Source organism: Panthera tigris, chromosome B2, assembly GCF_018350195.1.
Source record: "Panthera tigris isolate Pti1 chromosome B2, P.tigris_Pti1_mat1.1, whole genome shotgun sequence".
NCBI lineage: Eukaryota > Metazoa > Chordata > Mammalia > Carnivora > Felidae > Panthera > Panthera tigris.
The window spans coordinates 51,578,944-51,723,122 of NC_056664.1; the positions used below are offsets into that span (position 1 = coordinate 51,578,944).

General features: G+C 36.2%; 1 protein-coding gene across 1 annotated transcript; it reads left to right on the plus strand.

The window, feature by feature from the left end:
- The first annotated feature begins 475 nt into the window (after window positions 1-475).
- Window positions 476-83,506, plus strand: TINAG (tubulointerstitial nephritis antigen). The gene is made up of 11 exons (XM_007095536.3): window positions 476-821; window positions 5,737-5,800; window positions 6,469-6,558; window positions 12,947-13,061; window positions 30,944-31,067; window positions 34,628-34,778; window positions 36,865-37,045; window positions 38,730-38,775; window positions 41,888-42,014; window positions 73,809-73,854; window positions 83,294-83,506. The coding sequence occupies exons 1-11, from the start codon at window positions 476-478 to the stop codon at window positions 83,426-83,428; spliced, it is 1,425 nt and encodes a 474-aa protein (XP_007095598.1). The 3' UTR covers window positions 83,429-83,506.
- The last annotated feature ends 60,673 nt before the right edge of the window (window positions 83,507-144,179 follow it).

The following is a 144,179-nucleotide window of genomic DNA, read 5'->3' on the forward strand; positions in this document are numbered from 1 at the left end:
TTGCAGTGCAAGTAGGTGAAATGAATAATTGTGTTTTTGACTTTCCAATTTCCTATACCTTGCCAGTGGTTATTGCAGCTATAATTTGGGCCATGTGTATTCCAGAGAGGTTTCTGATATAAGAATCTAGATTTTTTTTTGAAGGCAAGCGATATTTGATGTATTTCATCTATGATAAGATTTTATGTATTTATTTTTATGGTGATGGATATTTTTTGTGTCATATAAAATATTACACATTTTTAACTGAAGAAATGACAAGGATCTATTTTTAACACTTACATTATCTTGGGCAAATATTGAAATTCTTGTTTAATGTTTAACTACAAGAAGTATACTCAGTTCAAGTAAAGGATCCATTTCAGGATTCAGGCTGAGTTGTCTTGATAATTAGAATTCAGGCTCCAAGGAGAAGCCCCAAAGCCAAGAGTATTGGATATAATACAAAGTGGGAGCCCTACCTGACCTCTAGAGAATGTGGACCGGATATAAGATCTTAATCTTTTCCTATCTTACCACAGAAATTTGGATGGAGAAACAGTATTTATCTCAAAGAGAAGGAACTGATTTCACTAGGAATCACACCATTTTGGAAAGTCCTCGATTCAAAAGATCCACTTTCAAAGGACAATACTGTAGAAATTTTCGTTGTTGTGAGGATAGAGATGATGACTGTGCCACTCAGTTCCATGAGGCAAATGCACTGTGTTACTGTGATAAATTCTGTGAAAGGGAAAATTCTGATTGCTGTCCTGATTACAAGTCATTTTGCAATGAAGAGAAAGAATGGCCTCCTCACACAAAACCTTGGTATCCGGAAGGTAGGCTTTGGGAATGTGTTTAAGCAGTCTCCTAGTTCATTACAAGATCTGTCCAACTCTCTTTACCTCTTCTTCTTTCCTGTCTTCCTCCCTTTTTTAAGATGAAGTGAAAAATGAATATTATGATTAAATAAATTTCCTTTCAAATGTTAAAGTGCTTTGGTTTAGATGCAAGATACCGCATTGTACTAGCACCTTCAAGAAAGTTCTGGTGTGATGGCCATGAATGCTGGTCTGAATCATGTTCTGAATACTGACTCAGTGTATATAAAGGTTATTTAAAACTCTTTCTGTCTGTCTGTCTGTCTGTCTTTCTAAAATGTTTTGACAAAAGGACTCTTAAGCTCTGAAGCGTTTTTGTGTGTAAACTTTTAGGGGATCTCATGGTCACAGGCCTGGTCATTGGCAGATTTGTGTAACATTTTGCTTATTATGTCACAAAACCAATGGACCTCTTAGCATTAGAACCTGTGGTATAGCAATGCCAGTAAAACCAGTGCAAAAACAAAGTCAAGTCAGCTACCTGCCTAAGTAATACCAAATAGACTTTCATGTGTATTTCTATTTTGTTTTGTTTTGTTAATGTGGGAATTTTTACACCATTGAAACAAAGGAGAACTTCATATAGAATAAGTATAAAAGTCGAAGATTGAGTGCATAACTACAAATAATTCATAAGAGGGATGATGGTAGGTACTATATTGGTCTAATTATAGGAAAATGGTTATAGATGCTGAGCAATCAATATATCCAAGATTTGCAACAAAACACAAAGCAACACACTTTTTATACTTAAATAAAGCCTTATTTTGTTGTTGTTGTTGCCCATCACATCAAAGCTCCTCAGCAGAAATGCAGAGTTATGGTGACTAGAAATTACAGTTGAAGACAATTTAGGATCAACTAGGATTTGGCGTCCTTATTTCAAATTTCGGATGCTATTGCCTGAATTCTCAGTGATGTGAGTTTGCTGGTAAAACATGTATGTAATAGGTTAAAATTTCCACAGAACTATCATTTAGACAAGACCTTTGCCTCTACCAATATACAGCTCAGAAAACATCAAGTATTTATTTTAGCCTAAAAAAGTGGCAGATCCTTTATCAAGAATGGTGACTCTAGTCATTCATAAAAAAATTATTCTAGAATATCTTCACTATGCCAGGCATCGTACTTAGTGCAGGGACCACAATGGGGAAGAAAAAGGCAAGATCTTACTCTCTTTAAATGACAGTCACGTTGCCAGGGAGAGGGTAAGATTCACTATACCATTGTAAATTGTGATAAATTCTCTGAAGGAAATATTTAGGGTTCTGTGAAAGTATATGAGAATGCAACATTAATATGTAAAGTACAACATCAGCCTGAGGAGAGTGGCAGTGAGGGAAGACATTTAACAGAGACTCCAGGAGTGAGGAGAAGTGAGCTGATTTCAAGGAATACTGACAGAAATGTGTTGTGGATCAGAGAACAAGGAGCTTGGCTTGGTCCAGGAACTGGAATGAGGCCACAATTTCTGGAGAGTAATGGTTAGCGGAGGTTTGGAGGTGACATGAGATGAGGTTTGAGAGGCAAGTAGAGGTCAGATTATGCCAAGATGTATAGGCTACATTAAAGATTTGAGATTTTATTCTGTTGTGAGGACTCATTGAAAGATGTTAAGTGGGAATAGGGGTGGCCTCATGGGTGTTGAGTCTCAATATTACGTATAAGCTGTAGTGCTTTTGATGTGCTACAGTGTATTTTAGCTTATATGAAACATATAGCTCATTTAGGAAAGGAGCTTTGTTGTGAGGATAGAGATGATGACTGTTCTGTCAATGTCCATTTTTGCTGGAGAGCTAGAATTCTGCTACAGCTTTAATTTAGCATTATGATTTAGGTAGAATTTATATTCCAGGTATAGTTTTTATTCCATTTGTTATGAAGGGAAGCAATTAATCATTTTTACTTAGTAGTAAAAAGTTCACATTAGACTATAATTACTTCTATGAAGGTAATTTGTTTTCTTTTGTTTTATCTTGTGAAAGTAGCTGGTTGAAAGAAAATAGCACTACACAATATTAAAAATCGTATAAAATTAAAATAAAAACACAATGGTATATTATTTATACCAATTTGTGCATGTATAATGTGACTTTCCTCTGAGATGCTAAGTTGTTCATTCACTGATATACTAAATACTATTTTTCAGTTATCTAATTACATGGTGTTATATCTAGTTCTTTATACTGCAACTGTCCCAGGAGCTCTTTTTCAACCAGTGACTTAAAACTATGTACAATATCTTAAGAGTTATAAAAATAAATATGTCCTTTTTGTATAAACTGGATTAGGGCATACTGGTAAATATCTCTCTTCTGTGTGTGTGTATGTTTTCTTTTCCCCCTTCTCTGATAGTAACTCCTAGTAATTACAGGGTTTCAATGTCAAATACAGGAAAAAAAAGTGGTAAGAGTTTGAAAAAGAACCAAAATGGATTTTTCAGATGAATCTTCTGGTGTAGCATATCTTAGAGAAAGAGTCTAGTATACCATCTGTTGTAAACAGACCTAAGTTAATTTGATTAACTTTTATGTTCATATTGGTAAAAAAAAATGTGTGTAAGCCACTGACACATCTGAATTGGATAAGGGCTGTTTGCTCCTTAACCACATTATAATGAAGAGAAGTCACAGTCCAAATTCTGCCATATACTGGTAATTACAAAAATCTGTATTGGTAAGCAGACATAGACCAATTCATGCAACCTGTGTAAGCTTCATGAAGTCTCAAGACCCTGTCCTTAAGAGGTTCCCACATCTTCCTCGCTTGAATAACTTATTGGAGGAACATGTGATAATAACAGCAGTATATCATAATATAATATAAGCAGTATAATAATAGCAGTAGGATTCTGTTACCTTTACAGTGGGTGTCAAGGAATGAGAATGCCTCCTACCCAGTGGCTGGAAGTGTAGAACTTTTTAAAGATCAATCTTAGGGTGGCACCAGGTCTATGAGTAAAGGCTTTTGACCTTAAGAGAAACATATACACTGTTGGGTATAAGAGTGGGGTATGATTTTTAAATATTTTAGTTCATCTGCATAAATTCAATGCTATTAATTTAATCAACAACAGCTGATTACTTATATCCATCATGTTGATTCAAAGCCACTAATTTTACCAATGAAAGCCCATTTCTGATGTTCGTTATACTGATACTCTAGTGTGCATCCAAAAATGGATAATGGAAGCACTTGTAGCAGCTGCCCTGGAGTCTGGCCTTTCAGGGTGAATGCTAGTGTCCATGCCTGGGATGTGGATTCCTGATTGGAGCAAGTAACTGCCTTCCCTAAAATGAGGTTTAGACCAGTGCAGATATTATAATGCATTATGATGAATATTAAAATAAATTACAGACATCATATCATCTTTTTTTTTTTTAATCAGTGGGCCAACTATTTCACTCTCCAAATGTCTGATTTGCCTTATTTTGGATTAATGACTGTTCAGTTGCAAAACTCTATTAATTTCAACAGTCATTGGCTTTTTTTTTCTTTTGTCGAGATGTTCTGTGGGTAACCAATTTGATTAACTCACTCTGAGGTGCTGCATACACGTGTCGTTGAGAAAATAAAGCCACTGGTAATTCTCTCATCTCCATCATCCTAAATTTCAACCTCCCTCCCTCTGGGTTACTGCCTACACTGAGTCGGTTCCTCCTCTTGAACTCTGAATCCTGTCCTGTCTTGTCTTTTCAAGATCTTCACTAGTAAAATCCTCTCTCTCTCCCTCTCTTTCTCTCTTTCTCTCCTAAAGCATCATTTTCGCCTCCTTCTTTCTTGGATCAACTATCAATTTACAAAATATGTTTTTTCTAGTTCCCAGCTTTGAAAAGCCCTCCCTTGGCTCCATGTTCTTAACTAGCATCTGTCTCATTTCCTTTTTTTCTTTTTTCTTTAATGGTAAAATAGCTAAAAGAAACATCTGCTTCCTGACTTCCAAGTCTCTATTCAATCCATTCCCACAGGATGCCATTCCTTGCTACTTCACCAAAATCCCCCTTGGCAGGGTCAAAGACTTTCACATCGTCAAATGCAACATTCACGTGCCTGTTCTCCTTTTCTTGACCTCTCAGTGGTACTTCACATAGCTGACCACCCCTGCTTATGAAATACTTTTTCTCTTGCTTCTAAGGTTCTACTCTCGCGTGAATTCTCTATTTCCTCACAGGCCCCTGGTTACTTTGTTAACCCAGGTACTAATTTCACCTTATCTTATTGATGCTTTTCATATAATGATAATATTCCATTGATCTCTTTTGAGTAGTTTATATAATCTGGTAAACTAGTTAACAACTAGTTTTAGTTAACTGAGAAACGTGTGGATTTGGAATGCAAATGGCTACAATCTTACTGGGTCATGAACTTTTTTCCTGATCCAAATCCTGAACAAAAAAATAGAATTTATCTTTAAAGGGTGAATTCAATGAAACAATTTCACATTTTGGTCCAAAACTCTGAGCTCCTTAACCTTGTCATACATGATTAGTCATATTCACTTGAGACTTGTTTAGAATTTTAAATGAGAAATGCCTTAAATTTATTCAAGTGCTGTTTTATTGCTCACCTATTTAAACACATTATTTTTTCAGTGTGGTTAGTAATTAATTCTGTTTTTTAATCTAGTTTTCATGCTTTATAAACCCTTTGTTGAAACATACTGTGCAGTTTTAAAGATAAAAGGTCATGGAAACAAGCTTAGAAAAATTCTATACGTAAACCTTGACACAAACCAGATGTGAATTTTCATCAGGTTGGCACCAAGTATTTTTGCATATTTGAGAAACTAAACCGAATTTTAGGTTACTTGTGCTAATGCACTTTATTATTCAATTTAGAATTTTCATTTGTTTACATGTTATGTTAACAGGTTGCCTCAGAGATGGCCAACCTTATGAAGAAGGATCAGTAATTAAGGAAAACTGCAATTCCTGGTAATGAATTTAAGTGGCACACAACTGAATTCTACTGTCGGTGTATGTTTTCTTCAAATAAAAGGAATATTGTGAAATAAAACTGATATTTAAATACAGATAGAATCATATGTCCTAGGATATCACATATCTGTAGCTTTATATAAGCATGTTTCATTTTAATGAATGTTGAAACATCTAACCACAGATATGTCTTTGAATGCCATAGTTTGTCGTTCATGACAGTGGCCTTTATTATATAGCAGGCCTGCATTAAATTTACCTCTTAATTATAAGCATTCTACAGGCAAGATATGCTAGAGGCCAATCGTGTTTCTTTGATCACAGTAACAACATATAAAAACAGGCTGCCTTGAAATGATTATTCCACAGAAAGTTTCTGAATACAAATACACTGAATCTACTGTCTAAATTATCTTATGTTTCCAAAATTCATTGACTGTGTGGTCATTTCATTTATTAATTGCCTAGGGCAGAAGTTAAGAGTATATTGAGTGGTAGCTAATGCATGTATAATTATTTTATTTTTGTCAAGAATCAAATAGGCATGTGGCTATCATTAATCAAGAATATGTTTTATGCCTTAACAATGTACAATTCTGGTTACTCCTTTTATAAATGTACTCCATAAAGGGTAGGCCACTTTTGTGATTTTTGTATCTTTGCAGCACATGCTCAGGACAGCAATGGAAATGTTCCCAGCTTGTATGCCTTGTTCAACCAGAACTAATTGAACGTGTCAATAAAGGAGACTATGGGTGAGAAAAATCTTGCTTTCTAGACTTTGGCAGTCTCAGTTACTTCTCAGGTTTCAAACAATGTATTTCTTATCATTTACTTCTAAAAATGGTCACTATTTCAAAAGAAAGAGTGGGAGAAAAATGGGAAGAGAAATAGAAAGACATGTAAGAGTGGAATGCACGTAGTTAGATCTTAAATAGTTAAAAATTAAAACGCACAAAGAAATATAGAACAGGGTCATAAATTGTCTAGGAAGGAGCAGTGTCATGGTGTGAATGAGGGGAGTAGAGGAAGCTTTGGTTTGGATAACTATTTGGGTAAAATTAGGAAGAAGGCAAAACATTGATTTATTCTTATAAACCGTATCTCTCCCTCTGGTGCTGTCCTGACCCAGCCAATCAGCCTGGGAGAATCAGAACGTAAGAGGTCAATATTCAATCTTGATGATTCCCCAAATAACCAGTCATCTAGACAATTTCACTGACATGATCTCTGTAGCCAGTTTCACTTATGGTTGAATCACGAGACAAGTTGAGCCATTTTACTTTGCTAATAGAGTAAACATAAGGCTCACTGATGCTTAAACATAGGAAATAATGGTTTGATGCTCTCTGAAAGATTAATAAATTAGGTGGCTTCTCTGTTTACATAGAGGGAATTATGATGTCATAATAACCAGTGTTAACACTGGTTTTCTTTACTCAGCTGGAAGGAAGAGAGATAGCTGGGTGGTATCCACCTCAGGATTTCTCCATTGCCATTGATCAAATCTCTATATTCCCTTAGTAACATTTTCCACATTCTGGAAAGGATTTCACATAAGAAGATCTATTATCAAGGAACTATAAAAATGATTAAATCCTGAAATACAATTTTAAAACTTAGAAGTATCAGTTTCCCCGAATGAGACGACAGGACAGATATTTCCCCACACAGTGATGACACTGAATTTCAACGTACCCCATATATCTTCTTGGAAGACATGAAATTTAGAAAGTTACAGTTTTTTTGACATTGTTACTCTTCAACCATGCTCAATTCCTGTGTGTGTGTGTGTGTGTGTGTGTGTGTGTGTGTGTACACGTGTTTAACCAATATTTTAGGTGATAATATGACATTTTAAGTATTTCTAGGGAAAATATAATTTTCTGTGGCTAAGTGATACTTAAATCACTAAAACAACATAAGAGTGTGTGTCATCATAAGAAATGATCTGAATCGGCTTCTTAAAATAATTCAAATGCTTGGCCTATTGAGCATATATTTCCAAGAAGACATCAGCAACAGCCTGCCTTTCCACCATCACAGAACTCACCGGAAACCACAGTCAAAGGCAACGTGGAAAATACACATAAGATACAGAAGCTGGTAGGAAGAGAATTCTTTTTCTGTCTATCATTTGTTCACTGTGAGATAACTCGAGGACTAGTTACGAGGCATGGGCTTCCCTTTTGTAGCAAACACAGATGACCTTAAAAGGACAAAAAGTGAAGTATAATTGGAGTGAAAGGACACATCCATTGCCCAAAGAAAAAAAGTTGATAAAAGAGACAAGCTCTGAAGAAAAGGAGTGAAACTAAAATTACTACCAGAGGAGAAAAAACGGCAGGAGGAGTCCTTGAATTTAAAAGCTTCTCTGGCACTTGGGTGGCTCAGTCTGTTAAGTGTCAGACTTCAGCTCAGGTCACGATCTCGCGGCTCGAGAGTTCAAGCCCCGCGTCGGGCTCTGTGCTCACAGCTCTGAGCCTGGAGCCTGCTTTGGATTCTGTGTCTCCCTCCTGTTCTCTACTCCTCCCCCACTCATGCTGTCCCTCTCTCTCAAAAACATATAAATATTTTTAAAAAATCAAATAAAAGTTCTGGCACTCAGATTTTTTTCTGTTCCTGATGTTCAAATTGTTTTCATGTGTGAAATGAGAATCCTATTATTCAACACTTACTAAGTGGTTTTCAAAATAGCCTACATGCAAATATATACTCTCTTTGCCTTAAAATACTTATTTTTTCTCATCTTGGTGGTGTTTTAGATCCAAGTCTTTATTCATTCTACATAAGCTACTTGAGTGCATACTTATTCCCTGTGTTATTTTTTCAATGCAATCAATTAATATTAGCAAAATGTGTTTCTTTTGGGGGCACTGCTGATGATACAAATAAATAATTTCTGTCTTACAAGAATTTACAGTCTAGCTGAGGAGTCAACATGTCATCAGTTTGTGAAAGGATTTCTAAAGATAGGGCCGTATGCAAGTGCCAAATTAATACAGGTATAATAATCAGCAAGTTAGTGGAACAAAGGGAGATAGATAACTTTCAATTATCTGATGTAGTACAGCAAACCACTCCAGAATTTAACAGCTTAAAGCCATGAGTTTTTCACTTGTTCCCTTCAGGAACTTGGGACGGACTTAGCTGAGGCTCTTCTCCTGATCTCTGCCGCAGTTACTCGTATGTCTACAGGTATCTGGAGCCTCCACTGGGGCCCAGCTGTGGAAGATGGCCTCATTCCCCTGCCTGGTGGTTGGTGCTGGCTGTCGCTGGGCCTGTGTGTCTCCAGCAGGCTAGCCGTGGCCTCTCCACATAATGCCAGGGTTCAAACAGGGCATGAGGGGAAGCTGACTGCTTTTCAGGCCTAAGTTTGCAAGTTGTACAGAATCAACTCTCTTGCCTTCTATTGGGCATAGCAAGTCCCTATGCCTGCCCATATTCAAATGTTGGGGAAATAGATCCACTTCTTGAAAAAAATCACAAATTATTTGTGACCCTTTATGATCTACCACATCTCTAAGCTTGATTTTTTTTTTATGAATTGAAAATTTAGTTTTTTGGATAAGTTGCCTTTGATTTTTCAATAGTTTCTCAAATCAACATACCCCAAACCAAAAGGATTTACCACTTCCACCTGTCCTTGGTGACTGGATTCCCCTCTGCCTTGTCATCCAAGCCAGAAAATCAGAAATTAGTTTGATTCTTCTTTCCTCTTCACTGGCAGTCACTAGTCTCTCATAATATCTGCATTCATGGTTTCTTTAAGATATTTGTGTTCTCTGCCCCTCTGCTATATTCTAGTGCATTTATATTTTTTACATAGTTAAAAAAATTTTTAAGTATGTTAATTTTGAGAGAACAAGAGAGAGAGTGTGAGTGGAGGAGAGGCAGAGAGAGAGAGTGAGAGAGAGAGGGAGAGAGAGAGAGAGAGAGAGAGAGAGAATCCCATGTAGGCTCCTTGCTATCAGCACAGAGCCCAGTGAGGCTCAAACCCATGAACCATGAGATCATGACCTGAGCCGAAATCAGGAGTTGGATGCTTCACCAACTGAGCCACCCAGGAACCCCTTAAGTGCAATTTTTTATCAGGCCTCATTTGAGATGACCTGATTTTTCTGTTTCAGTCTCATCAAACTGAAACCAATCCTTTATACTTTCATGGTTATCCCTCTAAGTCAAAGCTTTGATTCTGCTATTCACTTTTAAAAAAATCCTCAATGATACTCCATTGCTCGTAGAATATCATTATACTCCTTGACAAAAGTAACATTCTGGCCCAAATACTGCTTTACTACCTTATTTTTTACAATCTTTCCCGTTTCTGTCTCTCTAGGCCCTTCTATAGGTTTAACATTAAACATATCTGCTCTTTGCTAAATGTGCTACCCAGTTTCAAACCTGTATACTTTGCCTTTTTTTTTAAGAATAAATGTCCTCTTTGAAACCTGCTCATCAAACTCATTCTCATCCTTCCAGACCGAGCACGAAAGTCACTTTCTGTAAAAAAAAAAAAAAAAAAAAAAAAAAAAGCCAATTCCTTCAGGCAGAGTTGTATTTGAATCCTCTACTCTGATCATACCTTGGCATACTGCTAATAAATGACACATACTGAAGTCATTTCTATCGTTGCAGTCTTTTTAGGGTCTGAGCTCCTGGAGAGAAATTTACTTATTACTAAGCTCTCAGAGAGAATAAGATAAATTAAGAATGTTCAGTAAATGCTAAATTGGATTGAAGGATCTATGAGTCTAGATCAAAGAGGATGGAATAGAATAGTAGTCTTTTCACACTGTTTTGAGCATAATTCACAGGAAAAAGTACATTTAACTTTGTGATTTAATATGCATACATGTGCACATGCATACCTGTACAAACAAATGCTATACATGCACACACTTACATATATAAAAATAGTACTTACCCTCACTATGTGCAATAAACTAATATTTCCCATTATTTCTCCTGTATTCTATTTATTTTTTTAAATAGCAATCCCTGCTCATGAAATTGAGTAATTAATTAAATGACCACAAATGTATCTGAATATTTGAAAACTACCAGTTGTAGGGCACCAAAAACATACTTTACTGATGTCATGGTTTTGTCTATGGCTGGTCCTAATGGTCTCTTAAATGTGGGGCAGTATCTAACATAGTCAAAGATTTCCTTTGGTGGTGGAGATTGCACTCTAAAATTGTGGCTTACCAAGTGTCCATCAACTAATGAATGGGCAAAAAAAAAAATGTGACACATATGTACAATGGAATACCACTCAGACATCAAAAGGAATGACATCTTGCCATTTGCAACAACGTGGGTGGAACTAGAGGGTATTATGCCAGGCAAAACTAAGAGAAAGACAAATATCATATGATTTCACTCATATGTGGAATTTAAGAGGCAAAACAGATGAACATATGGGGAGGGAGGAAAAAAAGAGAGAGGGAAACAAACCATAAAAGACTTTTAATGATAGAGAACAGAGGGTTGATGGAGGGAGATGGGTGGCGGGATGGGCTAAATGGGCAATGGGTATTAAGGAGGGCACTTGCTGTGATGAGCACTGGGTGTTAAATGCAAGTAATGAATCACTAAATCCTACTCCTGAAACCAATATTATATTATATGTTAACGAACTAGAATCTAAATAAAAATTATAAAAAAATAAATAAGCTTGTGGCTCACAGTTGCTTAAGGTTTTATTAACTAACAGATTTAAAAAAAGCATTAACTTGGTACATATTACTGAACATCGAGTTGTATTTTCCATCATGCATGATAGTATATCACATTATAAGCAATTTTGGTAATTAGCACAATAGGATTGAATTTAGTTTGATTTAAGTACTGAAAATATATTGTCCTCAAGTTGTAAATAATTCAAACAAGCAATGATTAAATTACTATCATCTTTCTCATCTCCTTTCATCTCTAAAGAAAGTTTTTGTTGAGGAGTGCCTGGATGGCTCAGTTGGTCAAGCAGCCAACTTTAGCTCAGGTCCTGACTCATAGTTCATGAGTTTGGCCCCACGTTGGGCTCTGTGCCGACAGCTCAGAGCCTAGAGCCTGCTTTGGATTCTGTGCCTCCCTCTCTTTCTCTGTCCTTCCCCTGCTCATGCTGTCTCTTGCTCTCTCAAAAAATAAAATAAGAAAATAAAATAAAATAAAATAAAATAAAATAAAATGACCCTTAAAAATAAATTTTTTTGTTGAATTTAAATTTCAATGTTAGATTTTGAAAACAAAGCTTCTTTTCCTATAAAAGGGCACAAACATTGTCTCTAAAAAAATAAGTACTTTTTGCTATTTAATTTCATATCATTTGAATTTATACCATCATTAATAATAACGAAGATTATTGAGCACTTATACAAATTAATTCTTTAATATATGATAGAATATTTATGTATTTAAATAAAATATTTAATAAAATTAATAAGCACCGAAGTATGTTTTTAAGCATAATTATTTTATCCTCAATTTTTCATGGATACTTCCTTTTACATGGTCAAATTATTTTTAAATATAAATTATGTATAAAACAATTACCTTGTTTAATCTATAAGTACATTTCTGTACATCCAAGCTTCTTTGTTTATTTTAATGTTTATTTATTTATTTTGAGAGAGAGGGGGTGGAGACCAAGAGAGAGGAAGAGAGAATCCTAAGCAGGTTTCATGGTACCAGCACAGATCTTGATCTGATCCCATGAACAGCGAAATCATGACCTGAGCTGAAATCAAGATTTAGACACCTTACCGACTGAGCCACATAGGCACCCTTCAGGTTTCTTCCTAAAATTCATTTTATGACATTTAAATGAAACTGTATATATTGGTTTTTGCCACTTAATCCCATATGATATGTAAAGATTCATATTCTTAAATTTAGTGTATATTGATATAGCCTTAGGTTCCTCATCTAAGTCATGAAAATCTATTGAAATAGACATAATTTAAGAAATGCCTCATATGTTTTACTATAAGAGAAAGCAATAATGCATTCTTTATATAAAGGATATCTAGCTTACAGTAATAGTTCTGATGTTATGTAATTTCAGAAATACAAGCAAACATGTATTTATAAAAGTGATATTACGTTACCTGTACCAATTTTTCTCTTTCATTTGGAATGCAGATGGACAGCCCAGAACTACAGCCAATTCTGGGGAATGACTTTAGAAGAAGGTTTCAAGTATCGTCTTGGCACCCTGCCACCTAGTCCCATGCTTCTGAGTATGAATGAAGTGACAGTAAGTGTTCTCTGTTTGAGTCAAGTATATATGTGTTTGTACAGGCATGTTTGCATGTGCATTTGAAGATTTTTTAAATAACTAAAATCATGAATTTTGAGCTTTCAGAGTTAAATTTTGTCATAAAAATAGAAAATCTTTACCAAAATGGTTGTCACCTTCCTCAGAAGTTTCGTGTGAACTCTGAACATTCACCAATGTCTAATAGAGAAAGTCTCCTGCCTTTAACAATGATCGTGTATTCATTTGCACACTAATGATTTCATAGAATTTCATATTTCAGATTATTAGTCATTAAGTGACCCAGTGCTCAAGCAAGGCATTAGTTGTCCATATTTTTCTTTTTTTCAGTAAACACAGATATCTTTTGAATTCATCAAAACAGAGTTCTGCTGTCTTGGGGCTAGCCATTATCACATGAGGCTAAGGTAAATGGCAGTAACTGCAGACATGTATGTTATGGTAATTTGTAAAGATGCATCCTCAAAATTTCCACTACAGGAGCACCTTCAAATTTTGCCAGATGACCTCACAAACTCCTTCGTGAAATTGCTGCGTTTCCTACACTCTTACACTTTGCACTATTGTATTGGCTTTCCCCTTCGTTTTTAAGAGACGTTGTCATCTGATAATAGGTATCTTATATAAGAGGCTTCTAGGTCTCCAGGGTCACAGACCTCTAACTCGTAGAACTGCAGATCGACCACCAGATGTGTGTTGTGTGGAGCACACATACTTTCCAGCTGAGATGTTGACTGTATTCAAGGGCCTGTACGACTGCCCTGGGCTGAGAGGTGCTCCTAAGTGGCTGGAGGCTTCAGTGCAGTGCAGGCTTCAGGTCCTGGCTGCCTGGAAGCTCTGTGTCTCCGGAGTGAGCAGGGCTGTTGTTTGCCATTGGATGAGGTATAAATCCACAGGTTTCTTATGAAGCATTTAATGTACTTTGCTTTCAAGAGATGTGGTCCCCTGAGTTCCTATACCAATTCAAATTCCACAAATGGGTTCTACTAAATTATAACCAACATCAGAAAAGATCAAAATAGCCACCATGTATTGAGTAGTCGTGTGTTAAATGCTCTTATAAACACTATCATACGTTATCTCCTCTAATTTCCTCAGCAGCTTGATGAGGTGGGTACTATGATTATCTACATTTTAAAGACAAGAAAAGTGAGATTGAGGGAGGTTAAGTCACACTGAGATTGGGAGAAGTGAAAAGCCACCACAGAATTACTTAAATTGCAGAGACAGGCCATCTTAAAATATCTGGGCCCCCAAATTGTCCCTTAAAGTTCCAGTAGAATCAGTTAGCTTTGGCCAGCTCAGGTTCAAAATAACAAAAAGCAGAGCTAACTTGATGAAATGATCAGCTGTAGAGATACTTTTGGATCTTTCCTAGAATGAGTAAGATACAAAATCTTTAGAGATGTGGCTCAGATTCATGGTTTTTAGTGACCTAATTCTATGATCAGTTGGAAGTGTTATTTATTTTTTTTCTGGCTGCTTTTTTTTTTTTAATTTATCACCATCTGGGGAAAAAAAAGAGGCAGTATTATTCAAGAAAGAATAAATTCATTCCTTTTATAAGGATTGTTTTATCGCTTGCTTTTATTAAGGGCTCCAGTCAGTCAAATACTCATTTGGGTGTCTATATACATTTTCTCTGTATTATTTCTAACATTTCCTTTTTAAGATTTAATTTTTGCAACTTGGAATATTTTATATTCTAGACATGAGTTGTGTTCCTTTCCCAAGTTGCCACTCACCACAGTATAGAAAAGGAAATCTAATTCTAATTCATTTATTAGTTGCTGGGGATTTGTTTGCATAAAAATCGTTGTGGAGATATTTACATGAAAAATCTTAATGATTAGTACTTTGGGAGAATTAAAATTGCCCAATGCTCTGAATTAATGGAACACAGTTGCCAGCTTATTCCAGGAAAGCAATAAGGAAAATCTGGCTGATCTGTAAGAGTTCCATTACCCACTCATGATGTAAGGTAAGGAAATAGCTTCTTATTTCTAGGGTGTAGTAGCTTGAGGACTGAGGGCCTTTCAAAAAGTTTCCAAGTGTTGGAGGTGTCCTAATATATGGATATGGAAGAAAATCAGAAATATAACAAGTACTTCTAGGAAGTGAACTGAGTTGAATTGGTTGCTACAGAAAGAGCTACAAAATATGTCAATTCTCAGTCTGGTGACTACATAGAAAATACCTCAAGACATCAACCTGCCTCTGAGTACAATGAATTGAATTTTTTTCTTTGTGGATATGCTTCTGGATAACTTCCCCCCCCCAACTACCTTTCCCAGATATGTTTTTTTTAATATCATTTTCAACATAGGATGATCTATGGGTAGAGCTAGAGTAGGCAGTTGCCAATAGTGCGAATGATTTTAGTAAGAAACTCCACTGCATCCCCACTCCCAAAACTTCCTTTCCTTGACAGTTTTACCTGAATGAGAGTTAGGGTTTATAAAATTCTTTTTCCAGGGTGGAACAGATGAGCAATGAGTCATTCCTGGTTTCTGGGAAGGCTCTTCTGTTCCCTGGCTGGATTCCTGGTTTCATTCCTTGGTTTAATCCACTATTCCCATAATGTGTCTGCTGAGCGCGAGTTAGAGAAATGCCAGTAGGCATTGTGCAGAGTGTTCCATGATCACATAAATATGCAAAATTTGTTTAATCTATAGGAGCTTATTCAATTCAAATGAATATTTGTAGAGTGTGGTTAGTAACAATGAAGAATAAAAAGATGTTGAGAGTGTAGGATTGGAAAAAGTTAGCTTCAGGGTTTTAGGGAGCCCTTCCTGGATGGCAATCTTAAGTGAGGACAGACAGAAGAAAACATAAACTTACTGTTTTCTCTGGGTACAGTCAGAGTAGATGGGAGGAAGTGAAAAAGGGAAAGAAAGAAGGCAGTTTAGACCATACAACTCCTTGGTGTTGAGAAAGACTCACTTCACCCACATTAGAATTAATTATATTTGATGTCAGGTCAACAAAAGCTGGCTGGTGAATGCATGCATATTTTTATTTTTTTTTCTTGATGTTTTTCTTAGATTGGTATTGTTCAAAGCAATACCTTGATGGAACAGTTCTGTTCATAATGGTTCTACACTAAAAATTTTATGAACGATTAGATGAATCAACAATTCTCTGGCAGTCCATTGAAGCTGTGTATGTTGTATGAATAGAATCACAATGTGACTGATTGGAAGCTGGCCATCAGAAAGCTCCCCACAAGAACTTCAAATTCTGCCCATTGAGTCTTTTGTCTCTTTGTAGTATAAAGCAGGCTGTGACACAGCTTGACCCTTATTTCAATATTTCTTGACATTTATTCCATGGACCACCAATCTTCCAAGATTGGGAGTAAAGATGTACCATCTGGTGGCATTTGGGTGGCTCAGATGGTTAAGCATCTGACTCTTTTTTTTTTTTAATTTTTAATGTTTATTTATTTTTGAGAGAGAGAGAGAGAGGAGAGAGAGAGAGAGAGAGACAGAGTGCGAGTGGGGAAGGGGCAGAGAGAGAAGGAGGCACAGATTCTGAAGCAGGCTCCAGGCTGTCAGCCCAGAGTTCGATGTGGGGCTTGAACTCACAAACGGTGAGATTGTGACCTGAGCCCAAGTCAGACATTTAACCAACTGAACCACCACCCAGGCGCCCCAAGCATCTGACTTGATCTCAGCTCAGGTCATGATCTGGTGGTTTGTGAGTTCCATCCCTGCACTGTCAGTGCAGAGCCTGCTTGGGATTCTCTCTCTGCCCCTCCCCACCTCTTTCTCTCTCAAAATAAATAAATAAACTTTAAAACAATAAGTTAAAAGATGTCCCATCTGTGGTCAAATAAATTTGTGAAATTGTGCATTATATTTTCCTTCTGAAAATTCACACTAGAGCAGAAGTACATTTAGGGATAAATTAGAACTTTCTCAGTGTCTCAGAAAGCAAACAATGGAAACAACCAGCTATTATGACTATATGCAAAGCTGGCAATGGCTGAGGTCCTTTTGAGCCAGCAGAAACATCACTATTGAAGTCTGTTAATAGGCACGAGTAAGCCAGTGTGTTTACCCATGTGGGCACCATTCCATACACCAAACATGATGAACATGAGCTTTGGAGCCAGTGTACTTGGGTCTCAATCTGGTTCCTTCACTTATTGTCTCCATTTTCTCCTCTTTGAAATAATGACAGCAGTACTACCTTGCTCATAACAGTTGCAAGAAGCCATGAATTCTGAAAGAGAAGTAGTTATTGTATACTATATTGCATATATAACAGAAATGTTATTCTATACTGTATAAAGTTGTTCTTTCTCCTTTAGTTTAACCATGGGAGAAGAGTAGGGTCAATTTCATAAGAAAAAGTTATCCAAAACTTCATCACTTGGAGATTTTTATTTCATAAAGAAAAGGTGTAGTTCTGGAAATATTGGCCCTATTGGAGTTTACATATTTCTGGTGAACCTGAAAATTTTTCTACTATGCTCCTAAATAAAATCAAATCAAGTCAAATTAAATCTAATCTAATCTGATATGATCTAATCATCAGCTTTGTACCTGATTGTTTTTCTAGACATAATGTCCAAGTGCTTTTGAATTTGGGAGATAACTTCAAGAAGCTTCATTGCATTATATTCTATTATAAATATTACAAATATTTTGATTTAAAAATAGTATTTTCAGACAGAAATGGGGAAATTGAGAGTTCATTTGTATACTTGGCATAGTTCAAAAAAATTTTAAATAGTTTTGTTGTTGTTGATTCCCCAGGGAGAACAATAAAGTTAACCAAGTTATGATAGATGTTTTAAAAATTTTTTTGTGAACCTTATACCTTAGTAGTATAACATCTTTTCTCAGCCATTCAATATAAATGATTTTGGTGTATTTTAGTTGGTATTAATAATAAAGGAAAAACGATGTCTTTCTCTATGGTTTGTTGGAAGTTAAAAGTAAAATAATATTTTATATAGTAACTTTTAAAGCCACCAATCACTGAAATGAGAAACAAAAATTTACTTAATCATCTGGATACCTGACCATTCTAGCTAAAACACAGTATTAACTGACTGGATTTATTTCTCTAAGTGATTCGTTATAACAGGAGGAATTTGTTTTTTCCTGTCTGAAATATATTCAACAACAGCAAGTACTGGAGGGATGAGAATTACCTTTGCAAAAAAATCAAAATGAATATAATGAAGTGTAGCTTTTAACCCTTCATAGGCTATAGAAATTTTTTATTTCATTAAAAATAATCTACTTGATTCCAGAAGTGTTTGTCACCTGTGTGAACAGAAACCTCTGTAGAAAATGAAACACTATCTAGAAACATGAAGAACAGAGTTACATGTTTTTGTTCTTTCCATAATTTTAAACAAAAATGAACATTTGCCCCATAAAAATGATGGTTAGCTCCCACATACATGAATATAGGCAAATGGCATCAGGCTTGAATAATAACTGTAAAATGCAGGTGTCAGTGATGCTGCATAAGAGGGACACGGCCAGATATCTATCTGGTGGAGTCTGTTTACATGTATATTTTCCTCAGTTCATCTCAGAATCGTCTCATCTATGTAGGTAAAGAGCCTGGGACAGATTAGGATGCCAGTTCTTGCTGTCTCCAAATTAAGAGTTTTAAAATTCAAAGAGCACCAAAGCATGTGCTTATGTCTCCTTCCTTTCCCTCCGTCTCAGAATGGAACCCCACAGCCTTCGAGAAACTTTAGAAAATACGCATACTGCCTCCCTCCTTATTCAGCTGAACTTGTGGTAGAATGAGTGTCTTATCTCTCAAGTCAGTTTTTGAGTTTTTAGTTTTCAGTTTTATTTTTCTGTGCTAGTTACAATCTGGTGTGTAACACTGTGATATAATTGAATGTGACTCGAACAACACTGGGAGGCTGAATTGATCACTGCAAGGCAGCTCTCCAAAAAGAAATGTGAAAATTTATTTCTCCCTCCTTGTGAATAAATATTTGGTGCTGTCACAAGAGTAGATTCCTGAGGCGATCTGGTGTGTTGGTAGAGCAAGCACCTGCTCTCTGGGTTACCCTCAAACCTGGGTTATCTAGTCCATTCTGTGCTTCTTCCCAGAGCACGTTCTTTGCTCTGCTTCACAAGCAAAATGATGTGAAATGAAATGAAATAAGATAAAATACTTTGCATTGGGTCACGGGCATTTAAAATCATGCATGTTATTTCCATTTCCTAGAGTCTCACAGCACTTAGGTAGCTTGTAAAAAAAAAAGTAATGAGAAAAAAATCTATTTAATTTTCAAAACCGGTGTTTCTCAGAACTGTTAGATTAACCAACTCCTTCTTTTATAATTATCTATTACAATTCCCCAGAATTAGTGTTCTAAGAAACTCATTTTAGGAAGTATCATAGTTCATCAATTTCTAGATGCTTATTTTCTTCGCTTTTTTGCACCTCTGAAATTGGGATGCTTCTTATATTTGATAATGTCCTGGCTTCAGTGAAATATGGGACTGTTGTGGCAACTTTAATGTCTGTTATGTGTGCTATTATAATTATGATTAAACTCATCTGAGAATGACAAAAATCCAAAAGGATAGTGGCTTAAATATCATAGAAATTGACCTATCACCAGCAAATCTGGAAATGGGTGGTCTTCCTCTAGAATTGCACTCCATGGTGTTGGATACCCAGGCTTCTTCTTTCTTGTTCTGTTTTCCAGAGTGTTTCTATCCAAGGCCATGTAATCATTCAAGAAGGCTTCTCCATGTCTAATTTTTGCTAGCAGGAAAATAAAAAAGATCAATAAAAAGAAGTAAAAGTGAAGTATCATTTATCTCTGAAAGAAAATTCTCAGAAACTGCCGATGACTCTTAGGCTTATATCCCATAAGGACAGAACTTAGTAAGGGGACATGCCTAGAAGCCAACGGGGGCTAGGGAAGGCAGTCATTTTTGTGACCTGCACGTGATGAGCTAAAACTGTTATTTCTTTTTCTTTTTTAAAATTTTTTAATGTTTATTTTTGAGAGAGAGAGAGAGAGACAGAGAGAGAGAGCAAGCATGAGCAGGGGAAGGGCAGAGAGAGAGGGAGGCACAGAATCCGAAGCAGGCTCCAGGCTCTGAGATGTCAGCACAGAGCCCCAATGTGAAGCTTGAACCCACAGATGTGAGATCATGACCTGAACCAAAGTTGGACGCTTAACCGACTGAACCACTCAGGTACGCCTAAAGTTGTTATTTCTCTGAATGAAGGGAATCCTATGGAAAGGGGGAGGGTTGGAGAATTAGCACTACCTCCATAGTGTTATCATGGAATACTGATATTTATAAGTAGATCACTAAATAAATTACCGTATAAATAGAAACTAGAGAAATATCCAAGCTAATTCTTCCAGAGTTAAAGGACTGATGACAAATATTGCTAAAGTTGAAAAATTCATTTTGCTGTTAGCAACCAGAAAATTTGCCTATCCTCTCCAACATCAAATAGTTTAGAGGAAATTTCTTGGTATTCATGGCCTTGGATTTTGAAGGTCAGAACAAAATGATATTCTCTGTTGCCTTCTTTTGATTCTCAGATCACTCTGATTATCCAAATTTAAGTGGAGGAAAGTGCAGCCAGAAATAGAGGCAGTAACTCACATAGTGGATATTGTAGTGGATATCCACTACATAGTGGATATTGTAGCCCATAGTGGATATGGGCTCCTAGTAAGAATGTCCAGAATGTCTAGAATTTGACTAGAGTGTTCTCAATCTGGTCTGTGATTATGTTTGCATTACTCTTTCAGAGATTTTGATTCAGTTAAATGCAGGAAATACTATAAAAAATTCTCCAGTGTTCACCATTGCATTTGACTTTTGTATTTGTTCACAAGATCTTTAATTTTTAACTTTAAATAGAAATATTGAAGCAGGGAGACCGTTCAAATTTAACTTCAAATTTGACTAATGTTAATTTAAAAAATAGCTATATTATGACTGAAACTTTTTCATCATTACAGTTAAAAAATTTAAAAATGCCCACTTGCAAAAGTGTAAATATTTTTAAAAATAAATTTCTATCTTATTTAAGCCACTGTCACTTTGAAATTTCTGTCACTCACAGCTGATAGTCTTGCTTTTTTTGCTTTATTAAGCATCCTTTAACAAAAAAATTAGCATTTGTTAAAGCTCAACCTCTATTATCAATTCCTAAAAGTTATTATTCTCTGATGTCTACCTCAGTTTATAAGCCCTTAAAAACACTTTTACATTACAGACATGCAATAATCATGGAATAATGGGATAAAAAATATGCTTTTTGTTTATTACATCAGATTAGCTGATATCATAAGGCAAATAAAATTGTAAGATAGTATTTGCCTGTTGATCTTCAAAGCCTACTGGCTTATTCTTTGGAAAAGCAATAGTAAATAAGTGATAAATTTCTGAAAGATCCAATAGGTGAGTTTTATGAATTGGATCTGGCTTAGTGGGTTGGTAAATATGTTTTCAATAAAAATGTCATTTTGCTTGTTATTTCTCTATTGCCTTATCTTATTGAGGAAGATTGACAATTAGTATTATCTTAAAATTTTATTCAAATCCAAGGTAGTTAACATAGAGTGTAATAATGGTTTCAGGAGCAGATTTAGTGATTCATCACTTACATATGACATCCAGTGCTCATCCTAACAAGTGCCCCCCCCTTAATGTCCATCACCTATTTAGCCCATCCCCCACCCAGCACCCTCCTGTACCCCTCAGTTTGTTCTCTGTATTTGTGAGTCTCTTCTGGCTCGACTCCTTCTCTGTTTTTATCTTATTTTTCCTTCCCTTCCCCTATATTCATCTGTTTTGTTTCTTTTCTTTTTAAAATTTTTTTTAATGTTTGTTTATTTATTTTGAGTGAGAGAGAGAGAGAGAGAGAGCGCAAGCGGGGGTTGGGCAGAGAGAAAGTGGGGGGGAGAGACTCCCAAGCAGGCTCAATGCTGTCAGCACAGAGCCTGGCATGGATCTTGAACTCCAAACCATGAGAGCATGACCTGAACTGAAACCAAGAATTGGACGCTTAATGGACTGAGCCACCCAGGCACCCATATTCATCTATTTTGTTTCTTAAATTCCACGTATGAGTGAAATCATGTGATATTTATCTTTCTCTGACTTATCTTGCTTATTATAATACATTCTAGTTCCATTCATGTTGTTGCAAATGGCAAGATTTCATTCTTTTTGATCGCCAACTAATATTCCATTGTATGTGTATGTATATATATATATGTATATACAGTATACACACACACACACACACACACACACACACACACACACACACACACACACCGTATACCCCGTATCTTCTTTATTCATTCATCAGTCAGTGGACATTTGGGCTCTTTCCATACTTTGGCTATTTTTGATAGTGCTGCTATAAACATCGGAGTGAATGTGCCTCTTCAAATATGCATTTTTGTATCCTTTGGATAAATACCAAGTAGTGCAATTGCTGGGTCATAGGGTGGTTTTATTTTTAATTTTTTGAGGAACCTCCATATTGTTCTCCAGAGTGGCTGTACCAGTTTGCATTCCCACCAGGAGTGAAAAAGTGTTCCCCTTTCTCTGCATCCTTGCCAACACTTGTTCGTTTCCCGAGTTGTTAATTTTAGCCATCCTACAGGTATGAGGTAGCATCTCATTGTGGTTTTGATTTGTATTTCCCTGATGATGAGTGATGTTGTATTTCCCTGATGATGAGTGATGAGATGATGAGCATCTTTTCATGTGTCTGTTAGCCATCTAGATGTCTTCTTTGGAAAAGTGTCTGTTCATGTCTTTTGCCCATTTTTTCACTGAATTATTTGGTTTTTTGGGGATATTGAGTTTGATAAGTTCTGTACAGATTTTGGATATTAACCCTTTATCTGATATGTCATTTGAAAATATCTTCCCCCATTCCTTTGGTTGCCTTTTAGTTTTGTTGATTGTTTCCTTTACTGTGCAGAAGGTTTTGTCTTGCAGAAGATTTGTCCCAATAGTTCATTTTTGCTTTTGTTTCTCTTGCCTCTGGAGACATGTCTAGTAAGAAGTTGCTGTGGCCTAGGTCAAAGAGGTTGTTACCTGTTTTCTTCTTTAGGATTTGATGGTTTTCTGTCTCACACTTAAGTCTCTTATTTATTTTGAGTTTATTTTTGTGTATGGTGTAAGAAAGTGGTCCAGGTTCATTCTTATGCATGTCACTGTCCAGTTTTCCCAACACCATTTGCTGAAGAGACTGTCTTTTTCCCATGGGATATTCTTTCCTGCTTTGTCAAAGATTAGTTGACCATATGTTTGTGGCTCCATTTCTGGTTTTTCTATTCTGTTCCATTGATATGTTTGTCTGTTTTTGTGCAAGTACCATACTGTCTGAATAATTACAGCTTTGTAATACAGCTTGAAGTCCAGATTGTGATGCTTCCAGGTTTGGTTCTTTTTTTCAACATTACTTTGCCCATTTGGAGTCTTTTCTGATTCCATACAAATTTTTAGAATTGTTTTTTCTAGTTCTGTGAAGAATGCTGGTGTTGCATTGAATGAATAGATTGCTTTGGTTGTATAGACACTTTAACAATATTTGTTCTTCCTATCTATGAGCATTGAATTCTTTCCCATTTCTTTTTGTCTTCTTCAGATTCTTTCATGAGCTTTCTATTGTTTTCAGGGTACAGATCTTTTATCTCTTTGGTTACTTTATTGCTAGGTATTTTATGGTTTTTGGTACAATTGTAAATTGGATTGATTTCTTGATTTTCTCCTGCTTCATTACCGATATGTAGAAATGCAACCAATTTCTGTACATTGATTTTGTATCTGGTGACTTTGCTGAATTCATGTATCAGTTCTAGCAGTTTTTTGGTGGAGTCTTTTGGGTTTTCCATGTAGAGTATCATGTCATCTGTGAAGAGTGAAAGTGTAATTTCTTCCTCTATGATATGGATGCCTTTTCTTTCTTTTTGTTGTCTGATTGCTGAGGCTAGGACTTCCAACAATATGTTGAGCAACAGTGGTGAGAGTGAATATCCCTGTCGTGTTCCTGACCTATCAGGAAGCTCACAGTATTTGCCCATTGAGGAGGATATTAGCTGAAGGTCTTTTGTATATGGCCTTTCTGATTTTGAGGTTTGTTCCTTCTATCCCTAACTTCTTGAGGATTTTTACAAAGAAAGGATGCTGTATTTTGTCAAATGCTTTTTCTGCTTCTGTTGACAGGATCATGTGGTTTTTATCCTTTCTTTTATTAATGTGATGTATCACGTTGATTGATTTGTTGATATTGAATCACCTTTGCAGCCCAGGAATAAATCCCACTTGATTGTGGTGAATAATTCTTTTAATGTATTGTTGGATTTTATTTGCTAGTATCTTGGTAAGAATTTTTGCAAATATGTGCATGAGGGAAATTGGTCTGTAATTCTCCTTTTTAGTGGAGTCTTTGACTGGTTTTGGAATCAAAGTAATGCCTGTCTCATAGAATGACTTTGGAAGTTTTCCTTCCTTTTATATTTTTTGGAACAGTTTCAAATGAATAGGTATTAACTCTTCTTAAAATGTTTGGTAGAATTCCCCTGGAAAGCTATCAAACCCTGAACTCTTGTTTGGTGGGAGATTTTTGATTACTGGTTCAATTTCTTTACTGGTTATGTGTCTCTTCACATTTTCTACTTCTTCCTATTTCAATTTTAGTAGTTTATATGTTTCTAGGAATTTGTCCATTTCTTCCAGATTGCCCAATTTGTTGTCATATTATTGCTTATAATAGTTTCTTATTATTGTTTGTATTTCTTTGGTGTTGGTTGTGATCTCTCCCCTTTCATTTGTGATTTAATTTATTTGGGTCCTTTCCTTTTCCTTTTTGACCAGTCTGGCTAGGGGTTTATCAATTTTGTTAATTCCTTCAATGAACAAGCTCCTGTTTTTATGGATGTGTCCTACTGTTTTTTTCTTTTATTTGATTTCGATATCATTGATTTCTGTTCTAATCATTATGTCCCTTCTTCTTTTGGTTTTGGGCTTTATTTGTTGTTCTTTTCCTGGCTCCATTAGGTGTAACATTAGATTGTGTATTTGAGACCTTTATTCCTTCTTTAGGAAGGCCTAGATTGCTATATACTTCCCTCTTATAACTGCCTTTGCTTCACACCAGAGGTTTCGGACTGCTGTGTTCTTGTTTTCATTGGCTTCCATGTACTTTTTAATTTCCTCTTTAATTTCTTGGCTAACCTATTCATTCTTTAGTAGGATGTCTTTAATCTCCAAGTATTTATGGTCTTTCCAATTTTTTTTTGCTTGTGGTTGATTTCAAGTTTCATAGCATTATGGTCTGAAAATACGCATGATACGATATTGATCTTTTTTGTACTTGTTGAGGTCTGATTTGTGACCCAGTATGTGATCTATTCTGGAGAATGTTTCATGTGCACTTGAGAAAAATGTGCATTCTTCTGCTTTAGGATGGAATGTTCTAAATATATCTGTTAAGTCCATCTGGTCCAGTGTGTCATTCAAAGACATTATATCCTTGTTGATTTTCTGCCTAGATGATCTGTTCGTTGTAGTAAGTGGGGTATTGCAGTCCCCTACTATTATGGTATTAATGTCAATGAGTTTCTTTATGTTTGTGATTAATTGATTTATATATTTGCATGCTATCAAGTTGGGTGCATAAATATTTACAATTGTTAGATCTTCTTGGTGGATAGACCTCTTAATTATGATATAATGCCCTTCTTCATCTTTTATTACAGTCTTTATTCTAAAATCTAGTTTTTCTGATATAAGTATGGCTACTCCAGCTTTCTTTTGACATCCGTTAGCATGATAGATGGCTCTGCATCCCCTTACTTTCAATCTGCTGGTGTCTTTATGTCTAAAATGAGTCTTTTGCAGGCAGCATATAGACAGGTTGTGGTTTTTTTGTTTTTTGTCATTGTTGTTGTTTTTGTTTTTTTTTTATCCATCCTGATACTCTATGTCTTTTGATTGGAACATTTAGTGCATTTGCATTCAGAGTGATTATTCAAAGATATGAATTTAGTGCCATTGTGTCACCTGTAGAGTTGGTTCTCTGGTCCTTTCTAGTCTTCTGGTCTTTGTCTTGTTTTGTTTTTCTCCATTCAAAGAGTTCCCCTTAAAATTTCTTGCAAGGCTAGTTTAGTGGTCATGAACTTCTTTAATTTTTCTTTGGGAAACTCTATCTTTCCTTCTATTCTGAATGACAGCCTTGTTGGATAAAGAATTCTTGGCTGCATATTTTTCTGATTCAGCACGTTGAATACATCCTGCCACTCCTTTCTGGCCTGCCAAGTTTCTGTGGATAGGTCTGCTGCAAACCTTATCTGTCTTCCCTTGTAGGTTGAGGACTTTTTTCCCTTGCTGCCTTTGTAATTCTTTCCTTGTCTGTGTATTTTGTGGATTTGATTATGATATGCCTTGATCATGGTTAGTTTTTGTTGAATCTAATGGGAGTTCTCTGTGCTCCTTGGATTTTGATGTCTGTACCCTTTTCCTGATTAGGAAAGTTTCCAGCTATAGTTTGCTCATGTAAACCTTTTCCCCCTTTTTCTCTCTCTGTCTTCTCTGGGACTCCTATGATTCAAATGCTATTCATTTTTAATAAGTCACTGTGTTCTCTAAGTCTTGTATATTGATCTTTTTCCTTTGTTTCCCTCTTTTCTGCTTCATTATTTTCCATAATTTCATCTTCTATATCACTGACTAACTGCTCTATTTTGCCATCCTTGCTGTCATGGCATCCATTAGAGATTGAATCTTGGTTACAGCATGTTTAATTTTGGCATGACTAGCTTGTAGTTCTTTTATCTCCAAAGAAAGGGATTCTCTAGTGTCATCTATGCTTTTTTTAACTCCAGCTAGTACTCTTATAATCGTGGTTTTAAATTCCAATTCAGACTTCTTACTTATATCAGTATTGATTAAATACATGGCTGTCATTTCTTCCTGTTCTTTCTTTTTTTTTAAATGTTTATTTATTTTTGATAGGGAGATAGAAAGGGGGGAATGGGCAGAGAGAGAGGGAGAATTTGAAGCAGGCTCCAGTCTCTGAACAATCAGCATGGAGCCTGGCACAGGGCTCAAACCCACAATCTGCGAGATCATGACCTGAGCTGAAGTTGGATGCTTAACCAACTCAGCCACCCAGATGCCCCCTTCCTGTTCTTTCTTTTGGGGTGAATTCCTCCATCTTTTCACTTTGGAGGAAGAAAAAAAATTAATAAAATTTAAAAATTAAAAAAAAAAAACACAAATAAATCAAATAAAGGATGCAAGATCCTAGGTGTGTTTTGGTCTGCTTGTTGAGAGCAACTTGACAGAATAGAGAAAAAAGAGAAAGGAAAAACCTAGTTAAAATAAAAAAAAATTAAATACTAAAATAGGATAAAATAAAATAAAGAAAGTAAAATAGAATAAAACAATTAAAAAATAAGAACATAAAAATAATTTTTTTTCTTTTGGTATCCAAGAAAGGGAAAGAAAAGAAAGAAAAAAGAAAACAACCTGAGCAAAAACAGAAGTGAAGAAAACGAATAAATAAAGGAGCCAGCAGACAGAATGAAAACTGAATGCAGTTACATCATTTCCCCTAGAAATGAAACTTTGAAGCACACTATAGTCTGTAGACTAATCAGCAGGTGGAAGGGATTTGTGCTGGTCTTTTGGGGGATGTACCAAAGATGGGGCAGGGCTTGGTGTAACAGCTCCCTTTTCCACTTGATGACACTGCATAGCTTATTGGGGTCAATCCCTGTGTGTATTCACACGCTAGAGGTGTAAATGGCTTCACCCCCTTCCTTACTCTTGGTGCAGGAATGCCACACCTTCACTGACCTGCGATCAGGCACCCCTCCTTTGTCTCAGGCCTCCGTCTATCCCACTTCTCCCCTATCCATGTCTAAGCTGTTTGCCTGCACCTCTCTCCAGAGTTTTATCTTAGATGGGATTGTGTGCCAAAACTCCACACTTTAGAGACCCCTGTGGCTTGAATGCATTCAAATTCTCTGGGGAAAGTTCTCACTGAGCAGTGGTTGGTGTTGGCTTGTCTCAGAAAATGTTTGCACGATGGCATAGCAGCAGGGGTTTATGGTAAATCACCCCACACAGCCCTCTGTGGTTTGGTTTTGGTGCCCTCTGGCATCTTTGTTCCAGTGTTAGTAATGTGGCTTCTCTCCAGGGTCTGCTGGGAATTTTGCTAGTGGGAAGGCCATATGGCCTCTAGTAAATGCACTCCAAGCAGGGAAACCACTTCTCGCTGTGTGACACATGGACCCCTCAGTCCCTGCTGCCTGCTACTGGGGATTAGCCCTGCTTCCTCACCAGAGCATCACCAGGCACTGAAATCTGAACCTTCAGACTCTGCACTCCACTATTTATAGAATCCTGGTGCTATTGAAACTCTCTTCTTTCTCCCAAAGGTTTTGGGGAACAGGTTTCTTGTTCAGTACACTGAGAGTGTTTTTACTCTTTCTCTCTTTCTCACCAGCTACTTTTGGTGGGAGTGCTTTTCTTGCATGATCCTGTTGTGCTTTATTCTCTCCCTTTCTCTTTCTCTCTCTCTGTCCTCTCTCCATGAAAAGGGCTCCCTACCCTTCACAGGTCTTCCTCCTTCACCTCTCCACAACCATGTACCTGCCAAGCTCTGGCTCAAGTTATGCAGATTGTTGCATTAATCCTTAGATCTATTTCCAGGGTGGTCAAAATGGTTTGATGTTCATCTAGCTGTGTTTCAGGGATGAGACAAGCTCGGGGCCCCTATACTACTCCACTATCTTAACCCCCGACCAGTATTTTTTAAAGCAATAAATTGTAAAAGCAATAAAAGCAGACTGGTATTTATAATTTAACTTAATGTGCCTAAAGAGGAAAATCATTTTTTAAGAGATGAAATCCCCAGTTAGATCTATATCTCCTCATTATTATGAGGTATTTATTGAATACCTCCTGTGTGCAAAGAATTCTGGTAGACTTTGGAATATGGAAGTCAAATTCTAAATAATTCAACCAGGCTGAAATGTGTTCAATGTAATGGTTGTATATTGCCTTAACAGAGAAGAGGGGAAATGTCCTAGCTATGTTATTAAATTGTAATTCTGAAGTGGTAAAGTAACAACTTACACTGCACCTATTTTTCTGAAAACTTGAGACAACTTAGTATTATAAATGTTTAAGAGCTCATTGATGAGCCAATGATAATAAAATTGGGAAGTATTAGTAATTAATAAGATAGGTATATTTCCATTTTAGTTAGAAAGACCCTTTTGGAGACTGAATCTCTATCTCTGGAACTCTCTATTCAGAGCATAAATTGATTGAGCTTCAACTCTAGGTTTCTGCAGTGTGGTCAGTCTAATGGTATAAGGATCTAACATCACCTGGATTTCCATGATACTTCTCTTAAAGGTATCATGCAGACACTCTACTGTGATCTGCTTGGCATTTTCTGTACTTTTCTTCCATCATCTAAATAATATTTTTAGTAATGGAACTCAAGATTTAATAACTTTCTTATCAGGTGATAGTAGTTTCTTTAAATCAAAACTGAACTCTCTAATCAAAATTCAAGTTTATAAATATTTTGGATGGATACCTTTTTAGGCCGACATGTAAATTCCAAATCTTTCTTTAGTCTTTGAAGCAATTATATACTTGTCAGAAGTAATTTTGTTTGCAAGATATTGGATCAGTAACCTGACTTGCTGAATGCAATGCACAATTATAAAACTTTTAAATAGGTAAAATTTTAGCTTTTATAAACATTTTATTTCTCTTTCAAAATATCAATATATTTCTGATAAAGTAAGGAAATGATAAATGGAGCTTAGTTCTAAATTCCAAAACCTGAATCTAGTTTCAGAGATATTTCTTATTTAATTTTAGCATGTCATTTAACTTTTGGAAGTTTGTCTCTTAATTGATAAAATAGAATAAAAATTATTTGCCATGGTTATACAACTTAGAGCTATTGCGAAGATAAAATATTGATTGTTAGAACACTTTGAAAACTTTAAAGCACTATCAAAAATGTGTGTGAATGTGTGTGTATGCTTAAGTGATAAAAATTAATAAATCCTTATTTGGTTTGAGTCATTATTTTTCAAGTGAAGGTTATCACTCTTTAGAAAGTTTGGGGAAAAAAACAGGGTATGGTGTTTGAGATTTTCTTTGAGTGACTTGAACAGAGCAAGGTATAACATTTAATTTACATTCTTGGAAAGACAGCAGCTGAAATCGACTCTGTCAGGACTCGAACATGGGCTCTGAAGAAACAATGGTATTGTACATTTGGCATTCCACACTTTCTGAAACCTTTCAATCTTTAAGGATTTTATAAATGTCAACCAATTCATCCCAGTTTTGCTTCTTAATGTCTTGTGTAAAATTGGTGTGCCTTAGGGCTCCAAGTACATTGCCACATATGCATTTTTTCAAAATTAATTTCATACAGAGTCACACTCTCCAACATAAAAGAGACCTAAAGGTAAATGTTATTTATGAAGTCAAATTTAAATAACACCATGCATCTTTCATATGAGTGACTCAAACTCTGATTCAAGAAGAAGAAACATTGGCCAAAATTATTGCTCTGCATGGTAACCCAGAAAAATTCTACATCTTGTTCTTATGATTTTGCACTATGTTCGGATTCCCTGCATTGAATTATTTTTTAAACATATATGAAATAGAAATGCCACATTACTAATGCTTTTCAGGGGTGTCATTCAGAAAACACGAATGTACAAAATTAAAAAAAATAATGATAAATGTTATAAAAGTTCATGTCATTTTCTTAAAATGATTATTGGGATACATTTGAAGAAATCTGACACGTCTGCCTCTCTTCCTTAGGCTTCTTTACCTGCAACAACTGACCTTCCGGAGTTTTTTATTGCTTCTTATAAATGGCCTGGATGGACTCATGGCCCATTGGATCAAAAAAATTGTGCTGCATCATGGGCATTTTCTACTGCAAGTAATAAAGTCATTTTGATTACTTCATTCTAATTCTCCCTTTGATTCAAGATTCTGGGACAGTAGTTAAAAGATTTTTAAATTTAGAATATTTAAATGTTAACATTTGGTCAATTTAAATAAAGTTTTATTCTGACCAGAGAAAGCAACCTGAAGATTATATAAATATCCATTTTCACTCTGAAAATTGGTCTTGATTTTTAGGGTATAATTTTAAATGGAGAATAAATCAAACGAACAACAAAGAAAAGTTTCCAAAATTTGTTTGTCCTTTGAGAGTTAAATCCACATGATAAGAGTAGAAGATACCTCTTAATTCATAGTGTTATGGATAATATTAATATGAACTTGCACATACCTACGTAATTCTCCTATTCTTTTCTCTTTATACAATTTGCAATAATATGCTTAATTATTAAACTACTTTGATGTAAGGAAACACTTCAGAACAAAATAATAATGGATTAAATAGGTTTTATCTCATTTGAGATAAAAGCAAATTTGTAACTTCTGACTCTAAATTGATAAGAGTAGTTTCCAAATTAATATTGCTGTTACTTCAAAAGTGTAAGGAATACTTCTTTTATAGCTACTTTCATATAAGTTCACAAGTCCAGTAAATCAATACTCAGGTTAATTTCAAGATTTAGTCTCTAAATTATCCTCAAAGGAGTGTTGGTTAGATTCCAGCAAATAACATAAGCCTAACATGATGTTGGTTGGCTACTATAAAAGATCTTTATAAAACTATGTTCTAGGCTTTGAAGATGATTCCAAGAATTGTAAAAGCATTGTAAAATAAGAGCATAGGCTCTTAGAGAAGTCAGCTCTGAAGGGTCATACTCCTTGGGACAGAAAAGTACTGATAAATTGGTCCACATATCACTGCTTCATAGTATCAGCTAATTTGTTTTAGAAATGATGCCTTTCGCCAGGCTTACCTCTGGAATGGCTCCATCTGTTAAGTCTATGCTACTTCCTACTCTAGAACAAATGCTCCCTGGATTTCTGATATTTGTCCTCGCTTGTTAGGGATCCGCATGGAGGACCTATTTGAGACTTGTTTCACATGGGTGGAAAAATATTTAATAATATAAATATTTTATCATTTTATGTTCATGTGGTTCATGTATTACACCTCTTAGGTGATGTGTAAGAATTTTGCTTTAAATTTAAGTTAGACTGGAATTTCTGAAGATGTCTTAGAAAAGATATTGGTGGTTAGATAGTGACAGCAACTTGCTAGGCTGATTTGAATGGTGTATTTTGGTGTCCCCTAGTCACAGCCCCAGAGATGGGCTCAGGCCAGGGCTAACTCTGGATTTGTCCCCCTTCCTAATATACCAAAATACCAGGAAGAGGGTTTTCAACACTTTTGTGGTTTCAGATGCAATGGTTTTATATCCTGTGTATTCAGTATGACAAATCAGGCACATATTATTTGTTTATTTATTGTTTTGAGTGTGTTAAGCATAGCAAAGAGTAAACTAGGTTCTCTTAAAGATCTAGAAAATTATGACAGAAAATATAGTTACAATAAAAACGTGTTTTTGCAAAGAATCTAAAAACTATAAAATGGAATAAATAAGATATTTAAAAATAAACACATATGAAACAATAGTTATGCAACCAACAAAATTCAAGCAAGATTCAGAAGCTGAAGTGGTGAAGGAGTTTGGAATGGCAGGGGTCATACCTGTCACAGAGCAAATGTAGAGAGAGAGTAAAATAAGCAGGTCAAATGATAGGGTGTCTCACGGGTAAAGGCCAATAAAAGTTTTCACAAGGAGGTGGAAAACAATTTGCTGAACTGAGCCATTCTTAAGTCTGACTTACTTTAACTATTTCAAGTTAATTTGTACTAAACATTCACTGAGGTTCAGAAATGTCTGTATAAGAGGAACATACTGTGTCCAATTGGAATTCAAAATATTTATCCTTGAGTTGAAATCTACAGATTCATAGGGCTAGAAGGAATCTTAGAGGTCATATTTTTCAAGCCTCTGGTTTTATAAAATAGGCACAAATAGATAAAATGACCTACCCAATCTCAGAAATGACCCTGGAAGCCAGGTTACTGACTCCTTGACTACTGTTGTCAAAGTGTTCTTTGAACTGGAGAATAGTTACACTAATATTTTCAAGTTTACATTTGATTCTGAGCCCTGTACTGAAAGTCAAAGCATCAGAAAATTTCTATTTTCTTCAATGAAATAGGGAATTATTTCCTTGAGAATAGCAGAGGTGATAGTAGAATGTCATTTTCTCTTATGAAATTTATCCCAACACAGTAAGAGATGGGAATCGAGAAGGAAGTAGGAGGTTATAGATTGGACAGATATTGAGCATTTAAAATGTGCCAGCAATTGCATTACAGAATTATACATATGCTATAGTTACATAAAAACCATGTACATACAGAAATACATATGTAAGTGAATTATTTAAAAATGAATTATTTTAGGATAATTCTAAATTAGCACCTTGAGAAATTCCATTATATGGACAAGTTTGATGAGCAAAAGCTATAACATCTCCTGAAAACATTGGATGGATAGAAGAAAGCCTATGGCATTGTTGCCTTTAAATAAAAGTAAGTTTAAATATCAAGAACAAACTATACCAGCCATCCAAGAACAACAAAAATTTGTACCAAAATGGCACCCATCCCAATTTTCTCATGATCTTGTCATTCTTATTAGTTTATCGAGGTAACATAATTGAAATGATAATGGATTATCATTTTATCCAATGGTGGATTAATTTCCCTAGCCTATTATTCTATGAGGGTATCATTATGATTTTTGTTCATCACTGTAATTTCTAGTACTTAGTTCAGTGCCTATCACCTAGCAGGCAGCCAGTAATATGTTGGGAAAAGGAATGAACTGATTAGCCACAACCATGCTAGAGAATTTTATATTGATATAAATTTATACCATGTATAAATAAGGTGAATTATGCTCTGTAGTTTTTAGATATTGTATAAGATTTATATAAGTATGGATTAGTTTATGAATGGTTTCCCAAGTGGTTAACATAGACACCAGTTTAAAAACCAAGGATTCAATTCATTCCAATATATCATATTAATATGGATGAATTTCCAGTTAATATTTCTATAAGCTTTTCTGATTTCCTCAGTTTAGTTTCACTCATTTCAAAAGTTATGTATTTATCCATGACTGTACATGAGGTACAGGAGATAGAAATGTAACTGAGATGTGATTCTTGCCCTCAAGGAGTTATACTTGAAAGATTCCTTAATGAAAAATTCATAAGTATATAGAACATGAAAGGAACAACGAACTAGAAAAGAACAAGGAACTAGAAAAGTCTTTGAATTTGATAAGACGATTGAGCAGTACCACAACTGGATAAAAATTATGACCAAAATTATGACCCTGTTGACTTTGCTGGTATGCATGATATATTAAGGACATTGGCCTTAATTTTAAATTATGTGAAACTCTGGTGACTAGGATTAAAAAAAAAGGCTATGTAAATTATTAAAAATGTCATATGCCCTTTGAATATTAATCACTATTCTGTTTGAAACAGGTGTGGCAGCTGACCGAATAGCAATTCAGTCCAAAGGTCGATACACAGCTAATCTATCCCCTCAGAATTTGATCTCTTGCTGTCCCAAGAACCGTCACGGATGCAATAGTGGAAGCATCGATAGGGCTTGGTGGTTCCTGAGAAAACGTGGGTAAATAGCTGCCCAACATATGTTTGTAGTATTCTTCTGAGTTCTGTTCGGAGTTAAAAGAAGGAAACAAATGAATGTTAAGATTTTACCAAAAAACATATGTGCTACAGCTATATAAATGCCTGTATTACATTTAAATATACACTGTATTTGGTGTCTACTAAGATTATAAGCTATTGGAAGCCATTACGTGAAGAATGTATATATTTCCTGGCCAAATGAATAGAAGGATTCAAGGAAGCATTGTCTCCTGGTTGCTCTGAGCCAAATGGCTTTACTGAGTCCCCATGGGAATAGAGTAGTTGATATTGCTCATACCTCTGCCGAGTCTTCATTTACCCAGGTAGATGGATAATGCCAGGGAAAAATTAGATTAAGAACGAAATGAATAAAATTAGTAATTTATCGTTGGGTTACCATCCCATTTAATGAGGAAAGGCAGATTGTTTTTTATGTATCTCATGTAATCTGATACCTGCTGCACAAGGGCTAATCTACTTAAAACCCAAGTTATCAAGGTAAGGACACTGCAGCTGATAACGAGTAGTGTACATATGTATTGCTCACCTGTATTTGTATCATCCACTGAGTGCTCTCGGTTTGCTCTAGACCAGTCAGGTAGTATGAAAGTGTGGGTGTCAGATATTGATGGGTGGCAATAAATTTCTTTAAAAATTTTTCATGCATGTTGCTTAATAAGGTGGTGCTTCGAATGGACAACTTGGACTGATATCTTTTGGTACAGTGGTGCTTGATTGGCTTCTGTTTTACACTGTGGCAAAAATTAACACCCTTTAGAAGCTTCCAAACATAAATGAACTTTGAGACCAAACTAAATCTTACTGTATTGGTCTGCTTAGGTTACCATAACAAAATACCATAGACTGGGAAGCTTGAACAACAACCATTTATTTCTCACAGTTCTGGAGGCTGAGAAGTCCAAGATCAAGATATTAGCTTATCTAGTCGTGGTGAGAAAACCTCTTCCTAACTTGCCTTTTTGCGTCTTCAAATGGCAGAAAGAGAGCACCAATATCTCTTCCTCTTCTTATAAGGGCACTAAATCCAGTGTCAGGGCACCACCTCATTGCTTCATTTAAAGCTAGTTATCTCCCAAAGGCCCCCTCCAAATACCGTCACCTTAGAATTAGGGCTTTAACACATGAATTGGGGGTGACACAATTCAATCCATGGCACTTATTATCCCAAAGTAATACATATTATGCAAGAATTTTTTAAGCGTTCTTTAACAGCTTTACTTTCATCATGTTCCTTGCTCACATTCTCTTACTCTGTTGAACACTACTGAATTTTTTTGAAGCAATCATATTTGATACTTCTATGGCTAATTCAAGCTAAATATGTATAAAAGCAATTTTATTATTTTCCTTATGATCTTCTTCTATATTCAATAAATTACATAGCTTTGGTATCAAATAATTTTTGCTTTTTACTATGTTCAATTTCAAAATCAGAAATAAAAATTATTTTCTTTATCTTTTGTACAATGTATGCATCTGATAACTTTCTACTTAGTATATAGTATTTCTCCCAAAATGAACCACATAAACATAATTTAGATCTTATGAGAAGGTGTTTATAACTTCATAAAAATGTAAAAGCAAAAACAGAAATAAAACAGCTTTAACTCTGAAACTTACATAATTCATCAAAATACCCCATCTCAACATAATAAAATCCTTGGTTTTTTTCATATTAAGTTTGGCTCTTCTACATTATAACTAAATATTCAGAATGAAGAAGCCTTTCCTGTATGAATATTACCATAGATTTTATTGACAGTCACTTTTCATTTTCAGGAAATTCTATACCATAGATAAATTATTTATTAAAGTAGGTTGAAACAAGACTTTTAAAATTGTAATGAAGAAAAATGAGGGAGCAGGGAAGAGTGTAATATATTGAACTGGTGTATTAGATTTAATCAACCCATTGAAAGTTACACATGTAACTTAGGAAACTTCTGGAAAATTTATAAATATTTAATTAAGTAAACTTGTGCATAGATTCGATATTAGGGCATTTTCCTAAGTACTACTTTCACTTCTTTGCTTATTCCTCATAGACTGGTATCCCATGCATGCTATCCACTTTTCAAGAACCAAAATGCTACCAATCATGGTTGTGCCATGGCGAGTAGGTCTGATGGGCGGGGAAAACGGCATGCCACAAAGCCATGTCCCAACAACATTGAGAAATCAAACAGGATCTACCAATGTTCTCCCCCATACAGAGTCTCTTCCAATGTAAGTCTAAATGGCAAGAATTAACAATGGTTAACTTTCTCAAAAATATATAGCTCTGCTGTTATTAAAACTATTTAAAAACTATTATATTCTAAAATGATGCTATGTTTCGAGGGATAATTTTTTATATTCTTAAAGTGTCCATTAAAGACTCTCAGATTTCTGATCTTTGTAATATTAGCAGCATGAATGATTATATGATATATATTTCCATACTTGACAAATAAGAGCTAAATCATACCTTTTTTTCAGTGACTTTTTTGTGGCAGTAGCTCATTGTATCAATCCTTTGCCTTACTCCACAAAATGATTGAAGTAGGTACAGCCAAAATGGGAACATGACTCCCTTAGATTCTAGTTTTTCATGTTGAAAGCCTGGACAAATTTAACTCCATCATATCAGTCTTACCCAGACTTGCTCACTTTCAGAATATCTGAACCTTCAGTGGCTTCTAGTTACTTGCAGAATAAGTTTGGTATTCTTTTTTTTTTTTTTTTAAGACAAAGTTTATTTATTTATTTATTTTGAGAGAGAGAGAAAGTGAGAGTGGGAGAGGTGCCGAGAGAGAATCCCAAGCAGGCTCCTGCACCATCAGCGCAGAGCCTGACGAGGGGCTAGATATCATGAACCGTCAGATATGACCTGAGATGAAATCAAGAGTCGGATCCTTACCTGTCTGAGCCATTCAGGCGACCCTACGGTTCGGTATTCTTATAATGGCATATAGGTCTTCCATGATTCGGTTCTGACCGAATCCTTTACACACTCTGTCCTGCCAGCATCTACCCCTACACCTGCTCCTAATGCTCTTGATAAATAGGATTACTGTCCACTCCATAAATACATCATGCTCTCTCATGCTTCCTTCTTAGCCACACGATCATACCTCCCAAGTGGGTATTCCACGTGTTTCCATCTGGTAAAAGCCCACACATGTGTCAAGGCCCAGGCCAAATTTCATCTTCTCTGTGAACTTTTCTTAACTCCTACATAACATTAATTTCCCTTTTCATTTGCACCTCTAGGAACTTTGTGCTTATCTCTGTAATGTAACTTATTATATCATAATGCAATTAGTTGTGCTATTCTCCATCTACTCCACCAAAATGTAAATCCCTTGAGGACAAGTAAAGGGTCAATATTTGTTTCTGTTCCAGTTTTTGGTATATACTCTGTGACCAATGTGCATATATGAATGAATTAAAGAGTAAATGAATGACCTGCGTTCTTACTAGGTGCTGCATTACACAGCACTTAGTAACAACGTAGAAATATTTATATACTAACCTACACTGAGGTACCTCACTAAACAATCACCTGAGGTTGTTCCTGTGATCAAAATAATGGATAAACTGATAAAACATGGTTTTAATTAATTATTTCTTATTTGTGACCACAAAAGTTATTATTTCAAATAACAATTAAAAATTAGTATTGGTGAAAATATTATTGGTAAAAGTCAGTAAAACACATGGGTGCATCTTGTCTTTAGCAACTTGATCAAAGTGGTATTTCACATGTGAGTATTTCAAGCCATGATTAAGAGTAAATTATAAGTGGTTAAGGCACACTGGATTGTAGAATTCTTAAATTGATTACATAATATCTAACATTATACACCAAATAGTAGGTTTAGTATGCTCTGATAACAATAATGATGTTCAATGATGTTTCTCCTTCTAGGAAACTGAGATAATGAAAGAAATCATGCAAAATGGACCAGTTCAAGGTAAGCTTGGATGAGATATGGTTGTGTCTTCTTTCTTTCTTTAATAAACAGCATTACATTTTATTTCATGCAAAAGGAGATAAATAAAAGAAATTTTTTACTTTTAGAGTGTTCATAAAGTTTCAACAGTTCTGAGATCAGTGCAATTATAGGATATATGCTCACCAAATGACTTCATTATTTGTCATTTCATTTTAAGAAGATAGACACATTCATAAATTGAATTTCTAAATACTAGTGGCACATTTGATGAAAGTCTGCTAAGTCTTTCCAAAAGGGATCATGGACCAAACAGGCAAACAGGCAGTCAAACATGAAATGCTTCGTGGCAGAGCTCACTTAATTATTCAGTCATATTTAAGTATTAAGTATTAGAAATTTTCCCATCTTCATGTTAAAGGGGTTAGGTAATGGATTGGAAAAAAAAATTAAGAATTAGCAGTAGAAAAAAATATAAATACTTTCCTTTTTCTATAAAGTCAAAAGAAATCAAAGAAGCCAGTGTGCTTTTGTGTTTTATAACATGCCTTCTGTTTTGATCAATTTTGTAAATGTGTTAGGGATAGTAAATTAACAGTAAATAAGAAAATAATACCCTGACTTTATATTGACTTTGATTTTTAAGATATCATCTCCGAGACATAGTTCCTCTGCTTATCTATTTCATTTTGCATCACTGCAATGGATGAAGATAAGTTTATAGAGCATGTTCCCTGTGCTAAACATTGCCTGGAAAAGCATGGAAGGACAAACCTAGCGAGGCCTAAAATGGAATTTCAGGTTGTGAACACATGAAGGGCCCAAAATGTATTATCGGTGCAGTGGAATGAATCAAATAAATTTAAATTAACCAAAGTTAAATTAAAACATTTGATATATACTTAAGGAATTATTGGCCAGCACCTGCTTTTGTTTTCCTGAATGCTGACCTAATTAGTATTGGTTCAACATCTAGCAGGAACCATGGGTTTCAAAGTTATTTTGGAAGAATTATTACTGATCATTATCACCACTTAACATTTATTGGGAAGCCAGAGCTTCCACTAAACATGTCCTGAATTTAAGTCGAAAAATCCTGAGACCTTACACAAAACGTGAAACGAATGAAGAGAATTGTTTTTCCTTGTAATTATGTAACTTTTATTGACTGTTATAAGAGTGGGAGATTCATGTATGATTTACATGCATGCTTCATTAAGGTGAGTTCTTGTGACAAATTTAAAAGGAGCACAGGCATTAGAACTCAAGGCTGAATACAAAATTCCATCTTTGACCTTTGCTCCTTAAATGATTTGGGGCAAGTTATTTAAGCTCTCTTTATCTTCAGATCATTGTAGTAATGTTTCCAGTTTCTCTCTCTTTTAATCAGTCAGAAGAAATTTGGAGCATAATTCTTTAAAATTGAGAACACCTTAGGTTTGTTTTTTAAGGCTCAAGTACGTCAATGTTCATGAATTTCACATATGAATCAAAAATGATCAAAAGTAAGAATCAAAAATAAAAATCTGAAAACAGTGAAGTTGAAATCCAAATTATTCCACAGTCATTCAACAAATGTTTGTCAAGACCCTTCCTCCTGCCAGCCTGAGTCAGGAGCGGAAGATAGAGCTGAATCAATGTGGACTCCTTCCTGCCCTCATACCTTGTTATAATTCTGTGTGCTAAAGTTGGCTGCAGTTTTCCCAAAGTGGAATTGCACTACAGTAACATACAGTCATATCTTTATGGGTTCATCAAGTCTGAAGGAAGGAGCCACCCTCAAGTTGATCATGATCTCTCACCCATGCTACTTTGCTTGGCACTCTTTTTTTTTAGCAGTGAAGTGTATATTTTATTCATGGTGCTTAGGCAGAGTTGAGAAGAGCTGAAGGGGTCAATGGTTCTCTAGAAGGGAAAAACCCCTGGCAGTATCTTCACATTTAGATAAATGCTGGTTGACTCATCTTGCTGTACATGCAACATGTTGCCTCATTTTCTCCTCACTACAAAATAATGTAAAACGCAATAGAATGCTGAATAAATAATACTGTGTGCAGCCCTCTAAAATCTATAGAATTGCAAGTAATTTTAGGTGCTGAAAAGAGAACTAAAGAAGATCTGCATTAAGTACAGTTACATAAATTCTTAAAATCCTATGGGAAAGTATTTTAAAGCAGATAAAAAAGAGTTAACTGCTTTTGAGAATATTTAAACAGCATCAGGAAAGGTATGAAACATTAAAAAAAGAAATAAAAGGTGGAACATTAAAAAGTTATATTTGACTTTGGAGTTAAAGTTTCATTTTAGGATCTATCAAATGCCTGTGACCTTAGTTTTTATTTTATTTAAAAAGCATGTCAAACTAATATAGACAAGCATTGTGCACTTATCAACATATACTTATCTAGTCCCAACTAAAAATATTTTCAGTGCATGTCTTCTAAAACTTTAACGCCTTCACCCTAAATTATCCTAGCCATTCAACAAAGCAGCGCGTGATACAGAAAAGAAGTAATCTAAGCGAGGGAATGAAGGAGAGCTTTATCAAGTATAAGCTCTTACTTTCTAAAAAAATACAACAGTGGCTTAGCTCTTCAGAGCCGGGAGGATGAAATCTTGTCAGAGCATTCTTTTGCCAAGGGTTTGCTTTTTATTCAAACTCACCAAGGAAAGGTTTGTATTTACTTGCAGGGATTAAGGACAATTACTTTAAGCCCTGTTTGCTGGGTTCACCCTTCACTGCCAGCTTAATTGGAGTTTTAAGAGGCTCCTGGTGAAGCCCCAAGTTCATGGAGAAACAGCAATCACTAGCCAAGTGTAGGGGGGCTTGCCTGCAAGGGTCTCAATTCCTGGTAATAGTGCTTCTGTCAATTAGGAATAGATGGTGTTTTAAAGGTAGAATGTGTACTTAAGTAATATTCTAAATAGCTAAAAGCTGTTTTTATAAGAGAACCAAAAAAAAAAAATACTGCAGCAATTAAACTAAGTACGAAAGAAAATTAGGCTGAATTGCAAGGTTTCTTCTTTAGACTCTCATGGCAATTGAACCACTGATTGTTCTGTGAGAATTTTAGAGGTTTTTAAAGAGAATTGTGTCAAACTGTTGCATTTATTTTGTTGGGTTTTATTTTAGCCATAATGCAAGTCCATGAGGATTTCTTCCATTATAAGACAGGGATATATAGACATATTACCAAAAAAGCAAATGAAGAATCAGGAAAATATCGAAAGCTTCAGACACATGCCGTCAAACTCACTGGGTAAGACAATTCCTTAAAAATCTTCATTTAATGCTTTTGGAAAATGAAACTGAAAATAAGTGTATATAGTGCATACAGGTACCAGAATTCACCTTGGTATGAGAGGTCTCCATACAAATTAAAAATTATCCAAACCTTGGCACTATTTACTTGTTATTTTAAAGTCCAATTAAGGGGTCACTCAGGTGGTAAAGATGACCATTTCCTGTCTCTCACTTGTGAGCGTGTTCTAAAGATCTGTTTTAAGGGCAAGGAAAATATATTATTGGAATGAATTCTGTATATGGCATAAGCAAAGGAAGGGTACAAATCCAAAGTATATTAGAATTTGGGGAGATGGTTTTAGATGGAATTACAAATGGTAACGATTAAACAGAAAGAATAGGGTCACCTTTAATTCAGTACAAAATTATTTTTTAAGTTAATTTACTTATTTTGAGAGAGAGAGAGAGAGAGAGAGAGAGAGAGAGAGAGAGAGAAGGAAAGAGAGCGTGGAGGAGGGGAAGAGAGAAAGGGAGACAGAGAGAATCTCAATCAGGCTCTGCACTGTCAGTGCAGAACCCCCACATGGGGCTCAAACTTGCAAACTGTGAGATCATGGCCCAATCAAGAGTTGAATGCTTGACCCACTGAGCCACCCAGGCACCCCCAAAATTATTTTTTATATTTATGTGAGAATTGTAGAAATTACACTCACCAGTTTGAGAGTAAAATATATTCATCTCCACCAGGGCAAGAAATAACTTCAAAATTTGGTTGCATTTCAAGAGTAAGTAATTTCACAAATGGACCCTAGTCAAAAGGAGAGTGTGGTCATCTGAGGCCACTTTCCCCAGTGTCTTCTCCAACTCATTCTGACTCTGCCCCATCTTTAAGCTCTTTCTCCTAATGTCTCACTCCAATTCAAATGAAATACTACAGGAAAGGTTTTTGTGTCTTTTTCTTTCATTTCCATCCAAACCCTCATGTTTCTCATTTTGCCATCATAGTAAATGACTTTATTCCTGTTGAACATGTTCTTCCTCTCTAAATTTGTTTAAGCTTGCACAAAAACAACCTGAGCTACAACCAAATCACCACCTCCTTCTTACTGATCTTTCAAATATTCCGAGTCAACTCTAAGGACTGTAGACAAGTTATCTTCTGTGATGTCCCTTTGTCATCTCTCCTTCATTTTAAATACTCTTATATTTCAATTACAAAATTACCATATTTCTTTGAATCTAAGCTACTACTAATTTTATGACTTGTCTTGATTTCCGGGATGTGAAAATATGTGTATATTAGAATTGAAATATATGGCATTTCATGTTAATATAGGATATTGAGAAACTACAGTTGGGGGAAAATGTAACGATAATTTCACCATCCAGAGGTAACTTTTCTTGAGAGTTTGGAATATTTTTATGTTCCTCCTAGTTGTGTGTATATGTATATGTATATGTGTACACACACACACACACACACACATACACAGAGGGAGAGAGGTGGCTAGATAATTAAATGTCTATCAGAAGAAAATGAGATAGGGAAGTTCTTAAAATTTTATGACAAATGAAACATTGCTAGAGTATTCATTAGCAACATATATGAATGCATTTCTCAGTATCCCTTTAAATCCTGGCTGTTTTGCTTTTCCATTTTAATAGATTATTCTGTATAGTTTTGGTCACTCAACACTGCTCATCTTTCGAGGGTAAGATAGTTTCTGATTACCCTACATTTTAGATTATATGGAACAGGGTGTTTGCCTTAATTTTTTTCAAAAGTATCACTTAAAAAATAGGGGCAACTGGGTGGCTCAGTTGGTTGAGCATTGGACTTTGGCTCAGGTCATGATCTCACGGTTGGTAAATTTGAGCCCCGCATTGGACTCTGCTGTCAGCATGGAGCCCACTCTGGATCCTCTGTCCCCTCTCTCTGCACCTCCCCCAATTGTGCTCTCTCTCTCAAAGATAACATTAAAAAAAAGGTAAAATACAGGGGCTTCTGGGTGTTTTAGTTGGCTCTCTAAAATAAAATTTTTAAAAAATGCATACATGCTCATTAAATTATTATACAGTATATATATGATAAAAAATGTATTACCTAAAAAGAAGACAGTAAGAAAAAATCCTCCCAAATTAGATTAATCTCACTATTAACGTTTGGTGAGGAGCATGTCAAGTAATTCTCTGTTTCTCTCTGTGTTGATGAAAAGAGAGACAAACAAAAATAGACAATATAGGATAATGACACTTAAAAATACTAATATTCAGGGGCCTGGGTGCCTGGGTGGATCAGTTGGTTGGGCATCAGACTTTGGCTCAGGTCATGATCTCACAGCTCATGAGTTCAAGCCGCGCTTCAGATTCTGTGTCTCTACCTCTTCCCTGCTCATGCTCTGTCTCTGTCTCAAAAATAAATAAACATTAAAAAATTAAAAATACTAATATTCAGGTTACTTTTACTTGAATTTAATGAAATGAGACTTTTTGGTACTTCAACACAAGAAATGCTAGTTCCTAAAAGAACCATTTACACTTAAGAAAAAATATATGTTAAGAGAATTACAGATGGGAGCAATAATTCATTTTTAATTACACATTTCAATTTAGGATTATATCTGTTATTAACAAAATGAGGAAATTCTTCTTTTTTTTTTTTTTTGAGAGAGATAGAGAGAGAGAGAGAGAGAGAGAGCGCTTGGGGGAAAGGGGCAGAGGGGGGGAGAGAAGGAGAGAATCCTAAGCAGGCTCCATGTTTAGTACAGAGCCTGCCATAGGGTTCAATCTCATGAACCGTGAGATCGTGATGTGAGCCAAAATCAAAAGTTGGACGTCTAACCGACTAAGCCACCCAGGCACCCAGGAAATTTATCATTCTTATACTTCTCCCCATCTCTCTTGCTCTCGTACATCTTATATTTATTAGTAGTCTTATTATTTTTACATATTACAGGATTATAGAACTTACATTCTGCTCTGAAATCATACTATTAATGGTTGTTTAAACTTTGTTGTATGTTAATAGAATCAATGATAAACACATATTTTTTATGATGGCTTTTCTGTCCTTGAATTTAATTTGTATCAGGTATTTTGTTATTTAATACTACCAGACAATCATATTCTGGATTCCTGTTCTGTCTATTGCCCCTCCCTTCGGTTGATTATCTCAAAACTTTTCCTTTTTTCTTGAATTCCCAATTCCTACATCCTTGTGTTCTTAGCCCATAACCCTGAATTCTATTTCACCAAAAAGATTAAAGCAATCCGAGAACAACCCCCAGTATCACAGATACCACACACCCGCATAGCTTTCCTTCCACTCTTTCTTCCCACTTCTTACATAGATAATGCTCCTACCTCAATCCCTCTTGCTGTATTGTAGACCCCAGGCCCTCTCCACTATTCAACAATATGCAGAAGCAATTTTCCCTTTTTTTCTCTCCAGTCCCGATCTCTCTCCTGAACTCCAGATTCATACATTCCATGGTCTACTTGACACCCCCACCTAGATTCCTAATAAATGATTCAAATTCAGCCCTTCCAATACTGAACTCCCAATCTTCCCCTTTCTACTTTCTGAACAGTATCTATCATCTATCGTCATCTGTCATCTACTGATGACAATGACATCTTTCCATATGCTCTGGCTGGAAATTTTGGAACCCTTGAAATTATCTTTTATTCCTTTCCTTGCAACTCACTTCAAATTTCAGAAACTCTGTTGGCTCTTCCAACTTACATCTAGAACCCAACCAATTTTCATTGTCTGAACTACCCCCACCCTTGCCTGAACCACCATTACACATTATCTTATACATGGGTCTTCCTGCACTTAGCTTTGCCCTCAATAGTCTATTCTCAACAGAGAAATGTTCCTTTTAGAACATTAGATCTTGTCACTCCATTTCTCAAAACTCTGTAATTTTCTCAGTTCCCACAGAGTAAAAGCCAAGGTCTTTACAAAGGTCTACCTGATCTGAGGACTCCCCCATCTGCCTGCCAACACCCCCCTCAACTTTCTGGTCTCAATTTCTGTTAATCTGTATCTTGTTCTTCCTGATCTGGTATCCTTTAATGTTTCAGGAATCCACACCCCATCTCTCTCCCTCTGCCTAAAATGCTTTCTATCGTTTCCATGTCACCATCTACTCTTTGCTTAGATCTCATCCTCTCAGTGTGGCTTCCTGACTGTCCTATTCATTGCTGCTACCTGCCCTCTCCTCTAGCACTTCTGATACCCTTTCCCTAATGTATTTATTTTTTTAATAACAATGATCACTTTCTCACCTACTATTTAACTTAACCAGCTTTTGATGTCCATTGTGATCTCTGTCTCCCCTTTCATGAAACTCTGTGAGAGGAGGTGCCTATATTATTCATCAGTGTTGTCAAACCACCTAATCCACTGCTGACCCATCATGCATTTAATGCTTTTCCTATCCAAAGAATGAATATTTTTACCATATGTTCAACGCTAGTTCTTGTTCAGGCCTCATCTTTAAATGAAGCAGGTCTTTGTTGAGAAATAGAGTGAGGGGAAGTTGCAGGAATGAGCTGAGGCACTCCTCTGCTTTAACCTGAAGTTTATAATTCTTGGGCCCACGCTCGTCAGATCAACTCTGTCCTTAGTCCACAGCCCAGAGAGTTTGGTGGGACTCAGAATAAATCCCTTGTGAATATCTTTGCTGCCATATGCTACTCTTTGCCTTTATTTTTGTTTCATCTGGCTCCATCTTTCAACCATTGTCTCTGGCGGTTTGCCCAGGACTTCAGCAGCCCATTGAGCTTCCAGTGTGATTTCTTGTTGAGCTGACTTTCCATGGGTCTAGTGGGAAGGGACTGAAATGTGATCTCCATGGCCTGCTCATGGCCCTCATTATAAAGATCTTGAGAGGTATTTCTGGACTGCCTGGCATACTTTTAAGGGGAAAATGTACTTGTGAAGGTCTGGAGATGAACGGGAGAGTAGTGGCAAGGGTTGTTACTCAGTATCTACTCTAGTTTGGGTACAGAACAAAATGTATTTTTCATTATTACTCAAAATTGCTATTTGGGATTATAGCTCTTTGGCTCACTAAAGATAGAAAGTAGGTACTGATATTTAAAAGTCTATTTTGTCTACTTTGTTTTTTCATTCCTAATTGATGTATGAGTTTTCAGGAAGGCAAATGACATACAAATGCCTTTGCACTTCCACTATAACTAGAAATTCAGCTTTGCTTGAGTTCCGTTTGCCTTTAGTTTGAAAGTCATATTCCTTCAAAACCTCCCTTTCCTATGTATTTTCATTATTAATTTTTGTCTTTCTAGTAATGTTCTTGATTTGGAAAAATTTTCCTAGCACATATTTGGTGATTGAAATGATGTTTATTCTCATTTAGAGAACTCTGAAAATGCCAACATTGATGCAGAGCCTTTGTTGATTTATTGGAGCTGATGACTTATCATCTGTACTCCCTATTTAGCCATGCTGGTCATGTTTTCTTCACTCTACTCTGAAATTCATTCATGCTGGGGTTGAACAAGATATAAATGTGTTTATATTTAATTACACAGACACTGTTTGTGTATCTTCCATGTTCAGTATGTCAGTTGCAGTAATGTGTTCACTTTTATAAACTCCTAGGAAATGGAGACCTTTGTAAATTTCCCTCACATGTGTGGCAATTAGCAAGGCTTATTCTTCCTGTAGGCAAATTGCTTTTGGAGAATATGTTTATTTTTCGGAAATATTTCAGGTCACCTGGGCATTGTTAGGTGCCCTGGAGCAGTAAATTTTAATTCATTTCTCCATTAGTAATTCCTGACGGTAATTACTGCATTCAGAAAATTAATGCATCAGTGAATTAGAGAGTAATCAAATAGCCCAAGTAAGTTAATGTTCCTTATCAGAGAGCTTAATATTCTCCTATGAAGTACCTTACAAATTTATCACAACAAATTCTATTTGCTGCCCTTTCTGTAGAAGACAAAGCTATTAGATTTAACTTACTTGAACAAATGAATTTAAACTTCTATCAAGTGCCCAGCTCTAGGGAATACAAGGAGGATTAACACATAGTCCTGCTCTTAAGGAGTTTAAGGAATGAAGTAGACATATTCATGATTGACTTTAGCATATGGTAATAAAAGCTATGTATTTCCATACATATAAACACAGAATTGTGGTAGGTAGAAAAACACTTGTAATGCCTTCCTTTGCTCCTTATAATCTTATTTAACTCCTCTGTCTTCCCTTTCCGAAACATTTGTTCACCCCCATTATGGATACTATGTTGTAAAAGGATTTAATTGAAAAAAAAAAATGCCATGTGTTTTGAGATATGGCATTATTTATACACCAATACGAAGAAGAAAATATTACCACTTAAACTAAGAAACCCACTGATTGTTAGATGTATTTCAACTTTAGAGGTGTTAAAATGTGGGGTGTGTGTGTGTGTGTGTGTGTGTGTAGTATTTGAGATTTTTTTATCGTGGCCAATGTTCTTTATATTATGATCTTATTCCACATCTACATATCATTACAGTATCTTATGTCTCTGTCTATCAAAGGTCCTGAGCTTTATTTAATCCCTCAGTCAGAGGTTGATAAAGTAGTGTAGTTAACACATTTACATATGATCTCAAGAATCACTACTAGAACTAAAATTTTAAAAATATCCAGGAGTCATAAACTTTAGAAAATTAAAGGAAATTATTGGGATAAACATTGACTTTTCCTCATATTGTCATCCTGCTATGGGAAAGAATTTTCATGAAGATACAATGGTCTATATGTCACCAAAAGAGAAGGATAAAATAATTCTAGGATGTATTTTGCCATTGTTCAATAATGTCTTAGGTGAAAGTTCATTTATTCAACAGATATTTATTGATTATCTGAATGTTCTAAGAATTGTTTTATGTGCTAGTGATATATCAGTAGACACAGATCCTGAACCTCATTAAACTTATAGTCTACTAATTGACATTTAGCTATTAGGCAAAAAAAAAAAAGTGTTTTGGTGCTAAACATTGTGTGTGTGTGTGTGTGTGTGTGTGTGTGTGTGTGTGTGTATTTGGTGTCATTGATTTTTGTTTTTGTTTTTGTTTTTTGAGGTCTTCTCATTTGTAACAACTTGGATGGATCTTAGGGGTAAAACACTTAGTGAAGTAAGTCAGACAGAGAAAGAGAAATACCATATGGTTTCACTCATATGTGGAATTTGAGAAAGAAAAAAAGGAAACAGACAAACAAGAACCAAACTCTGAAATACAGGGAACAAACTGGTGGTTACCAGAGGAGAGCTTGGCGTGGGACAGGTGATATAGATAAAGGGGATTGAGAATACACTTAGTGTATGAGCACTGAGTAATGTATAGAAATGTTGAATCATACTGTACATCCGAAGCTAATGTAACTCTGTTAATTATGCTTAAATTAAAAAGTCATATCAACTTTTTTACTTACAAATATTATATAGTAACCCAGAGAGAAAGGAAACAAACTAGTGCGAAATGGTAGCTGGAAGAAAAGCAAACACAGCAACAGTCCAAGAAGAATAGATTGAAGAATAACAAAGGTGGTTTGTGAGTAGATTGTCAATGATAACTTCAAATTTTTTTAAATTAAATTGAACGTGTAAGAAATTAGGCAAAATGATAGAAATTGGGCATATCTCCCATACATAACTGTGAAGACATCTGGTTTGAGTGAATCATCAAAAAAAATCAAGTCAGAGCTGTCTGTAAACTTTAATGCAAATTCATTATATGACTTAAACTGGGTACAAATAGAATGCTTTCTAAATTTCTTGTTTCTATATAGTCAATAAATATTGTTGTTCCTGATTCTGTGCTGAATAGGACACATGGTGAGAAAAACTAAAAAACAAACAAACACTCCTTGTCTTCACACTACAACCAGATATTAAAGAAAAACCCATATGATAGATTTTACAAAGACAGGGTAGAGAGTGGTAAGAGAACTTACAATGCTTGAAATAGACTTGAAGATCTGAGAAATGTCCCTGAGGCAGAAATGTATGAACTGAGATGTATGGGCTGAATAGATCCAGGCTAAGGGGCAACTTGTAAAAAGGCTCTACATTCAGAAAGATGCAAAATGTTATATAAATACAAAGAGCATCATGTTTGCTGAGTCACAGAAGGCAGGGATTTGTAGCCCACTTTACAGAATGTAGTCAAGTATGTTAAGAATTTGGTTAAGGATCTTGAGCAGTGGGAAGTCACTGAAGTGTTTTAAATAGTAAGGTGGTATCTTTCTTTGTATTTTTTTAAAGATTTCAGTCTGGACTTGATAAGATGGTGGAGGAGTTGAAGAGACATGAATGGATCAAGAAATACTTAAAGAAAGGGACGTCTGGGTGGCTCAGTTGGTTAAGTGTCTGACCTCGGCTCAGGTCATGATCTCATGACCCGAGAGTCATGATCCGAGTCATGGTCCGAGAGTTTGAGCCCTGCATTGGGGGCTCTGTGCTGACAGCTCAGAGCCTGGAATCTGCTTTGAATTCTGTGTCACCCTTTCTCTCTGCCCCTCTCCTGCTCACACTCTGTCTCTCTCTCTCTGAAAAATAAACAAACATTAAGAAATTAAGAAAAAAAAGAGGGATTTAGGGAGAAAAGATGGCAGGTGTGATAGTTTTGTAATAGAACATGGAGAGTGAGATGAGGAAGGAGTTCACTATTGGGCCTGATGATTTTGAGGTGTCTTTAAGATATAAATATGCAGATAGGCATCAGAGAAGCAGATATACTGATCTCAATGTCATAGGAGAGATAAGGTTTAAAGATGGATGGGACTAAACAGAATAAGAAAAAAAGCAAAGATTGATTAAGATTACACCATGGGAAAATCCAATATTTAATGACTGGCTAGAAAATGATGCGTCTACAAAGAAAGAAAAAGAGAGGCCAGCACATTTTTTAATCCTTTTGTTTGTTTGTTTGTTTAAATATATCCAAGAAAGCTATAAAGCTGTAAGAATTCGAATCCAGAGTAAGTGAAGAGATTGGTCTTAGAAAGAGACTGGGTGGCAACCCTCTTACATGAGAAAAGAAGGCAGAGAATCTGAAGTTAGATGAAACTGTTTTAACGTTTAAGATAGTGGTAAGTTGACCAAATTCCTATAAAATTATCCTTTCTAAATTTTTTATTTATCTCCAGGATGTAGAAGGTAAGTTTATCTGTAGAGGGAAGAGGTGGTAGGAGGGTCACATTATCAGACATTTGAGGTATAGAATGGTGATATATGGCAATGGTCTTCTAAATGTTTAGGAGAAGCAGTTGCCCAGAGGAACCTGAAGAAATCACTACACATTGATAATGGTACCCTTCAGCCCTCTCGTGTATGTTACTGCAGTTGTAGTCAGCTAAGTGTTTGCAGGGAGAAACAGATAGTTGAATTCATTCAGTATGGGCAGTTTTCCAGATGAGTATAATGAATGAAGAGTCAGAAAAAAACAAGGGATTTAGGTATGAGTATTGACCTAAGTATGGGTCAAACGGCAGAAGACTTAAGACCGATGGAAAGGGAGGGTTGATGGACTTGGAGAAAATAGAAAAAGCGGGATGAGAGGTCATGATGATTTTAATTTCAGTGATTTTTATGATTCTCTAATTTATTCTTTTAGATTTTTAAATCATTATTTATGAGAAAAAATGTTACCATGTAATAGTAAGGCAATAATATTTTACAGATTATGAATACAGTGTTAAAGGGTAATTAAAAGTCATAATTTTTATGTTGGTGACTAATTATGTTAATAATGATTGTCTACTTTGTAGTAATAAGCCTTTGATTTATATATATCTGTCCATCCACTGATCCCTCCATCCAGTCAAATATACTTGCCATATAGGAAAGTATAAAAATGTTTCAGAGTAAGGTTTCTAGTATATTTTTCCATATTTTCTATACATATCATAAATAACAAGATTCTGTGAGCATTTTTCCATATATTCTATGCATATCATAAATAATAAGGATTCCATGAGCATTATTTAGTGCTATTACAAATTATTTGACATAGCTTTAGGGGGGCCACCACTCGTTTTTCCCCATTCATCCTTCCTTTTTCTTTTTTTTTTTGCCTCTTCCTTTCTGAATAAAAACTAAATATTAAGCCTGAATTTTCTTGCTTTAACCTATGGCAAATTGAGAAATTCTGAGCAGATGTTTTAATTAGAGGTTTTTAATGCATGGCAAAGTCTAAGACAGTTGAAAGAACATTTCAACAGCACTTATTTCAAAAATCCAAATAAATATGTGATAATTAGTATAGACAAAAAAAACATTTCATTTGGGGGTTAGGATATCTTTGAACTGCCAAATGCTTAGTTCTTTTTTGTTTTTGTTTTTTTTTGGTGGGGGGGGGCTACTGGTTTGAATAACAGTAGTTGTTGCAACAAATAGATGTTCAAAATTTCTTGTTCACATAATAGTTCAAGATGGGTGATCCCAGTTTCTGTGTAGCTCTCTTCCACATGGTCTCGGGGCCCAAGCTCTCTACACGTTGTCACTCTGCCATCTCTTAGGGTCACATGTGATCTTATTCAGCTGATGGAAAATGAAGAACATGAGGAGGGCTTCTTATATTTACTTAAAGCCTTGGCTTAGTATTGACACTTATCACTTCATTAACGCTTCTTTGGCTAGAACTCATTCACATGGCTCCCCCTGACTGCAAAAGTGGCTGAAGACTATAAAAAAAATGACAGGAACATTTTAATATCAGAATAAATCGAGTTATATTTTGGAATAGAATTCCAAATTTTCATAAATCTTAAAGAAAAGAAAAAACCAAAGGCACAAATTCTGAGTTTGTGGAGAGCTGATGTCATCCACATCTGCCAGACCCTCTGTGATTTTGTGTTCTGTTTTTAGAAAATATTCATTGAAAAATTTTGAGAATCACTGCTTCATATTGAATAAATTAATAAATGTATTTGGTACCAACTTTACCCATAATCACTAAAGTAGTACTATTGCATAACCCTCATACTTAAAAATCTTTATGAGATGAGAATTATTATTCTATTCTACCAGAAGTCAGAGACAGAATGTTAAAACAAAACAAAACAAAACAAAACAAAGCAAAACAAAACTTTCAGCTCCTTTTGGCTTCAATAAGAATACCCTACCAATACTACAAGGAAAGTCCAGTGCCAAGATTCATTCGATGTATTTTTACCACATAGGTTTTCTGAAGCAATTGCTATATTTTATTTTACTAAAACTTCTCTCTTGTTTTAAGTTTTTATTTTTTAAGTAATCTCTACACCCATGTGAGGCTCGAACTTAAAACCCCAATATCAAGAGTCTCATGGTCTACTGACTGGGCCAGCCAGGTGCCCCATTACTAAAAATTTTCTTAGGATAAAAATAAATGTATCCTTTTTTCCTAACCTCACTTACTTTGACCACACATATTTAATCTGTACATAAAGACTTCTGCTTGATTTTTCAACAAGAAACTTTTTTTAAGTCTGTAATATGTGTCAGGTGCTGTGTTAACGGCATTAAGAATACAAATACCAATTATATACTGCCCTGTCCTCAAGTAAATTGAGAAAGAGAGAGGAGAGAGAAGCAGGTGCTAACACACAGTGTCTTAAGTGTAGAGATGGAAATAGGATAGGAATTTATATTGAGTAGTGAGGATGTGCATCATATAGGAAGGCTCATAGCTCCCAATTCAGAGGCCAGAGAAGACTCCCTGGAAGAGGTAGCTCCTTCTGTAGAGCAAGTAGGGGTTACTAAAAGTATATGGGAAGGGAAGATCATGTTTCAGGAAAAGTAGGTAGCAAATGCATAATCTCACAGTGAGAATATTTACGGAATTGGAAGGACTTTAATATGGGTTGAGTGTAGAACAAGGAGGAATCCAGTAAAAATATAAGACTAAAATGTAGCCAAATGAGAGGGGCATTCTATTTAACCATAAATTTTCTTGGGGCACCTGGGCGGCTCAGTTGGTTAAGCATCCGACTCTTGATTTCAGCTTAGTTGATGATCTCATGGTCCATGGATTCGAGGTCCGCATCTGGCTCTATGCTGACAGCACGGAGCCTGCTTGGGATTTTGGCTGTCTCCTTCTCCTCTACCCCTCCCCTGCTTGTTCTCTCTCTCACCCTCAAAATAAATAAAAATAAACTTTAGAAAAAAAAATCATAAAGTTTCTTACTTATCCCAAGAAGCCCAGCCTGGCTCTGACTGCTTCACCCTCTGAGTTTGTTTCACATTCCACCATTATCTCTATGTTAATTTACGTGTCTTTTCAGTTTCAGCAACATTGCTTCCTTTACAATAAAATTTCCCAAAAGTGTCTATGTGACATCTCTACACCCCATATCCTGTGAAATGGTGTTCCCAGTACAGAGACTAAGATAAGTCTTTCACATTTACAAACAGTTCAGTTTAGCATCTTAGTTCTGAGTCATTCTACTCTGAGATGAGATAGATTTGAGAGCAGCAACGCAAGAGAAAAGAAATGGGATTTCAATGGGATTTAAAACAGGGTTTAAAAAAGGAAAAGTAATCTTTCTTTCTTTGCACTCTATGGCCAAGCTGAGCTCTAGGAAATACATACATACACTTGGCTGACCTTTAAGTGTTTACAGTCTAGTGGTGGAGACATTCCTGTAACCATAAGTTATTGGTTATGCACCTGTAAGTGCATTGGTTCTGAAATGAATGGAACAGGAAAGTATAGAGGAGCACAGAGGAAGGGAGCCTCACCCAGGGGGATGCAGGTTCATTGGAGATAGCACAAGTGAGGAGCAAAGTAGGAAATGACCCTAAAATAAAAGTGAATAAATAAATTGTTCCTTTGCATTTCCCTGTGAACTCTTTACTCTTGCCCTTTATTCATTTTTTCTAATAGTCTTAATTTTTAAAAATCTGAATGTGTATGAGCTTGTCATGCATTGAAAGCATTGATCCTTTTACATTATTGACTAAACTCAGGTTTATTGTTGGCTTTTAGAAATTTATATTTAATGGTTTTGACCTGGACAATACTTTTAGCTTTTATTCTACCCCTTTAAAGTTTTATTTTTGGGGGCGCCTGGGTGGCTCAGTTGGTTGGGCGTCCGACTTCAGCTCAGGTCATGATCTCACGGTTTGTGAGTTTGAGCCCCGCGTCAGGCTCTGTGCTGACAGCTCAGAGCCTGGAGCCTGCTTCGGATTCTGTGTATCCTTCTCTCTCTGCCCCTCCCCAACTTGTGCTCCGTCTCTCTATGTCTCTCAAAAAATAAATAAATGTAAAAGAAAAAAATTAAAAAAAATGATTTTTAAATTAATTAAGTGAAAAACATACCTGAAAGATATTTAGGTAAATGATGTATGGTGACGATTTAATTTTTTCTCCTCCAAACTCTGAGATAAAAATATCAAGGCCATGTAATGAACTACCCACTTCTTCTTTACTCTTTATAATGTATTTTTATTGCTTATCAAATTCTTATATAAATTGCTTATATAGGTTGTGCTGTTCAAAATACTCATCTTCTATTATTCAACATCTACCAGTTTATTTTAATACCAGATGGTGTTTGCATTGCTTCATTGATCTCATTTTTCAATATTTACCCAGTTATTTTTCCTGTTTATTTTTTCCAATGAGATAAAAAAAAAACAAACCTCAGAGCATCTTAAATTAGAACTTGTTTTATTTATAAAGAATATAGCATAGGTTTGCTTGTTTTTACTTTTTAAAGGCTATTATTAAGAACCCTGTATTTATTTTTCTTTAGGGAAATGCTATTCTTCAAGAATTTTGTTTTTATAATATTCCTTTTTTCTCTTCTATATATCCTGAGATTTCCATATATTTCATAAATGCAACTTTCAGAGATGAGGCTATTTGGCTGCTAAGCTGTTATTCTATTTCACTTATATTCCCCAGGTTGAATTATTTATTTATTAAAAGTTTATTTTGAAAGAGAAGGAGAGGGAAAAGGAGAGGGGGAGCGAGAGAGAGACAGAAAGAGAGAGAGAGAGAGCATGCAAGTGGGGGAAGGACATAGAGAGAGAGGGAAAGAGAGAATCCCAAGCAGGCTCCGTGCTATCAGCACAAAGCCCAGTGCAGGCTCTAACTCATGAACCATGAGATCATGACCTGAGCCAATATCAGGAGTCAGATGCTAAACTGACTGAGCCACCCAGGCGCCCCTTAAGTATTTCAATAGTACGTAAGGTTAAAAATAAAAGAAATGTTAAAATAATAATTTGATTAAACTGACTAAAGAATTTACTAATTTCCAAACTTAAAATATTTTGTCCATCTAAGATCTACAAAAGACCATGGATTTTATATACAAAATAACCTAATGTAAAAGAAGAGGACATAGGGATATAGATTTTCCAGAGATTACATGCTGGTTAGCTGCAGAACCAACTCTAAGTTCAAGCCACTTCAATTCTAATCTTCTTTGATAAACTACTGGGACACAGCATAGTGTTAAGAGTATGTGTGTTGAAGTCAGGCACATCTGAATCATAGGACTGACATTTGTTTAGCTCTATTTAGCCTTTTAGAAGCTGAGGATAAAAGGGTGTTTGTGAGGAATAAATGAGACGTGGATGCAGTATTTGTGCACTTGGTATCTGAAAGCATTTAATAAATGTTAACTACTATTAGTGAATAATACCAAAAGTAGGAATCATTTGGGCTATATTTGTAAATGGATATATATATATTGTAATGACTTTTTAAATTTGCTATATTTTGCCCCAAATCTATAACATTTTGAAATAGGTTAAAATTTTTATATTTTTATTAAAAATTTTTCTTAATGTTTATTTATTTTTGACAGACAGAGAGAGACAGAGAAGGAGCAGGGGAGGGGCAGAAAGAGAGAAAGACACAGAATCCAAAGCAGGCTGCAGGCTCTAAGCTGTCAGCAGCAGGCTTTAGCCTGACGCGGGGCTCAAACTCACCAGCTGTGAGATCATGACCTGAGCTGAAGTCAGACGCTTAACCAACTGAGCCACCCAGGCACCCCTGAAATAGGTTAAAATCTTTAAATGACACTCTCAAATTATGTTATTCAGATTCCTCCCTTGTGAATGAAAGATGAACTTCTCATCTGAGAAATTTACCTGATTATATGGAAAATAAAACCATCATGCACATAATAAACAAGTGAAATTATCTAAAAAATTCTTTAAAAATTGACTCAGTGTTCCTTTTCTAATGCTTTCAAAAATGTTAAATTTATGCATTATAATATAGTTATAACATTGCGCAAGTTTATTTCAAGATTTCTCAAGCAAAGCCACGATTGCTATTTCCTTTTAAAGTTTATTTGTTTATTATTTATTTATTTTATTTTATTATTATTTTTTTTTTTTTTGAGAGAGAGAGAGAGAATGTGAGCAGGAAAGGGGCAGAGACAGAAGGAGAGAAAGAGAATCCCAACATGGGGCTTGATCTCACAAACTGTGAGATTATGACCTCAGCCAAAATCGAGAGCTGGAGGCTTAACCCACTGGGCCACCCAGGCCCCTCCCAATTGCTACTTGGTAATTGACTTCAGAATGAATTTTTCTGGGGAATGGAATGTGGAATTACATTGTGCAATTTGATGTTTTCCAAAATTTGGATGAATTTCATTGAAAATATTAGCTTCAGTGATACTACTTGGTTTCTATAAATACTTTTACTTTCCTAAAAGTAAATACTTTTACTTTCCTAAAAGATACAAAAGTTTTAGAGAAAATTAGGTAAAATATCTTTTATGTGTTAGAAATATAATTGGAGGTTTCTTGGGTTCTAGCAAAGACATCTGATTAAATACTATTCCTTGATTTTCTTGGGGGAAACCTGGGCAGAACATGGATTTACATTTTTTGAATAACAGTTAATAACCCTTGATTTTTGTGTGAAAAAAAGATTATATTAGGTAATAGAGAAAACTAGTGAAATTTGGAAAGGAAATTAGCTTTGGTGCACTGATAGGTACAGAAAGTATTCTATTGTGCACATCAAACTGACTCAAAAAAAAATCTTATTTCATGTGTATTAAATTGTCCAGGATTTCGAGAACTCTCTAGCTTGGATAGAAGACTTGCCATTTTTTATTTCCTTTAAATTAAATACTTCTGAAGTTAAATCTTTATGTGTTGGTTCTTGAATAAAGATCAGGGGTTTTTTTTGTTTTGTTTTGTTTTGTTTTGTTTTTGTTTTTAAAGCCAGGAAGCATCTTTCTATCCTGAGTTTTAAAAGTTTTGGTTAGGGGTGCCTGACTGGCTCAGCCTGTAGAGCATACAATTCTTGATCTCAGGGTCTTGAGTTTAAGCCCTACATTGGGTTAGAGATTACTTTAAAAAAAATACTTTTGATCATAATGAGTTTTAAAAATGTATTAGAAATTGTTAATATATGTTGAGATAAGTGAATGCTTTTCAATAGATGTAATGTTATATTCTATCAACGAATTTATGAAGTTAACCAGTTATATTTCTAGAATTTATTCTAGAATGCTCATAGGCTTTATAAACCAGTGTGCATGATTTGTTAGCATTTTATTTCAAGTTTTACAATTTTAGTTATCAAGAAACCAAAAATAAAGTTTGTTTTATATTATCACCTTTTCAGATTTTGGTAACATTACCATAGTCTCATAAAATAAATTGGATAATTTTCAGCAACTTTCAAACTTCTGGAGATAAACATAAGGAAACTTTCCCTTAAAACTATCTGATTCCAAAGCTATTTGGGGGGTAATAATTATTTTATACCTTTACTAGTGTATCTTACATTCATTTACTTAATCTGGCTTTCAACTCTTTGATTAAATTGATATTTTTCCATAAAATTAACTCTTTGAGTTTGGTGAATTGATTATCATAATATTATGTTGGCAAAATAGTTATAGTTGTTGCTAACTGTTTTGTGTAGTGTTTAAATTATTGGCCCTGTTCTAATGTTTCACATACATGAACTCAACAGCATAATCCTACCCTTTATACAGTTAAAAATATTCTCAAAAGATGTATAACTAAAAAAAGCACTTTAATAACAAGATTCTGATATTTTGGCTCGAAAACAGTGGATTATATTTATGTTTATATTTACTTATATAATATATATAGAGCTTCCTATATATGTTTATGCTTTTTTTCAAAAAGTTATTATATGGAATTCTTAAAATAAAATTATACACAAAGTTGAATCATTCGAGTGTGAAGAAAAAGATAATAAAGGAGAAGTTACCCAATTTCATAAAGTGTGAAATCAAAACCAACAAATTTTTTTAAGTAACAGAATTAAATATTAATCTTATAAAAATGGAGTCCTCAACCATCAAATTTATATAAAGTAAAAAGCATAATAAATTATCAGGAAAACTGTCATAAAATACTTGCTGAGGAAAACAACAATATTTGCTGAACTTCTGGTGTCTTGTTTCAAGATACCATGGAGCATTGTGTGAAGTTTTATCAAATGAACACTTTATACCTTTATTTTGTTTTCCTGAAGAATCAGTTCTGACTCACCATAACCTTAGACTCACGTGTGAAATATGCTATTGAAACTAGTTTCCTTGCCTTACCTGCTTTCCTTTTAACTTGTTCATAATACTTACACTTTATTTATCTTGTTACCCATATGTCTCAACGTGTACTCTGCTCATGTCATCAGTGCATAAAAGCCGAATTTTCTTTCAATCCACTGAGAATACAAATTCAATTGCATAAGAGAGTTCTCTTAGGTAATAATTTTTCTGAGGTATTGTCTTTTTTCTAAGAGCATAGGATAATGTTTTATATACCATGAATATGTGTTTGCTCTCACGTAATTTTTCCCTTTTACCTTCTCCATGAACTAAAAGAAATCTATCCAGACTCTGTGGTTGCCAACAGACAGGGTCGTAGGTCACTCTTTGCCTCACTCACTATCTTGGTCTCTGGTACAATCCCCAGTCTGTATTCTGAATTGAAGTACAGGTTGACATGTGCAGCTCCTTGCTCCATTGTTGTGTTATGTTGACGCTTCTGCTCAAGCTCTACCGCACCAATATGGGACATGGTGCTAAGTGCCTATCGGTGTTCATCACTACTGGATAAATGTTCCTGCTCTACAGCCAATTATTACACTTTCTTTTAAGGATTATGTTGCCTCAAATGTTTTGCTTCACTATCTCCTCTTAGTCACCATCCTTATGTCTTTTGAGAATTTCTAGGAATGGCTTAGGATAAACACAAATATGGATAATGCAGTTGAAAGACAAGTCTTTACATACACAAGTAGGTATAGAACAAAGATTGCAGAGCCTTGTAGTTATGGTTAGACTTTTGAACCTCACCTGAAGCTTTAGAGAAGTTATTTTCAAGGGCTTTCAACAGGAAAATTCCAAAATTTGCATTTTAAAAAAAGGCCACTATATGTGATGCTTAGAGAATGAAATTATGGGGTTGAAGGTGAAACAGGAAGATCATTTAGGAAATTAATGTCAGAAGCTCTGATCAAGAAATAATGGTAGCTTGGACTGGGTTGGTAGTTCTAAATATGAATCAATGAGTGTGAGATATATCTTTTTTGTACAATTGGCAAGACTTGGTAATTTGTTGAAATGGATGTTGATTGGAGAGGTAGGTGTCACAAACAAGTCCCAAGTAACCTTCAAGAGGAAGAGGTTGCACAGATGCTCCATTTATTGGAAACAGAAGAAGGATCAAGAATTCAACTTAGATTACTGAATTTGAGGTTTCTGGAGACATTGAAATGGAAAGGTGAAATAAGCAATGATGTGTATTTCTGGAGTGAAACCATAGATTTTATGAACTCATAGAGAAGCCATTGAAAATGACTAGCATTTAGATAGTAGCTGAAACCGTGGGAAGGGATAGAAGGGTTGCAGATCAAAACCTGAGTAACTCCAGTATTTCAAGGTAAAATAGAGAAGGAGGGGCTAGTCAAGGAGACTAGGCAGAAATCATGAGATGGGGGACCAAGCTAGCTATCACACACACCTGGGGAAGAGAATGTTCCAAGAAGGCAGGAATGGTTAATAGTATAAAATGTTTAGAGGTTACAGAAAACAGATACTGAAAAATGCCCTTTGGGCTTGGTGATATCATAGTCTTCAGAAAAAGAAAGAATAAATAGCGGTTGGTTCTTCTTGCTAAATCTTTGCATTTGTGTCCATGATTATAATTGCAGGTGCAAATCACATTAAAATATTTTTGATCTCCATCTTAAGTGCTGCCAGATTTGACTTCTCCTATGTGGGTTTACTTAGCATTCATATATGTTTTTTTTTTTAATTGTATGTGAATTAAACTTGATAAAAACCCCTAATTAGTTAAGATTATACAAAGGCTAAAAGAATCCTTTGTCTATTATATCGAATGGCTTCCAAGAATATTTTAACTTTTTGAAAAAAAGTATAATTATTTAAATTACTTAAAAATGCCTCCCACATGGATTCTTTTTTTTTTTTTAAGTTTTTTTATAAAACATTTTAATGTTTATTTATTTTTGAGAGAGAGACAGAGTCACAGAGCAAGCAAGGGAGGGACAAAAAGAGAGGGATACACAGAATCCCAAACAGGCTTCCAGGCTCTGTGCTGTCAGCATAGAGCCCAATGTGGGGCTCGAATTCACCAACTACAAGATCATTACTGGAGCCAAAGTCGGGTGCTTTATCAACTGAGCCACCCAGGTGCCCCTCCCACATTGATTCTTAACTGAACATTTATATCAATTTTATTGTGCAATGATTATTTACTAGACACCTGGCTAGATGCTGAGGATAATGATATGAATAACATGAAGAGCCTTAATAAGTAAAATAAAAATAAGACCTACTAATTTGGTGCAACGATGAAAACTATCAATGAATCATTCAAAAACACCACTGGGAGGTTCTGTAGAAAGGGACCTGGGGATGGTGAAACTGATAAATGAGTTTTATTTTTCTTCTATTTTCAGTCCTGATTGAATCGTGTTGCCTTTGTATGTCAGTACTGAATCAAAGTGACAGAACTGTTTGTGCTCCATTTGTTTTCTCTTGTTTGACATTGGTGTCTCATTGATTTGACATCTCAAACACTGACCAGGTCCATTCTACTCTATAACTGCTATTACTACAAACTGACCTTTTTTAAAACAAAACAACAGTAGCCAAAAAAAAAAAAAAAAAAAAGCCCAATTCTTATTTAGGTGCAGGCATGGTAGGAGCATTGTTTTAAAAAGAATTCTTAGAGAGGTGCCTGGGTGGCTCAGTTTGTTAAGTGTGGGACTTCAGCTAAGGTTATGATCTCACGGTTCATGAATTCCAGCCCTGTGTTGCACTCTGTGAGGACAGCTCAGAGCCTGCTTCAGATTCTGTGTCTCCCTCTCTCTCTACCCCTCCCCAGCTTGCACTCAGTCTCTCTCTTTCTCTCTCAAAAATAACTAATGTAAAAAAATAAAATAAAATAAAATAAATAAATTCTTAGAAAGCTCACTTGACATACATAAGAACATGGTTTATAAAACATGTATAATAGGGGTGCTGGGGTGGCTCAGTCAGTTAAGCTCCGAGTTAGGCTCAGGTTGTGATCTTGTGGTTTGTGAGTTCAAGTCTTGCATCAGGCTCTGTGCTGACAGCTCAGAGCCTGGAGCCTGCTTCAGATTCTGTGTCTCCCTCTCTCTCTGCCTGACCCCTGCTCATGCTCTGTCTCTCTCCTTCAAAAATAAATAAACACTAAAAAAAATAAAACATATATTACATTGTATATGTACACACACACACACACACACACACACACATACACACATACACACACCCATACTCACATAGACACATAAAGGTCTCTAAAATAATTTTTGCTTCAGTACAGTTTGTGGGGGTAATGCTACAGAGCATAAAGAACTGTGTTTTGGAGTCAAGTTTAGATACAAATGCTAATGCTCTCCTTCTCTTTGGGTGATATCTGGCAAGTTACTTAATCTCTATACATCTGTTTGCTCATCGATTACATTGGACAATAATTTAATCAAAAGACAGGATTAAATATGACACAGCCTGTGTGCCACCTAGTCGACTACTCACTTCATACTTTAATTTTTTTTAAGTTCATACTTTTCTTTTTTTTATTACTCTGAACCTGTTTTCAGAGTTATTTTTAGAAACTATAATTTGGAGCTGATTTAAGTATGGCATTAATGAGTACTTATCTATGATATACCCCTTTACACTTATTATTTCAATTTATTATTAAGAAAATTTTTTTGATCCAGTTTACTTGGGGAACACAAGTAGGTGAATAAGGATGAAATGGGAAGGAGAAATGTGATTGTAAGAGCAAATGATTAATTTCGTTGGTAAATGTGATAAAAGTGTCATGGCCTTAGATAATATGATTGTTTTTGTACCAAGAAGGCCATATAAGTAGTAGGAGTTTGGTCACAGACCCTTTAACTCTACTGGATTGTGTAAAATCAGCATGCTTGGAAAGAATAATTTCTTTGTTGGTAAACATGAAGGAAAGACAGTATATAAACAAATGGTTCCATTGAGGGAAATGATTATAGGCAATTTATTAGATTTATGAAGAACTGGGGCAACGGGTTATGCCAAGGCTGAGAATGGCTTTTAGTAATCGGGAAAGTATACTTTACCTTCTTGGTGAATGAGTGTTAATGTCTGCGGATACTTCAAGCTTGGGGGGCCTATGTGATGGCATTTTACTAGCCCCCAGTAGAGTGCTTCCTTCTAAATTTAGCTTCAATTCTTTTTTGTGATTTTGTTTTATAAACTAATACCTTCTTTGGTAGGTGTTCCCCTCAAAATTTCAAATGTGACAGAATTTACATGGAGGTTAAGTAAAATAAATGTTTATGGATTTCTAGAGATGTGTGGTGGGGGAGGGGATATCAGGAATAGGAAGTACAGCGGCTTCTGACTTCTTTCTGTCAGCTGGAGTATGGAACAGTTGTTCCTTGAAAAAGACAGCACTTTCAGGGTAATCACTGTAATTTTTAGAAAGCAAATTATTAAACGCTTACCTCTTCAGAATCTAGGATCAAGATTTTATCCTGTGTTCCAGGAATATGATACATATGACAATTCTGATGAATGAATGGATTGGCAGGTTTTGTTAAAAGGCATGTGTTGCTATGGCAATTTACAATGTCTTTTGTAAACAGAAACATGTAGGATATAACAGACTACTTTAGTAAGACTAAAAAGAAAGTCAGGCCAAGTCTACATCACGATAAAAAAGGAAAGGTTGCAGAAATATAAATTTAAATATAAATCTCTGAATGAATACTACTTGTGATATTAAGTGACAGCTTTGATGATTTATTTTGAGCCTCAAATGAATGCAGTAAATATTATTTTCCATCCCCATTATTGTTATGATTATATTCATTAAATTTCAGGATACAAGTGAGATGGTTGGGTATGATGAACACAACATTGACTGGAATATTGTTATAATGGCCAAACTGTTCTTTGTGCCTTCAACCCTATACTTTTCCATTTTAATCTATCTTTATTCACCATCACCAGTTTTACCTTTTTATGGTTGTTTACAATCCTCCTCCTTCCAAACCTTTCGTGATACCTCTTTGAATGCGCACGGAGTAGCTCTAGGCGTTATTTCATGCTCTTTTCTCAGGCCTCTCCTCCTTTTCTCTTGGCATTACCTACAAGCTATTCAAGGCCTGTATGTCTTCTCTCATTTCAACTATAAATGATTCCACCCATTTCTGTCTTCTGCTAGTCCTATTGTTTACTGCTTGTGTTATTAGTTGTGCTTGTACCAATTTATTCACTTACTGTATAGTTTGAAATGTTACTTAACCTCCTTAAGCCTTAGTTACTTTACCTATGAAGCAAAGAAATTGGAGTGGAGGGGCACCTGGATGGCTCAGTTGGTGAAGGGTCTAACTCTTGATTTCGGCTCAGGTCATGATCTCTGGTTTGTGGGATTGAGCCCCATGCCCAGCTCCACACTGACAGCAGGGAGTCTGCTTGCGATTCTCTCTCTCTCCCTCTCTCTCTGCCCCCCCCCCTCTCTCTGCCTCTCAAATTAAATGCATAAAGTTTAAAAAAAAGAAATTGGAGGAGAGTCAGATTAATTCTTTGTGCCTTTTGGTCTTGACAACTCAACTCTGCCATTAGCTCACAGAGATAATATGTAAATAAATGAGCTTTATTTTTCCCATAAAACTTTATTTATGAAACGGGCAGTGGGTCAAATTTAGCTTGAGTCATAGCCTGGATTATACTATAATCTCCGAGTCTCCTTAAGTGCTGAGATTTTATGAGAAGATCAACCATTTCTATTCCTAACATCAAAGGACTGAAGTTTTCCCTTGAAGTATATCTTCATAAGATACTACCCTAGTTAATTGTCATTGTTGACGATGGATAGTTTTGATCTTGTACTCTCTCTCCTAAGTACATTTCACATGATTGTGAACATCTTTACCTGTATTCTGTCAATATATTATATACAGGGCTTTCGTTCTCTTAGTACCCCAGCAGACCATTATGACCAGAGCATATCTGGGCACAACTGTGTTGTTATTTCCTTCTATACTCCTTTTTATAGGTCAAATTATGTGTGGTATTATACTTACAATATTTTTGCTTCCTGAAATATCAAGATAGAATAGGATAAGCAATATATCAGCAACTCAGTAAATAGTATTGGTAAAATGATTAATTAATATTAGGAATACACAGTCATCTCTGACATTTTCATGCAAAAAATATTTGATTTTTCACAAATCTCCATCTGCTTCTCCAAACTATGACAAAATTGGTAGTCCCTTGGCAGAACATATCAATAAAAGTATCTGATCTTAGATTGAGTAAACTTGACTTGATTTAATTTTGCTTCAGTAGAAAATGAAGGGAGATGGGGAATGCCCTCATCTGATTTTGCTTTCCTGTACAATCTATTTTGTTTCATCTTTGAGCTAGCATTAATTAGTACCCCCTAAATCTCTCTATCTTGTTCAACATTGCTATACTCACTAGGCCTGAGTATTTTTCTGAATGAAGTTACAAAGTGTCTCTGGTAGAACATTCATAAGGCAACAAAAGTCTGCTTATCTTTGCCTCATTCTTACTGTACTAATCTTCCAAATGCTTGTGTAAAGGGAGCTGAGAGTCTATCTATCTACAATCTCACCTTTAAAAACAAAATTCTATATCCAGAGTAGTCATATCATTGTTACTGGTTTGAGGCTCATCTGGTGGTTTTTTTTATACTTATATCCTATCTGACTTTCATTTCCTTAATAAGAAGGGTTCCATATCAGGCTCTCTTATATATTTGTTCCCTGTTTTCCTCCTAAATTTCCTGTTCTAGTAGGATGTACTGCATAAGATTTCTTTACACATTCACTGTCCAGAACTTTCTTTTTTATCTGTGTGGATCTATAATCACTAATACAGAATTGGTCTGCCCAGAAAACATGAATTTGAATTCCTATTGTCAGTCTACTGGGCCCAGAATAGACTGGGCTGGGATCCCAGAAGTGGTAAATTGTCAGATTCATTGCAACATTTCGGTCTAGATGATTCTGCTACAGTGTATTACACCTACCATCAATGTAAAATAAAACTTTTTTTTTCCTTGCAACTCCAGATTCTTAGATGAATGTTAGATCTGCTTTAAACAACTTGATTCTTGAACAGAGGTGATCTTGACATGTGAGTTAAGAGATAATATTCTCAGAGAAGAATTCCACAATCTTTAGAAAGGCTCTTTCACAATTTCTTTATATAATAAGCTTTCCTTGGTTCTTACAGTATTTTACCTGTCAGAAACCCTGAAAAGTCATGCATTTAAAGGTTAATATGCAGAATCACTGTAGGTAGAGAGAACTCAAAAGTAGATGAAGCCACTCTGTAATTACAGTCTTAGGCAATGACACGTTGACCTGATCATCAGGAACACATCTCTGTGCAATGTGAAGTGCACATAACAACACTTTGGATGCACCTGTTCATTCAACGTTGAAATCCTAGAGTTAATCTTGACTCTTTCTTCTCCCTTTCTATCAATATGAAACTGGCCAACAAATTCCATCACTTTTTTAAAGTTTTTGTTTAAATTCCAGTTAGTTAACACACAGTGTACTATTATTTTCAGGTGTACAATTCAGTGATTCATCACTTACCTACAACGCCCGGTGCTCGTCACAAGTGCCCTCCTTAATCCCCATCACCTATTTAATCTACCCTCCCCCACAACCCTGGCCCACCTCCCCATCTGTTTCTTCCCTATAGCTAAGAGTCTTGGTTTGCTTCTCTACTTTTTACCCCTATGTTCGTTTGTTTTGTTTCTTCAATTCCACATATGAGTGAAATCCTGTGGTATTTGTCTTTCTCTGACTGACTTGTTTCACTTAGCATAATACTATCCACCACTTTTATCTACAAAATAGCTCTTGAATATGTGTCCTTCTGTTCATTCAATTCACTTCAATTCACTTGCTGCCAGTGTAGTTCAATTCACTTGCTCAACAAATATATATTTAGGGTTGACTCTGAATGTCAGTCACTGTTCTAGGTGTTGGAGATACAGGGGTTAAAAGAATGAACAATATTTCATTTATGGATCTTACATTCTCATTCAGAATTTCATTATATCTTGCATTAATGACCAACATTCATCTAATGCTGCCTTCCTTCCTCTGGAATCTATCTCCCATGCTAACACCACAGTTGTCTCTCTGAAAGACTATCTGGATAATGTCATTACCATATTAGAATGACTCTTGGCCCCAACTTTATAAATGCTAAGGTTGGTGGTTATGAGTTCTCATGATGGCCTGAGATAAATGTGCTTTCCTAACTTGATTTCCTGCTGCTCCCTTCACTGTTCTCCAGTCCCACAGGACTAAGTGCTGCTCTTAGAATAGGCTAAGATGAAGTTTTACTGGCTCTTGTTGACTTTGCACTTACTGTGCCTAAAACTCTACACTTCCATTTGTACCTCAAGAATTTCTACTCAGTTCTGTGAAGGGAGCTGTCTTTGCCTTCTGCAGACAGCTAATTTCTATGTCTGCAACCAATAGAAAAATAAAAATAAAACACGCTTTTATAAAAGCAGCAATTATGGATTCAAATGAATTTTGGGTTCAAATTATTTTCTACTTATGTTTCATTTGCCTCCCATTAGATATATTTCTCATTCCGTACTGGAAGCCAATAGGTCTCAGACATCCTCAGGGAACGTGGTATGACAGCAGCCCAGATTTTTTCAAAACAAGCATTTTCCCAGGTATCACTCAATTTTTAGAGAAAAGAAGTATCGATGGGTCTTAAATAATTGAAACAATCACTCTCATTAGATTGTCAGCTTCTTGAAGGCAACAGATATATCTTCTTTGTACTACACAATAGTTTGCTGAATAAAGGCAGAAATAAGTGGATGAAGTACACAAGACACGCTGTGCTTTTTTTTTTTTTGAAAGAGATATTTATGGGAATATACATATTACTTTAAGAAATTTGTACCTTCGGCTCTCTTAGTTACCATATCCAGTATGACCACCACTGAATGTATGGCCCTCAAACAAAAAAAATCAACCAAAACCAAGGGACAAACAACAACAGCAACAGCAACAGCAACAGCAAGACTATGATTTAAAATCCTATTCAAAGTAGTTATAGTAGTTATTCAGATCCAATAATTTTAGTATCTAGAAATAGCTTAAAATATGGTTTTCAGAAAATGTAGTATTGATTAGCACAGTTATCTGAAAAGAACAAAATCCTTGTTAAAGAGAACATGTATAATGAAATTCATAACATTAGTACCTGAGTGATACAAAATTTTACATCATTCTTTAATGGGTTTTAAGTTTCACTCCACAGAATTTATGGTCTCTCCAGAAAGACTCTTGATATTAGGCAAAAAGTAGTATTTCCAGAGCTATCTAAAAGTGGGCAAATAAGATGAATACAACAGGAAGAGCTTAAATGATCACATGCTTGAAGTGAGAAATGTAAACATAGACTCACCATCCATTCTCAGGCGTCCTCAACAAATGCAGTACAATAGTTGGCCAGATTTTTCTCAATAGTAGCATTTTTCCAGATGTCACTAAAGTTTGTGAGAAAAGAAGTATTAATGGGTATTAAATAATTGGAACAGTTTAACTTAATGGGGTAGAAAAATGCAAAAGAACAATCTAAAGTTCATGTGAAGTAGAAGTTTTTGAAGAAAAGCTACTATCAAGATCTTTGAAACTTGTGACCCTATTGTATAATTTGTTTTAAATTAGCAGGGTTAAGGAAACATTCTCAACAGATTAAGGTTATGGTCCTGGTCTAACTAAAATGTTTATGAATAGTCCTTAAAATGAAATTGTATAACTGAATAAAGAAGAGTATAAATAATTTAGAGTCTGTATGAATGTAATGAAGACCCTTATGTCCTCAGAGATAGCCATTGGTTTATAAGAGGATATCTGTGAAAATAAATACTATTTCTAGAAATTTCAGCCTACTGGTATAATGGCAAGCCAAAGTCTAGTACCACAATTCAGAAATATAATGTAACTATATACATATACATATATACAGAGAGAAAGAAAGAGAGAGAGGGAGAGAGAGAGAAAGAGAGAGAGAGAGACAGAGAGAGAGAGAGAGAGAGGGAGAGAGAAATGCCCTTCATAGACCAAGAAGAGAGGAACTCTCTCCTATAAATGAACAATATAAGTAGTCTTCTTGCTTTGTACCAATTAACCTTTATTTTTGTTTGGGTAAAGGTTTTAATTACATGAACTTGCTATGATAGCAGTGGGAATTCTCCTAGGGCAAAGTGATCTTTCCCAGCCTTTCAGAGGCCATGAGATATTTAGAAAACAATCCATAGGTGTATTTCTCTGTAATACCCCACTGCGACTTTATGGGTTGATTACCATCTTAGAAACTGTGTAAAAAAGATACAGGCAAGAAAAGATAACTGAAATTTGCAGTGCAAACATTAGACCCAGTGATGGATGGACCTTGCTTGTCACTTGACATAGAGGCTGTAACATAGGGAACTGTACAATAGCTTCCTTGGTGAGGTGTGATATTTTCTCTTTATCTGAATTTTGCATAATGGTTAGTATCTTTTGTATATAATTTCCTTTCACAAGCATCCTAGTTTCTGAACTCTGAAAGTCAGCGGCCTTCCTTTCTTCTTCCTCTCTCACCTCTATTTCAAGACTTCATTTTCTTCTCTGTCCATTTTGAGAATGTTTGTAATACACTGAATGTTGGCATTCTCTCTGAGCTACAAAAGTATTTTAACTAATGCCTGTAAAGTTGTAACAAGCAGTAGTGTTTCCTGAGGCGTACAGCAACCCCAAGACATTGATAGATTTGCAAAACAAGAATTATTGCTGTCTATTATATCATTGAAAATATTATTTAGATAATCTCAACAAAATGTAGGGAATGTATGAAAAACACGAGCCATTGAACAAAAGTTAAAATAGTCATTTGAATTTCTTAGATGTCTCCAAACTGAGGTAGTTTACTTGAGTTTAGCCTGGGTGGCTCAGTCAGTTAAGCATCCGACTCTTGATTTGTTTGGTGATACTAGAATAAGACAAACAATTACATTATTTTTTTTAATTTTTATTTTTTTTAACATTTATTTATTTTTGAGACAGAGAGAGACAGCACGAACAGGGGAGGGTAAGGGAGAGAGGGAGACACAGAATCTGAACCAGGCTCCAGGCTCTGAGCCATCAGCACAGAGCCTGACACGGGGCTTGAACTCACGAACCGCGAGATCATGACCTGAGCCGAAGTCGGACGCTTAACCGACTGAGCCACCCAGGCGCCCCCAAACAATTACATTCTTAAGTGTCTTCTCCCTTGTGAGAAAATGTTCTGTTTCCTTAAATTTAGTCTCTGATCTGTTGGTAGTGGAATTATGTGTAGTTATTATTTTGCTAAATCTTAACCCCACGTGCATTTGTCAATTTTCTGTCCCCAGTGTCTCAGTAGTTCTGGGTGTGTGAAGGGGCCTCTGAAATGGACTAGACAACAAACGCAGTACTCATCTTAGGGCGTATTATTCTTGTGTGTCTTTTTACCTCCCTCTGTCGAGGACTACTTTGTCTTCCCACGCACAGTCGTCAATGCGTTGGAGCCCAAGAAGTTAGAAAGATCTTAGAAAAGGGGAAGGACACATTTGGGGTATTCCCTTCTGAGTGGTATTTAGTGTGTTTTATGCAATATGTAGCTGTAGTGCAGTAGCCGTCTCTGGTTTTTAAATTTACCTGAATCCAGTGTGAGAGCTGAGCTTGGACAGATCTGAGTGACAGAGAATTATCCTTTCAATTGTTCCTCCTGCCTTTTTTTAATGTTTCTTTATTTATTTTTGAGAGAGAGAGAGAGCACACGTGAGGGAGGGGCAGAGAGAGAGAGAGAGGGGGAGACACAGAATCCAAAGCAGACTCCAGGCTCCCAGCTGTCAGTGTGGGGCTTGAACCCATGAACCATGAGATCGTGACTTCAGCCCAAGTAGGACACTTAACTGACAGCCACCCAGATGCCCCAACTCCTACTGTTTCTTGATCACGGCTTAATTACTGGATCAAGCTTGTCCTGTCTGGATACCTCTTTTTTGCTTGGGCTTGCTTTCTTAGAAGGCTCTATCTTTCCTCAAACCAAAGTGCCCTGAACTTCTCACCGTATTTGGTGCAATCTCAGATATGGGATTCCTCTCCTGCCTGTTTTATTTTGGAGAGATACATCTTAGATGTCCTTAGATACATCTAATTTTTTCTTGTATTTTATGTAAATAGCTAAAGTAACTAGTAGCCGGAGCACCTGGAAGGAAGTTTGATTGAGGTAAATGCTTTCTGAAATTGTTAGGATAGTTATGATGAATGAGTAGAAAATGGGCAACTTGAAGTTTCAGATATGACCTACTCCTTGAAGTACGGGAATGACCTTTGAAGATCTGGAGGCACTTATAATTTTCACTGGTGATAGCTTTTTTTAAAAATTTTTTTTAACATTTTATTTATTTTTGAGACAGAGAGAGACAGAGCATGAACGGGGGAGGGGCAGAGAGAGAGGGAGACACAGAATCGGAAGCAGGCTCCAGGTTCCGAGCCATCAGCCCAGAGCCCGACGCGGGGCTCGAACTCACGGACCGCGAGATGGTGACCTGAGCTGAAGTCTGACGCCCAACCGACTGAGCCACCCAGGCGCCCCTCGTGATAGCTTTTTATACAAAAGTTACAAAGATGTAAATACAATTTTAAAACTGCAGAATAGGGGCACCTGAGTGGCTCAGTCAGTTAAGCGTCCGACTCTTCAGCTCAGGACATGATCTCATGGTTTGTGAATTCAGACCCTGCATTGGTCTCTGGGCTGACAGTGTGGAGCTTGCGTGAGATTCTGTCTTTCCCTCTGTCTGTGCCCCTCTCCTGCTTGTTCTCTATCTCTCTCTTAAAATAATTAAAAAATTTTAAAAATTAATTAAAAAAACCCTGCAAAATGTTTTTCAGAATTAAACTAGCTTGAACTTACACATTAAACTGCCCAGAATATTTGAAACCTTAAACTATTCCAGTCTACTATCCCTGTGTGTAGCAGAAAACCAAGAGAGAGATGGGGACCAGGGCAATGAACACTCCTAGCCTCGATCGGAAAAAAAATGAAGGAAAGTTGTTCTTCATTGTTATCCCAACTTCCACATCATTTTTCCCCCTCCTTTTTTGTGTCAAATGATCTAAATGCACTAATGTATTTTCTTGAATGCCATGATCTCCACCATAAACCTGCCTTCTTAAGGCAATACCTCTGTGCTATGGTGCCATCATTTTATTCTGTACTCTATTAAAAACAGCTTTCTGGCAAATGGACATGTTGAAAATATTTGAATGGATGTGTATCTCTTCCAGATATAGGATACAGGGATTTAACTTTAAGGAACTCTGATGTTGAGATCTGGACTACTAGAGATGGACTGGCAGGGCTGTGTGTGGGCAGAATTGTAGCCTCACAATCCATCAGAGCACATGAACGTGGGAGTCCACATGGTTCCTCCACATACCACTGTTGCTGTTCAGGACATGCTGCAGTTGGGGACTGTATATTTATTAGAGAGAAACATGCATTAGAGAGAAATATAACATGAAGGAGAACATGGGATTTGGAGCCTGTGCCTAACACCTCCCACTTTGTGATATCAGACAAGTCTTGTTATGTCATTAGTAGACAGAACATGTTAGTAACATCTCCATCACTGGATTTAGTCAAGAGAAAACGTGAGATATTTGGTAAGTTTGGATTCTTTGTGGGTTGTTACATGCCACACTGAAAATGGACCAGTACTAGGAGTAAAACATTGGCTTTCCATACCTACATGTGTGAACAGAAGGTCCACATTAGGTACCTACCCATTTTATAAAATAATACACACATATACATATTTCATGAAAAATTCTTTTATTGAGGACATTCATCTGTATTTATATTATGCTTGTTGGCCGTCTTGGAGATTTTTAGTTTATGCCATTTAGAGTAGAGTTTCAGGGAGCTAGATGTGAAGGGGAGACATCTTTAAATACTTTAAAAACCTCCATGCCCCAGTTGTCCTACAGTTTATTTTCTTTGACAAATGAGTATGATTTTAAGCCATTTGGACATAGAGGAGTATATTGTGAGCAAGTAAATAAGGTTATGGTAAAAATGAAAACTGTGCGGCCACATTTTTGTAGGACAATGATGGCACTTCCATAGTAAAACAAGGTGGAAACATTTTATCAAAATGCAAATCAAACATTTTTAACCATGTCAATATGTTTTTATTATTATCTGTAGATGGGGCACACTGAAAGGGGCACAAGGACGGAAAGAAAAATTCTGGGTAGGTACCTCTTTCCAACTGCATTTCTACTGTGATGTGAGTATTTTAGAATCATCTGTGTCTCTACCTCCTGGTTTGTGTTATTTAGTCACTCTAAGTTACAGTGATATTGTTTGTAATAATGGTATTTTCTCCAGCAGAAAATTCTTTATAATCTTTTGTATTAAAGTAACAGTTTTCCTCAGTTCCTCTTATTTCACATTATAGAAGAAGAAAAAGTGTTTTTTCTTCAAAGCAAGAATCAACAGGAAAACATTTTGTTTTGTTTTCATCCATGTTAAAGTAATGGCTAGACTTCTATCATATGTCAGTTTTGTGTTCTCACATTATTTTTTGCTATGGATGGTGCCTTTGTAATGTTAGTATCAATATTAGGTATTGATATAAAGTATACATATTTCCCATAGTGGTAAAGTGCTTTATTTTTGCTTTTGCCAATTATAACAAATACATGTTCCTTCACTGAGAAAGAAACAATGTCTAGTATAAAAATTAATAGAAGGTTACACATAAGAAACATTTTAAAGAGGACTGGAACATATTATCTCAAATATCCAATTAATTACAATGAACTTTGATGAATTGTTCCAGGTCCTTATATTATATGCATTTTAATTTTAATTTCTGCAAAAAGGCAGAAATAGAATGAATAGGTAATGGTAATTATTATGAAATTCGAATTTGAATATATACAGTAGAGGGCATATTATAACTTGTAGACCTAAATATTAGGAGTGATAGTCATCACAGTGACTCATATGTGGTCACCTCTTATATTTGTCTTGTTGACAAATCGAAGTATTTTGCTTTTAAGTAGAATGATGCTTCTTTGTATTTAAACTGAGATTTCTTGGAGCGCCTGGGTGGCTCAGTCAGTTAAGCATCTGACTCTTGATTTCAGTTCAGGTCATGATCTCATGATTGGTGAGTTTGAGCCCTGCATTGGGCTTTGTACTGACAGTGTGGAGCCTGTGTGGGATTCTCTCTTCCTCTCTCTCTCTCTCTCTCTCTCTCTGCCCCTCCCCTGCTCTCGCTCACGTGCTCTCTGTCTCAAAATAAAAAAACTTAAAATAACCTTAACTTTCTTAAATATCATTATCTTCACAAAAAGAAAGTTTGCAGTAGCCAATAATTAACATTAATGCTACATAGTTAAAATTCATAATTTGTGAAAGGGGATATGTTGTTTGAATGCCTACAATTAAGTTTCTATATAGGATTACTACTAAATGAGTTTAAACAGTTATTCAGTATCATAATAATATAATATTTACAGGCAAAAACAAATAATTTGGTTAATGTATTGAATTCACAACAGTTTTTAGCATTTAGCACCTGATACACCTGATAGCTATTTGTGGAGTGAATATGAATGAAAGTGCAAACAAACAAACAAACAAACAACTTTCTGTGACCCTCTCACCTTCAACCTCATCATTTCCTCCCTAGAGCCTCATGGATGGTGTACACATACATGCACATGCACGCACACACAGACACATACACAGACATACACAAATGTACATATACTTGCTCATTCTCATATATTCAACACATACATGCATGCCATCCTTTTAGATTATTTTTGTTGCAATTCCTATCAATTCTGAACTTACTACTTATCTAAAATTTTCTAAGAAAACTATTTCATGGGCATAAAATCAGGATTTCTTTCTGATGTGACTCTTTTAGATAAATTGATTAATATCAGTGGTAGGAATATAAGAATCAAATTTAAAAATTATCATATTTTATTAAATTGAACATTTTAGTTAATATTTTCTCCACCTAACTGTATCCTCATCTTGGGCCAGTATTGTGTCTGCCTTACTAACTACTGTATCCAAAGGACAGAGCAGAGTGACTGGTACATAATGGGTGTCTACGCAATGCTTGTTGCTTGACTGAATGAATAACATTGATCTATGCAATCAGGAAAAATTAGTCAGGTCACTAAAATAGTTTTCATTTTATATAAAAATTAATATTTGGGTTAATTAAAATATGAAATTCTTACTTAGTACTACTGTTTTGCTAGAATTATGAAGGGTCTGAGATGTTATCCTACTTGAATTAAGAAACATGGGTCAGAAGAAAAGAGTACTTTACTGATGCTTACATCCAGATCAGTAGCCAGATGTCACCACATAAGTCCTCACACTTCAGTCTGGCAGTGATAAGAGGCAACAATGTTTTTCCATACAAGTAGCAGCTGATACCTCATAAATGAGGGACAGAGAACAATGGATTTTCTCCATTTATATAGTGGAGACAGGCAATCTCCTCCTTTTCTGCAAGGAACACACAAAAAATATTCTATTAAAATGGGATGGAAAGGGTCCTATGTTCTTACCCTTTCCCTTAGGAATATAAATATGTCTTTGCAAGGGTCAGATGAATACAGATAATGTCTCCAAATGCTGAACTTCATCCTTTTTTAACATGTAAAAACCAAGAGAGATAATATTCCAGTACTCCTGGCACCATGGGGCTTAATTTAAGACCTTGTCTGGTCTCTGACTCTTTGGCCCTCTTGGGGAGATAAGAGAAGTTTTATTACCCTTTTGGATCAGATCAATTAACTAGACAAATGGCTACAGATCTAATTCTCATTGAATGTGAAGATAAAATATTTCTGGCAGAAGTGAAAGCAAATATTCTGTGTCTCTATATCATATACACCCTTTGTGCACCAGTAGATTAGAGGTTTTTTTTGCAAGGGCACTGAGAAGTTCAGAAAAGTTTTATTGCCCCACAATTATATATGAACATTTTAAAATATTTACATGTAGGCCTATGATATAGTAAATTAAAATTTTAAAAAGTAGATGACTTCCACTACTGAGTAAAATTTAATACATAACAATAAGCCATATATACCACTAAATAAGTTGAAAATAGTATCAGAATTAATTTTCCAAACCATATTTTGATTTTATTTTTATTTTTTTAAAATATATGAAATTTATTGTCAAATTGGTTTCCGTACAACACCCAGTGCTCATCCCAAAAGATGCCCTGTTCAATACCCATCACCCACCCTCCCCTCCCTCCCACCCCCCATCAGCCCTCAGTTTGTTCTCATTTTTTAAGAGTCTCTTATGCTTTGGCTCTCTCCCACTCTAACCTCTTTTTTTTCCCTTCCCCTCCCCCATGGGTTCCTGTTAAGTTTCTCAGGAACCACGTAAGAGTGAAAACATAGAGAAAGACAGATACCAAACCATATTTTTATAGAAACGAGAGAGCTGAATATGGGGACAATTTTCCATACTGTGAACATTCGGTAGGTCTGGGTTTAAGCTGAAGGTTCCATTTCAAATAAGGAGAGAGAGAGAGAGAGAGAGAGACCTCTGGGAGATAGAAAATCCAGCTGAATTAGGATTTAGATGAACCCCAAACACAAAGCCATCTCTTTCCATGGAATATTTAATAAGTTGCTAGAACAGTGTGAGTAGCTAAGGAGGGGAATAAGGAGGCAGAGTGAAATCTGCAGCCTTGAAGATATTGTAGTAGGAGTCCCACTGGAAGAGAGCCTGAAACACACACATCATAGGCATAAACCCCAAATATAGGAAGAAAACCAGGAGTGGAATGAGTTTAACGAAAGCTCATCTCCAGCCCTGACCTGACTCAGTTTCTGCACAAATTGAGGTGATTAATTCCTCACTATATCTCTTTAGGAGAAGAAAGGGCTAAACTTCTTAGGAAAATAATACCCAGGTCAATCTATAATTATTAGGACAACATGTCCAGCTTACATTTAAAAATTCTGAAATATGTGAAGGAGAAAAATGTGACCAATAACTAAGGGGAAAAACTATCAATAGATAATACTTTAGATGTTGGCTTTAAAAGAGCCATTGTAAAAATCATTTTAAAAATATGGATGAAAGATGGAGACTTAAAAAAATTAATATTTATTTTTTGAGAGACAGAAAGACGGAGTGTGAGCAGTGGAGGGGTGGAGATAAAGGGAGACACAGAATCCAAAGAAGGCTCCAGTCTCCAAGCTGTCAGTGCAGAGCCCAACATGGGGCCCAAACTCACAAACCACAAGATCATGACCTGAGTTGAAGTCAGCTGCTTAACTGATTGAGCTATGCAGGTGCCCCATGAAAGATGGAGACTTTTAACAAAGGACTTAAATATATATATATAAATGAATTATTGAATTTGTGAGGGCAATGTTTGAAATTAAGAACTTGCTGGATGGGTTAAATGGCAAACAGAATTAGTGATCTTAAATAAAAGTCAATGAAATTTGTAGTACACAGAGAAAAACAATGAAAGAAGGAAATACAGAACAATGTGAATACAAAGGGTAGGACACAATCAACAGTTTAACAGACATGTAATTGTATTCTCAGAAGGATTAAGAGAGAGAGAGAAAGAGAGAGAGAGGGAGAGAATGAGTCAGAATCAATATTTATTTATTTATTTATTTATTTAAATTTTTTTAACGTTTATTTATTTTTGAGACAGAGAGAGACAGAGCATGAACGGGGGAGGGTCAGAGAGGGAGGGAGACATAGAATCGGAAACAAGCTCCAGGCTCTGAGCTGTCAGCACAGAGCCCAATGCCGGGCTCGAACTCACGGACCGTGAGATCATGACCCGAGCTGAAGTCGGACCCTTAACCGACTGAGCCACCCAGGCGCCCCGATATTTAAAAACTTAATAGCCAATAGTTTTCCAAAACTGAAGGACATGAACCCAAAAATTCAGAGAGCTCAATAAACTCCAGGAAGGAGAAATAAAAAAAAACAAAAAACAAAAAACAAAAAAACTATGCCCAGGCATTTAATAATAAAACAATTGAAAGTAAATGATAAAAAGGAAAATTTAAAAATGGTAGAGCTTTTTAAATGATAGGTTAACCTCAGAAAAAATAGCCTAACTGACAGCTGGCTGGGGAAAGGATATCTTTAATAAATGATGTTGAGAAAAGTGTATTCACAAGCAAAAGAATGAAAGTGGACCCCCTTTTCACACCATTTACAAAAATTAACACAAAATGGGTTAAAGATTTAAGTGTAAGACCTGAAACTGTGAAGACAACAGGGAATCACTCCTTAACATTGATCTTTGCAATGACTTCCAGGATAGGACACCAAAAGCACAAGTGGCAAAAACAAAAATAAATAAGTGGATTACATCAAACTAGAAAGCTTCCACACAGCAAGACAAAAACAAAACCAAAAGTAACAATAAAAGCCAACCTGGAATGGAGAAATTACTTGTAAATTATGTATTCGACAAGGGGTTGATATCCAAAATATTTAAGGAACTCATACAATTCAGTAGCAAGAAAACAAATAATGGGATTAAAAACAAGCAAAGAATCTGAATACGCTTAGTTCCAAAGAAGATATAAAAATGGCCAACAGGTACATGAAACGTGCTCAATAGCACTAGTCATTATGGAACTGTAAACCAAAACTACCATCAAATATCACTTCACACCATCAGAATGGCTAAAATCAACAACACAAGAAACAACAAATGTTAGTGAGGATGTGGAGAAATGGGAACCCTCTTGCACTGTTTGGTGGGAAATCAAACTGGTGCAGCTACTCGGGAAAACAGTATGGAGACTTCTCAAAAGTTAAAAATAGAACTACCCTGTGATCCAGCAATTACACTACTAGGTATTTACCTAAAGAATACAAAAATACCAATTCAAAGGGATACATGAACCCCAATATTTATAGCAGCATTATCTACAATAGCCAAATTATGGAAACAGCCCAGTGTCCATCAATAAATAGATAAAAAATATGTGCTATATATGTGTAATGGAATATTAACCATGAAAAAAGAATGAATTCTTGCCATTTGCTTTATAGCTAGGGAGTATTATGATAAGGAAAAAGTCAGCCAGAGAAAGACAAATACCATATCATTTTACTCATGTGTAGAATTTAAAAAACAAAACAAATGAGCAAAGGGGAAAAAGGGAGGGAGCAAACTAAGAAACAGACTCTTAACTATAGAGAACAAACTGATAGTTATCAGAGGGGAGGCGGATGGGGTGATGGGAAAATAGATGATGGGGATTAAGGAGTGCACTTGTTGTGATGAGCACCAGGTGTTGTATCAAAGTGTTGAATCACTATATTGTATACCTGAAACTGGTATTAAATTGTATGTTAACTAACTGGAATTTAAATGCAAACATTTAAAAAATTAACACCAAATCCTTCTCAAACTTTTTCAAAAATGTGAAGAGGAGGGAACCCTCTGAAACTCTTTTTACAAGGCCAGCATTACCCTGATACCAAAGCCAGAAAAGGTCACTACAAGAAAATAAAATATCCCTGATGAATAAAGATTCAAAAATCCCCCCCCCCCCAAATAGTACTAGCAAACTGAATTCAACAGTACATTAAAGTGATCATAATTGTGAACAAAAGGATTCATGCCTGGGGTGTAAGTATGGTTTGGCATAAGCAAATCAATAAGTGTGATACATTACATTAATAAAATGAAAGATAAAAATTATATGATCATGTCAATAGATATAGACAAAGCATTTGACAAAATTCACATTCTTTACTGATTAAAAAATCTCAAAAATTTGGTTTAGAAGGAATATACCTCAACATAATAAAGGCCATATGTGATAAACACAGAGTAAATATCAAATTCAATAGTGAAAGATTGAAAGCATTCACCCTATGATCAGGAACAAAACAAAGATGTCCACTCTTATCCTATTCAAGATAGTACTGGAAGTCCTAGAAAGAGCAATTAGACAAGAGGAAGAAACAAAAGGCATCCAAATCAGAATAGAAGAAATAAACTGTCTCTCTTTGCAGATGATATGATCATATATATATAAAATCCTAAAGACTCCATCAAAAAAACTATTAGAACTAATAAATCAACAAAGTGGAAGGATACAAAATCAACATACAAAAATCAGTTGTATTTTTATATGCTAATGGTGAACTATTCTAAAAAATGTTTCATTTATGATAAAATAAAAAATATGTATTAGTATGCACTTAACCAAGGATGTGAAAGATCTGTATAATAAAAATTATAAGAAATTGATAAAAGAAATTAAAGAAGACACAAATAATGAAATGATATCCCATGTTCATGGATCAAAAGAATTAATATTGTTAAAATGTCCATACTACCCAAAACCATCTATAAATTCAATGCAATCCCTATCAAATTTCCAATGACAATTTTTACAAAAATGAAAAATATCCTAAAAGTTGTTTGGAGCCACAAGAGACTCTGAACTGCCAAAGTAATCCTGAGAAAGATTACTGGAGGCATCACAAATTTTGATTTCAAATTTTACTTCAAAATTTTAATAGTCAAAACAGTACATTACTGGCATAAGAATAGACACACGGACCAATAGAACAAGATCAAGAGCCCAGGAAAAAACCCACTTACATATAATCAACTGATATTTGACAAAAAGACCAAGAAGAGGCAATGGAGAAAGGATAGTCTTTTCAATAACTGGTGTTGAGAAAGGTGTTTAACCATATGCAGAAGAATGGAATTAAAACCCTATTGTACTCCACTCATAAAAATGAACTCAAAATGGATGAAAGACTTAAATGTAAGACTAGAAATTACAAAGATACAGGAAGAAAACACAGGGGAAAATCTCCTTGATGTTGATCCTTGCAAAGATTGTTTGGATATGACACCAAAGATGCAAAGATAAAAGCAAAAATCAACAAGTGGAACAAGGGCTTCTGCCTAGCAAAACAGTAAGTAAACTAAAAAGGCAACCAATGGGAGGAAACATTTGCAAACCATCTATCTGATATGGGGTTACTATCCAAAATATATATATAGGAACTCATGCAACTTAATAGCAAAAACCACACATAATCCAACTAAAAATGGGCAAAAGACGTGAATAGACAATTTCTCCCTGAAATAATACAAATGGCCAATAGATAGGTGAAAATGTATTCAATATCATTAGTCATCAGGGAAATGAAAATTAAAACCACAATGAAATATTACTTCTCACCTGTTAGAATAGCTAATATCAAAAAGACGGGAGAAAACAAGTGTTAGCGAGGATGTGGGGAAAAAGGAACACTCATGCACTGTTGATGGGAATGGAAATTGGTGTGGCCACTGTGGAAAACAATTTGGAGTTCCCTCAGAAAATTAAAAAAATAGAATTACCATATGATCCAGTAATCCCACTTTTGGGAATATATCCTTCAGGGCTTTTTCTGCTACATTTACTTATGGACTAACTCCCTTCCAGTCTTCAGGTTAATCGTTATATACTCCATTAATGTTTTTCACCCCCTACCCCAAACACTTATTCAGGCAAGCTCTAAACCCCAGGAGACATTCTGGACCTAGTCTAACTTTTTAGTTAATCTCATATTTTAAAATAAAAAATAAAAGTAGAAAGAAAATGTTTAATTCTTATTGAATTTACTTCCTGAATATTCCTCAAATACTTTCTCTATTTCTCTTCCTAGTCCTCCCGCCCCTGTTAAGACATCAGACTTACTGGCTAGTTTACTAGCTAGTCTCCCTGCCTCTTGTGTTTACCCTCTTAAATCCATCCTTCTCATATCACATGGAGTAATATCATCAAAATATAAATTTGTCCACCTTGCTCTCCTACTGGAAGTACCTTAAGACCTTGTCATCATTTTCACCATTATTTTCTCAGTATGTATTTCCTTAACTCCCTTTCAGCCTCATAACCCACCAGCCTGCTTCTGTTTTATGATCTAATTACAATAATTTCATTGCTTCATTTCAGGGCTTCATGCTGCTCCATGCTTTGCTGTTGTTTATGCTTTTGCTGTTTTCCTTTACCTGAATCTCCTTTCCTCCTGTTTTTATCTGGTTCATTTGTTCCCAGGTTTTAATATGGATCACATATAGCACTTCTTCCATGATGACTTTTCTGAACCACCCAAATAAATGAGATGCCCCTCAGCTGTCTTCAGTAGCACCCTGTGCATAGTTCTACCCGAGTACTTGGCTTATGTTGTTGTCCTTCATTAGTTTAGCTTAAGCTCCCTGAACACAGAATAAGATATTATTTATCTTCGTTCCCCTGGTGCTTAGCACAGAGCAAATCACATAGGAGACACTATAATTGCAGCTTGTCTGACATCTTTTGATATGGCATTACAAATATATGTTACCATTATACGCATGGGAACTGAGAGGTTTTATACCAAGTCTAGTTATTGTGAACTTGAGTGTGCATGCATATTAAAGTAACTGATAAATAGTATAACTGTTTTATTCTTATTTAGAAAATATTTAGGCTCTTAATAATTGTGATCTATAATAAGTCAAAAGCATTTAAAGCTACATGAGTTCCTTGTGTTTTTATAGTCAGGATTAAATATCCAACTATGATATTCATCTTCTCTCTCTCTCTCTCTCTCTCTCTCTCTCTCTCTCTCTCTCTTTTCTGCAGATTGCTGCCAATTCCTGGGGAAAGTCATGGGGAGAGAATGGCTATTTCAGGATTCTTCGAGGAGTAAATGAATCTGACATTGAAAAGTTGATTATCGCAGCTTGGGGCCAACTGACAAGTTCAGATGAACCATAACATATCATTAAATTTCCATAAGGCCGTGCACTTAAGTAACCCCTCAAATTGAAATTAAGCAAAGTAAGGTTCTCTGTGACAGTGGAATCTTTGTCTCTCCACATTGTTATTATAATGTGCCTATTTTCTTGTTTCACCCCAGGCTCCCTGCTTCTGCTTCCTTCATATCACTAAGTATATAAAAACACTAACAGAGGACAGCAGAGTAGCTAAATGGCTTTACGGTTCTCTGGCTGTCTTTTTCTTCCTCTCAAGATAGTATTCTTTTTGACTTTGATAGTTCACAAAAGTGTAATAGTGCTTGTCTTAAAAGTTCATGGTATTCCTTTGTAGAAATGAAGTAGTTCCTGTCTTTAACAAATGAGGATTTCAGACCAAAAAAAGCAATGGAAATACCAATTTACCATTTTCATGATTTTGTTTTCAGGCAAATAGTGCTGTCTTTATTCAAATCTTGCTGATAATTTGCCAAAAGCAATGGAAATAGATTAATTGTTTCTCTCAAAAAGCTAACATTTTGTTTCTTTTCATTTGTCTTAACCTAACTTGCAATCTTAACTAAAAAGGAAAGTAATTCTCCATAGGAAATAACTATTCTTTATGGTAGTTTACTCATTATACTGTGTAATGGCCTGTGCTCTAAAGAAGTTGGTGTCTGGGAGGGAAAATTCACACCTCCTCTCTTGGTTCTTTTGGTTGGTGTACTAATTAAATTAAAAAGGACAGAGCAGGGGCGCCTGGGTGGCGCAGTCGGTTGAGCGTCCGACTTCAGCCAGATCACGATCTCGCGGTCCGTGAGTTCGAGCCCCGCGTCAGGCTCTGGGCTGATGGCTCGGAGCCTGGAGCCTGTTTCCGATTCTGTGTCTCCCTCTCTCTCTGCCCCTCCCCCATTCATGCTCTGTCTCTCTCTCTGTCCCAAAAATAAAAAAAAAAAAAGTTGAAAAAAAAAATTAAAAAAAAAAAAAAGGACAGAGCAACAGAAAAACAAATGGAATTATGTATATAAAGGGGCCCCATAAGAATATGAGACTCAAACAGGGGACTGAAGCAGGCAGCTTTTATACCTCTTAGACAATATAAATAAATAAATAAATACATACATACATACGTATGTACATAAATTTCTGAAGAATTGACAAGACAAAGAAACCTAAGTTTGGGTACTAATTAGTGAAGAAACTAAACAGACCTTGTTCACATCATTTGCTCAGCCCTGAATATCCCATCCCTGGTGATCAGAATGTCTGTTTATTTCCTGGTTCAAGGAGGGTATTTTTCACATAGGAGATTAATTTGCTTTTTTCAGGGGGACAGAGAGGAGTGTCATTGTACTGGCTATTCTCAAACAACTTTAATTCAAAGTAATCTGTATGTCAAAGTGGCATATTCTGGCCTGAACCCCATCACTGGTTAAGTAATGGGAAATCTTAGAGGCTAACAATGGAAGTAGAGTGTTAACACACACACACACACACACACACACACACACACACACACACAATTTTAGAAGCCAGTACACTTTGTATAAGGTCTATTTAAAACGAGTTGCAAAGCTGTATTTGGAAATATAACATATTTACCCCTGAAAACAGCAACCTGATGCCATGAGTCAGAAAGAATAAATAGACTTTTATCACAACCATTTCACAGTTCAGTACTCGAGATTCTAAAAAGTAAGCTAAATTGGCACTAATTTGCATCTAATTTTTATTTTAGTTCTCTCTAGTCAGAGAAACAAAAATAGCATCCTCATAACGGTTGGGAAAGGATAAAATCTTTTAATAATTCACTGGCATCTTAAATGGCAAACTCATAAATGAAAAAGCAAAGCTGATCAGTAAGTGAGCATAGCCAATTATTATTACAACGGTGGGCTATCCATGGTCTTCAACTTCTGGACACTCTGTCATCTGAATTTTCATTGTGGAACTTTTCTGTGCTTTTGTGCCCAAAGGTGTCCTGATTAGATAAGCCATACAAGTTGAAAATGTAAGGAAGCCGAGCACAGAACGGTGAGTGTAGCTGCGGATTCTTTCTCCATTAATCATTGCAGCTTCATCAGAAGCAGTTCTATGCACATAGTTCCCCCCTAGATTATACCCACAGGACTGATTCTCCTTGTTAGGATTGGCCAAATTTACCCCAGTGGGCTGAGAAATAATCTGGTTTTGTCTCAGTTTGGATTCCTCTAGAAGCAGCCCCTGAGGCAAAGGTTTGAGTGCACATAATTAGAGCAGGGAAGGGAACACTGAAGAGAGTGGGTAGTGATGTAGGATCACCGAAGGCAGACAACAAAGGCTATGTTACCAAGCAGATGGTATGACAGGTAATGTGTTCTGATCTCACCCAAGAAGGATGTGTGTTGGTTGAGCACTGCTCCACAAGGCCATGAATTTCCTGGTTGGTCTGGTCTGGCAGGTTGTGCAGTTAAGAAAAAAACCAACAGGCAAAGAAAAGCAGTTCTGGTGTTGGATGTCAGGCTGATGGCCACTGAAATGGCACAGGTGAGGTGATGTGTCTCTGCCACAGGTGTTAACACATTTTAAAACATTCTTCAGATGATAAAGACTAAGGAAATAACAAATGACAATGCATTAAAATGCCAGATGACTAACCTCGCTAGTAAAAACACCTACGGGAATGTGTTGATACAACCTTTTCCCTGTTAGGTAAATGGATAAAAGTTGTTGGAATTGATTTTCTCATTGTGGTTTGTGAGTCTAGATTATAGGCCTAGATTGTGCTGTTTTAGAATTTACCACCTTTCTGAGGATCCCAATTGATAATGAAATTAATCCCAGAGATTTGAAGAAAAAACAAAGAAAATATCACAATAGTAAGCCCCATAGGAAGACACAAGATATGTTTTTCCAGCAGTAAGACTAAGATCTAAAGAAGAGGCCAAGACTAGTTGGGACAGAAGCACACCGGTGAGACAAGGAAAATACTATTCCTGAGGTTTGTGGAGTCAGTGTCGTTCTCTGAGTGATGCTTCTTCTCGTTTTTACAACTTAAAAAAAATTTTTTTAAATGTTTATTTTTGAGAGAGAGAGAGAGAGAGAGAGAGAGAGAGAGAATGTGAGTGGGGCAGGAACAGAGAGAGAGAGAGGGAGACACAGAATCTGAAGCAATCTCCAGGCTCTGAGCTGTCAGCACAGAGCCCGATGCGGGGCTTGAACTCACGAGCTGTGAGATCATGACCTGAGCTGAAGTTGGATGTTTAACCAACTGAACCATCCAGGGGACCCTCATTTTTATAACTTTAAAGAGCATCTTTGGCTCTCTTTATTATCCAAAGGCCCTGAATCAACCTTCAGAAAATAGTGGTTGGCATAGTATTTCACCAATTCTTGGGACTATTTGCAGAATTGATTTGATTGATGACTGGATGGTTTCTCCTTTACTGTGGCTTTCTAGGCCCATGGGTATACCTACTTGCCTCAGCTTGGAATGAGCAATGAGAAAGACCTCACGTTTGGTGCATATTTGTATATGTACCAGTCTATTTGTATATATGTAGTCTTTTTGTTTTGTGTTAAGAGTATACGAGGGAAACATTGTTCATAAAGATTACTTAACTCATCCAGAACAATATATCTCAGATTGGATAACACTGTGAGCACTATGACCTTGTTTTCTTACTGTTCAATCAGAAGTTTGTGCCATTTACACACTTTTTGTGGGTTCCAGTTGAAACTTGCTATTGTGTATAGTGTTTCCTGGAAAAAGAGGAGATCGTTCCAATATGGCACATTGAATTAAAACTTGCTCTCTCCACCCAGTTGAATAATGCTTTTTTCTTTGGGTGTCATTAGGAAACGTACTCAAGAAAGAAGTGGGAAAGACTTTGAAGATAGAGCTCATGCCTTGTCCTGCTTTACAATGTTTGAGTCTTATCTCATTCTATTGTAAACAATGAGAAGGCTTCCCCAGGTTTTAAAATACATATTCACAAATTGTCTTAAGGCATAAAGTGAAAAAAGAAGCATAAAATGGAATTAAATTTGGTATTCACCTGAAAGAAAGGGAACTTCTTGTAAGTGTTTTTAACAGAAGGAATATAATGAAAGGAATTGGTTACATAGGCAATGGAGGAGCAGAGAAGACAATAGAGGATGGTGAACAAGTCCAAGATGAACAACAGTGGGAAGCTGTCATCATCCCCCGAAGGAAGAAAGTCAAGCAGTGACTACTGGAATCTAGGGGCTGGTTTTCTTGCTGGCAAATGGAAACATGACTGACCAGTACGATGGGAGGGGAAGTTATGAAAAGACATGGAATTGCCCATTTGCCACCTTAGACAGAAAGGAAGGGCGATGAACACTGAGGCATATCCCTTGCTCACACCTTCCAAACTGTCATCATTGCCTCTCACTGGCTGATGCTGCTGAAAGATAACCGATACAGGAGGTTATGAAACTAAACTAAGCTGTCAGGGCCAGATTTTACCCTTTACCAGATGCAGAAGAGAATAGAGTAAAGGCAAAGGACAAATAAGAAGATAAACACAAAAAATACATATTTGATTAGTTCCATATAGATATGGAAATTAAGATTACGTAAAGAACAGTTTCCCAGTGATTGATTAGCTCATGAACTCAGTTCCTCTGTTAACACATGTATCTTAAGTACTGAAATGCTTGATGCTATGTGCTTTTGTTGTTGTTGTTCTTGTTGTTGTTAAACTCTTTGACCTCTAGGGAATATACTATATTCCCTATAGGGAAAAATTCCCATTTTCTTCCCAGTAATTTCTGGGGACTTTGTATGTTGTTTTAACGTCATTGTCTACGATTATGGTAATCTGATCTCAAGACACTTATTTTTCTTTGGGTGGAAGTTGATTCCATTTTCAAAATAAACAAAAAGGAGGAAAAAGTGAGTTTTATCTCACAAACTGCCATTTTATGAAATGTTTCAAGAGAGAAAAGCATTAGTCTGTCAGGTGCCACCAAATCAGAAAGGGCACACAGACATTCCCTCCCCAGAAAAGTCAAGGAAGGTGGAAAAGAAAAAAAAAAAGTCTAATGCTATCAAGAATGGATGATTGAATGAAGGGAGAAAGCTTTTCTATCTTAAGCCATGAACAATATTGAACATCACTTTGCTACCATATCTGATAGAAATAATTAAAAAGTCATTGACAGATATATCCAATAGAGGGGGATTTCTCCTGAGACACCACCAGTAAAACTCCCATTATTTAGAAAAAGAGTGGCTGGCAATACTCTTCCCTCTATCTTCTGTCCCCTCTCTCTAACCACCACCCCTGTAAAAACAAGCTGTTTTTGTTTCTTCTGAGATCGTAAGGGGAATAAGTGTCTGTCTAGTTGCATAGAATTTAAGATTCATCTTGTATTATAGCCACCATTTTAAAGATTCACAGTTCACAGTCCACTGTAAAGTCTGGCAAAGCAGTACCTGGATTCAGTCCTCATTCACCTTGGCCAGGTACTCTTCTGCAGTGACCAACAAGTATACTTAGATACAGTGGCTCCACATATGACCACAGACTCAGGGACAGTTCCTGCCCTGTCTTATCTCACAAATGACTCTTTTCACAAAATGAACTTTGGCAGACACCGACCTAAATACAGTTTTGAATGATAAGTTCCACAATCAGCTTTTAGGGAGAAATTGGTATACCCTAATCTCTGAGTATTAATATGGCAGGAACATTTAAAAAAATTTTTTTAACGTTTATTTATTTTTGAGACAGAGAGAGACAGAGCATGAACAGGGGAGAGTCAGAGAGAGAGAGGGAGACACAGAATCTGAAACAGGCTCCAGGCTCTGAGCTGTCAGGACAGAGCCCAACGCGGGGCTTGAACTCACGAATCGCGAGATCATGACCTGAGCCGAAGTCAGACGCTTAACCGACTGAGCCACCCAGGCGCCCTGATGGAACATTTACCTTTATCTACAAATCAGCTTTGGTGCTGCTCTCAGAAATCAGTCTGAGGCTGGGTGTACCTTAGGTCTGAGCCAGTCTGAAATGTCTTATGACAGTGCACTGGTATAGAAAGCCCAAGATTGTGGTGTATTAATATCACTAAAATATGTGAGAAAACTGTGCTTCAATGAAGCGTGTTTTAAGGACAGCCCAAGATTCCAGTGATCCTTACAAAGATTTCCTACACTTACCCAGTGAAGGACAAAAATTATTGTCTGTGAGGGATACATCTCAAGAGGGTTGTGAATGTCCAACTCTTCATACTAGACCTCATTTGATAGTATGGTACCGAACCCTGAGTCCAACTAGCTTAGGCCAGAAAGGAATGACATTGACCTATGAAATGAAGGTGACCAAGAGGGGGATCTAGCTTTACACATGGTTGGTTCCAGGTGTTTAAATGATTCCATTAGCAATCTGTCTTTTTCTCAAGGTCTCAGCTCTGTTTGACTCCATATGGCTTCTTTCCAGGGACATTTCCTCTGCAGGGCAGTAAGATAGATGCTGGAAGCCCCCTGTCAACAAATTATAGTCATTGAGACTCAGTTTTTGAATCTTTAAAGTGGAGTTGTAAATACTTATAACCCTTGCTGTCATGAGCCATAATTGAGAGTATGTGCAAAGTATTTTGTGTGATTCCTGTCATGGAGTCACTTGTAAATAGATGATAGCTATTATCATCACCAATATCGTCATTACCCTTATGATAATTATGGTAGAAGGAATCTTAGAATCTAAGCTACCAATAATTCCAATCCTCCACTGTATAAGTTATAGATGATGATTTTTTTTAGAGAGAATGGTATATAAATGGGATATAATGCTAATTTATATAGTGATAATTAAAAACGAGTTCTTTTCAGATATCAGCATATGGCATCCTTCCCTTAGCTCAGCTTTGTACATGAGAGTTCTTACAAATCAAATAGCCATCAGGATACGGAGCACACATGGGGGAGGAGCTGAGCGGGGGGTGCGGGGAGAGAGAGAGAATTTCAAGCAGACTCCACACTCAACGCAGAGCCCAGTGTGGGGCTGGATCCCACAGTTGTGAGATTATGACCTGAGCCAAAATCAGGAGTCAGTCACTCAATGGACTGAGCCACCAAGGGGACCCATAGACTTCTGGTTAATGACTAAGAGCCATCATCTTTCTAGACTGCTCACTTTTTCTTCAGGTCAGTCAAATCTTACAAAGCTAGATTCCCTCTTGATTACCCCTACTTTATAGGTCAGCGTTAGTAGGTGGCTTTCTTTTAGTATATGCCATAATTATTCTCACAACTGGGTCATACTTTGCAGTACTTAAATCCTTGCATCAGGGATATCAAAACTGTACAAGTCATTGACCTACAACTTTCTTTGGAATGACAAAAGCATAAATGTTAAATCTTCCAATTTTAAGAACATATTTTGTGTATGTTGATCATCACAAGAGCTTGGTAAGATGATATCCAGTAAACTATAAGTTGCTCTAAGGTAAAGACTATGTCTTATTCCTCAGTATTCCTGTGAACAGTACAAACACAGATTATATACAACAAATGTTTGCTAAATGAATTATTAAGTGAATGAACATCGAAAGCATCATTTTGGAACAAATCTGCTTTTTACTTATTCTACTTTTTCATTCCTGCTTTACTTCCCTGTATCCCCCACTACAGTATCATTTCCCGGAGGGCATGGAACAAACTCATGTAATTCCCAGCCCTAGCACAGTGGCTGAAGTAAATAATTTTTACTGACCAATTTTTTTAAAATTTATATATATTATATATATAATATTTTGAGGAGATTTTGTTTCTATTTACAAAAATCATTAACATTTTTTTCTTTAGAAAGTGTATAACTTTCTTTTGGTTTACCACAAATGGTTTCTTAACTCATTAAACATAGAAAATCTTTTTGAATGCAGTGAAATTTAGTTCCTTATGTACTCAGTGTTTTGAATTATTTGCCTTGTCTGTTCACTTCCTTATCCTCTCTTTTGGTGAGCAGTGTTCTAAATTTCATGTAGCAAAATGAAGCAAACTTACTCATTTCATGGTTAATGCTTTCTGTGTCTTATGATCTATTTGATCTTGAGTCACTTAATTTTAATATATACATATACACAAATTTACATATTTATATAATTTGTATAAAATTATATTAATATATATCATGTAACTTATATAATTATATAATATATATCTGTATAAAATATTTATGTTATATATGATGAATATAATATATGAATATAAATATGATGGCAATATATATAATAAATATGTATAATATACATAACAAAGTGACTTAAGAACAAATAGTTGGTAAGACACAGAAAGCATTAACCATGAAATTAATAAGTTTGCTTCATTTTGCTACATGAAATTTAGAACACTGCTTCCATAAATAAACAATCTATAAAGGAAACAGACAAGACAAATGAGAAAAATATATTTGTAGCAAATACAAGTAATAAATGTGTATGTGTATATATATGTATGTGTGTATACATGTATATGTATTTCATGTTTTTGTATTGTTGGAATATATTAGTTTATATTATTCATATTATTAATATTTTAATCTCTCCAGATCTTCATTTACTTCTTACTTTTCCTTCCTAATATTATTCATTCTTTAATTTATGCATCTCTCTTTCTCTTACTTTCTTAAACAAGTTTATCAGAGATTTGTTTCATTTTCCTTTTCAAAGAAACAAATTTTGGTTTGATTGTATTCTCTTCTGTGCCTTTGTTTTCTGTTTAATTAATGACTGCTCTCATCTTTATTGTCTTCTTCCTAATTATTTGCATTTATAAAGTTTTTAAAATTTATAACTATTTTGTATCTTCTTAGATTGGATTTTTAGTTTTTTAATTTTGAGCTTTTCTTGTATTCTAATTTAAGTATTTATTAAGTATGGTGCTCTCTAAATGATGCCTCTCAGTATAATCATTGCTTCCTTTAACTGTTTATAATTGCTTGTTTTAAAAGAAAACACATTTTTGGGGTACCTGAGTGGCTCAGTTAAGCATCTGACTTTGGCTCAGGTCATGATCTCATGGTTCATGGGTTCAAGCCCTGCAGGGCTAACAGTGTGGAGCCTGCTTAGGATTCTCTCTCTCCCTCTGTCTCTCTGCACCTCCCAAGCTTACTCTGTCTCTTTCTCTCTCTCACAAAATAAATAAACTTTATATAAATATATAAATACATAAATAAATAAAACATATTTTTTAGATAATCAAATGTGAGAAAAATTGCATCAACACCAATTATATTTTATTTCTCATGTACTATCTAAGATCATCTCTATTCAGTGAGTTTACAAATGTAATGCAGAAATAATTTTATAGCATAATATCAACACTGTGACTTGATAACTAGCTTCACTGAGGTAACTTGTGTTGCAAGAAACATGTTTTACTCATTTAGATTCTAATATATATTTGAAACTAGAAAACTCACAACAGGTTACTTCACAGATACATTTACTCATGAAAGCCGTGTTCCCAGGGAGAATCATTCTCCATGCGCAGGCTATTACGTGTTAGTTCTCGATTTTCAGGTGATAACCTCTTTTTCAAGAAGTACAAGCTATAGATCATTCCCTCCTTAGCCCACTAGTTTCCTACAGTGACAAAGAAAATAAAATAGCAAGAAAGGCAGCCAAGATGTAAATGACTTTGGCATTTAAAAGTCAGTTTCAGATTTTGTTATTTTTCTTTTATTTGGTATGTTGAGCTCCCAGGTAAGTTCTCAGTAAAGAAAAGAGATATTTACTCAAAGGAAGGAAACTTTATTCTTATCACTGCAATTACTATTGATAATTGCCATTTATAATCTCTTTAGCATTTGACCAACTCTGTCTAATCTATGTTTTTGATTAATGAATTAACATGACATATCTTTCTTTGAAATAAATATTAATTTGAAATTGAAATAAGTCCATGGTTGAAAAAAAATCCATTTTGGTTACTTGTCAGAATACTTTACATATTGTTATGCATATGAACACTACTTAAAAGGATTATAGAATGATTAAGATGATGTACTTACTAGTTGAAAATAAGAATAGCATTTTTCCTATTTTAATGTAGTGTTGACAGGCACCTGTGAAATAAATTATCAGGTAAAGTAGCTTTAAGAGCTTTGGGAAGTTACAAATCTCTATTATTTTATTTTTTCATATTCAACCGTTAATATATTAATCCTACTAACATTCATTTGAGCCTTTGCTATGGACTGAGTGGTAGAATAAGTGCTATTCATACAGTCTCTTACTTTAGTAGGTGTTCTATGCAGCTCAAGAAGATACAATGTAAAGGGGGCATAGGTTATATCTCCTTTAATCACAGAGTGTCTTTCTTTGTGTCCTAACATGTTGCCAGATACCAGGAAGGCAGAGGGGAGAGAACACAGATCTCCCCATATCTTTGAAGCTGTTTTCTCACTCCTGAAGAGCCAATCCTGCAGGTGGCTAAGAGTAGGCAGCTTGCCTTCAGAGTAATTGTTTGTAAGTCCAGTGTCTGTATTCTCTGAACCAGCCATCAGAATGCCCAGTTACAAGTGCACTTAGCGAGGTAATGAAATAGTCTATTAGACATTATGACTGTTCCAGAAAATCTGGGATCCATGGATACTGTGTGTGTAGGCCTCTAAAAAGGCAGAATCAAATCTCTGCCAATTTTCAAGTTATCTTCCAAAGATTACCTGGGACAGGAGTAGGGTGGGAGTGGGAGGTGTGTGTGTGTGTGTGTGTGTTTGCATGTGTGTGTGCGTTTGTGTGTGTGTGTTTGTGTGTGTGTGGTGAGGGGAGGAGGGTTTTAATTGCCAGATAGAGTTTGTAAGTAAATACATATGATGTTATTTGAGGAGATGGAAATGGAAGTATCCATTTTCCGGGATTCTCAGGGCTTGCTGCTGTAGGGAGGATGGCCTCAACATTCATTTGTTGCCAGTGGTTTCCATATTGTGATGTCTCCTATGGTGAGAGCACACACAAGCGCACACACGTATATGCACGCACGTACACAGGCTTTTTGGAACATTGAAGGTAGGGGTTCTTTCATGTTTAAGTCTGGGAGTTTATTATTTAAATAGAAATTTATTGAGGGCCTGCTCTGTGTTAGACTCTGCCAGGTACTAGGGATATTTTGGGCAAAAAGTCAGATTTCATTCTGTCACGAAAGCAATAGACATTAAATAAATAATTATAATACATTCTGAGGAGTATTTTGATGGAAAATTCTACATGACCAGGGGCTATAACAGGAGAAACTGGTAGAATTTAGTGTTGGTGTTTCCCAAGGGATACAGGAGTGTTGATGCAGAGGGGCACTTGTACCCCAATGTTTATAGCAGCACTCTCAACAATAGCCAAATTATGGAAAGAGCCTAAATGTCCATCAGCTGATGAATGGATAAAGAAGTTGTGGTTTATACATACAATGGAATACTACTTAGAAATGAAACAGAATGAAATCTGGCTTTTTGTAACATTGTGGACGGAACTGGAGAGTGTTATGCTAAGTGAAATAAGTCATACAGAGAAAGACATATACCATATGTTTTCACTGTTATGTGGATCCTGAGAAACTTAACAGAAAACCAGGGGGGAGGGAAAGGAAAAAAAAAAAGCTTAGAGAGGGAGGGAGCCAAAACATAAGAGACTCATAAAAACTGAGAACAAACTGAGGTTTGATGGGGGGTGGGAGGGAGGGGAGCGTGGGTGATGGGCATTGAGGAGGGCACCTGTTGAGATGAGCACTGTTTGTTGTATGGAAACCAATTTGCCAATAAATTGCATATTAAAAAAAAAAGAATTTAATGTTGGTGAAGGTGTCTTCAAGAGGAATGTTTAGGTTGATACCTGAAGGAAAAGTAGGAGTAGGCCAGAGAAAGTAGGCCTACATGGCAAATAATTACGTTTTAGGCAGGGCTGGAGGGAGGAGTTATGTCAAAGAAGTCCAGTAGTGGTGCTTTGTAAGTGGGTGAGAGAGACTAGCATCGAGGCTTCCAGAAATGAAGACAGCAAGCAGACTGTGAAGGGCTGTAAAAATTATGTTATGGAGTTTTGCCTTTATTCCCAAAACAATTTGTGTGTGTGTTGGGGGGGGATGTTACAAGATTTAAAAAGTCACCCTAACTGCTGTTTGGAGAGTGGATTTGAGGAGGGCAAGACTAGGGACAAGAACACTGGTCAGCAGTCCACTGTGAAGCGTGGGGCTAAAGATGGCAATAGTTCAGACTAGGGAAGTAGAGAAGAGAAATGTCCAGGTCTGCAAAATGTTTAAGGATCTTGACTGAGGACCAGTGTGGTGAGTGAGGGAGAGAGGAGATTCTAGAATGACTCTCAAGTTTTGGGTTACTCAACAAAATTAAACCTCAGGGATTTTCAGAGTGACTCTCCAGGATTTCTTGAATTTGTCCTTGGAATACTGCTTTGAAGGAAGAATGTTAATTTGCTGAGTGTGATTCTTCTGCATCAGCCCATCTGGTACGTACTTCAACAGATACTTTTGAGGGCCTACTTTATTGCAGAGTGTTGAGAACAGTCCTAGTCACATAGGGATGAAGAAAATGGATATGGTTTTTATCATCTAGTGAGAAAACAGATAAACAAACAAACAAAAAACAGCAAATATACTTAGCATTTAAGGACCATAAAGAAAACAGGCTTCAATGAGGAAAAGTAATGGAAACAGAGGAAGGAGGATCCACCCGACAGTGTGGGCATACATAGAAAACTTTTTGGAGGGGAGGCAGAGTGTGGAGTGGGGTGGGTTGTGATGGGGGATGGACCAGCATAATTTTGGTAACGTAGCAGAGGACAAATTCATGTGGATTGGTGGAGGCCTCTGCAAAGAGGTTGAATGTTATTCTCAGTACAGTGGGAAATCACTGAGCAACTATTATCACTTTAACTGCTCTGTGGGAATGGGCTGGAGACAACTAAAGACAAGGAAGGAGAACCAGTAAACAAGCTATCACAGTAGTCCTGGTGAGAAGTAATAGAGGCTCAGTTCAGGGCAGAAACTAAAGACTGGGAAATAAGGAGAAGTAGAAAGAAAGAAGAGTTAGGTATGTCATTAGGCAAGACCTCTAGGTTTTTCCTGGAGGAAAATCAATTGGATTTTCAATCAATTGGATTGATAGTGGTGTCACTCACCGAGCTGTGGAGGAATGAGGAAAAGCAGGCAATGACATAAAACCAAGAGTTGACGTTCGGTTTTGTTAAATTGGTATGGCCACATTTGCTGGCCACTCCACAGTCCTGGAGTGACATAGGAGAGACTGAAAGACTCCCTGTCCCATTTACAGGCAAGAGAAGTTAGTAAAAGTGGCCTCTAAGTTTGGATGAATCAGACAAAATGAGAATAGATTGGAGACTGACAGTGAGATGGACATATCAAAAGATTGAGGGATGATTCTGCCTGAGACCAGATAAGAGAATGAGCATCATTTCAGCATATGCCAGGACGAACAGATACAGATGATGAGGTCTAAATACCTTTCTCCCCATCCTCCTACCATACAATGCTCCAAGGCAGACTAAATGAGTCCTAGGAATTAGTTAGTTTCCAGAAAGCAATCAGGAAAGAGAAAAATAATCAACTAATTTTGAAATAGAAATGATTGTGTACAAAGAATTGATTAATATTACATTATTTGCCCATATATTGGATGGACAATTGAGTAAAAATTAAACAGTATCACAAAAGTACTAAAAATGTGCTTTATGTATATATGTGTACGTATGTGTGTGTGTGTGTGTGTGTGTGTGTGTGTGTGCCTGTGTGTGTTTGCATGTATAGTGTATATTGTTTTCATTGTTGATTGGAACTTTCTTGAAAGGGAAACTTTTATATCCTCAACTGTTCTTAATATAATGTTAATTCTAAACAGATATTTCATATATGTTTGCTGATGAATGGCCAACATTTTAAAGCACTGAATGTTAAAGAACTGATGCAAAATTCTGATGCGCATTCCAGTATATGGCCAAGTTTAGTACCAGCAATGTCTGTAGAATGAGATGATTTTGTTTAATCAAAACCCCAGAACAACAAGAAACCAATAAAAAGTGGGTTTTAATAGCACATGGTAGAATTTAGTAGAGTCTCATATGATGCAAATACACAGAAGGTTTTTGCTAAAATTTAGATGGCTTTCCTTGGCCACATACACAAATATTCTCTATTGAATGAAAGTCTATGTATTCTTTGTAATCTATGCAGGAAAAACAGTCTAATGATAAAAATAGTCAAAACTGACCACTTGTGCTATTTTTGCTCTAACAAATGCTAAGTTAACTACAAAAATTTGATTTAAAAAAGGAAAAGAAAATAAAAAAGCAAACTTCTGAAACTCCATGCTTCTTAGTTTGTATAAACCCTAGGTAAAATAGCAGAGCAGCATGAGTTCTGCCTTTTGACTTTGTAATGCTCTGTATGAAACCTAATTTAGACTTGGAAAAAATTATATCATCACCCGAGCTGGCTTTGTACTCAAAGCATTAATGAGAAATGGAGGACTTTTCAGTAAAGTGTAAAGAAAAGATCCTTAGAAATGGGGGCAAAATAAAAGATGAAAAGTCTTTGATATTGGCTCTGTAGGGGGATTGAGAGCTCATGCAAAGGAGGCATTGCTTATTGTGTTAATTACCTAGCAGTATGATCAAAATTCTTCTGCACCTTCCCTGCACCACTCTCTTATGCCCTTCTACTTTTATTTTTGGAAAGGAATTTAAACTTCTGAATAGATTCAGATGGGAGTCATTCAAGAATTAGTAAAATGGAGAGGGCAGATATGCAAAAAATTACAGATTCTCCCCTCCTTTTGGGTATTTTCCAAGTGAGAGCCCTAGAAGTGTGTTTGAGTGAGTGAAATATTATGTTGCCCCTATATAATTATAATTTGAACTCTGTTGATGAACTATTTCAAAACCCAACTGAGAATGTTGATCAGAGAAAAAGCTGTACTGAAATTAAATATCATCTTTAATGGTAATTCAAAATAATTACGTGTATCTATTTCTTAAGAAACCAATCAGGGGTGCACTGATCCTGTGGACTATCTAATATATTCCAGCATATGACACATGAAGTGGCAAACCTACTTGAAAAACTTTGGTACAAAATATTATAATATAGAAAGCTGCCTGACCATTTTTTTCCTGCATAGTCAAACAGGGCCTCAGTGCCATACATTTTTCCAGAGCTTTACTTAAATTAACTTGTGTCATTAAATGATCTTACCAAATTAAATTTCCTTTTATTTTTTGGAAACCAAGGGAATATGAATTTTTGTTTATTTTCAAAAACTAGAATGTCAGCTCAAATTAGAACAACCTAGACAAGACACTTAATTATTTACATCACTGGGAAAAGTAGAGATGGAACCAGGTATTGGGTCAACCGGATCCAGAGCCTAAGTGGTGACCTCACCATTCTCTTTCTATCTCGTGTCTTCTTTGCTCTCTTTCCTCCACCTCTATAAGCTTTGGCCTCAGTACATGCCAAAAAAGTGAACAGACTTTATCCGTGTAGCAGAGGAATTGATCATTAGTAGTTTTAGGCTCACAGCATCTTAGTGATCCCAGGGGAGTGGTTCTCAAAAACGTTTCCCTGGAACTAGTAGCATCAGCAACACCTGGAAACTTATTAGAACTGCAAATGTCAGAGTCACATCCTAGACCTACTGACTCAGAAACCCTGGACCTGCACTCCCCATCCTCAATCTGTGTCTTAATATACCCTCCAGGTGATCCTGAAGTTTACTGACGTTTGGAGAGAACCGTTGCCCTAGAAGAAAGAGACAGTCTCCCCCGGCATACAACAATCTCAGGGAGAGGCTCACATTGACTTGGCTTTAGTTATGTCTCAAACCTTTGGATGGATGAGTAGAGTCATGGAACTAGAAAAAAAATGTAATAAACTTGGCCTGAAGTATATGTTCACACCCCTGACCACGGCAATGAGATTCTGTCTTTGGTAACCCCTTCAGAAATATATGAAGCATGAAAGATGATATCCTCAAAGACAAGGATGAATGCCGTTACCCAGGAAAAGAGGGAGGATGCAGGGTCAACAGAAACACAGAAGAATGGACCTTCTTTTCCAACCCAAAGGTGATCGCAGTTCAGTATTTGTCTTATACATTCCTTGAAAAGAACACAGAACATGTGCTCATGCTATCAATTCCATCTTACCAACATTCTTGGGAAGCAAAACTCACGCATATCAGCTTTAGCTTTTACTGCCCTAGAAAAATATAACAAAACTTAAATGATTTGTTCAATGTTATTCATGTAATAATGGAATGAAACTAGCATCCAAAAGTACAAACGAGCAACTCAGGAAACATACTCTGCCAGTTAGACAAAGCAGACCTCCTAGCAAAACAAGATTTTGCTGGTATGATCCCATGGTTGATAGTATCTGGATAGTAATATTCTCCCCTTTCCCTCATTATTTAATTTTATTTATTTTTAAAAATATTTATTTATTTTGAGAGAGAGAGAGAGAACACAAATGGGGGATGGGCAGAGAGAGAGACAGGGAGAGGGGGAGAGAGACAGAGAGAGACTACTAAGAGAAACTATGCTGAGCATGGAGCCCACTGGCAGGGCTGGATCTCATGAACCATGAGATCATGACCTGAGCTGAAACCAAGAGTCAGATGCTTAACCTACTGAGGCACTCAGGCATCCCTGATTATTCAACTTTATGTGTTCAAACCAACATGTAGGAGAGAGAGAAAATAGATCACAGATTAGATTAATTAGCAAGGCAAAATAACATCTCTTCATTGATGAAGAATATCTTCCAAAACAAACTACTTGGAAATAGCAGTTTGTTAAAGTAAAAAAAAAAAATTGCTTACTCTCTCTCTTTCTCTCAAAATAAATAAACAAAAATTAAAAAACATAGAGGGGTACACGGGTGGCTTAGTTGGTTAAGCGTCCAACTCCTGATATCAGTTCAGGTTGTGATCTTATGGTTTGTGAGTTTGAGCCCCATGTCAGGCTCTACGCTGACAGCGTGGAACCTGCTTGGGATTCTTTCTCTCCTTCTGTCTCTGCCCCTCCCTCTCTATATCCCTTTCAAAATAAAGAAATATACATTAAAAAACTCTGGGGCGCCTGGGTGGCTCAGTAGGTTAAGCGGCCGACTTTGGCTCAGGTCATGATCTCGCGGTCCGTGAGTTCTAGCCCCATGCTGGGCTCTGTGCTGACAGCTCAGAGCCTGGAGCCTGCTTCAGATTCTGTGTCTCCCTCTCTCTGACCCTCCCCTGTTCATGCTCTGTCTCTCCCTGTCTCAAAAATAAGTAAACGTTAAAAAAAAATTAAAAAAAAATAAACTTTTACCCCCCCAAAAATGTGCAAGCTTAGAAGTCTATAGTGAAGGGAAGCAAATAAAGTTTAGCACTGTACCTTAAGCCTAACAAAAGTGCAACTGTGAAAGCTGAGAAAGCAATATGCCTCATTAACCACATCCCTGTCAAACAGATTTGTTTCGACTAATTCCAGAGATACTTTGACGCTTTGAAGAACGTTAAGTTTAGAAGTCTCCTTTGATTACTCTCTGAAATAACTACAACTAAAACATATGAACACCTTTTACAATTTTAAAATAAAGCTTGCTTCAGAATTTCTTGCCAAGGGAAGATTTGACAGCCAATGGGCTATGGGTAATCTACATGCAAAAACTTAGTAGATGGTTAGTACTTAATTTTTTCTTCCTATTCTATATACATCTACAAATGAGAGCAGTATTTTTGCACAGTTGTAAAGGACCATTTGTCAAAAGTCTTTTAAACATTTTCCTCACATTTTGATAGCCTTATTGAATGCTGCCTTCTCAAGGTAGAATGCACAAACTTATATTCCTCAGCTTCCCTTCCCATTAGTGTGAGACAGATGATATAGTTTCCTCCAATGAGACCAAATCTCCCCGACCTTTGGTTTGTAATTGGGCTCAGTGAACAAACAGACTCGATGTGGAAAATGTCCTTTGCTGGCTTAGGTAGTAGAATCAGATGGTTGTTTCTGGGGTCGACAGAGTGACGAGTTCCTAATCGAGCCTGTTAAGCATGGTGTTTCTGGGGCTGGAAGTGGGTAATACGCAGCATCTTAAATTAAAAATTTCAATTATAGCAGAATCAAAATTGTTGCGCCATCATTAGAGTCTGAAGCAATCTGCTCAGGTCAGATCTGTAGTAGATGTTTCTGATGTTCCTAATGATTCTTTGTGATGGTTCAGTATAGCTCTATAGATGCCTTACTGCTTAAACTAGCTAAGGTGGATTCTGTTGTCAGAAACTAAGAGCCCTGGAACAACACAAAGAAATAAGGCATTCTTAAAGATGGTTGCATGTTGAACTATGTTGTAATCTGACCATTATTTTTTTACTTCTTTTAATACTCTGTAAATGCATACTTTTTCATTAATTATATTGGTTTTACAAGCTGGACATTTACAGGATGCCAAGGTGATTTGTATGTCTTCAACTGTACCGTACTACAAGGAACTTCCCCCTATTCTACTAAGGAGATATATATTGTATATTAATTTTGCCTCTTCTATGAGATTGGTCTAATATGCCATTCTTCAATGTTTATCATAGGTATGGATCAAAAATAATTATTCCAGAAGGAACAAAAGGACCCAGAATGATAGTGCTGTAAATATAATGCCTTTAAGAGTTAAGAGGAAATGAGATTTCATAAAATACTAGTTTAGGGATGATAAATTATATTCTCCTCCCTGCTACATGCTTTTGAGCAAGTGACTTAACCTTCCTGGGAGTTAGTGTGCTCTTTCTTTTATAAAGTAAGGAAAATAACATATTTTTTCCTATCATATTGGAACTCTGTGTTGAGAACTCAGTTTTAGAGCATATGGTGTCAAAAAGTAATACAAATTACCTTTGGTTTGAGCATTGCATCGTGCATAAAACAAAAGGCTGTTTCTCAAAGAAAAAATAAACAGGAAAAGGAATTGCTATAATAGGAAACTGCAGGCAGATACTCTACCTTGTGTTTTGAAATGTAAATAATTTATATTAAGGCAAGAGAACATGAGCTGTTTCAAATAGAAAAAAAAAAGAAAATATTTGCTTGAATATAAGAACTGATTGGAGCAAAAGTAATTAGACAATGTTAAAAAAAAAAAAAAAAAAAAGGACTCCTGAGTGGCTCGGTTTGGTAAGTGTCCAACTCTTGGTTTCAGCTCAGGTCACGATCTCACAGTTTCGAGAGTTCGAGCCCCGCATTGGGCTCTACGCTGATCACGCAGAGCCTGCTTGGGATTCTCTCTCTTCCCTCTCTCTGCCGCTCCTCTGCTCACCCTGTCCCCATCTCTCTCAAAATGAACAAACCTAAACAATATTTAAAACAAACAAACCTGCTTTAAATACTGCTATCTGATTTCAGATCTGAGGTCTGGACTAGAAAGTCAAAACTGCAATCAATAATCTTTTATGTGTTGATTTTTCTGTCGCAAAGATAAAAAAATATCAGGATTATACTTCGCTCCAGGTAATTTCTGTTTAAGGAAGCAGGCTCCAGGCTGTGAGCTGTCAGCACAGAGCCTGACACGGGGCTCAAACCCACAAGCGGTGAGATCATGACTTGAACCAAAGTTGGATGCTAAATCAATTGAGCCACCCAGGCACCCCAAAATATTTCTACCTGTTGACCAACCATGACACTGTGATGTATTTCTTCATGAATATGTTCTGTATTATCAAATAAAAATCTATTGGCTCCTGAGATAACCTATGTTAATGTATAGGCTACATAGTTTTAGCTATTCCCACTTACTCTCTCTTGTTTGTTTGTATGAAATATGAACACTTATTGGAAGAGCATGTAAAGGGATGTGTGAACTCATCTTATGACTCACTCTCTTTCTCATCTGTCCATGTGCCATGCCATGTGCCATGATGGGAGGTCAGTTTCTTCTATTTAATTGTTAGGATTTTTTCCCGCATTCTTTATAGTCCCTTCCTTAAATCCTGTTCTGGATCTCTCTATTCTTGAATTTTTCCCCTTTCACCGAGTCCTTATGGGATGGTGGGACATGAATCAGGCTAGAAAAGAATCAAACCTAATGTTGTTTTTTCACAAAAAAGAACAGGAGTCTTTCCCCAGATACACTGTTCATAGGAAGCAGCTGACTGCTTGTAGGAGTTTTCATCTGCTTTCCAAATATAGCTTCTTTCCCATCTTTCATCTAACTCTGATAGAGATTTCCTGGAGATTTGACACACTTAAGATTGAACTTATTTAGGAATATATGCTTTTTATATATTTGTGATATGAAAGGAATTATATGTATTGGCAATTACCAATTTCTTTTTCTGCGTTTAAAAATTGCCTTTCTAGCTTTATGAAATCAGAAACAGTTTAATAAATACTATTCACATTCTTCATTTTATGTAATGGGGCAGACACCATGCATTAGAGAACACAACGAAATGGACATTGATTATCCATAAATGTGAGGAGAGAGAACAGCATGGGATCCTGTTTGCCCTTTGATGAAGTCGTATTTCTCACAGGATTTAGGATTTATATGGAGCTAAGAGGTCCACACAGTTGTGGATAAAGACTTCAATACAAAGGGACAAAGTGGAGGCAGTTAGCACCCTGCAGACCAGCGAAACCTCCATCAGGCCCACAAATACTAATCACCATGGCTTTTGGCAACCGTAAATGCAGAAAGGGAAAAGATGACTGAGTCCCAGTGAAAATTTACACAGCAATCTTGAAATCCAGCGATAGTTTTTGGACAGCACATTATCACAGTACAGCCCACTCACTGAATTAAATCTTTTTTTTTTTTTTTTTCATATCATTGTCTTGAGAGTTCTCACATTTTTCTGATATAATTTTAAGACAGTTAAATGAATCATTGAAATAATTTGCCTATCCATGTTCCCAATGGTTGGCAATAAAAGCTACAATGAACTGTACAACTGGCTCCTGTTCACAATTTAGAGTAAAATATATATAAGTGTGCCATGGACTGAATTACACTTGGACTAATCTGACATTTTTTTTTTTTGCCAGTAACATAAGAGAATATTTTGATTTTTTTCTTTTGATCTCATTGAACTACAGATGTCTCATATAGTTTAGTTTGTATCTCTTGAATACAGCTGAAAATAATTGGAATGAGGGACAATTACAAAATTTCATTTGACTTTACAGATAATCAGAAGAATTAGTAAGTTCTGTCAGTGGAAGCCAAAAAAAATTCTCAGATGGATGCATAGCACGTTCTTTATCATCAACTGGTCAAGTTATTGCTGTTCTTTGCAAATAATAGTAGTCATGACAATTATGCGTGACTTACTGTATTTGCTGATCATATAGGAAACACTACATTAAGTGAATTGGTGCTTTCTACTGATTATTTCTCTCTTAATTTTCATGGCACCTCTTCTTTAATGATAGCCATTTTACTGGTAAGAAAAGTGGGGTTAAGTAACTTATCAAAGTTGCATGGCTTACATGTGACAGGTCAAGATTTGCACTGGATTTGCTTTATTCTCATTTTCATATACCTAATCACTTTGTTATACTACATCAGAAAGTAAAGAACTCTATTTAGATCCTTCATGTTATGAGGGTTCAGTATAATTTTATATGTCCATTATTTCTCCTAATGGCTCTCTATAAATATTTAGCATTTAAATATATTAAGAAGTGATCTCACTGAGTGGCTCATACAGACCATAAGAACAGCATACAAATTGGATATTGTCCACCCCACAAACTACTGCTCACACAGACCACTAATCAAGTATTAAGTGTACGCTGAGTATATGCACTATTGCAAAATCCTCTCCTTATTCATCCATTTACCCATGCATTCATATTCCCCCTCAAGAAATACTCTATGCAAAGCACCTTGTTATGCCGTGAGGTGCTTGCATGTTGCAAAGTCCCTCACTCTTTCTTCAAGGAGCTAGGATTGTCGTGAGAAAAATGGACATTCCCTCAAATAACTGGCATACAAGTGCAATGGAGGAATACGTTATTTAAAACCAAAACTTACCCTACCTCTCGCGGCCATCTAAGATGGGAGCAGGGGCAAAATTTTCATCAGTGAGAAAATAAATCTCCCTGTTGCTCTCTTTCCTGTGCAGAGACTGGTGGAGGAAGGGGGCCAGCAATGCCCCTGACAGTTCTTCTTGGCTATTAAAGGAAGAGACATTAATGGGTTTTTGGATCTACAAAAGTAAACCCTACTACCCCGATGAGGCGGCCAAGAGCTAAATTACTGAGCCGGGAACAGGAAAGTGAATGAGTTTCCTAGCAGAGCCAGAGGATCTCTGGTAATACAAGGCTGCAAGGAGAGGACTGAGGGGAGGGGGTTGAACAACCTGCAGGTCTGGAACAGTCAAGTCTGCCTACAAAATGCTGGTATATCATTTAAACTTCTTTTTTTGAGCAGGGTAAAGCAAAGAGAGGGATCATGGAAAAGTGACAAAGTTTTCCATGTGGGTCAGGACTGAAAAGAGGGAAACAGATTGAGATGCACTCACGGAGCTCCAAGTTCACCAAAACAGAGACTGGGCAGAAGTTCCTGTGAGAGAATGTGCCCTAGGTAAATACACAGAAGTTTTCACAGGGGACTTCTTAGACCATGCACTGAATGTGGAATGACAAACATACTAGCTTTACATTTTAAAGGGTAAGGTGACCTCTTAGTACATACAAAAGTCATAGATGGCAAGTGCCAAAGGAGAGAGAAAGAAGGTTCTATATTTTAGGAAAGCATAAAAGAAAGCAATGTTCTTTAGACTGTAGTTGGCAGAGTAGGTCTACCTCAGACCATGTAATGAGATTCAAGAAATCCTGATAGACCCCTTGTCTATGTCCAGGAGCTGACTTTGAGGGCCGCGGCATATTTATTTATTTATTTTTATTTACAGAATCAGGAGAGTGAAGGCTATATAATAATCCTCATTACTATTTTCTTCTAGTTGGGAAAGAGAGGCAGAAGTGGAATGGGAGAATATTGAATCTTGAGGTAGGACGACCAGATCCATAAACTGGATGTTCAGAAAAGGGATGTAGAGCCAGGCAGGCCTGGACAAGATTCAGTGCTTCATGCTGCTGCTGAGGGGGGAGAGGTGCCCTCAGAGTCAGGAGGTACCAAAGGAATGGAGTAGAGGTTTCAGACCTAAACTAGTTTACATTCCCTTGAATACCTAGAAATGGTTCCTCATAATTTTTTTTTATTTTCATTTAATGTTAAAATTGGAATATGAATATTTATTTTCACCATGAAAATGGCCATAACTTTTGATTCTTTGTAACCAAGATAAATATTTGCTTTGTGGAGTTCAAAAACAGAATGCATCTTGATTCATATTCATTTATCCTTTATAAAATTGATGCTTTCTTTGAAATACTTTCTTAAATTTTTTTTTAACGTTTTATTTATTTTTGAGACAGGGAGAGACAGAGCATGAACAGGGGAGCTGTCAGCACAGAGCCCGACACGGGGCTCGAACTCACGGACAGTGAGATCATGACCTGAGCTGAAGTTGGCCGCTTAACCAACTGAGCCACCCAGGCACCCCTCTTTAAAATACTTCTAATCTGAGTGCACTTATGAGGAAATTGGAACTTTCACAGGCTATGACTTTTTATGTCTGTCAGAAATGCAATACTGGTGGAAAGACAGTGATTTGATGTATCTGATTGCTCATACACTCAGCATCACTAGTGAGCCAGCTAATATTTTAGTAAAACTTTGTAATTAAAATTATAATTTTATTTTTCAGGTACAGATTTAATTGCCTGCTCATAAAAATGTTGGGTCAGGATATTAGTTTAAATTAGTAAAGCCTGCCAAAATGTTATGTTTCAATGTGAACCATACATTTAATAACTCATTACATAATTTGATATTACATGTTATCAAGTATATTTGTTACCTCAGAAAGAAACGTCCAGGCATTATTATGCTACAGTCTTCCAAAATGCCTTACGCTGTCCACCTTTCTCAGGCTATCTTCTTTTTTTTTTTTTTTTTTAACTGCCATTTGAATTCTCTTTGATTGTTGCCTAGTGAAAGCTGCTTATCTTGCAAGATCCTATGTAAATGGCATTTCTTCCAGAAAAACTTCCCTGCTCACCATTGATCACGAACCATCCCCTGTTGTACATCCCTTCTAATCATACCCCGTCTCCCGTTATGGTAATTGACAGATACTGTCAAATCTCTTATTTTTCTGTAAACTCTTTTGGGGACAGATGTCCTCTCCATCTCAGAGTCTTTTATAGTGCTTTCTATATAACTGTCATCAAAAACATTTATTACAAAAATGAATACATTTTTATCGTTTTGATAATTAGTGAACCATTAAATCAAGTTATTGAATAAACCTTTATAGCTTTCAAATTACTAATTTGAATGCAACAACAGTGGTCAAGGTTTCACATGTCTGGAATAGGTTGTATTTCCAAAAAAAGGACTCCATTTGTTTGATTGGTGGGAGTATTCTCACAAAGTCAGCTGTAACTAATTACATTCTCCTAGCTTGCTTCCAGTGATATTAGGGAGGAGAAGCTGCACTGGATTGAGTATCAAAAAAACTAAATTCATCTAGCCAGTTTTGTTAAATTATCTTTTGAAATATTGTTTTGTAATCTATTCAGAAGCTATTAGCTTCAAGTAGAAGATACGAATAATATATTCTGCATGCACCTGGATATAGCAGAGTTATTTGTATTTTATTCCCCTTCTTATCGAGAGAATTCTTTGCCATCATGTATGCTCCTAGTGTATGTTGATTTCTTTACAAACACAGCAAAAGGAGACATCTGTACCTTCACTGTTCATGGCAGTTAGAAAGTACATACCTACTACTCATAAGTCAAACTGAAAAGTGGGCTCCTAGCCTTAAAAATCAGAAGTGCAGCAGTAAAGCAGGCATCAGTTCAGATCAGCCTTTTTCTAAATATAAGAGCAGTGACCAGAAATTACTCCTTCACCGAATACTTAGGCGCTTGCCATCTCTGTAACTATGCCCTGGTTTCTGAAGAAGTATCAGTTACAATGAGGCTTTTCCTCTGTTGATAACTTCACTTCATGTTCAGTGTGCAAAATGTAAATTATAAGCCCTCTACAACCATGCCCAGATTATTTTCTTGGAAAAGAGAAACCTGAGAAATCCTTATATCAAATCAGGAGACGGTGGACATACATTGCCGAATAAAAATTTTAACTTTAAAAAGACTGAGTTCTGCCATACTTTTTGCTCCTTCTTAGTTACGTGGTCCTAGACAAGCAAGCTACTGAATATCTCTGGATTTCTATTTACTTTTCTGAAAATAGAAGAAACTAACCATTCTGGCGCATTCACAGTTCTGAGGATCAACTAATATAATTGACATGGAAAGTGTTATGAATTGTATCTCCCTTACAAATGTAAGGTTTTCTTCTTCCATTTCCTCATTTTCCACGTGTGTGGGCCATGGGATAGGACACATGTTGGCATATTCAAGACACAGGATAAATCTGAAAGTTCAGAACTTCATTTTTTGACTGAAACTGTGACTATTTATTAGAATTTCAGAATCAACGGTGATTAAAAAAAAAAAAAACTACCCACTTCAAATGTCATGGAATTGCCTGAAGGGATTATTGAATGGAATAGATGAGCTAATCGCTCTTTAAATTTTTCTCCAACTCTAATTTCTATTATGCTTGCCAAGTATTGTTAAAAATTTACAGAAATGGGCAAAGTTTTTGCATTTAAGACTTCGTGATTTTTTTAATTCCTTTATTTAATTTATTTTTTTTTTAATTTTTATTTAAACTCCAATTAACATACACTGTAATATTAGCTTCAGTTGTACAATATAGTGATTCAACATTTCATAACCACCCCCACCCCCTGCTCCTGGGCTCATCACAAGTGCTCTCCTTAATCCCCATCACATATTTCACTCATCCCCCTCACCTCCCCTCCAGCAACCCTCAGTTTGTTCTCTACTTTTAAGTTTGCTTCTTGGTTTGCCTCCCTCTCTCGCTCGCTCTCTTTTTTCCCTTTGCTCATTTGTTTTATTTCTTAATGCCCATATGTCAATGAAATCATATCATATTTGTCTTTCTCTGACTGACATATTTCACTTAGCATAATACTCTTTAGCTCCATTCATGTCATTGCAAGTGGCAAGATTTTTCTTTTTTATGGTGGAGATATATGTACATATCACAACTTCTTTATTCATTCATCAGTCAGTGCACACTTGGATTGGTTCCATAATGTGGCTATTGTAGGTAATGTTGCTAAAAACATTGGGGTGCACGTATCCCTCTGAATTAGTATTTTGTGTATTCTTTACGTAAATACCAAGTGGCAAAATTGCTGGATTGTAGTGTAGTTCTATTTTTAGCTTTTTGAGGAAACTCCATACTGTTTTCCAGAGTGTTGGGAGAAGTTTGCATTCCCACCAAACATGCAAGAGAGTTCCCCTTTCTCCACATCCTGGCCAACACCTTTGTTTCTTGTGTTTTTGATTTTAGCCATTCTGACAGGTGCCAAGTGGTATATCATTGCAGTTTTGATTTGTATTTCCTTGGTGATCTGTGATGTTGAGCATTTTTTCATGTATACTGGACATCTGGATATCTTCTTTGCAAAAGTGTGTATTCATGTCTTCTGACCATTTTTAATTGGATTATTCATTTTGGAGAGTTGAGTTTTATAAGTTTGCTATATGTTTTGGATACTATCCCTTTATCAGATAATCATTTGCAAATATCTTCTCCCATTCTGTATGTTGCCTTTTAACTTTTTTTATTGTTTCCTTCACTGTGCAGAAGCTTTTTATTTTGATGATTTCTCAAAAGTTTATTTTTGCTTTTGTTTCCCTTGCCTAAAAACTAGTAACCAAAATAAAGAATGCTAGATGTGCCTGGGTGGCTCAGTTGGTTAGGCGTCCAACTGTTGGTTTTGTCTCAGGTCACGATTTCATGGTTAGTGGTTTGTGAGGTTCAGCCCTGCGTTGGGCTTTGCACTGACAGTGCAGAGCCTGCTTGGGATTCTCTCCCTCTTTGCCCCTCTTCCACTCATGCACACTCCTGCTCTCCCTTTCTCTAAAAATAAGTAAATAAACATTAAAAGAAAAGAATTCTAGTATTTTTAATGGAAATTATACATATATTTATTGTAAGACATCCAGTTTTTAGAGAACCCTGGGTACTTCTATACCCAATTGCAACAATTATTTTGCAAAATGTATCACGTACCAGATATTTGTAGAGGTACTAATATTACAGGCCATTAGATCTGGAATCTGATAAGGACTAGAAATCATTGCTTTTGGGAGAAAACATTGGCAACGTTTAGAGGCAGAAAGGTTTAGTTATTAAAAGCAGGGCTTCCTGAGTTCTAGCCCCACATCTGTCACTTACTAGCTATCTGATCCTAGACAAGTTATTCTAAGCCATACTTTCCATAGCAGTAAAATGGTACAAGAACAATAAGGGGGAGTAATAACATGTATTGATTTGTGATTACTTTCTCTTATAATGCCTTCATCTGATTTTGGTATTAGGGTAATGCTAGCCTCATAAAATACATTGGAAAGCATTGCCTCTTTTTTTATTTTATGAAAGAAATTTTGAACTGTTAAAGCTTTCTTAGATTTGCGATAGAATTAATAGTGAGACCATCCAGACTTAAGTTTTCTTTTTTTCTTTTTGAGGGGAATTTCAATTACAGTCCAATTTCTTCAATAATACAGGGATATTCATATGTTCTATTTCTTTCAGTGTCAGCTTGGAAATTTGTGTCTTTCAAAGGCTTTGTCCATTTCATTCAGGTCATCAATTTTATTGGTATAATGTGGTTCACGGTATTTCCTTATTATCCTTGTAATATTTTTGGCCTTTCTGGCCAAGTAGCTTCACTCAATCTTGATAGTGGTATCATTTATATCTTGCTAGTATGTTTTCTTTTTTCATGATAAATCTATTCAGAGGCTTATAAATTTTACTAATCTTTAAGAAACAAATTCCTGTTTCATTAATTTTCTCTATTGTTATTTTCTAGGTAGTTTGTTTTCAGTCTTTATTTCCTTCCTTCTATGTATTTTGGATGTACTTTAAATTTCTTTTCTAGCTCTTTAGGGTGAAAGCATAATCTATGATTTTAGAACTTTTTCTTTTTTAATATAAGCATTCAGGGTTATATATTTTCTTTTAAACAGTTTTATATACATCCCACCACTTGCCTTTTCTGGAGTTTTCATTTTCATTTCATTTGAAATAATTTATTTCCTTTGTTTTTTTCATCTTTGATTCATGGCTTATTTAGAAGTATTACTCAATTTCCAAATATTTTCTGCTTTCCAGGTGGTCTTTTGTAATTGATTTTAAACTTAATCTCACCCAACCCCTAGCTAATTTTCAGATTTGTGAACTAAATAGATACAAGTTATTTTGAGCCACTGAGCTGTGGTATAGGCTTTCTGCAGTATCCAGCTACCTCAATCAATTAATCGCCAATCCTTTGCTTATTTATTTCTATTAAATTTTTATGAAAATAAATTAAATATTTCCCCTTCTAAGTTTTATCTTTCCACTATCCACTTGTGCTCTAGATCTCATTTTCTTCAACCTTGTCTGGAGCCTCATTCTAGATGTTGTCACAACTTCTTTGGCATCTCTAATCTCACCCTCTCTAATAGTGAATCACTATCTGCATTTTGACATGCTCAAGTATGTTTCATCCTGAAACTGTAACCCTGCTTGATTCCATGTCCTCTTTCACTTAATTCTCTTGATTCTCACCTTTCCTTCATATCAAATTGCATGAAAGACTTATCTATACTCATGGTTTCCACTATTCAGTCTTCAGACTACGAGGCAGTCTGGATTCCCCTCTGACAAGTTCACCATTAGGCAAACATTTAACCTCATGCAAATAGTCTTGGAATGAAGAAGAAACAAATACATGAAAAAACTTATGTTGCCTAAAAAGCTCAAATATGGAAAAACAAAAACTACCATCAAAAAATTATCTATGGCCTCCCATGCTTACATCAATAGATTATATAATACAAGCTTTTCAAATATTTATAAAATTTAAATTTTTAAGAGAAAATTTAGTTAAAAGAATATGGCTTAACTTTTAACAGATAAAGAGTCAAAATTCCAGAGGAGTAAATGACTGTGTTATAATACCGTAGAAAAAATGGAATATAATTTTTATTTACAAGAATCTGGGGATGGGGCGCCTGGGTGGCGCAGTCGGTTAAGCGTCCGACTTCAGCCAGGTCACGATCTCGCGGTCCGTGAGTTCGAGCCCCGCGTCAGGCTCTGGGCTGACGGCTCGGAGCCTGGAGCCTGTTTCCGATTCTGTGTCTCCCTCTCTCTCTGCCCCTCCCCCGTTCATGCTCTGTCTCTCTCTGTTCCAGAAATAAATTAAAAAAAAAAAAAAAAAATTAAAAAAAAAAAAAAAAAAAAAGAATCCGGGGAAGATGTTTTCTTATCCTTTGAAGCTATGCGTGTTCATAACAAACACTCATGAGACACATAATAACATTTGATAACTAAACATATTTATAACATATAAAGCAGTTACATAGGTGATAAGGCAGATCAATCCATTGTAAAATTCATTTAAATAGGATGCATTTTGATAGTATTTAAATAGAGAGCACTTCAGATGTTTGAATAAAAACACTTGCCTTTTCACTCTTTCCATCCTCTTCAACAAAGTATAGATGTACAAAAAGAAATAAGCTCCTAATGGCAAAGAGAATAAGTATCATCAGTAAATGAAAGATTTGAAAAAAATTACTAGAAGATTAAAATTAAGTGGGAAGATATAGACCAATGAAACAGGTAGAGCAAGCAGTTGCTAAGACTGTATTATAAAGGACTGTGAAGGGGTAGAAGCCAAGTACGTTAGAGAACGTAAAACAGAAAGTTCAAATAATTTATAATAATCAGATAATTTAGATGAATATCAGAAAATAATCAGACACAAAAAATATGTTTAAAATATTTAAAGACATAAAGGTAAATGTTGAATATATGATGTAGAATAGAGGTTATCAATATTGTCCTGACAGTTTTGAAAAATACCCCCAAATTAAGTATATAATTATGTCATAATGAAGAAGAGTAGATGAGTTAAAAAACAAGTTAGACACAATTAAAGAAAGTATTAACAAATTGGATGAAAGATCTGAAGAAAATACTAAGAAAAAGAGATGGGATATTAAAAAGAGGTTAAATCAAATTAATAATAGAATGAAATATTTCGACAATTATTTAATCTCAATTCCAGAAGCAGCATATGTAGAAAAATATAATATGCAGAGTGATAATGGCTCAAAAAATTCCAGAACTGATTGGAGATTCAGATTCAGGCACTCTATGAAATTTTAAACATGATACACACAAGGGCATTCAAAGGTAGATGCATCAGAGTGAGCATGCAGAAAATCATATACAAACAGAAGATCTTAAAGGCTGCCATAGAGAAAAGACAAATTACCTACAAAGGAGAAGCAGTTAGACAGATGACTTTAAATAAATAATAGAAATAATAACTAAATAATATACTTTAAATAATAGAAACTAAAAACAAACAAACAAAACTGTGGGATAATAACTTCAAAACAATGCGAGAAAACCCCTACAACCTAGAAATGCTAGAGTATTATAAAATGAAATAATATGTTTAAAATGGGAGTAAAACAAAGATTTTCAGACAAACAAAAATGAGTTAGTTACCCACATACTCTTACTAAAGGAAATATCTCAGAAGAAATAAAACAGATTTCATAAGGAAAGCCTTTAATGCAAGAAAGAATGGTGAACAAAACTCATATCTATGTGAATAAATACAAACACTGACTATATAAATTAGTAACTGTATCTAATTTGAAGTTAAATTTAAACAAGATAAACCTAAAATACTAGTTATTAGAATATAAGGGAGAAAGGGTGATGAGTTAAAGCTTCTAATAGTTTTGACTGTAGGTAAACATGCTGACTGTTTCTAAATTTTGTTGACTTAAATATATATGTTAAACATACCAAATTAATGCTAACATATGGAAATATATTTTATAACTGACAAACCTGTAGAAGGGGGAAAAAAGAAAATTCATTATAGAAAAAGGTAAATAGGAATGGAAAATGCCAAAGGAAAAACAGAAGAATAGAAAGTTCAATATAAGATAACAAAATCAAACACACCAGTTTTCTTATTAAACAACCTCAATTTTTCAATTGAAAAATCGAATTTGGGGTGCCTGGGTGGCTCAATCTGTTAGGCATTAGTCTCTTGGTCTTGGCTCTGGTCACAACCTCACGATTCATGAGATCAAGCTCTTACTTGGACTCTGTGCTGGCAGTGGAGCCTGCTTGGGATTCTCTCTCTCCCTCTCTCTCTGCCCCTCCCTTGCCCACACTCTCTCCCTCTCAAAAATAAATAAGTAAAAACTTAAAAAAAAATAAAAATCAAATTTGACAGGCTGTTATAGAGAGAGTTTATTGAATGCCTACAATGTGCAAGAAAATATGGAAGTAAAGCAAGCATGGCTAGCATGCACAGAGACATAAGACTTAATCCCTAACTAGGCATAAAAAAAATTCTATTCACAATTAACCATCTTTTTATATGAGTAGGGTCCATTCTGTATCTTCTGGCATTTCAGCCAGAGTAGGTTCTAAAGAATGATAATGGAGCCACTTCTGGGAGCTCATGGACCACAGTAAATCACACTTTGCATCCTTTGTACTAAAATACATCGCAGTAAAACAGAGTAAAATAAACTGCAAGATGTTTCTTTGAAGCAGAAAGAAAACCTCTATAGGGCAGTCTGAATGATGAATATGGTGGTTGCCTCAACCACACTTCTGGGAGTTCCCTAGTTCTTTACCTTCAGGTCTCCTCCACCTTCCCTGACACCCAACTTGAGTACAGATGTTAAATAAAGGAAAATTATTTTAGAAGAGGAGAAAGGAGGCCAGAAAATGTGACCATATTAACATTTACACAGAACTTCATAAAACAAGTTGTCTTAAATTTCTTGAATAAAATATCTTGTATCTAAAATGAAAGTCCAATGAGTCAGAGCTCCCCATGGAATTTTGGCTCCTGTCGAAAGCACAGAGAGTATGACAAACCATCTTAGAAATTTTTGCTTTCATATGATGCAATAGCTATTGTACTCTTGCTGGACTCGCCATTGCACGTGTAATAGGGTGATGCTCTAATCCAGCATGACAAATCCTATTTTCCTATGTGCAGGTGATTTGGACAGAAAATATGGGTCATCCCAAGCAAAAATAGAGATAGGTGATTTTTAATAAGACTTCTGCTTTTTATCTACCTTCCATCATTTTAATGTGCACAGAGTGTATCTTCCTGTAATAACTTACTCACTAGAGCTTTCAATCACATCCAGTGGATGTTCATCGATACAATGAAGTCTGCTTTAAAAAACAAATCCTGAATTTTCACTATTATATAACACAAATGTGTCTTTTACATTACCTTCATTTCCTTTGAGTTTTGCCACCCTCGTTTGTGCTTAGTTTCTTTCTAAACTTTTTTAAATGCCAAAATGTTTTTGGTTTACATTGAATGATAGCTGAATACTTAAAGTGGAAAATTTAATCAGGTCTTAGCTAAGCGTACTTCCTGAGAGAGACCTTCCCTGACACTTCTGTTCATAGTAAGCTCTTACTCTTGGTCCAGCCCCTCATTATACTGACAGGCATTTTTATTTCCTTTGTAGACTTCATCATATTCTAAATTTTTTTCAATATATGAAATTTATTGTCAAATTGGTTTCCATACAACACCCAGTGCTCATCCCAAAAGGTGCCCTCCTCTATACCCATCACCCACCCTCCCCTCCCTCCCATCCCCCATCAACCCTGTTTGTTCTGAATTTTTTAAATCTATTTTTATTAGACTTTTCCTCCCACAGTGTGTAAATTTCTTGAGATCAAGAACATTGTCTTTCTTGTTGATTCAGTACCCTCAGAACCACAGGCAATGCCTGATACATACTTGGTTTTCAACAAATATTTATGGAAAGAATGAAAAATATATATATATATTTGTCCCACCAATACACTGCAAAAGAATTAGTTGTCATTGCATATAAATATGATACTTTATTTTTTTAATTTTTTAAAGTTTATTTATTTTGAGAGATTGAGACAGTGTGAGTGGGGGAGGGACAGAGAAAGAGAGATAGAGAGAGAATCCCAAGCAGGCTCCACACCACTAGCACTGAGCTCGATATGGGGCTCGAACTCCCAAAATCATGAGATCATGACACGAGCCAAAACCAAGAGTTGGATGCCTAACCAAATGAGCCACCCAGGTGTCCCCTAAATATGCTATTTTAAATTATACTGGTTGCAAAACATTTTTCTAAAATTTAGATGAAGCCTCCTAAAATCCTAATGTTACATGTTTCAATTAGACCAGCTGATCTGAGTCTTCTTGGAATTTATAGAAATACAGGTTACCTGTAAGGATGTCAGTATTTGATATTTGAACCTAAAATAATGTTTATGTATTTTGAGACAGGGAGACAGAGAGCATGAGTAGGGTAGGGGAAGAAAGAGAGGGAGAGAAAGAATCCCAACCAGGCTCCACAATGTCGGCATGGAGTCTGACATAGGGATGGAACCCACAAACTGTGAGATCACAACATGAGCTGAAATCAAGAGTCAGACGCTTAATCAACTAAGCCACCCAGGAACCCCAAGTATTTGACTTCTAGTGGTCTAGTTTAGTAGTCTCTCAGTTACAGTCTGGAATAAGTCTTTATGCGAAATGTAATGATATAGCTTTGACTGCCATGTTATCTAGCTAGTGTTTGGAATTTAGAAAATTCTCAACCACTGTCCATTTGTGTTCTCACAAGTAGATAGAAAAACTAAAGAAACAGCTATCATAAAGCCCATAAAGTTTATTTTGCAGATAAAATATGAAGTAACTTGAGGGTCTTGCCTAAAATGTTTTGAACTGGAATCCAACATTATATAAAGTTGTTGATTTATTTGATGGGAGTGAAGGGTGGATTGAGACAAGAAGGCACTTGTACAAGAGTGGAATACAGACAGATGCAGCAATGTCTCATCATATTGAGAAAAATATATATCAATGAAAAATTAAGAGTTACAATGTATTCAAAAATAGTCTAGCACAAATATTGGAGGGTTTTTGTTGTTGTTGTTGTTGTTGTTGTTTTAACTTTCATCAGTAGCCTATCCATAGTAATGACTGTTTAGGGTCTGGAGTAGGAGTTGAATGAGGTGTCTCTAAATTTTAGAGTTTTGGATCTCGTTATCCTAATGATGTCCAGCTATAACATAAGAAGAGAGCAATTCTGTTTCCAGATTAATTCAAGGAAATAATCTTTCCCAAAGAATTCTACACATGATTCCCTTTCTATATAGATTTGTTTGTGTCATTTATAATTTTCATCAATAATCATATCCTAAAATTTGAGCAGACTTGGGGCGCCTGGGTGGCTCAGTCGGTTGAGTGTCCAACTTCGGCTCAGGTCATGATCTTGCGATCCATGAGTTCGAGCCCCGTGTTGGGCTGTGTGCTCACAGGTCAGAGCCTGGAGCCTGTTTCAGATTCTGTGTCTCCCTGTCTCTCTGACCCTCCCCCCCCCACCCCGTTCATGCTCTGTCACTCTCTGTCTCAAAAATAAATAAATGCTAACAAAAAAATTAAATTTGAGCAGACTCACTGGGACAAAAAGCCATAGGGAAGCTTCTAATGTTGTTATTTCAGAGTCCTACCTTCTTTTTGACATTTCAGGACTACACCACATCAAGGAAGTCTTGTGGATTATTGAGGTCTTTCGATATTCCAAGCTTTTCCTACTTTATGTTTTAATTGTATATGTGTCCTCCCAAAGCCCAGCAGCCGTTTGTCAAAAATGCTAGGGAGAGGTGAAATTCCTTCTCCAGAGAGCAGTAAACATTACAAATAAGAAGAAATGTAGAAAGTGGTGGAAACAAACAAGGGCATTATGCAAATGATGGATTACCCTTGTCCATTCAGCTTTCTGCAGATTCCTGGTTAAGACACAGAAATGGGAGAAACCTTTTTGGGAGGAGAGTGTGATATCTTCTGCCCATCAACACAAAGAATTACAAACTGTTTTAAGCATATGAACTCCATATAGTACTATTATGCTGCTATAATGTTAATAGGTTTCACAATGAAGACTCACATCACTGAAAAAAAGACTAATTTCTTTTAGCTAGCTTCTATTTAATATTTGTAATATTAACAGCACTATTTGTAATATAAACCTTTTAGCTTAATAAGAGGAAGCCCTGAGCTTTTAATATATACCAATGGTAGTTTATAATATTATTTATTTTCTGTTAGAGAGCTGTATGATGTTATGTAAGTTATTAATTAAAGAGAAGTATGGTCTATTATGCAAAATTGCTGGGAGGGTTAGATATAACATATACATAGCTCATGGCATAGGGACATATACCACATTGATGTAGTAATCACCTCTATCATCACCCTTACCAATTCATCTGCTTTTATGAATATATGACAACTTAAGTGTTTTTCAGTTAGTCATTCAACATTTTGTTTATTTATTAGCAGTGAACCCATTATGTCTCTTGAAGCTCCCGTTATTAAAAACAATCCAGGAGCATATTCCACCAAAAGGGGGGTAGTACTATTTTCAGACACGAGGAAGACAGAAGAATAAGTGATCCATTGTTGCCATCAATTCCTTTCTGTCAAACAGCTTGGAAGCTGATGGATGGCCTAGTATGTGGGATGATGCTTCTTGATAGCAGCAGGGATATTCCTGCTGGTCCAACCCCTGCCAGCACCACAGTGATGTTCCACAGTGAGTATCCACAAAACACAGCCACTATGCCTGGGATGCTAATGAAATCTCTCCTACTTTGTACTTTGGTTTTTACAGTGTCAGACTTGCTGCTATTCAAGTACATTGTTGGAGTTCTCCTCTGACAGCCGACTTGGCCAGGAGCCGAAGGCAGGACCACTGTCCATTGCAGTGTCCCTAGCACCTAGATAGATCTGTACTTGGTCCTTCAGATGGATGAATGAATGAAGGCATGAATTAATGAATGAATGAATTCACTCAGCTCTCACTGAAATCAAATCTTAATGGCACATGACTGAAGGTCTTGAGTGTTTCTCTTCCAAAATGCCTTAGGCAAATCGGTCCGTCTCTTCCCCCACGATGAGCTCTGAACACTATAAGAGGCCTGCTCATTTCCAGCTGTGAAAGTTTTGCACCACATCCTCTTTAGTGTTATTAATAACAGGGAAATTTTTATTTGCCTGGAAATTCCACAGTAGACTAATATCCCATATTTAATGAGGCTATCTAGCTGCTGCACTAAAATATTGTTTCAAGAAAGAGAATGTCAAGAGATTTCTTAGAGCTTTCAAAACACCACAACCTCAAGCATCTACACATACACTCAAAAGTTATGACCATTTGTGGCTAAATTACATGAAAGCAAAACGAATAAGCAATAGGAAATATGCGAACAGGACCCTTGTTTTAATACCATATTGTAGGAAATTCCATTTGTGACCAGGCTTTGAGAGGTGCCTAAAATGGGGGAGATGGTTGACAAAAGAGTGTATCAAGGTAGCTTTATAAGTTCAAATTAAAAAAAAAAAAGATTTCCGATCATTAGTCTTACTCAAACTGTCTCTTCTCTCTATAAAATATTCAACCAGAAACCTGAGGATCGCTTACAATGGATGCTGGAAGAGGGGTTTCTACACTGGATTAGAACCCATGACCAATAATATGCTTCCCAATGTAAAGAATCTACCTACAACTGGTATTGTGGTTTTAGTGTAGTTAGCATTCGTTTTCTTGTGTAAATTGCTATTACACACTTCAAATCAATTTCTGCTTAAAATTAAAAACAAATAAAAGATGTTAACAAAGGCACATTTGAATCTTCACCCAATGTAGTCATCTATATGGCAACCACATTGCCGAATGCTTCTGTGGTTGGCTATCAATAACAACTGCTTCTTATGAAAAAAAGGATACCTGGGGGAAAAATTTGAATTTTTTTCTTCCATCATTTCCTTTTTTTATTTGTTAATGCTTCATTTCCACCACCACCCCACCCCCCCTTTTCTAAATGCTTGAGGACATTTCTATAAGAGCAAGAAGCTTTTCTCTCACTTTTCTTCCATGGTCAGAATGTGCTCAGAAAATGATTATGGTTGAGTTGTGAGAGGAAAGGTTTCATTGACTCCAACTGAGAGGAGACTGGGCTAAGACAGCAGGTCATACACTTGAGTATAAATCAAAATCATCTGGGGGTCTTGTTAAACTACAGCGTGGGGAGGCCCCTCCCTGGAGTTTTTGATTTAGTAGGTATGCCTAATGAGTGCCTAGGTGCTGCTGCTGCTGGTGGTGGTCTGGAATATTCTCTGAGAACTACTTCGGTAAGGACTTTCACCTCACAGTTTTGTCTGGGACTAGTTTGAGCTGTAGCTGTGGGGCAAGTGTACTCTCCAGGTTCTATTCAGGTCACGATACCTTTAAAATATTCACCTCTTTCCTTAATCGCACATGCATTTACAGTAAATTTAAGTCATGTCTTTATTTTTTTTTGTGAAGCAGTCAATGCCAAACACATTTTATGTTAGGAGGGAGTGGGTAGGTAGAGAGAAGTGGCAAAATACGACTTTCATCTTGTACTTTGATTGCTTTCAGTGATTCAGTTGCAGGTCATAGAGAATTACCATTTCATCAATAGGGAGTGTTTTTCTACATGAAGATATTCCTCCTTTCAAAGTAATGTTGCCTTGGGGATTTGAAGGTCTACTGAATTCTGAATATTTTACTTGGCCTGGATACATAACTGAATATTTTATTTTGTCAAGCATATGTGTGTCATTCCCTCTTTACCTCTGCTGACTCCAGAGGTGACCTATACTGCAGCTAATCCCCAAGTTATCAGGCACCCCTTTCAAGTCTGACCTTTTTAATAACCATTTCAAACCTTTTTCATGTTTGGATGTCCTTGTGGTCTTTTGTCTCTTGGTTGTACTCTGACTTAATAACTGGCCTCTGTGATGTGATGCTTCTGTTGGATTGTTTACTTGGCTCTGGCATTCAGGTGTTCCCCTGGTTCTGTGCTCTGAAGACTGTATCACTCTCATTTCCTCCTGTCCAGCTCAGGCCCCAGCACTCTATCCAAAGTCTGGGTCTCTGTGTTCCTATTTCTCTGTGGGTTGGGACAGAGCTTGCTAATTTTATTTTATGTTAACTTACAGTTTTACATTTGCTAGGTGAGAAGACATGTTGCCTACTGTTTAGGATAATAAAGTTATATCTAGTGTTATATGTTATTGAATTTAGCATTCATAGACACTTCAAGATTGTTTGAACTCAATATATATTCATTACCACATTTTTACTTTCAAGTGACAGAAAACCAAACCAAATCTAACTTAAAATTAACTTTATGGCTCACCTAAGGGGAAAAATTGAGAGAAAGAATGGCTTCAGGTGAAATTCAAGTCAAAATTTAAAGTAATAACACCAAGACCTGGTTTGTCTCTTTGAGTTTTTTTAGTTCCATTCTTCTGGTTCATTCTTTTCTCCAGGAAGCTCCGAGTTATTGCACCAAGTCTAGCCATATAAACTCACACTTAGATGTTCATTGGAAAGAGAGAGCATTCTTTCTCTCAGGTTTCTACAGTCTTTGAGATCTGCTCCAAAAGGCTTGACTGGGATCCTGTGCTCACCCCTAAACCAATCGCTGTAGCCACTGCGGACAGCAGACTGACAGTGACTCATTAGTGCTAATGAGTCAGGCCTAGGAGTCTGACCTGGTTGCCAAGCTAGGAAGATTCTCAGTGATACCACCTGATGAACTGACTGCTGATGAGTGAATCCTACACAAAAATAGAGGTTCCCCTCCCACCTATGGTAATCAGAAGATGGTTGAAGGTTTTAAAACCTCCTCTTTACCTCTTGATCCTTTATTCTTTCAGTCTCAGACCACAAAATGATGCCCCTCTCATTTTTTAGAATGCAAAAAAGAAATGTTCCTTGTTACCAAGATTTATAAGATATATTCGATTTAGAGATAAATTTTTCACACAACAGAATTTTTTGATTATTTTTTTCGGCTATGCATACTTAAAATGTAATCAATCAGAAGTAGAGTTTGGATGTGAGAATTTGGGGAAGAAAATAATTACATCAGTGGCAGTTTGAAAAAAAAAGAACAATATTGTTGGAATCAATAGACGATCATGAAAACTGTAGGATCTCTCCTGTCAAAAATTTATAAAAGAGGAGATAAAAAATTAACTGAATAATCAGAAATAAGGATAACACACTTAATGTGCCGATTATAATATTGTTCTAAGAGCATATTCTTGCATCTTTTTTTAATGACATATACTTGACTTACAACATTCTGTAAATTTAAGGTGTACCACGTGTTGATTTTGATAGATGTATATATTACAATTACCACCATCGCCTTGGCTAACATTTTCATCATGTCATGTAATTATTCCTTTTTTGTGTGTGGTGAGAACATTTAAGATCTAGTCTCCTAGCAACAGTGAAGTATATAATACAGTATTGTTGACTACAATTTCACTGCTGTACATCAGATCTCCAGAACTGACTCATCTTCTAATGGCCTTTGGACCCTTTGACCCACATTTTCCTAATTCCCTTACCACCGCCACTCCTGCCCCTGGCCAGCTCTGGTTACCACCCTCTATTCTCTGTTTTAGATTCCACATATAGATGATATCATACATTATAAATCATATTCTTTTTAAAGTGTTTTTCACATCCCCGCATAGCTTCATTTGAAGAGTCTATTTTAAAATAAAGTCGGAAGCGCCTGGGGCTCATCCTGTTGAGCTTCTGATTTCTGCACAGGTCATGATGTCGCGGTTTTTGATTTCGAGCTCGCCATCAGGCTCTTTGCTGTCAGCGCAGAACCTGCTTCTGAGCCTCCACCCCCGTTTCTCTCTGCCCCTCCCCACTTGGGTACCCACTCTCTCTTTCTCTCAAAAATAAACGTTAAAAAAAAGACTCTTTACTCCCCTGTTGAAATTTCCCCATTTCATATCCCATATCAATCCCATATCTATCCCATAGAATTTAATCCCAAGTCCTTATGTGGCCTACACATCCCTGAATGGTCTGGTCTTCTACTTACACAGCTGAAGTTTCTGCTTCCCTCCTGTTTACTCTCTCACTCAGCTTGAGCTGTATCAGCTGGCTCTCAACATCTCCCAGTGTCACACCCACCATACAGGTGGCTGCCATAAAGCTTCACAGGCCCTGCTCCTTGTCCCCTGACATATCTATTTGGCTGACTCCCTCGGTTCCTCCTTCATTGCATGAGTCTCCGCTCCACTTTCATCTCTTCTGAGCCCCCTTCTATGTCCACCATATTTAATGTGACACCCCTCCCCCCAACTGCTGGCTCCTTATCCTTGAAATCTGCTTTATTCCCCTCCCACCCCTGCCACAGACCTAAATATATGACATTATAATCTATGCAATTTTTCCTTTAATCAATGCTCTCCCATAACTAAGATTGTCAGCTCTAGAGAAGCAAGGGATCTGTCAATTATTTTAGTGCTGTGCCCTCGGCTAAGAGAACAATTCCTAGCCTGGAGTTGCCTCTCTTTAATTATTTGTTGAGTAAATCAATGAATTGGCTTCATGTTTCACCTTCTTTCTTAGTAGTTTGTGCAGATTTTCAAAGTGAAATTTTACCACAAGGTGGTAATTGGCGAGTTGTATAAAAACATCTCTGGCAGTTAAAGAGTGTTAGAATTCTGGTTCATGTACGTTTCCTAGGAGACAGATATTTTCTTCAGCAACATGGTTGAGTCACAGTTTAAGCCTCTGCTGTCATGTTGACATCCAGACCTGGAAAATGCTTGTTTTCTCCTTTTGAAGGTGTTGGTAGTCCAGTCCTTCTTTACTGTGAGGAACCAAGAAACGTTAATACTAATAAAAACATTATAACTGTTTTGATTATATATATTATTTCAATTTGTGCCTCCATAAAGTCCATGGATCTTTAAAAGGAATGATTATGAGCTTAGTAAGGATGAGAACTTTTATAAGACACATCTTTTTTAAAAATTTATTTATTTTGAGAGAGAAAGAGAACATGTGAATGTGCATGCGCACACACACAAGCGAGGGGGTTGGGGCAGAGACCCAGGCAAGCTCTCTGAGCATGGGGCCCAACTGGGGACTTGATCACACTACCATGAGATCATGACCTGGGCCTAAATCAAGAGTCAGATGCTTAACCGACTGAGCCACCCATGCACCCCTATAAAACCATCTTGGAACAAAAAAATGATAACATGGTAGAACACTGCCTTTCCAAAATTCATTTGTAAATTGAGTTGTTTCAGAGTTGGAATACTTTCCCGCATGCAGACAAGACATATATACTAGTTAGGGGCACAGCCTGGTGAAGCTGTCTACGCCTTAGTTACCTGAAGTATCGTTGCTATGATGTAATTTATACTTGATGCTATTCATCATATTGTTTCTGTGAGGTATTTCATTGCTCATTATAGGCTTCAGAATTAAGACGTTCAGCTTCCCCCATTTGGGCTTCAGGGAACTGGGATTAGAAACTCGCATAAAACACTTCACATGTTTATCCCTTATATCTGGGTGTTCTTCATTAATTAATAAGCCAGTTGCATTTCTCTCCCCCACCCCCAATGGAGAAATTGGGTGAGAGATAGTCAATATGGAATTTTCTCTTGTGGGAAGGTCTAGATTTGAACCCACATAGATAAGGATTAGTTGCTTTATAATATTGGAGGATTTGGGTCACCTGGGTGGCTCAGTCGATTAAGTATCCTACTTTTGACTCTTCATCCAGCTGAGGTCATGATTTCATGGTTCGTGAGATCAAGCTCCAAATAGGAACTCTGTGTTGACAGCGCAGAGCCTGCTTAGGATTCTCAATCTCTCTCTCTCTCTCTCCTCTCTCTCTCTCTCCTCTCTCTCTCTCTCTCTCTCTCTCTCTCTCTCCCTCCCTCCCCCTCTCTCCCTCCTCTGTCCCTTACCCCTCTCAAAATAAATAACATTTTAAAAATATATTTGAGGATTTGACTATGCATGTGAACATTAAACCAAAAAATTGTCACGGATTCAAGAGACATAGCACTGCCTCGTACAAATTTTCATTGTCATACAAGTTACACAGAAGAATGAGACTGGGGGTGGGGGAGACATGAAGTAGGAAGATGAGAGGGATAAGCTTGTTGAAAGCGCAGAGCTGTAAAGGAAAATGGAGGTTTAGCTACCTTTTCAAACTTTTAGGATGTATCTATTATTAGATAGTATCTCCAACCCTGTTGCAGACCTAAATTCTTAAGGAAAAGAAACATAAATTTCAGAAAATCAGTTAATCATTTGTCTAGAGTTTAGATCTTTGTGAAACTAGTTCATAAAGATTGGGGGGGAAAAGCCTTAGGCAAAGATCTGCCAGAAACTTTCTTTTCCTTTATCCTACAAATCCATGAGGGCAAGGACATCTTGTTTTGTATACCACTCTACCCGGTGCCTAGAATTGGCCCACATGATACATACTCAATGAATATTTGTTGAGTATTTTCATAAGACGCAATGCCTTTCCCTCACTAGAGAGGCCAAAGAGGGGTGACAGTCTCTGTTTCTATACCTGACATCAAATATATGAGCAGGTACTTGTACTTGCCCTAGGTACAGCCAGAGAACAGCCTGACAAGGAGTTTGAACCTGGAGAAAATGATGCCAGTCAGTTTAGATTTTATTCCCAGTAACATTTGTGGTATCAAATGTCTGGAATGGTGGTTTCAAGTCTCTGCCATGGTGGCCTGAAAGTCCTGCAGTATCATGGTGAAGCTGAATCTTAACCCTTTTCATGGTCTTGGGCTGTGTTTCTCACCATCTATCCTTCCTTGGGTTCTAACAGTTGTTTAAAGCTGCTTTTCTAGCTTTCCTATGGGGTTTTTGTGGTACCTATATGATTATTTTACTGAATAAGTTAGCCAGGATTGGTTTCTGTTACCCACATCCAAGAACTTTAATAAATTTAAAACAGGAGAGAAGAGATCCACAGAAATGAGGAGTTAAAATTAGGGGATTAACAGGAACTGACGCTTTTCACCGGAGCTGTGGGGATTAGAGAAAGCATCTCAGTCTTCGGAACTGGAGAAAAATCTGAGAGAAACGGGTTTACAGGTGGTGGGTACTTGATAACAGGGTCAGTTAGGTAAAAGGCTATTTATAGAATCCAGCTACTAGGTCAAGGCAGAACTAGGGGAATTTTTTTTATTATGACTGACTCATTATGAGTTTCTGTTTGCAACTCTGGAGTTCTGATTCCTGAGATGCTTCAAATCAATATGTAGACAAACCTTCTCTGTTTCACTTCCAGGGATAGTGTTACTATCATCTTCCAGTTACCCTACATCAAAGCCCCAACATCTTTAACAGCCTCCCACCTCTACTTCCTTGAGTCTTTTATTCAATTTATCATTTCTCAATCCCTGCTCTGCCTTGGATCAAGTAATTATCATCTCCTTTAAATTATTACAATAGTTCCTTAGCAAGAATTGCCACACCTTCCAAACAAGTTCCCAAACATACAATATATGCTCATTAATTTAAGAATCATTATTCTAACATATTAATGGGATCTTTTTCTCAACTGCTCTGAAAAATTTTCAAAGTGTGCTTATTTTTTAATAGAAAGTAATGGAAAAACTTTATAATGAAATTTAAAGTTCTTGTCATTTTCAAAGTAAGAGTTGGGAAGACCATGTTGGGAACATCATGGACACTTAAATTTTTGATACTGATAGAAATATATATGGTTAAATGTATTTAAATATCTTCGATATTTATAAGACCCTTTTATGAAATGAAATAACCAGACTGTTGGAACGCATGAAGTAGCAAAAGCTCTAAGAGATAGATGTATGAAAATGCAGAACAGAGACCTTACTAATATTAAAAAAGAATTCAATATACAATGATTAAAAAGGTACAGAAAGAGTACATATTCGGGGGGGGGGGAGTACAATAAACCATGAAGAAATAAAGATAAAATGTTATATAGCAGAGAAAATAGCCAAGGCAAAATTGTTAGATGCACAAAGAGAAACTGACAAGATGAAAATCCTAGTGTAAAGCTTTAACTCTGCCCTCAGAATTTATAATTCATGTAGAAAAATAAAGAATACCTTGCTCCATTTTCTTCAAGCTTCTGATGCCACTGAGAAATCTTAAGTTGTTCTGGTGTAAAGTATTTAAATGTGAACTACTTTTCTTCTCTCTCTGGAAGTGTTTGAGTTCTGTTTATGCCTGGTTTTGTCTGTTTTAATGATGATGTTTATTGATATGGGTCTTTCTGCATTCATTGTGCTGGTTGCTAGTGGAGTCTGTTCATTTTAGAAACTTACCTCCTTTAGTTCTGAAAAATTGTCTTAAATTATTCATTTGAAAAATTTTGGCTCTTCTGATATATGTTGAATTTTTAAATCTTTCTATATTATTACCATTTTCTATTATTGCCATGTTGTTATTTTTGTTTTTGTTGTTTTATTTTCCCTATTTCTTCTGATTTTGTTATGCCCTTATAGTCTCATTTTCCAAAACCTATTTCTTATGCTTTGAATATCCTTTCTTTTAAAAAATAGTTGTTCTATTAGTGTTTCATAGATAAAACATCTTTTTCTTATTTTCCAATGTAGCATCTATGGGTATTTTTAAGTTTTCTTCGATCTCTTTGATGAGTTTCTTTGTGTTTGCTTGTTTCCATGTTAGAATGTTTCCTTAAATATTCAATATATCCTTATATCTGGTCGTATTTAAGAGTAAGGCACTTAAAAATCATTTGAAAGCTTCATTTATGTGGGTATTGTTTGTTTACCATAGAGTGGAATAATGTAGGCTGATTAAACAGAGACCCTACAGTTATTTTCTGTATGACCCTGAACAAGTGACCTAACCTTTCTTCTCCTCATCTGTAAAGTGGTAGATAATAGAGCTCAGTCCAAAAAGTTGTTTTGAAGATCAAATGGAATAATAAGTATAAATTTCTGAGAATAGGGGCACCTGGGTGGCTCAGTCAGCTAAGCATCTGGCTCTGGATTTGGCTCATATCATGATCTCACAGTTTGTGAGTTCAAGTTCCACGCTGCGCTCTGTACTAACAGTGTGGAGTCTGCTTGGGATTCTCTCTCTCTCTCTCTCTCTCTCTCTCTCTCTCTCTCTGCCTTGCCCCTGTTTGTGTTTGCTCTCTCTCTCTCTCTCTCTCTCTCTCTCAATTAATTAATTAATTAACGTTTAAATTTCTGAGAATAGTGCCTACCAAAATTCTATATAGATTTTTATGATGTATATGTTTTGTCTGTAACACATTTAGAAGCTTGTTGAAGGATGGGCGGAGGCTAAATCTTCTATATTTCTTTTTTTCCCTCCCTAGTCCATGGGGTTGTGTGGTGAATATGGTGGTTGAGAATATGCATTGTAGAGAATAGATATGTTTCTAACTCCTGTCCTGCCTATCCCTATCCCTTTTTCTGCCTGTTTCTTTGGGCAAGTTACCCTAGCTCACCGCTCTTCAGTTTCATCATTTCCAAAACCGAGATTACATAGTACCTATGTCACAAAGTCATTTGTGAGGAATAAATGAGATACTACCTCTAAAGTGTTTGGCACACCATAAATGCTCAATAACCTTCACCAATGATAATATAATAATAGTGGAAATTATAACAGCAAGTATGTGTGCTTGGTAAGACTTACTTGTTAACTCATTACATTTTCAGCTCCAGTGTCCTTTTTTCAGATTCTTCAAAGCCATTGATAAGGACAGAGATGGCATGTATTTATCAGGTAAATGGGAGAATAAGAATTGTAAATCATATAGTGTAGACTAGAGTTTTGCAAACCTTTTCTGTAAGAAACAGATAGTAAAAATTTTAGATGGAGGCCATATGGTGTCTGTCGTAATCACTCAACTCTGCCACTGTACCTTGAGAGGAGGCCAAGATACTATGAGAATGAATGGATGTGTCTATGTTAAAAATAAAACTGTATTTACAAAATCAGGTGAGAGAGGAAGGAATTTGGCCTGTGGACCTTAGTTTGCCAACCTCTTTATACCACAACACTCAAGCCAAGAATGGAAACAAGCAACATAGTCCTGCCACTGTACCAACAAAGAAGCAAATGTTCTGGACACTGTTTTGCATACGGGAGTATTTGGCTTTTGTTCCGTACCTCATGTAAAGAACTTCAACTCTTCCCTTTCTAATAGTCCTGGAGTATCTTCCTCTAAGGGTACTTTCGGAACCTGTTTACATGAAGACCCTGTGGTGTGGCACCAATACGTCCATGGTAGGATGATTAGCACACAAATTTTGTTTTGTTTTGTTTTTTCACTTGATTGTTTCATCTCTAAAGTTGAAGTCAAATTCACATATCTCAACAACCACTTTGAATCTATTTACAAATGATGAGAGATGTACTAAAGGCTTTTCCCCCTCAAATTAGTCTTTTAAAAGACATTGTGATTTTAAGGGACTCTGGAAAAGGAGATTATGAATCATTATGAAAAGATGACTCACCTAGAGGAAAGCAAATCCCCTGTAAAGGAGCAATTTGGGAAAACATTCTTTTTTTTTTTTTAAAGTAAAATGCATTTATAAAACCTAGTAAGTGTCTGTAGTATATGTAGAGGAAATTATATAACATTAGTGAAATATTTTGCCCATTCAATATATATTTTGGCAGAATATCTTTTACCAAATGATTATAAGTTCATTTGGTGTTTAATAAGGATATGCTAACTCTATTTACCACAGGCCAAGGGCATGATTTTTTCTTTCCAACTATTCCTTATGGTAATAATAATTCTTAAGCTGCACTTTTATTAAATGGAAATATGAGGAAATAAAAAAGCAATTGTTCTTAATCATCAATCAAATAAGCAATTGGTATTCATTATTAAGTCCTAGACAGTGTTAAGTGCCTCACGGGATTTAGAAGTGCATATTATGGCCCCTGCAGTGATCACATAAGAATAATAAGTGCAGGATTTCAGAGGAGAGAGGATATCAGGGTTAAAATATTTGAGTAGATTTGGGACCTATGGGACAGAGTTCAAATGAATAGAGAAGGAAGGACATTACAGAATCACCATGAGCTAATACCTGTGTATGTCCTAGCGGCGAGAATGACAATGACTGCAGCATTTGTAGCAGGTGAGGAGGAGCAGGAAATAAAATACATAAATTGTCTGATTTGAAAATCAGCTGTAGGAGTATTTTGTTTTAGGAATGCCTGTGTGTATGTGTGTGTGTGTGTGTACACATACATCCAAATATACACATGTATGTGCACATATATGTTACATTCCAAAATTTTTAGAGCTTCCGACAGGTAATCAATAAAAACGGACAAGAAAAAATAATTGGGGGAGTCAGGACAAAGGGAAAATACATGGGAAGATAATGACTCAGACATGGTCACTGTTCCTAAATATTTATTAAATATATGAAATAATAAAATTGAGGCACTATAAATAGCATTATGATATTAGACATGTCATTTAACCTTTTTTCATTTGTGACACAAGGAACATGATAATGACTATCAACTGTGCTAATACATGAAGGGCTCATAGAACAATGCCTACTGCAGAGTAGACTCTATATAAGTATCAACCATTGTTATTTTTATAACATTTTTTAGAAAATGTAAGGGAAAAAAAGTTGGATGGAAAGGAGTTGATTTCCGTGCAAAATAATTTAGTTTTGTGTCATTTACTAGATTTAGGGACTTTATAGAGCCCCCTGTACAGCTTTAAAATAATTCCCATAGAAATATCTCTAAAGAAGTGTAACCTGGCAAAATACACTATAACCTAAGATAATTATTCATAATATTTGACATTCACGTGTATCCAATTGTCAGCACATTCCTCACTGCTTCAGATGATGTTTCCATTTTTATACCTGGTAAGATCAACCTGAAGTGCACTAAAAGAAGCCTATAATAAATATTCAAGCCATATGTTGGAGTATAATACCATGAGACAGAAAAAGGATAACATGGTCAACAGTTACATTTTCCCCTGCATTTAAAAGGTGCTCTTTCAGTTTAGGCTGATTAGTGATCAGATGCAGGGAGTATCAAACAGACAACCCTTGGGACAAAACAGAAGACCCAAAACTAATTGCTGTTCATGAGCTCGTTCTGACTATACGTGTGAGAGTGTGTGTGCACATGGGTTTTACTTGTGTGGACACTACTGTTGGCTGGCTTTAAATAAGGAGGTGAGTCGCATACTTGCTGAACATAGGTGGCAAAGGTTACAGTTCTATCTGTGGTCGTGTCTAATTTTATGGGAAAAGTTTTTGTTTCGTTTGTTTTTTTTTTTTTTGAGAAACATTATGTCACAGGAAAAGTAACTGCTATTTGTCTCTCAGTATCTTAAGACATTACAGAAATTTGGCGATCTGTACATATATAAAGTATGTATTGACATAGCTCATATCAGAAATATGAACATGTGCCCTGGGTACAAGTAAAACATCCTATGTTTATAGCCTGTTCATGAACTTCAATGAATTAACCAATGAATTAGTGGTAAAATATGTACAAAGTACAGAAAGTAGTGAAGAGAAGATACACCTCCTCCTGTCCTCAAGAAGCTTAGATTCTGGCTAGAGAGAGACAAACTGCCTATTCCGGAACCATGAGCAACAAAGTGCAGAATCTGGTGTGAGTCAACTGAGTAACACAAAAATAAGTTTACTTCTTAAATGATATCAGAATAGGGAGAACTCATTCACTGTAAAAACAAACAAGTGAAAATAAATAAGGTGAGTACTCTAGGCAAAGCTAGACTGAGATATAATTTTGAAGAATGAATAGAGTTTCATTATTTATAGAGGTGAACAGTCATGTAAAGTGTAGGTAATTACATGGGAAAAGGAACTGGGGCCTAGGTGTGCTAGGCAGACTTGGAGGATGGTGAGTAGGCCTGACTGCTGGAGGGGAAGCTGTGTTTGAGAAACAAATGACCACCATTTATTGAGCAGTTGCTATAGTTACTATATGCCAGGTATGCACTTTATCTCACTTAATCTGGCCGTCCGTGCAGGAATTGGAGTACCTTATCCCTGTCGACATGTGAAAACACTGAGACTCAGAGGAGTTGGAGCACCGTTGTCCAGTTTGCACCTCTAGCTGAGATGTGAGATAAGGGTGTCCGTCTTCAGATCCCAAATCACGTCCATCACAAGCTTTCATGTGTCTCCCTAGAGTGGCAGGTCCAGAAATGTGGATGTTATCTTGTATAAACTTAGGAACAGAGGAGTGACAAATTATTTAGGAAGAGTTGACTGTCACAAGTTTCTAGAAAGGTTTCCTACACAGGGGAAATCAAATTATTATCAGAATCAAATTATTTAAGGCACAAACAAGGGCTTTAGGTCAAAGACAGAATGGAACCAAGACTGTTGACTGGTATAGGAATCAAAATTAGTGGTAAAATAAAAGCTGAAAGAAATGAGAGAATTAAGTTGAGTTTAAGTTGATAACAGGATGTCCAGTAAAATGGTCTTTATATAATTGTAAATATATCATTGAATTTTGAAATGACGTGTGGTTTGCAAATATAAATGGGGAAATCGCCATTAAAGAATCCAGTTTGTGCTATGAAATGAGATGAAAGCAGCTTGAGCACTGAGTTTTGGAAAAGGCACAGAGTTAAAGAGAAGCATTAGATGGTAGAGGAGGAAGAGGGTGGTGGCTGGAAAAGTGGGAAGAGGACGAACCTTAATGGCGACAGAAAACAATCTTTTAGGAAGGAAAGGTAAGAGTTAACCAGAGTTAAATGAAATGCAAAGGAAATACACCAACGACAGCAACACACAGGTATAAAACCACTGGGCTATTTAGCAAGGCTGTCATCAAAGACCATTTTGAGAGCCAAAGCATAGGAAATGAAAAAAGAAACTTTCAGGAAATTAGAATCCTAACATTAGGGATAGGTGGAAATAAAAAGCAAATTAAGATTAATATGTAGCCTAGAAGAACATCAAGGTCAGATGAAATTCTTTCTGACCACCTTCAACTCGCTCAGATTACAGGAGACTTTAGCTTGTTTATGTATAGCAGGAAAAGAGTGTGTGGAGGTGAAATAGAATAGCCATAGTAGCAGCAGTAACAGTAATAGAAATAATAATTTGAGCACAATCCACTTCCCTGGACAGAGAACAAAGGACAGCTGTGTGAGAACTGGCTGTCTAATTTACAAGCTTTGAGATATTGAACAAACTCTTTGATTACTTTTGAGTCTTAATTTCCTCATCTATAAAAATAAAATAAAAATATCCATTCACTTATTTACTCATGAAGTGTTAATTAAGCAACCAGTGTATCAGACACGGTGTTAAGGATCAGGATACGGTCTTCAGGAGATTAATAATTTAGAGAAGAAGATGAGGAATAAATTACTAATTAGATTATAGAGTTAAGATTAACAATCCAGAGTTGAATAGGGTGTTGTGAGAACACAGGAGCGTGACATTTAAAATAAATGTCTAGAGGTAATTAGAAAAAGAAAAAAACAGAAGTATGCATTCTTTAATGAAATTTCTCCTCCCTCACTTTTCCTACTCCCTCATTTGTGCCTTCTGGGATAACATCCTGAATAAACTGACTGCACCTGAGTCTTTGTCTCAGGGTCTTAGCGTTAGACTTTGAAAGCCTCATATTGGAAGTAATTGAAGAGCAATCAGACAGAAGCCAGTGAAATTGGTTATGCAGGAATTAGAGTAACCAGAGTGAAAACCAATGAGAACCTGAAGTAAGATAATGGCAGTAGGAATACAAAGGGCGATATTCATTTATTTTATTTTTTTAGAAAGAGAGGGCATGAATAGGGACAGGGGGAGAGAGAGAGACAGAGAGAATCTTAAACAGGCTCCACACTCAGCACAGAGCCCCATGTGGGGTTTGATCCCACAACCCTGGGAATATTACCTGAGCTGAATCCAAGAGTCAGGTGCTCCACCGACGGAGCCACCTGGGGACCCCAGGAAGAAATTAATTTAAAAGCTATTCAGGAGATAAGTCTCAAGGGGAAATTGTAAAATATGAAATTAAAATATCAAAAAGGAAGGAGGAATCAGGGATGAGTTCATATTTTATGGCTTAGGCCGGTTGGTAGATGATAATGGAGAGGCTATAGCAGGAGCAGGTGTGTGTTTGTGCGTGTCTGTGTGTATTTATTAGTGGAGAGTACATAATGACAAGTTGGTTTTTGGCATGTTGAGTCTCAGATACCCGTGGAAATTCTAAGAGGAGATGCTCAGTAGACTACTGACCACTCAGTGGGACACTCTTGAGAAAATTTAGAGATATATATTAGAGAGCTGTTGCCTATGGGACCACTCTTGCCCAACTCGGGATGAGAGCTGAACAAGAAATATTTTGATTTTTATCTTCTTGATAGACACTTGTTATAATTTTTAAGGCTTCTGAGAAGATTGCAGGTGACCAAGAAATATTGTTTTGTCCATGTGGTCAAGTCAAAAGCTAATCCTTGCATTAATTTCCCCTTATTTCCTATTTCATCCTATTTCATTCTCTGTTCCTCATACCCACTCTCTGGGATCACATTCCTCATAAGTTGCCTGCACACCATCTTTTTCCTCAGTGTAAATTTGTAATTTATAATAAAAAAAAGTAGATAGATAGATAGATAGATAGATAGTCTTTGCCCCCATTTCTGACACAGAAGTCCTAAAACCCTTGGAATTTCCTAAGTGGTGAGACATAATGAAGGTGTCTTTTGTTACCTTAATGAGGTGATTTTTAGACCTTACTTACTTACTTACTAGGTGCCTGGGCACCTAGGTGGCTCAGTGGGCTGAGTCTGACTTTGGCTCAGATCATTATCTCCTAGTTCCTGAGTTTGAGCCCTAAGTTAGGCTCTGTGCTGAAAGCTCAGAGGCTAGAGCCTGTTGTGGATTCTGTGTCTTCCTCTCTCACTCGCTCTCTCTCTGTCCTTCCCCTGCTCATGCTCTGTCTCTCTCTCTCTCTCTCAAAAATAAATAAACATTAAAAAAAATCATTTAAAAAAATGGGACAAGTTCTCTGGAGACCCAACCTTGTGATCAGAGAGTTGGAATTTTCAGTCCCATCCCCTCCCCATACCTCCAGTGTGACAGGGGTGGAGCTGCAAGTAGACTCTGTCACCAATGGCCAAGGACTCAATCAGTTAGGCCTATGTAAGGAAGCCTCCATAAAAACTCCAAAGTATGGGATCTGGAGAGTTTCTGGGTTGGCAAACATCTCAGGTGTCGGAAGAGTGGTGTCTGCAGAGGGCATGGAAGCTCCACACACTTTACCCATTTCTTGTCCTATGCAGTTCTTCCATCTGGCTGTTTATATCCTTTTATAATCAACTGGTAATCTAGCAAGTACAATCTTTCTCTGAGCCACTCTACCAAATCAATCAAATATGAGGAAGTCATTCAAACCTTCAATGTATAGGGAGTCAGCCAGAAGCACAGGTAACAACCAAGACTTGATATTGACATCTGGAGTTGGGGGAGGGACAGTATTAAAGGACGGAGCCCTTACTTAACTTGTGAGATCTGAGGCCATTTCCAGGTAGATAGTGTCAGCATTGAGTGTAATTGTAGGCATGCAGCTCATGTCATAAAATTGCTTGGTGTGTGATAAAACCCCACACTTCTGGTGTTACAAGTGTTGTGTGAGAGTAAAGGAGACACACACAGGAGCAGTGTACATGTTTCTAAGACAGATACCTAGGCGAAAAGGAGGAGCATAGACATAGGTAATTTTGTAAGGGAGAAAATGATTTTTATTCCAGCTAAATGCTCTTGGTTAAATATAAGGCAAGTTGATGTGCTGAGGTTGAGGGAGGATGTGGCTGAATAATGGTTTTCTGGGAAACGCAAAAGTTGAGACTAGCAACTGAGGAGAATGGAGTATGTGCTACTTAGTGATGCTTAGGAGGCTTCCCGGGAGGTTTTTGAGATCCAGCTGGGCTAGAAACCATGAATTTTGTGTGACATACATCCTCCCTATTAGATGCTTTTCTGCATCAGAAACATGAATAACTAGGACATAGCTTGCTCGGGGGATGAAATTTTAAAAGGTTTGTGTGATGGCCAGAAAACAGTGCATAGAGAAGGGATGTGGAGTTTAATGATCTGGGTGTTGGGCCAAGATTGAATGGAAAAGGGAGTGAGTCAAGAACAAAGCTGATAGATCTGTAATAAATGATGTAGTTGAGAGACTGCAGAGTCTGCTATGGCCCTCAGCTGAATGACTTATAAGGTTGGTAGAGACAGGCAAATATGAGTCAAAGATTTTAGAAGTAGAGCAGATTTGAGTTGTGATAAGGTCCAGGGTGTGACTATGCAAGTGCACTGAGGATGGTCACTGGAGATTAAGGTAGGCTGCTGAAGAAGCCCTCACCATAGACTTTGACATCCCCCTGGACCACTATGAGACCAGAAGAGGAGTGGGTGACTCCAGGCCACGTGCAGACCATATGTCCTGGTACAGAAAGTTGGTAGATTATGATTGCAATAAAAAAAGAAGACAACAGTGATTCGGTCAGACAAGAACCTTGATGAGGTTTAGAGATGGAAGACCAAGAAGAGATGTAGATTTCCATTCTGTTGATTTCTGGTCTCTGCAGAGTTCAGTGACAGGAAATGTACAATCAAGCCTGATCTAGGATATAGGAGACTAGCATTCTTTCTACCTTCAGAATTGTTAAGAGGACTCGATTTGTGTGAAAACATTTGCCGACAGTGGGTTATATATCCTTATGTAAGTTAATAAAATGCAGAGAGGGAGAAATTGAGGAAAGAAGGTCAAAAGGGATATTGGATGAGATCAGGGTACATAAATAGAATTTGAGAGCAATGCTGGAAAGAAGGATGACGTCTTTCTCTCCGGGACTGGAAGGTGATTTGAGAATGTAAGAGTAGAAATAGACACCACTGTCCTTGTCCATCCAAGAACACCTTTCAGGTCAAGTCTGTGCAATTTGCATATACCTGTTAAAGTGACTAGTTTATGAAATCATTAGTCCAAAAGACTGGCTTAGATTTTAAAGCCATTCAGCTTTTGCATTGATCTCTAATAGGACATTTCTACTTAGAAGGACAACAAAATGGCTCTGGCCTACAGCTGTCCAGATATTTAGGTAACAAGATTTAAACATGTTTTCTAGTTTTCTAGAAAACTGCACCTGATCATTAAGCACCAACAGGACTGTAACAATAAAATGGAAACTTGTGCTCTTGGCTGATGCTGAGCAGCAGGGCGAAACTGGTCCTTTCCAAAATTATAGTCTTGGCTCATTGTATATCCCTTTACACTTTGTTTTGCAATTGTAAAAGTAAAATTAAATGGAAAGAGTTGAATTCTGGAAAGAACATTAAACGATTCAGAACTACCTATGTTTCTCTATTTCTTGGTATTTCAAAGGAAGGTAAAATATTTTTTAACGTGCTGAAATGATTTTGAACTCAACATGTGTTTATTTCACACGTTATTACTGTCATCCAAAATATGAATTATGGGATTGGGCAAACACATTTTCTTTGGAGATTTCCTCGCAAAGATTTGAATTTTAAATGAAGCCTTGCTTTCTTGCTGTCGGCAGAGTAGAGGTGTGAGACACTAAGGGAGATCTTAGTATAAGATGCCTATTTTTCACATGTGTAAATGCCCTATCTTGATAAAGACTGGCCAAAGTGCAGGACGTATACAGTTAGGTCTATAGGGAATTGACACTCAACTTAGATATGACTGTGACTATGAGGCCTTGCATCATGGTGATTAAGATTGGAAACAAGTGGAATTGCCCTGCCTGGAACTGCATGATATACAACCCAGAGCAAGTTAATTTCTTTGTGCTGGAGTTTGCTCATCTACAAAATACAGCACTATCAACTCATAGTGCTGTGATATGTGTAAACTGAGAAAGAAGACATGACAAGGCACGTTTCCAGTGCCTTGCACATATCCAGTATCTAGCACATACAAGTACTCAGTCAATGTTATTTTTATTAACTTGAATGTCCAGTAGGCTCTTATGCAATGCTTATGAGAGATTTTTTTTTAATATGTGAAATTTATTGTCAAATTGGTTTCCATACAACACCCAGTGCTCATCCCAAAAGGTGCCCTCCTCAATACCCATCACCCACCCTCCCCTCCCTCCCACCCCCCATCAACCCTATGAGAGATATTTTAAAACTATTTGTATCCTTGACTTCCATCACCCCATTCCCCCCTCCCCATAGTACCTACAACCACCAATTTGGTCTGTGTTTCTGTGAAATCATTTAAAAAATATTTTAGACTCCATCTTTATACCAAACAGTATTTGTCTTTCTCTGTTTTATTTCCCATAGCATAATTCCCTCAAGTTTCATCCATGTTTATCCATTAAATCACAGGATCTTTTTCTATACCACATTTTCATTATTCATTCATCTGTCATAGGACACATAGATTGTTTCCATATCTTGACTGCTATGAATAATGCTGTAATGAGCATGGGTGTGCAGATAAGTGTTTGAGATACTGATTTTAAATCCTTAGGATATATACCCAGGAGTGAGATTACTGGATTATATAATAGCTCAATTTTTAATAATGTAATATGGCTTAAGGAACCATAATACAATTTTACATAATGGCTTCATCAATTTATATTCACACCATCGGTGTGTAAAGTTTCACTTTTCTCCACATTCTCAGAAACATTTGTTACCACTTGTCTTTTTTATTATAGCCAACCTAACATGGATGAAGTAGTATCATATTGTAGTTTGGATTTGTTTTCCTCAGATGATAATTGATGTTGGGCAACTTGCATATACCTATTGGTCATTTATCTGTCTTCTTTGTAAAAATGTGTATTTGCCCATTTTTAATTGAGTTATTTGCTTTTTTTTTTCTGTTGAGTTACATGAGTTCTTTATAAATTTTATTAAATCCCTAACAGATATATGGTTTGCAAATATTTTCTCCCAATCAGTGTGTTGACAGTTTCCTTTGTTGTTCATAAGTTCTTTAGTTTGGTCTGATTCCACTAACTAATTTTAACTTTTGTTGCCTGTATGTTTGGTATCTTATCTGAGAAATCATTGCCATGACCAATGTCAAGGATGTTTGAGCTTATGTTTTATTCTAGGAGTTGTATGGTTTTGGGTCTTATATTTAAATCTTTGATTCATTTTGACTTAATCATCTGAGTGGTGTAAAATAGGGGTTCATTTACATGTTTAGGATGTGGATATTTAATTCCTTAGCACCATTTACTGAACAGACTATTCTTTTCCTTTTGTGTGATCTTGGTGCCCTTGTCAAAAATTAGTTGACCATATACCCATGAGTGTATGCCTGGGCTCTTCATTCTGTCCCACAGGTCTATATGGCTTTTTATTCTAGGACCATATGACTTTTATTTATTTGTAATTTTCTTAATGTTCAATATTTTAATATTATATGTCTATTAAATGCTATTATGCTGAGTGCTTAAACACTTAGAAAACTGTCATAAGCTGAAGACAAAATTTTTCAGTTATTTAGATCTTGATTACATTGTAATCAGATTTCCCAAACATGTAATTAAAATTAACAGCATACCGGGGCTCCTGGGTGGCTCAGTCAGTTAAGAGTCCAACTCTTGATTTCAGTTCAGGTCATGATCTCACAGTTGGTGAGTTTAAACCCTGCATGGGGCTTTGCACTGATAGTGTATAGCCTGCTTAGGATTCTCTCTCTTCCTCTCTCTATGCCTCTCCCCACTCTCACTCTCTCAAAATAAATAAATAAATAAATAAATAAATAAATAAATAAATAAATAAAATTAAAAGCATACTGTAATAGATTTAATCCTTGTAGTCACTTAAAAGACACTTAAAAGTTTAAATTTTTTAAATAAAAATTGTAAAGATATTAGTTACTATTTAATCTAATTTAAAAATCATCAGTATAGTGCATATAGATCTGTTTTCTAATGATCTTTTTTATTCTCATTATTGGTAAACATGCTTAAACTGCTTCTTATGCCTCCTTGGGTAACAGTCATTTCATCAAACACATTGCTGTATTTTCCTTAGGATATAGCTATAGCCATCTTCTAAGCTAGGAAGAAATAAAAGATTATTGTCTCACTGAAGCTGAGGTTGCAAGTTCTGGCCGATCGATTGATTCCGGGTTGGCATATAGAGCTAATTGTATTTTCCAAACCTTAGCAGGAGTGCTTCAGGCTAGGCACTTATACTTTTTTTTTTAAATAACTTCACTGCTCATCTGAGGGACTCTGTAAGCCCAGATATGTCCATTGAGGCTTAGCTTTGCAGATCCTGCTCCCTTTTCTACAAACGTGCTGAGAAATTTTCCTTAGCCCATATTACACACACACTGTTAGTGTAACTATTGAAAAATTAGGCTGGACTAGTTACTGTCTCATAATTTAGGGGTTTTACCTCCAGAAAACAAAAGGTTGAGTACAAAATTACCTCTCTTCTTGAGAACATTTGTCCAAGCCACCATTTGAGGACATGTTGCTAGTCCCTCTTTTATTTGGTCATTGTGTGACCTATGGTGCTGATCAGCCATGGTTCTTACTTGTGATTACTCAGTTGGCCAGTCCTGTCTGTTCTTTCACAGGACTTTACAACTTAGAGTTTCCTCTTATTATTCCTTTATTTAATTGACAGAGAAAGGTTTATACCTTATAAGTGAAATGTACTTAATAGTAGAACAGAATACTCAAATACTACCACTTATTAAAAAATCAGTATAGTTATATATTAAAAATCAGTATAATTATACATAATACATATATATAATGCCATTCTTTTGCATTATAAACAATTGCTTAAAAACATGGCATTTATTTTCTTATTTTGAGTATCCTTTTGTATGTATGGCTTTTCATAAATTCAACCTGTTCCATTTACATATGTATATGTGTATATATATATATATTTTTCCTTTTTTCATTTAGCATCACCATCTGAAAGTGGTAGTTATGAAAGGTGATTCCCTTTCTCTAAACTTGTGAAAAGATTCTTGCTTTTTCTCAATATGGTCCTGGTCCACCTTGAGTTTTCCCTGTAGTGAGAAATGGAATGAGTTTCTCTCCTTGTTTTCTCTCTTGTAGTTGTATTAGAGGTGCACATGGGATTGCCTTGGTTATACCATGGTAGGTAGTCAGTATGACATTGTATCAGAGTACTTTAGTGAGAAGAGCTGCAAATGACATTTCTTTTTTAAATCATGAGTTCATAATGTTCTCAATTTTATAGTTGTTGTCTTCCTATATCCCTCTTTCTTTGTTGTAAGATAACAGTTTTCCATTTCCTTTCTTTACAAGATACCTATCACAATTTTTACCTCGTTACACAAATTTCAATTATACTTCCTTCTTTTTAAAATCCTTATAGATTTAACTAACCATTTTTTAAAATACTTTATTGCATTTACTAAAGAAACTCCATATTTTATAATTTGTGGTTTTCTCTATTATGTTCCAGGTTTATACATCAAGACAGTTCAGTTAGATGTCATAAAATAGGAAATCATAATAATTGCTAATTTGCCCCAAACTGCTATATATACTAATGCATTCTTTCACAAACATATTTCCCAAAAGGAATGAAATGTTCTATATATTATATATATTTTGAAGGTCAAAGGACTTTTATTATCTGTATATTATTGGTTGACTATGCATTTTGTTAAACTATATTTCATGTAGTATTAGCAGTATATCCTATCTGTGTAAGTGAATGAATAAAACTTGTATACTCCCTACACTTCAATTTATCAGCAACTTGAAACAGTTTGGGATTGAAATTGTGTAATTAGTTTGGCTTCATCACAAACACGTTTTAGACATGAAAGAACAGAACTCACCAAGAGTAATAACAAGTCCGTGACAGCCCTATCAGTTGGGCAGACGACAATAATTCTGGCTAAGTGTCCTCTTCTAGACCACTTGGAAACACAGTGGGTATAATATTAAAAACTGGAATGAAACATGAAATCTCAGAATTAGCTGGATGTTGAAAATAACAGAATAAGAAACTAGCATGATGCTAGGTTTAATTTATAAATTTTAAAGCATTATTCTGGGGCACAGATGGTTGGTTTACAAATTCAGCAGAAGTGGTTTTGTCTGGTGAAGAGAATTTCCGAGAGTTGTAGCATTTGTAGCCTTTTAAATTTAAATGTCATTTAGGATCTTAAAACATACAACAAGAAAATCTTAGACTGGCCCTTATTTTCTTCACTGAGAAGTATATTTGACTTGAATTACATTTTGCTTTGAGATAAGGTAAGTTTTAATAGGTCTTGTACCTAACAGGATGAGTATGAGATGACCTCATACTCTCTCTCCTTCCACCTCCTTCGTCTCTCTCTTTTGTTAAATTAGTAAGACATATCACTGGGGAAAATGGCATACCACTCTGACTTCATTTGTGATACAGAAAATTAATGGACACACTATTGACATGTAAGTGTTATAGAGAGAATTTCTACAGTTAGAAAAAAAAAACCAAACAAACTAGCAGCCAAATTTGCACCCATTCCCATCCTAACAGTAGAAAGCATATAGAAATCTCTTTAGAAGAAGTGCAATACATATTCAATATATAACAAATATTGTATATTAGAGAGTTTGCCGTGTCAACATTTTAGTGATTTTTCTGCTATAGTTACTTGTGGTTGTAAAAATTATATTCTCGTTTACTCTTTGCCTTTTCACAGCTGTTCACCAAAAGCTAACAAATGACAGAATAAACTATTTGTCATGAGGTCAATGCATCTACATCATACAGAAAGCCATGTTTTTCCTTAGGAACAGAAAAGAGCTAAATCTCCTTTTGGTTAGGGGTATTATAAAAAACAATTCTTCCTATTTTTTTTTTTGTTTGTTTGTTTGTTTGTTTGTTTTTGAGCAACCAGTGTACTGAAAATGTGTGGTCACTTTCCTCTCCTGCACAGACTCTCTTGCACCATGGTATTCAGGCACTGTACAGTTATTTGTAAAAGGAAGTCTGTGTTCTTTCCTATATGTTCAGGGAAGGGACTATGCTTTTTTAGACCATTGGAGCCAATATAGATTACCCATGACTTTCTGAGAAGTCCTATATAATCTAGGAGGAAGAAAAGGAACATATTTAAATTGTAAGTAATTCCCAGTTAGCTTAGAAAATTGGTTCTAATTAGCAGATTCAGCAGAGTAGGAAATAAAGAAGTGGTTCTCAAACTTTGGCATGCGTCAGCGTCGCCAAGAGTGTTTTTAAAACACAAAAAGCTTAGCCACCTCCCAAACCCATCAGGTCTAGGGTAAAACCTGAGGAATTGTGTTTCTCACAAGTACTAGGTGGCTCTGAGGCTGCTGGTCTGGAGACCACCTTTTGAGAAACATTGCATTCAAAAATTGGTGCTCTGTGAATCCATTTGATTGTGGTCCCCAAAGATTAGTAACTTTTTCTTATCATTCTTCAACTCACTGAACACAATTATTGAACACAACGAACTCTCACTAAACTTGTATTTGTTAAACATTTAACTCAGGTGTTATGTAGATAGCCCCTAGATTCCTATGTCCATGTCAAATTCTAATTTCCACCATTTGTCCT

Bases quoted from the DNA above. Each gene is read 5' to 3' on its own strand.
- TINAG (XM_007095536.3), top strand. From the start codon at position 476: ATGTGGACCGGATATAAGATCTTAATCTTTTCCTATCTTACCACAGAA. The intron at 37,046-38,729 runs GTAAGTCTAAAT...TTCTCCTTCTAG, and splicing joins CATACAGAGTCTCTTCCAAT to GAAACTGAGATAATGAAAGA. The intron at 42,015-73,808 runs GTAAGACAATTC...TATTATCTGTAG, and splicing joins CATGCCGTCAAACTCACTGG to ATGGGGCACACTGAAAGGGG.